This window comes from Pholcus phalangioides, unplaced genomic scaffold (genome assembly GCF_987345545.1).
Source record: "Pholcus phalangioides strain wild (caught in Gottingen) unplaced genomic scaffold, Ppha-v1.0 ptg000028l_1, whole genome shotgun sequence".
NCBI classification, from domain to species: domain Eukaryota; kingdom Metazoa; phylum Arthropoda; class Arachnida; order Araneae; family Pholcidae; genus Pholcus; species Pholcus phalangioides.
In genome coordinates, this window is record NW_028301618.1 from 2,484,094 (window position 1) to 2,599,170 (window position 115,077).

The window sequence follows — 115,077 nt, forward strand, 5'->3', positions numbered from 1 at the left end:
TCGACGCCGTAACTATAGGATCACATGTGTATTATCGTGTGTATATAGTGTGTATTATAGGATCTCCTGTACATTTTGTATATTTGTATACTCTTCTTTCTTGCACTATTTTTTTTTTTTTCATCATTTTGGAAATCTGCACAGCACGGGCACTCTGCTTCGCTCAATCTTTTTTTTCTTTTTCTTTCTGTAACCGTCTTAGAGGGACGGCGCGGTGTCCCCCCTTGGTAAAACTTGGCTCTCCAGCTTCCTGGATGGGAGCGCTCTCTAGCAACGGCTAGATGGGAGCCATCACTCTCTGGCAGACGGCCAGCAGAGATGCTCCCCGGCGCAGACGGCCCGGGTGGGAGCCTAGGTCTGGACACCAAGCTCCCTCGAAAGCGGACGCGCTGCTCTGTCACCTTTCCTTTTCTCACATATATCTATCCAAGAATCTAGGACTCGTGATGGGACAGTATTGTCTTCCACGGTTGTGTCCATTCTGTATGGCTCTTGCAGTCAGATTTTCTTTTACTCAATAAACGGTCTCCGGCGCGTCTCCAATACGTTAGAGGTTCTCACGAATATTAACGTGGAGGCGCGTCTGGTCTTTCTGTCGGAGTGACCGCTCCGCTTACAAAGGATGGAGGCACGCCAGGGCGCCGCGGCGCACAATTCGAGAACCCATTTTATGGAATTTCTAACGAATTGGCACATGCGGGAATGTGTGGTCTGAAAGTACGCGAGGCCCTAACGTACGGTTACCGACCGTCCTTCTTACGTTTTTGAAAATTCGCCCCTTTGTCCTCTTTTACAGGTCTGCGGAATTCTTTTTCTTTTCTGGGGGAAACTTTTTTTTTCCACTCTGAAACACATATTTATTCATTGATATGAGTATTTGTGTTTTTTCCCCCACACGCATTCACCAATAGCCGTTGAAATTCTCAGAATTTTTTTGCTTCTGCTTTTTTTTAGGTTACTGTTTCAGAGGCGGGAAAAATTGTTGTTGTGTCCGGTTTTAATGGTAGGAATAGTGGTGCCATCTGACGAGAAAATTGGAATAAGTGACGTCACTAAGGGTACGTGCGCAGGCATCCCTCTTTCTCAGTTTTCGAATCTGGTAACCCTACCCTAACGTATTTATGTTGCCGAGTTGTGCGCTTGTTTCGTGCTGCCATCTGCCTTTCATTTTCTGAAGTTAAGATGAAAATGCTTGATATTTTCCATGTTACGTCAGCATCGTGTCACATGACCATGACCATATTTGGTGGTCTGCACGTGTCACAAGTCTGCTTGCTCTCTGCGGAGACTTTTACTCGAAGACTAAAAGGTGTAGGGGAGGAAAGGTTTTGTTTTATTAATCTCCTAACGAGATGGAAAAATTAGTTGAAGAGTTAATAATACAGAATCAAGCTCTTGTGGAAGCTCTCAAAGAGCAATGAAGCTTGACCTCAACAAACCAAAAAGTGATGGTTTCGTTTGATAAATACTATAAAGCTTCAGAGACTTTAAACCACTGGCGGCTCGTGGTCGGATATTTTTGGGGGGGGGGGCGGCGGCGCAGATTTCCAAAAATGGACCGACAAACTTAGAGGGTTGTTAGTAGGCATCAAGAGGAACAAAAGTTGCGATGAAACATGATGTCGCAAGGGTGAAAATCGCGAAAAACGCATGCAGGCTGTGAGTCCAGAGGAGATGGAAGGTGAATGTCAGTTGATCGTTGAATGCGTTCGTTCACCATATCTGACGTAAGCAGCGTCGCGGAACGCATGCGCTGGGGTAGGATCACGCGCTGCGGACGACATAAATTAGCGCTATTGTGGTAGTAAGCACGTGTAGCAGTTAGTTGTCTGTTTTAATGAGTATCGTGATGGCTGACTACACCTCACGAACGAAGCTGATATGCATTTGATTTACGGTCGAGCAGATGGCAATGGGTGCTTAGCACATGATGGTGCCCCTGCACAGTTTTTCAAGCGAGTAGCGTAATCACCTCCATATTACATAACCGAGGAAGTGGATTGGACACGTGGGACCCGTTGCTCGGCCTCCACGTTCGCCGGATCTCAATCCGTGTGACTTTTTCTTATGGAATCACCTCAAATCACTCGTTTATGCGACCTCTGTGGACACACCGGAGGATCTCATAGCGTGGACGACGGCAGACATCAGAAGTATACCTTGTATCTTCGAGTGCTTCCGGGAATCGTTTTTACGTCGTCAGCGGCTGCCACTTTCAACAACCCTTGTAATAATTAATCAAATAAATCTTTTTATAGTTATTATTGTACTTTTTGCCGTTCCAGCGTGACGTCGAAACCTGCATGCGTTTTTTCACCCTCTCAACGTGGTTCGCGACACCATGTTCCATTGCAGTTTTTGTTCCTCTTGATTTCTATTAACAACCCTCCGAGTATGTTGGTTCCATTAACTGAACACCCTGTATATACAAATGTTATATATCGGGGAGATCTTATAGATGTAATTCCAATGAACACGCCGTGATACTCAACTCAATGTAGTATTTAATAAAACTAACGAATTACAGATTAAAACATGTTTGAACGGAAACTAAGAAAACATCGCAAGAACGCATTGCCCTCTCGGCAGGTACATGAAAAACATGACGTCGATGCACGCGCTGCACAATCACATTTACGTACACTGAAATACAGAACACCTTCCTCCTTAATTGAAGATACTAATTGTCACCATGTGATTTGATATCTATCCGGGTTTTCCGGATCCTAGTTGAACGTTTTAGTCATGCATTTGGGTCTGGAATAGTTTCGATATTATTAGGGCACAGTCACTTCCGCACTCACTTCAACTGGAGAAGATTCTTCAAAATTCTCTTCCGCAACTGTTACCGGTTCAAGAAAAACTTCCGTAAGCACTGGAACATCCAACTTCGTTGTCGATGACGCTGGTATTAGCTGGCCAGCATGACGAACATGAACAGATCCCCTTCATTGAACGAACCTTGTATGTATAGGAAGGACACTGCCAAGTCGATGTTCCACAGTAGCTGATAACCATTTTAGATCCCTGCCATGGATTCGCATCAGGACTGGATTCCCAACCTGGAATTCCTCCATTCGATGTTGGTCCTTTAGCACGGAATTCCCGTGTGATCCAACGACGCGTAGTCGAACATCAGGAATCATAAGATCCTATCAAGATCTCAAATTTCGGCCCATTAAGAGTCTAAAGCATAGTTCCCAACCTTTTTTGTCCCATCTCGTCCCCTTCTTCACAAATTTTTTTCTCCCACCGCCCCCCAACGCAATCTAACCCATAGGATCCTGTTAACCTATAATGAAAAATAAAATTATTAATCTTTAAATTCAAACTACCAGGCAGCCATCACAGACCTCTGGCCCTTTTCAACGTCTGAACGTATCTCTCAGCTTGACTATTACTTAGTGGAAAATATGGTGCCGATAGCAAGTGCTTGATTCCACTCCTATCTCCCGGGACGTAAAATTTGTCCCATTATCCGAAACCACCGTCACTGGCAGACCAAATCTGGAAAAAACAGTCTTGCAATTTTTCGATCGTAACAGAAGCTGTGAGAGATTTGGTGGGATAATACCTCTAACCACTTGGAATAACTATCCACTATCACCAAAAAATAGTGATTAGCGAACGGTCCAGCATAATCAATGTGAATCCGTTGCCACGCGGTATATCAGTATACTCCCCTCCACGGATGAGTAGGAATCTTGTTTTGTTCAGGAGATTGTTTTAAACATGACTGACAGTCCTTTACCACACCCTCGATGTCCTTATCAATATTTTTTCCAGTAAACATAACTGCGGGCTCACGCCTTCATCTTTACGATACCCACAAGTGCCTTTTATGAAGTTCCCCTCCAGAACGTATTTACGCAAACCGAATGGAATCAGTACTCTTATATACCTTTCATTATACATCCCTGATGAACGGAATATTCAGAATTGTCAGCAACACTGGTTTCAGTACCGCATATGCTACACGGCAAGTATCGATAATTCCCGATCTTTTGAAGTCTCACGAGCAATCATTCTATTTTGTAACTGGCAAAACACCCAACTGGTTAACTTGAAAAACATGTACTTCATCTACAGAATTTTCATTCACTTTCTCAGTTAGGAACATCGAACAAAAGTCCTCGTTATTATGTCGATCTCAGTCTTACGGTATTTAATCTATCTTCTATATATATAAAATTGATTTTCTGTGTGTGTGTGTGTATGTTCTCTATACAAATCTACAATTTTAGATCGTTCGTCGCCAAATTTTGCATATATACCAAACGGGACCCGACTTGAACGATAGGCTACTTTAAAATTTCGTGAGAGCTGGGCAAGTGCCCCAAATGGGCAAAAACTCCCGGGCAACAATGGTTTTTGGGCTTCAACAATCACTTTCGGAACGTTTACTTTGGTTACCGTGGTTCCCTAGCAATGCTTTTCAGATGTGTATATTCCTTTTTACAATGGTTTGCCACATTTTCAATATTCCCAGTAATGAGGCTTTTTGAATAGACGTCATAATCATCATCAGCATCGCTTTGAGGATCAGGAAAAGGGTGATCCTCATAGAAATCAGTGTTAAAATTGCCAATTTTACTGTAGAAATGCAGAAATTTAGTGGGGTTTTCCGGCACATCAATAATTTTAAAAATTGTATTGAATTCTCGATTTTTTTAAATATTGAGTTCGCTTAGAGATATACGAAGCCCGGGAGATCAAATATGAATTAATTAGCCGGACCTACTTTCGAGTTGGATATCCATGCAACAACATTGATTTCAACTTTTTTTTTATATCCTCCCAATCACGGAAATTAATGTCTGCGTATTGTGCTTTAATTCATTCCTTTCTACGTTTCTTCAAATCCAGATTTGAGACACGGTATGCATGTCTCTCAAAGTAGGGGATATCACTTGATCCAAAAAGCCTCATTGAAGAAAACCCGGGCAGGGCCGGGAATTACATAGTTAGTGTCATAATTAAAACCTTGTAAAAATAGTGCGTAATGCAATAACCTCGTATCACTCAAGGTCGGACATCCCTGCTCTGGAGAAAATATTGCAACCAGCGGTTTGTGATCAGTTAGTAGCGTAAAATGCCTACCGTATAGATAATTGAAAAACTTCTTGACTCCTAGAATATTGACAAGGCCTCTCGGCCGATACATTTGAGAGTAATTTTTTTCTCTGCTTTTCGGCAATGTCCGAGATGCAAAAGCTACAGGTTTTTCTTTACCATCAGGGAAAATATGCGATATTACCGCACCGATTCTATTTTGCAAAGCATCGGTTGCGAGCACTATAGGCTTCTTTGGATCAAAATGCGTTAAGAGAACTCGATCCGAAATAATTTCATTTTTAACTTTTCTGAACGCGAAATCACAATTTTCCTCCCACTTGAACACACCTTTACGAAGCAAATGATATAGCGCGGATTTTCACAAAACTTGCCATATTAGGAATAAACCTGGCATAGTTAAGTGTGATCAGACCTAAAAATGATTTTAGACTTGAGTTACATTTTCGGGTTTTTTCTGCGTTTTTGAACGCTTCGGTTTTGTGCACAAACTGGATGCATCGATTTTGAAACCGAGATAAGCGATTTGTTGTTCGAGAGAAATTGACATTTTGTTCTATTCAGTTTTATACCATTTTCAGAAGAACACGTCGACAAAAATGTTTCGAAGCGTTGTACATGAATACTCAAATCTCTAGAAGCTGTTACGATGTCATCATAAAATACTCATATAATCATAAATAGGTTTGAAGGTTGCTTACGTCATCAACCACCCCTTTCTGAAGATATGAAATATTCAAGTGTTCTAAGCTGCTGACGAAATTTTGCCGACAAGGGTGGGGGAGAGGGTCAAAAATGGATGAAAATCTGCTTACGTAATACTTGAATGGCCCCTTGTATTCATTTTACCTACAAATAAATTCCGCCCCCCCAACCCAATCTATGATCCGGAACCCAATTCGCAGAATTTTAGCAGAGCCCAGACTGGGTTTACCTCGGGCTTCCACTGTTGCAAAATTCATTGTAAAAGATTACGTGGAGCTCCGAGTCATAAACTTCTTGCTATATTTGCTCTAATATTATCAAAGGTTTTTTTTGAGTTATAGTATTTTTTTCATGGCATACTGCATCACAAACTCAATTGAAAAAATGTGCAGCATTATATCACTCTGCGTTTCGCATTACAACAGGACTACCTATATCAACTCCTATAACTCTCCTACTTAGTATACGTAGTCAACCCCCTTTTAATCTTTTTGTTTTACGCTCCGTTGATAGATTGTTTTTGAAGGCTAGAGTGTCTAGTTATGGCACTGATTTTTCTAATTTTTGCAATCGATGGCCGATTTCTAATAATTTAGTTATTTCTCCAATCTCATCCGAAATTACCGATTTTATAATTAATAATCACCTTACTACTCCGTTACAAACACTGACATTTTCAACTCCTCCTTGGAGTAACTCCAATATATCAGGTTTCATATTGATGATCTTCCCTTTCAAGAAAGTATCTACGATCATATGATTCCAATATTATTTAATCAACATATGACAGCAAACTGGTCGTCTAATGTTATCATAGCTACAGATGCATCCAAAGCTCAACATACGTCGGTGGGAATCTATTGCCCTAATAATAATTCATGTATAGAAGCTTTAGTTCATGATTACTCCTCCGTCTTTACTGGAGAGTGTCTCGCTATTGCGTATGCAGCTACCAAGCTCATCTGTGAGAGACGTAATTACGTTGTCTTTACCGATAGCAAAGCATCACTTTTTTTGCTTTGAAAAATGTAAATCCCCGTTCCCATTCTGTAACATTATTGACACATTCCTGTCTTGCACATGCGAAAAACATTGCAAATTCAATCACTTTGGTGTGGACTCCTGGCCATAAGAATATTTTATATAACGAGATTGCCGATAAAGAGTAGCACGACTTGCGACAAGAAATAATAACTTTTATGGAAGATATTAATTGTTTTGAAAATTGTTTTCAAAACAACGTTTTGATCAGGTATTTCACTTGTCGAACGCAATCGACTTTTTCAACAGTGTTAAATTATACTCACGATTTTTTCACAGTCGAAAATATGAAACACTTTTTAATCGTTTGCTTACAAACAGAGCACCCACCAAAGATTATTTACATATAATAAATCAGATTTCATCTCCGATCTGTGACCATTGTTCAGAATCCTGAGACTTCACTGCATTTCATGCTCATTTGTAAACATCGGATTGAACAACGACGTCAATTTGCTATTAGCTTCTCGATTGCCAATGTCAATCGTTTGTCTTGGATGAATTTATTAAAGGCGAATGCGCTGAACAATTTGTTCATGCTTTTGAAAAAAATATCTTTATGCATGTAACGGATTTTTTAATTTGCGTTTAATTTTGATTTTTGCTGTTTCTGTATTCACATCAGATGGGAAATGAGATATTTTTTATGTTACGTATACCGCAGTTATTTATTTTTTAGAATGTGTGAGAAGTATTTCTCTCTATGTGTATTTTGGTTAGAAATTCCAAGTGTGACTTTCCCCCCATCCCGATCATGTAAGGTTTGTGTAAATTCTACCATCTTTAATGTAAATTTTGCATTCATTTATTCACATTACGTATATGTACTCACATATTTACATGTATATTACATAGTGTAAATTTTTGTTTTAAAGCGGTCCTAAAGCTCTTGTATGGAATACAAATACAACGCCACAACAGGCAAATTGCCCAACGAGGTGGCTGACTTAAGAATATCATGGATCCCCGAGCCATATTTTGGAGGCCCTACCTACTACTGCTCCACCACACCCCCAGCGAATCGGTACATGCGGGAATGTGTAGTGAAACCTGACGTCAAGTTTTTTTGTAATGCTTGTTATGTGTAGTGCTGCCATCTGCCACCAGTTTTTCTAACTATGAGTGAAGTGTTATGATTGAATGATTTATCGTTGTAGGACTGTTGCTCTCTGTGGCGAGACTTTTTAACGGGGAGATCGGCTCGCATTTGCGTCTTGAAGTTGGGAACCACAGAAAACCAACTTCAGCCGACCGAAGTAGGTATAAAGGACTTAAAATAAAGTGTCATGTCATGTCGCGTATTAAATCAAACGACATAAAATAATCAAAATGACTGAGGTAATTAATATATCATGACCATCAATTTTCATCTGGTATACTTATGATGTTCAACGTTTCTTTTGTGAAATATATTATTTATTTACACCTCCATATTAGAGCAATAGAATTATCTCAACGATAATTGGCACCTTTGCTCATTGTTATCAACTCTTTCAGCGACAAAATTAGCGGGAAAAAAAATCTTCCGTGAACCCCCAAAAATTCCCAGGGGTTTTGATTCAATTTAACCTGGGAATCGTTTATCTTAAAAATTGAGAATAGGTTTTCTTCGCCATTTTTTACGAAAGCATCCAAACGTTAAAGTTAAGCATTATTTTAACGGTAGTTTTTTGGTTCGACCAGTTTAGTCGATACTCGGCAGCTCGCTAATACGAGTCTTGTCTTCGCGGAACACAGTGAGATTTCGCTACAGACAACATAGATATCCAGCGGATGCAGTATCAACGTTGCTGCGCTGTCGTCGAAATAACCTGCAGGCCTCCTTTCGGGCAGGTCCTCTGTGTGCATCTACGACAGATATCGCTATCTTAAATCGCGCCAAAGACAAAACCAAGACCGACGACCTATCTCGAATCTAGGTTATTAGCGGTCCATCTACACGCGTAATATGACCCTCGTCGGTAACATCTCTTCGAGAGCGAAGGCAAAAAAGCAAGAAATCAAGCTCCGCGCCTCCCTTAACCGGCAGAGGCCTCAACTGAACCGATGTAAAGTGACGCGCTTGTCTCAAGAGCACGGGTGTCCGTTTTGAAAGATCACCCGCCGACGAAGTTTAAACTGGTCAAGCTCAGATCTTTTCTGGATTTATTTTTATAGGAAAAATTAGTTTCCATTGTTGGGTTTCCGAACAGCGCAATCATCTGCTAGGCCGTAATTATTTGAATCAAAAACATCATTCAACAATGGACAGACAAATACTTGGGTCATTGTTATCTAGATCAGTCGCGGAGCCCTTTTTGGTGTATAATTTCTATGGAGGAGGGGCCCGTTGGCCTATTTTTTTTTATTAAGTTATCAGTTACTGATTTATTTTTACCATTTCAAATTTACTTTTTTTATTTTTATTTTCCTCGAGTGGCCACGGAGCACCGGTTGAGAACCGCTGATCTAGATAAAACACTTCACGACCATTTACAGTGGGACCTCTCTCTCAACGTTGCTGCTATCTTACTTTCAAGAGTAGACTGCTGTATATCCTTGGTCTACGAGACATACCGCAACATACGACCAGAGACGAATACGATCAAAAACACTGAAAGTATTTAAAATTTTTTTTAAATATTTTTGGAAAAAAATTAAAATATTGAAAGAACGTAAGTTTTTTTACATAAGAAACGTAATTACACTGTTCAAAACAATTAGGGGAGCACATGGTTTTAACAAAATTACGCAAAAATGTATACCGATAAGTAACATAAAATGAATCATCCTAAAGCCTAGCAGGAAACGGAAGAAGAAAACTTCATATGCAAATCAAAGTTCATGACGTCAAAAACCAGAAAAAGGAGATAAGGGCAGAAATCGGGATGTTGCAGAAACGTGTGTTTTACTGCCGTAACTGTGAAATTCGATTGCGCAGTATTGTTTTTTGAGACAAGGTGACTTGAGGATGTCTCAACAACGTGATTTACCGGAATCCATGGCATGGCGTGTTATAGGCAGACTGGAATCCGGGCAAACACAACGTAGTGTCGCGGACGCTGTTGGAGTCGCCAGAAGTGTTGTTGCAAGGCTGTGGAATCGATTTCAAGAAACAGGAAATGTTAGACGCCGACCAGGGCAAGGTCGGCCACGCGCCACTACAGCAACTGATGACCGGTACGTACGGTTAACAGCCCGTCGAAACAGAACAGAGAATGCTACGCAGCTGCGAAGACGGTTGCTCTTGGCAACAGGACGAAGGGTGTCCAGCCAAACAGTACGTAATCGGTTTCATGAGGGAGGGCTCTATGCACGTAGGCTAATGGTCTGCATTCCGTTGACCCCACGCCACCGTGCGGCCCGAAGAAGATGGGCTGCTGAACATCGAGATTGGGAGCAACATGATTGGAGCCAAGTGCTGTTTACAGACGAGTCCCGATTCAGTCTGGAGTGTGACACCCGACGTGTTCTGGTATGGAGGGACAGGGGCACTCGAAATAACCCCGCATTCGTTCGCGAAAGGTCACAATACAGACGAGCTGGTTGGATGGTATGGGGTGGAATCAGCATAGGCGGACGTACGGACCTGCATATCATTCGGAATGGCACTTTGACGGCCTGAAGGTATGCAGACGAGATACTGCGACCTCATGTCATCCCTTACGCTGGAGCCATTGTAGATTCCTTTGTTTTCCAGGATGATAATGCCCGACCGCATAGAGCTCGTCTGGTGGAGAACGTGCTTGAAGCTGAAACAATACAGCGTATGGAATGGCCAGCGTGCTCTCCTGACCTGAATCCAACGCACTGAGCTCGGACGACGCATTGCTGCGCGACCAAGGCCGCCTGTTACTGTCCGAGACTTGTAGATTGCACTTCTTGAGGAGTGGAACAATATTCCCTAAAGTCTGATCGACAACCTCATCGCATCCATGGCAAACAGGTGTGCAGCAGTCTTAGCTGTTCGAGGAGACCACACGCCCTATTAAAACTCATGCATCATGTCTATTTTATTTTTTATCGTTTACATGTAACCAAATTGTTGCCCTAAATCATCTTTTCATGTTTTTTCCATATTTTCAAAGAATTAAAGCTTAATTCCAAATTTTTTACGTCTTTTTTCTGTATTGCGCATTGATACGCGTGTACTATCCATTGTATGCCAATACGTGGCTGTCTCGCACGGTTTTCTTCACTTTTTTGCTTGCTCCCCTAATTGTTTTGAGCAGTGTATATGATTCGTTTATATTCAACTAGCATTAAAAAAAAAATGATTCCGGTTGAAACGTTGAGATTCACACTCATAGAATAATCAAAGTGTAATTACACTCAATAATAATTAACTTCAAAGACTTTGTGGTGGTTCAAAGGCATGTGGTTTTATTCAGTTAATTAATCAAAGCGGAGGGAAAAAAATGTTCAGGCTGAAAACTTGACATTTTGTTGTAAACGTTGCGACGACCCTTAAAGTCGATTTTTCAAAAACGGCTCGGGGAAATGCTCCATTTCAGCGCGAACCAAATGCAAAATATTTTGCATCATTCCGTGAATTCTTTTTCTTCTATAGTCCGTTTCAGGTTAACTTAGCAGTGAAGAGGAAGCTACGAGGGAACCTCGTCACTCGTTGCTATGGCAACAAAAGCCTCTTAACCAATGTATCGATGCGCGGCATCGGTAAGGTATAGACGATTTCTAGGATATCGCGCCAAAATGTCGTTGCGGTTGCTACGGAGAGATTTTTGGATAACGATAACCAATATTTTTTTTCTAATTGAAAAATTTCAAACGGAGAAACATCGGTTCAAAACGATATTTTTTTTCAAAGTCATTACAAAAATTGAAATATTCTGTATAAATGATCATCATAAAACTCCGATTTATGGGAACTTTATTTTTGCGGCGGAGGAGTACACTCTCTACCTTTCTCTCCACTGCAAAGTTAACCTGAAACGGACTATAGGTTGATTCATTAGTTTCACATCTTTCTCACATTTTCCGGTAAAAAAGAAATCCAACAATCACAGATTAATTTTAGAGAGCTCTTTTTTCAGCGCATTTGTTTACATTGACGGCTTTGCCAACTTTTTCCTAGCACATTACAAATACCACGCCACAACAGGCAAATTGCCCAACGAGGTGGCTGACTTAAGAACATTATGGCGGAACCCCCAACGAATCGGTACATGCGGGAATGTAGTGAAACCTGACGTGTCGGCTCGCATTTGCGCCTTGAACTTGGGAACCACAGAAAACCAACTTCAGCCGACCACCACTGTGGGGTTCAAACCCGGATCCTCGCATCGCGAGTCCGACACTATAACCACTCGACCACCCAAGCGGCATTAAAATGGCAATCTGCCACAGGTGGCTTAAGTGACCTCGAAATATTCCCCCCCGAGTCAGTGAAGTGATCTGTAAATGTGCCGCTGTGGGGCTTATGTGACCTGCGAATGCGTATCGGGGACCACACAATTTTAATGATAATGTAGTCCGGGCTGCTTAAGCGATCTGAGAATATGCGTCGGGCCACTGAATTGAAGAAAGATTGTAACCACGAGCCACTCAAGTGATCTGGGAAAGAGCCGCTCACAACTTGAAATATGTGGAACTGCATCGTGGATCACTTAAATGATCTGGTAATTCGCCACTTGGTTCATTTTTACAGGATCCGGTTCGAGATCGTGGGCCACATCAGGTGACTCCGAGGGCCATCGGGGTGGAGCGGGTGTGACTTAAAATGACTTTTTTTTTCACAGTCGAAAATATGAAGCACTTTTTTATCGTTTAAGCCGGGTTTTCCTAGGAGTAAAACTTTTACGCCGTGAAAACGCTGATTGGTTAAAAACCTGAAATTCAGGTTTTTTTTTTTTAACCAATCAGCGTTTTGACGCTGCGCGCGCTGTGGAAACCTGCTTCTAGGAAAACTTGGCTTTACTTACAAACAGAGAGCACGCACCAAATATTATTTACGTAGAATAAATCAGATTTCATCTCCTATCTGTGGGGGCCACCGACCTGGAAGCTTGTCGGACGTCCATCCCCTGTGTGTGTGTGTGGGGGGGGGGGGGACATGAAAAATTTCCACTTGTATTCAATTCACCAACAAATAAATTCCAGGGCCCCCAATCAAGGACCCGGAACACACAATTCGCAGAATTTTAGAAACAATTTATCCAGGCCCCCCCCCAGAATGAAATCTGTCAACTTCCACATGGAGCCCCCGACCTGGAAGCTTGTCGGACACCCCCCCCCCCCCTCTGTGGGAGACACGAAAAATTTTCATTTATATTCATTTTAACACCGAATAAAATCCAGGGGCCCCCAACCAATTACCCGGGACCCAATACGCAGATTTTCAGTAGGGGGCCCCCAAACTGGATTTATCTCGGGCTTCCGCTGTTGCAAATTTTACAATGTCAAACAAAAATTGAGATTCACCCAAGGCCCTCCCCGAAAGGAAACCTATCAAATTTTCCATAGGGCCCCCGAACTGCAGACTTGTCGGACATCCCTTCTGTAAGGGCAACGAAAATTTTTTAATTTGTATTTATTTTAACAACGAATAAAAAAAATTTAGGGCCGTCCAATCAAGGAGCCGCAACCCAATCCCCAGATTTTTATTGGGACCCTAGATTGAGCCCCCTATTGCAAGCCTATTGCAAATTTTTCAATGTAACAATGAGATCCGTCAAAGGTCCCTGGAAATGAAACTTTTTAACCCCATGAAAGTACATGTGCAATGCCACGCCCTGGGTACCCCGACCCTGTATGTTGCGAGCACTGGTGATATAATATACATATACATACTTCTCGGCATGGCCCCACCCACAAGGGCAGGGCTGACAGGGGCCCCGAACCCCCCCCCCCTCGGACGCTGACGTAATACAGTCAAAATCCCGTTTTAACGAATGACGTTATAGCGAAAATCTCGTTTTAACGAAAACTTTCCAAATCCCCCAGATAAGTTTACATGGGAGCAATGTGAAAACCTGGAATTCGTTTATAAAGACATTTCGTTACAGCGAAGTGATTTCACCGGTCTCTTGGAGTTCGTTGAAACGGGATTCGACTGTACTTGAATGATCCCAAATATGCGGGGAATCGGGGTCTTAAAGCACACTGACCACCGCAGGGGCGGATCTAGAGCTCACTGTTGGGAGGGGTCAGCCAATCAGCTCAAAAAACAGCCGATAGGTGGCGGTGGTACGAGCGACTTCAGCGGAAATATGCAAAGGAGACGGCTATAGGAACCGTGCGCTCCTAATCCACAACCATTGTAAACCTTTGTAACACAACCGTTGTAAACCGTGTATGTGGAGCTGCTGCACTCTGACGTTGCTGGATTTGTCCCTCGCCTGCAATGTGTTATCTATCCCCTGTGGTGGTGGTCGTCATGTGGAACACATACTGCTGTAATAAACGATTCGGAGGCATTCTGTTCGTTATTTTCGTTATGTTTTCTTTGGCTTGTGTACGTCAACGCCACCTATCGGCTGTTTTTTGCAGTTTTTTCCTATCTTAAAAAAAATTCCCGTGACCTAGCGATGCTAACCCTGCAAACCGTTTCTTATTTCGGTTGTTTTTCCGGTTTTTATTCATTTTTAAAGGTTCTACGGACTTTTTGCCCACCCTGTATATATATATATCAATTTGTTATTTAATATCTTGTTGACTAATAATATATTTTACACATTTGTAACACCATATTCACAGTATAAAATTAAATAAGTATTTATAATGTGAATATGGTGACCATACATCCCGCATTTTCCGGGACAGTCACGGTTTTTTCTTTGTTTTGATTTTTTTGTATTTTTGGTCAATTTTGAATTTGTTATTAAATCAAAAACATTGATACAAATAATTTTGAACGGATTTATTGAATGTAATGTTATCATATTCGCATTTCTCGCCCTGGTCTAACAAAAAAAAGTAAAACCATCCGCGTGAGAGAGAGCATGGGAACGAATAGGTGATGACGAGCTCACACGGCAGTCATCATTTTGATGCCTTCCGTACCCGGAGACATTGAATTCAGCTTATCCTAAATCGTCTTAATTGATTGATTGGATTGATTACTCGTGCGTGCCGTATTCCAAAGGCTTCGGTTCGCTAATCCGCACGTCATAATACGAGATACGGCTTCCCGAAGCCCTACGGAAAGCATTTTATTGGTGTGGATGTGCAGCATCGACGTCTTGTAAAACGCGCGATTATAAATGACGGGACTTGTCGGTTGTGTCTTCACTACTTGCCTTCGTGCAGCAGCAAAGCGGTTCTTGGCGATCTGTTGGCTACAGCATCTCTTTTGACCACAAGGGACTCACAGCGTTCAACTGCTAAACGGGTGACGACTCTTGTGTGGAATCTATTCCTCTTTTGTGGAAACTACATCTCCGAAAGGTGAGTTCATGTGCATGCTTTTATAATTCTCTCAGTGTGTTCAAACTTTCAGGCGTTGTCTGCTAGGTGCGATGGCCTTGGCAGAGTCAACCCCGTTTACATGACAAATGTAAGAAGCGGGTTCAAAACCTGCTTCAAGGATTTTCATCCAAACCCGTTTGCATGGACCGACACTTCAAGCTCACCTTTTAGATGTTGTCAGAGGTGGGTCGGCCAAATCAATTCACCGGGCATAAGATTATAGGAAAGGAGGTTACACTCCCCCAGCAAAGGAGGGGCAATTCCTACGCCCCCATTTCTTTCCCTACGTGGGGTGGGAAATGTCGTCAACGGTTACTAGAACTCCCAACGCTACCGCTGTATTGCACATGTAAACGGTGCTTTTATTGTAACTCTTGTAACAAATACTGCCTTCTGTAAACGATTTCCAGTTAGTGGTGCCACCCAAGTACTTTTTTATACAAGCTCCATGTTCCTATTAGCTGGAAAGAGGCCTGCTTCTGTCTTTGGTGTGCCTTTTTGATACAATGTTTTTCTATGTGCAGTTACCTGACTGTACCGAAGTAACCGCCCATCAGATATTCATAGATTAGGCATCTTAGACATGGCGCTCACTTAATCGCCGAAAAGTGCTTGTTGTTCTTGGCGTCTTCATCTCAATCTCTCGACACAGTAATCAAGCGTTGCATGTAAGATAATTCATATTATTTGGGTCAAAGTTTGAATATGTCAGAAAAATGCTGTATGGGGGGGGGGGGGGAAGGAACAAACCCAAAAGAGAACGTGGTCCTCTGCCGTATAGTGGTACCTTAGAGAGGTATCTATTCCCTTTTCATTTCTGCTTTGTTTTGAAACGCATGTCATGGAACGTTTCGCATTCCCTTCCCTGATCCTAACATGTTTAAAACTGTCACGTGGGCCGTGTCACGAACATATTAAAATTAAGTATATAAACACCTTACACATTAAAAACATTTACACCGTTGTATGCCGCAATATATATATATTTAATCGATTACTCAGAAAATGACCGAAAAAAGGGAAAAAGATGGCCAAATCTATTGCATTCTCTCACTTTGTCCCTCCCCCCCGAACGAAATTTCTGGCTACGGGCCTGCCGTAGTAGTTTGATATAAAGCAGGGGTTCTAAACCTATGGGCTCAGTGGGCGTGGTCTCGGAACTGCAGCGTGACGTCAGCGCTCTGATACTTTTCAGTTACAAATACAAATACAACGCCACAACAGGCAAAATGCCCAACGAGGTGGCTGATAAAAAGATGCCCATAAAAATATGGTTGTCATATGTTTCAAAAATACAGCAACCCAATTAAAAATGCAATTAACACAAATTACAAACAATATATACACATGATAAAATATTATACAATGTCCATAAAGAATACTTATGGTTGTCTTATTCTAAGAATGGATAGCTTCTCGATTTACCCCAACATGTTTATCGTATTTCTTTTTAAACGTGTCAATTGTGTTACAATTTACTACCTCCGGGGGTAAGCTATTCCATTTATTAACAACCCTATTGGAGAAAAATTCCCTGCGACACCATAACCTTGCATTGTCCCTCACCAATCGATACTGGTGTCCCCTTGTAAAAGCAGTCGATTGGCGGTGTACTAAAAGTTCATGGTCCATCCTATCCATCCCATTGAAAATTTTGAACACTTCGATCATATCTCCTCGACACCTGCGTTCATCCAATGTAAACATATTCAAAAAATGAAGTCTTTCTTCATAACTCAAGCCCCGCGTGCCAATAAGGACACGCGTAGCTCTTCTCTGCACCCCTTCAACCAAGTCTATGTCCCTCTGTAGGTATGGTCTCCAAAACCTTACAGCATACTCCAGTCCAGGACGAACTAGAACCTCGGAAAAGCGAAAGAATGACTTTAAGAGACCTTTTTGAAAATGAGACCAAGCATTCTATTCGATTTTTTGACAACCGCTGAACAATGTTCAGAAAACTTAAGTCGCTCGTCAATGAGAATTCCCAAATCGGTGACTCTAGTTGCATCCGGGATAGTGACACCATTCAACTCGTAAGAGAACCGTGGGTTGTTCGAACCAAAATGAGCGACCATGCACTTATCTACGCTAAACGTCATGCTCCATTCGTTCGTGCTGTGTTGACCCAGGTGCTGATTGACCTGGCTTATTTTACATTTTAGTTGCTTTTTTTTCTCACTATTTTATGCCAGTGATTTCTCGTTTGCAGTGTTGTTTTAGTGCAGTGTTTCCCAAAGTGGACGATATCACCCCATGGGGGTGAGGGAATTCTCCAGGGGGGCGGTAGAAGCTATGGAAATAACATAGGTTCCCATGGTTTGGATTGAGTTGGGGGGTGATGAGAGAAAAATAATTTCTCAAGAAGGGAACGATTGAATGAAAAGTTTGGGAAACTCTGCTTTAGTGTCTGTGGTGTGCGCGCATGGCATTTTCGCAATTCATTTCTGTAATTCTTACGCTGATTAGTTATAAAACTAATATGTGAAGTTATGCGCTTGCCAGGCCCGTCTTGACGTTTGGGCATGACCCCCCATAAAGGGTGGGCTGACAAGGCTCCAACCCTGGGGCCCGGAATGATTTTCATCATATTTTTTGTTTTTTCACGCTATAAATTCATCACAAAGGGGTCACATGAAAGTCTGGTTGGGGGCCCGTAAAAAATCCCAGCCTAAGGGCCCTGCTTCAGGATGTGGGGGCCATGCGCTTGGGCCCACCGGAGCCAGCGAAAGGTAATTCTGTCAGAATGATATCAACACATATACACCAGTTTCCGGCCGGACACGGATCCAGGGCAATATGTTAAGGAGAGTGAACTAATGGGAGTAAAGGAGCACGTTGATGCGTCCCGTATTTTACGGGATAAAACAATTTACTTCATATTGTCTTTGTCCATAAGTCTTATAGAATTCAATCCAAGGAAGAAAATAATTCGAATATTTTTCATATTAAGGATATTTGTTTTAAAATTTTTTCTTCCTATTGTTTTTATGTGATAGTTATACTGACAATAACAAAGTCACCGTTTTTAAAAGAGTCACACCCGATTCAAATGAAACCAAAAAGAAAATAATTTAAAATTATCAAAGAGATAATTCAAATTATCTGTGTCTCGATTCGGCTTTCGTCCAATTAAAATTAGACTGTAACGTACGTAATTCCGCCTCAATGGATCCGACAAACACATTCTCGGTAGAGGTTACCTTTAAATGGTTGAAAGAAGCGAACCACAAAATGAGAACATACGCAGATACTAATGATAATAATTATGGTTGGTCCGATTATATAAACCGATTACGTAAATGTCTTGAATTACGTTCCTTCTCATAACATTTCAGGTAAGTGACCGCATTTGAAAATATTTGAATCAATATTTGGACGTGAGGAAACGTCAGTCGATTCAAAGAAAACTAGGGACGGTTTCTGAAGTTATCGATTGAAGAAAAACGACAAGATCAAAGTTAAGAAACTAAAGGATATGTGTGTGTGTGTGTGACAAGCATGTTCAGCAGGTCGTCCCCCCCGTATTTCCGCCCATGATGGTTACCAACACTACTATTGTTATGAATGAATAATATTTGAAAATATTCGATTAATCGGATGATTAATCGATTATTATTATTTAATTAACCGGTAAAGAATCTTAATCGATTCCCAGCCCTAGTAATTATCGAAAAGATAATTATATGAAAGTGTTGGCAGTGGTACAAGGTAACGAAGCGAGCTTTTACTCGATTCTGTCAGAGCAATGACGAGTCAGCTTGGGACCGACTCCGGCGCTCATGATATACGCCACCAACACCAAACATGGTCCCCGCTCTGTCCCTTGCGGGATATAAGCAGTTCACCTTGCGGCTGGGCCATGCTGGAAAAACTTCGAGTATCCGGGCTCAGCGGGTATCCCCGACTCAAGCCGCAGGATTCACCCCCACCGAGGATCCACGCCACTCCACTGTTGTCTCTTCTGGCTGGAAGTCCGATAGCTGAAACGAGAGCACAAAAAGCATTCATTCATACATACAAAAATCTGCGATATTATAAACAGACTTAGTGAAGGATAAAGCGAATATATATATTATATATATAAAATGATTCCACAGAACAGTATGACAGTTTCACAGTTCTAAGGAACGAAAGGGACCGAATGTGATGACAGTCACGATGTAATGACAGAAGATGCAATTTCCACTGATGTACATTGACAGGTGGAGAAGAGACGTGATAAGCCTCATGATACACAGCCCTTATTATTATTATAGCCATACAATTGTCCCGGTTGGCCATCTTGAGGAGCGGAAGGCGAATTTCCGGGGAAACAACACGTGCCGCATTAAAAATCATCGACTTTCTCAGTGGGGGATGCAGAGAAATTGCGGTCCCTTCTCCTCCTTCGACAAAAATGATGATACCATGGTTTCTAATTTAATTCTTCTTTTTCTCTTTGTTTTTCTGTGACCAGCTAAAGTGATGGCATCAGCAGCTCTAGCGCCGGTAGCAAGTGCCTTGATGGCCCCACCCCACCTGGCCGTGGCACCCCAGTACGGGAGCGCCTTCTACCCCTACCAGAGGAACATGACGGTAGTGGACAACCTGCCCGCGGACATGTTGCCCATGATCCACGAGCATTGGTACCAGTTCCCTCCGATCAATCCTCTGTGGCACAGCCTCCTCGGCGTCGCCATGATCATGCTGGGTATCATCAGCGTGATCGGGAACGGCATGGTCATCTACCTCATGTCCACCACCAAGGTGAGTAGTCCCCTCTTCGGATCGATTGTTGAAATGACCGGTATTACTGTATATTAGAAATGGGCTTCTCAATGATGACGAATACTATTCCCACGCAGACCCTGAAGACGCCAACCAACATGCTGATCGTGAACTTGGCTTTCTCTGATTTCTGCATGATGGCATTCATGATGCCAACGATGGCCGCCAACTGTTTCGCCGAGACCTGGATCCTCGGGCCGTTCATGTGCGAGGTGTACGGCATGGCCGGCTCGCTGTTCGGCTGCGTGTCCATCTGGTCCATGGTCATGATTTCCCTCGACCGATACAACGTCATCGTCAGGGGAATGTCGGCAGAGCCACTGACCTCCAAGAAAGCCGCCCTCCAGATCTTCCTCGTGTGGGTCTGGTCATCTGTCTGGACCCTGTTGCCTTTCTTCGGATGGAGCAGGTGAGTCCCGAGTCTTGAGCCTCTCCCACCATGTATGTCTCATACGGTGATCGCCATGCCATGTCATGTAACGTTCATGTTCTAACCAACAGGTACGTGCCAGAAGGCAACATGACAAGCTGCACCGTAGATTACTTGAATAAGGACTGGTCCTCGGCGTCCTACGTCGTCATATACGGAGGAGCCGTGTACTTCGCCCCGCTGTTTACTCTCATCTACAACTACTTCTTCATCGTCCGGGCTGTCGCTGACCACGAGAAGCAGCTCCGCGAACAGGCCAAGAAGATGAACGTCGCCTCGCTCAGGGCCAACGCTGACCAGCAGAAGACGTCCGCCGAATGCCGATTGGCCAAGGTAGGTACCGTTTCTTTCGATGGTCAAACCATTGAGTAGGGGTGGGGGGGGGGAGAGGGTGTCCAGTGGTCTCTTTGTTAGAAACCGGCCCTGAAAGTCGTTCCCTTAGCCCAGTCTTCAACGTTTCTCGAACCGCGAGCACTGGCTATGCTTATCATCAAACAAAGAGTACTCCTTATGGCCAAAGTGCTCAACCTTTAGAAGAATGCGGGCCACTTCACTAGTTTGAAAACGTGTCGCGGGCTACTCAGGTCACCTGGAAAATGTGTTGCGGGGCCACTAAAGTGATCTGGAATTTCTCGTGGGCCACTTGAGTGATCTGTAGATGACAAACGGATCACTTGAGCGATCTGTAAATGTGCCGTGGGTCATTTGAATGATCTGGAAATGCGCAGCTTAGTTCATTTTCACAAAATTAGGATTTGATGTCTCGAGCCATGAGTTGCGCATATATATTCAGTAAGGCATATACATGCGTAAGCTAGAAATCTGCATTAACGTAATTCTTGAAGAATGCAATATCTACAGGGTATGGAGAGTTAATCAATTTCTCGTGAGAATGAAATCTGGCGTGAGTATTGAGCACTATTGAGAGGCTTCAGGGTGCACCATGGTGCTCGCGAGCAACCGGTTGAAAATGGTTGCCATTAGCCACACTTTGAAACTTATTTAAAAAAAAAAAAATAGCACCCCTCGACCCTTGCACAAAAGACAAAACAATAACCGAAGAATTTAGTCGATATGGCCTTACAAGAGGATGCAACTTCTCGCACGACCTACTTCCTTCACCGAAGGGTCGCTCTGTCATGATGGGTGCAGGGCCCAAACAAATGCATAGGTTCCTCGCTCCAGGATGTGTGTGGAGGGGGGGGGCATGCCTATGCTCTTTGCGGTGTAGGAAGGAAGAATCCGCGTTCTTCAGGACTGAAACAAAAGATCCATATTCCTCGGGGCCCCCCTCACACTTGAATATTCAAACCGATCTTCAGTCACCTGGAGACTGGACGACTCGAGACGCTCGTCCTCCCTCACACGACACCTCTAAGAAAATCTCGAAATCCAGGAGACAGTAAAAACGACGGAGTTTTCAGTTCACCACCTTCGCCCGATCACAATAACGGGATCATTCTAATGTGTTCGATTTTTTTTTGGGACCCCCAGACAATCAATAAATACTTTGGTAAAGGGGGGACAGGATAGTCAGCATATCACAATCTATGAGTATTCATCAATTTTGGGACACCCTCTTTGACTCAGAGCCTCGTTGGTACACCAGTTGAGACTTCACACACACTGCACAAGAATACAAAGATTAGCACACCAAATTGCCAGTCAACAGGTCGGCGCCCGGGTGGTAAGATGCTCGTCTTCCACCCATGAAGGTTACCGTCAGGGTCCACGGCTTCGATTCCTGGGTAAGAACATAGAAAACAAGTTCTTTATTTATCGAACCTGGGATGACCACCGATAGATGGAGCCTTCATTTCCGACCCAGCTCGATCGGTAGTACATTGCTGCATGTCGATACGACCAGGTCGCGTGGCTTTTTATGCGCAAATATTCCAATATCCCTTTTTAAAGCGCTCCATAGAAATACGTGTATTGGGTCGCCTAGATTCCGAGTCGCCCGGTATCTAGGCAACATCGATATCCCCGTGTGAACAGGGCCCTAGGCTGTACCAGCAATACCTACCCAGGCAACAGGACGAGTACTGCCAAAGTAGTGAGCAATATTACGATGGATAAATCAACACTTTTGCCTCCTTCCAAACTCTTTCGAATGAAAAAATGAACCAGATAGGTTCCAGGTGGTCAGCCCAACGTAGGGGGGGGGGGGGGAGGACACTCGAAATGCGCTTCACAAGAGCCAGGGGAAGCTCTCAATAGCAATATAAATCTCCCATCATGGACTTGGACACCCAATAGTATCACGCCGAATAATTTGTATCTGATTTTTTTTCTTCAAGGTCGCAATGATGACCGTCGGCCTGTGGTTCATGGCCTGGACCCCATACCTGACCATCGCCTTCTCCGGCGTCTTCAGCACCGGCGCCCGACTGACTCCTCTCGCTACCATCTGGGGCTCAGTGTTCGCCAAGGCGAACGCCTGCTACAACCCCGTCGTGTACGGCATCAGCCACCCCAAGTACAGGCTGGCCCTCAACAAGAAGTTCCCTAACCTGTCCTGCGCCGGAGGAGATTCCGACCACTCGTCGGACACCAAGTCCGAGGTATCGGCCGTCACGACCGACGAGAAGCCACCAAAGAGCGTCGAGGCATAAGAGGGGAAAAAAAAAAAAAATTCTGCCTGTTTTGCCGGACGTTTAATTGCTTTAGAGTTTAACAAAAGACTTACACTATTCTAGGCCTCGGGCCCAAAGCATTGTACTACATTATTATGTAGTTAGTAGGCCTTTTGTTTCATCCTCTCACGTTATTATGTATAAAAGAGCTGTTGATTTCGTTCGTGGCTTCGAATAAAGCTTAGTTTATTAATTCATCTAATGTCTTCGTCAATTTCTAATGTCTGTCTTCAACTCTCTATCGATGTCTAATGTGCCCCCATCAATGTCCATTGACGCTTTGTTTCATCATCATAACCTCGAGTCAGTGCTTCTCAAACACTTGTGATCCACGGCTCTTTAGTTCATCTAAAGCAGCTGTTCTTAACCGGTGCTCCGTGTGCACTTCCCAGGGGCTCCGCGGCCACTCGAGGATAATAAAATAAATCAATAAATTTGATAAACAAACAAAAAAAAAAAAATAGTTCTAAAGGGTACCGCCATATAAATAATATACTAAAAAGGGTTCCTCGAGTCAGAAAAGTTTGAGAACCGCTGATCTAAAGGAAACCTGTGGATATTCTCAGCGGCGGCTCGAGCTTACCTGCCACCCGAGTGCGAAGCCTCATATGCCGCCCCTGGCAGGAGGCCGACAGGGCTTCAGTGAAGAGGACCTCGAGATAAACCTGATTTTCTTTTTTCAGAAGAAAGTTTTTTCATACCATTGTTTACCGTGCAAAATGTGCGTGACCATACGTCCCGCTTTTAAAGTAGATTTTTTTTTTTCTGTTGTTTTTCATGTTCTAGGAATTATTTTACCATCCTTAACTTAATAGTTAGTAAGATAACTTGATCCTTGAAACAGCACTCATTTTTGTGAGCCATCATCATTTATCCTATGAATATGACGTAATTAAGAAAACTTTTTCGAAAGTGTTTCTGGTAGCCTACTTCATAGACCGGACAAGTCAAGTGAGAAACCGAATTTTTCCTTTGCTTTCATTTGACTATTCTGGAACAAATTCTGGGTAAGGGAACCAAAATGTACACTTGCCCCCACAGGGGCGGCGCTTGGCCATGCGACCCATTGCGGCCGCACGGAGCGCCGCTCAAGAGGGGCGCGAAATCCGAGATTAAAGGGCAAAAAAAATTTTTTTTTGTTAGGAATTGTTTGAATAAGCTGTGAGGGAGTGGGGCCATGACCCCCAAGGATAGGACTGACAGGGCTCCATCTTGGGGGCTTGAATCCTTATAATTTTTCTTTTTTTCATACTATAAATTAACTGTTGAAGGGACCCTATATGGAAAATCTGGCTCGGGTCCCACGAAAGATTCTAGCCTTTGGGCCCTGACGCAGGATGTAAGGGGCTATGGGGGAAGGGAGATAGGCTGGAGGCTCAAAAAATAAGTCCAAAATAAAGATTTTGTCTCGAGCCGCCCCGATACACCACACCATTTTCCACCACATCAATAATTTTGAAAATTGTATTGAATTCTCGATTTTTGAAATATTGAATTCGCTTAGAGATACCACACAAGCCCAGAAAATAAAATATAAAATAATAGTTAAGCCCGCGACCTACTTTTGAGTTGGACATCCATTCAATAACATTGATTTCAACCATTTATTTATGTCTTCTCAAGCTCGAAAATGTAACCATATTGTCTTTTAATATTCAACTTCATATTGACCCGGAAAATGTCCGAAATTCGGACATAGGGCCGGCCAGTTCGAGAAGTGGCCGGTGATCCCTGGCCAAAGTCGATAACAGAAGACATGATTCAGGATCATCTTCCATTTGGCGTATTTTTTCTTGATAATTATGTCTGCGTTAGTTATAGCAACCCATCAAACTTCAGACATGTATCACACGTTAGCGATTGAAAAAAAACTGAATTTGTCTCTTACTGGGCCGTCTTACATCAGCACATCGAGCTTTGGCCAGGGACCTCTGGGATTTTCGCGAAATCTCCGGCCAAAGTCCGAATCATTTCTGCAATTCGGACTTTGGTCAAAAGGTCTCTTGGGGTTTTGGCAGTAACATATATACGGATAAGTAAATGAATAGAAGAATTTGGTATCTACTTATGGGAGTGTTACGTACAATGTGCGCGGAGAAATCCGAAACGGTTTATGAAGTACAGGGGTTACGCGCTTATCTGACACCTTATCTTTCTCAATATTCGGATAATCAAGGACAAGAATTTACAAAGCTTTTTTTTCATTTCGTTCGTACGAAAAAACCAGAATGGATCGAAAGACCGCTTCGAAGAGAAACTTCACCTGTACAGGTATAACTGAATGGTGTGGAGGCATCAAACTCTATTCAGTTATATCTGCGCGGATACCTGTAAAGATACAACTGAGCGTGTGTAGGGGCCTTTAGAAATGCTTACATTGCTCCCAAACAATGCATTTTTAACATGGGGGTTTTCCCCTTCCGCAATGATTTATTAGTCATTCCAATGCTCCGAGAACAGAGGGAAGTCCGGGTATTTTGTCTAGATATAGAAAATCACAAATATGCATAAAGTATGAGATTGAAAAAAAAAACCCCACCAAAAAACATACAATAAACAATGCAAGTTTGCGCCTATGTTTACAACTGAGTTCCACGAGACGTGCTCAAATCGTATCGATCAAAAACTCGTCGTAGATTATGACGTCACAAAAATGCTATGTTGCGTATCAAATTAGTGCGCTCCTGAAATACTTGACAGCCGCCTCTTACAATAACGCGATAACCCTTTGAGGCCGTAGACATGGCCGCAAACCGCTAGTCATTTCGCCATACGCGAGTGATGTCTAGTGAATATTAATTAAATGTCGTTTCACCGCGAGGTGGCCACGATGTTTACATTTCGAAAATCTCAACTGGAAATCCAGTTTTTTTCGTCCGAGCCAAAGTTCGAGCTTCGAGAGATAGAGGAAGTTGAGAGCCGGTTCTTTTTTCTTTTCTTCGAAACAGCATCTGGTTAGCACCAATCACGTGGTTTCTTTTTGTTGCCGCTTCGGACGCAGATGACGAGATAATTAATCAGCTTGTCTCTCACTTTAACAAGATCAACTCTCAGTTATTCAACTTTAATCCCCCGGTTCAAATGATTCAGCTACGACGAAGCATGGAGAAGATATCTTATAGACAGATATTCAGAAAATCTTTGGATTGGTTCGTCCGCCTGATGCTGACATTGACGGCCTTACAATCGGAGATCATCGCTCCCCCCATCGCCAGCTACGAAGCCGAAGTAAGTTTATTATTCGAACATCGTCCTTAGGGGGGGCGTTCAAGTATTACGTAAGCAAAATTTTTGCCATTTTTGATCCCCCCCCCACCTTGTCAGAAAAATTTCGCTCTCTCACCAACTCTGTCCCTCTGAATCCTAGCGCATATTGGTGGGATCGGACACGTACACAGAAGGGGAGGCATAGGGGGCTCGTACCCCCCCCCCCCGAGGAAAAATTATGACGGCTTAAAGCGGAGTGCCGTCAGTTTTAATGTGCATCCTTGTGAAAATCGTGTAAATTTAAAGTAATATGACATTTATTGAAGTATGGATCAAAATAACAATATTAATAAAATTTATAGATTGCAAAAGAAAAAAAAAAGCAATTTTTTACCTTTTTTGATCTCTTATTACTAAACTTATTGTGGTAAAATGTACTGGTACACTTTGATACATACAAGTAATTTTTAATTTAGACTAACAGAGCAACTGTTAGAATATAGGTAGCTTTTCTTCATAACAGAAACTCTCCACTGCACATTAATTTTACATATACATCAAATTTAATTTTAGTGTTTTAATTCTTCATCAGTAGTTCATGATGCAACTACAAGGTAATCTCGAAACACAGGATCTCGAACACTTTTGACTTGAGGTGGGGCCCTGGACAGGGAAAAGTAAACAGAAGACCTAAATTTGGGAAAGAATGATTTTTTTGCAACAGAGATATTTTGCTCAAATTTGAAGCCCTAAATTAGTAAGGCCCCTGCAGAAATGACATCTAGCTCGAACCACCCCTAACGTTTAATTAACCTAAGTCGGCAAATGAACTTCCCCAGCGTAACTTTCGTTACTTAAACAGTTGCGTTTGGATATACATAGAGGATTTTGTGGTGACTTTTAAGCAGATGGCAATGCTGTTAACAAGCTCTTTTTTTAATGGGAGCCATAAAAATAGTCTGTTCTTCTTTCCCAAACTTTTTCATAGTGACAACTTAACCGAAATAAGCGACGAGTAAACGAGGGTTTAATAACATTGTTGTCTATGAAAGCTGGAAAGGCCTGAAGAAAGATGACGACTAAACGAGGTTTTACTGTACCTTTATGTACACTGAAGAGCCAAAAAAACTGCTACTGCAGCTTGCGTTTCTGGCAAAGAGCCTCAAGATTCAGCTTTCATTTTCAGATCTTTAGGTTACAAAATATCGTCTACAATAGGTAAAAGTTCAACTAGAGGTCATGGTCGCTACAACGGTAATGTTTACCAACAATGGAGAGGGGAAGAAAACACCTTCTATCTTTCTATATAGTCTTGCAGCCTGATAACGATAACTTATGGGAAAAACGAAGAAAAAAAAAGATAACAGTATCCGAATTCCTGACAACTATAAACGAATTTTTTCCCATGTTATGATATCGGCCCGTTCAGTTCTTTGCAAAAGCGATAACAATACCCGAATAATACAACTGAATAACCGACGTAGATGAACCCAAAATTCCGAAAAGAACCACGGCTATACGCGTTTCAGAGCTATATGAAGTTTCTTCATCAGTAGCAGAAACAAAGAAGAAAGAAAATATTGAAAAAAAAACACAACTCCTTATAGCCGGAGTTACTGGCTGTTGTAGACGAGAGTCAAATTCAAAATGAACCGGCAACAAAAGAGTAGAGGACGGAAAATGGCGGAGCCAATCGCAACCGAGAACGTGATAGTGATGCTGATGGAGAAGAATAATTATTGTAGAAACTGTTGCCAGATTTTTGAGAAGGGTGGTGCGCCAGATAGGTCGTTAACCAACTGGTTTGTGTTTTTGACGATGTGGAATGATTCGAAGAAGTCCAAGTTCAGGGGCATTTTTGGATGATTTTGGCAGAAGAGAAGTCAAATTTATGGTCAAAGGACCAGCAGTGTTGGGCTATGGACGGGCCATGGTCCTTTTTGGAATTTTGGGTTCATCTACGTCGATTATTCAATTGTATTATCAAACAAATTATCAAAATTCATTTCTAATACCCGAATCCTAACATTATCCGTGATTTTAATAAGCGGTGTCGACTGTATTTAATTTGAAATTTCCTCGTTTTAAACCTTCATCGTCTTTGTGAATACAACACTTCATGTTGTCCATGTTTTCCTTCTTCTAATTTCTTGTTTATCATCTTCACTATTATACGATCAAGGTTTTACAGTGCATAGACGTAGTTTGATCATTTCTACAAATGCATACATGTTGGTGCGTTAAATCTGACATGGAATGAGAGAGAGAGATTTACAAGGGTTATAGTTACTGTCTTTTCATTCTATCAGAGGTCCATATTACATAGGCTTACTCAGCAAAATAGGTATCTGTTATGCAATTGACACATATGTACAGCTTTCGATCTTCTGGTACAGTATTTCCCAAAGTGGCCAATATCGCCCCTCACGCATCAGCTGATGATCAGGCTAGTGTTTTCATACCGTATTGTTGTTCCAGGCGTTCCTCCAGAAATTTGGTTACATCAGGGAAGGCGGCAGTGATTCGTCTGTGATTAGCATGAGGTCCACGAGAAACGCCGTCTTGGATTACCAGGAGTACATGGGATTGGACGAAACAGGTGAAGACACATTGAATATAATTTCATCGAAGTACAATGTGCTTGAGTATCTATTTAAGGTTTCGATGCCCACGCAGGTGTGTTGGACGACGCGACGCTGACGATGATGAGCAAGCCGAGGTGTGGGTGAAGGATAAATTTGACGATGGTGACGCGGCCAGGAGGAAGCGCTTTGTGGAAGAAGGTTCGTTTTCTATTTTATTATCACATCCTGTCATCGTGACAGATCACGTCGACGTTAATTAAGGTACTCGGATTATTAAGGATTCTCGTTCATTTCAGGAAGCAGATGGGCATCCAATAGAGTTTCTTACAGGATTGCCAAGTACCCGAAACGAATCAAAGACCGACGAATGGTCGACAGGGAGATCGAAAGAGCTTTCATGGTACAGTTATTTTTATAATAATTATTATAAAAATGAGTATTTTAATACTATGTTGTGATCACACGATCCACCTTCTTGATAAGTTGTGAGGAATATAATTAACAAACGCCTAAGAAAAAAGTACGAAACAGCGATTTCTCTCTGTCAAAGAACAAATTTGCATGAAGTTGGATTGCACATGGACACATTGCAAAGAAACATAATGGACGACCAAGAAAAACAGCAGATAAAGGTGACCGAATTTGTGTTCGGCGCAAAAATTTTCACTACGTGATGTTTTTTTTTATCACATCAACTGCAGTATCTCAAAGCACACAATTTGTCGAATTATCCCAGAAGAGGGTAACATTGAGAATCGAACGAAAAACCTCCTGATCGCGTAACAGATGCATCCCTATTCTGTCTACTGTGAGGTTCGCGTCTCAAATCATGCAAGTTATGCCACCAGCCATCTGGGTCATCCAGGTCATCATTCATCAGAGAAAATATTTGTTACACATTCATCTTTCGTGAGCAAGTGGGAACAAACACATGATAATCAAGTTTTCTTTTAGGTACACATAATGCTTTGGCGACACACGTGATACATGTCCATATAAAGCAGATGTATTGGATTGCATTCATGTGACGAGAAAAAGAAATTCAAATTTGAGAGAGAAAAAACTATAAAATAATCTATCTATCTATATCTCTATATATATCTATATATATAAAATTGATTTTCTGTGTGTGTGTCTGTGTGTGTGTGTATGTTCTCTATACAAATCTACAATTTTAGATCGATCGTCGCTAAATTTTGCATATATACCAAATGGGACCCGACTTGAACGATAGGCTACTTTAAAATTTCGTCAGCCCAGGGCAAATGGCCCAAATGGGCAAAAAACTGTCCGGCAACAATGGTTTTTGGGCCTCAACAATCACTTTCCGAACGTTTACTCTGGTTACCGTGGTTCCCTAGCAATGCGTTTCAGACGTGTATATGCCTTTACAACGGTTTGTCACTTCTTTAATCCTGTTAGTATATGTATAACAGTTTATGCCTTTATAATGGTTTGCCATATTTTCAATATACTCTCAGTAATGAGGCTTTTTGAATAGACGTCATAATCATCATCAGCATCGCTTTGAGAGTCAGGAAAAGGGTGATCCTCATAGAAATCAGTGCTAAAATTGTCGATTTTACTGTAGAAATGCGGAAATTAGTGGGATTTTCCGCCCCATCAATAATTTTAAAAATTGTATTGAATTCTCGATTTTTGAAATATTCAGTTCGCTTAGCCCAGGAGATTAAATATGAAGTAATTAGCCGGACCTACTTTTGAGTTGGATATTCGAGCAATATCATTGATTTCATTTATATCTTCTCAAGTATGAAAATTAATGTCTCCATATTGTCTCTTTTGATATTTATTTGCATAAATTCATGTGGGTTAGGATATTTTAAAATTAGTTATGAGCCCGTGAAAAGTGCATCGAAAAAATTCCACAGCTTTAACTAAGGATTTTTGGAAGCTGGAACAGACAGATGGATAACTTGAAGTTCGGGGGGGGGGGGGATCGAAATACCTAGTGCCCCTTAAAAAAAGAAAAATATATATTCATTTCTACGTTTCTGTGTAAATCTATATTTGTTTATTTCATGAATCGCGCAGGAAGTCGCCATATTGGTTAACTTGGACACGGTTTGTATGTCCCTCAAGAAAAAGAGAGGGAGGTATCACGTGATCCAAAAAAGCCTCATTGAAGAAAACCCGGGCAGCGCCGGGTATTATAGCTAGTCTATATATATAAAATTGATTTTCTGTGTGTGTGTGTATGTTCTCTATACAAATCTACAATTTTAGATCGATCGTCGCCAAATTTTGCATATATACCAAATGGGACCCGACTTGAACGATAGGCTACTTTAAAATTTCGTCAGAGCAGGGCAAGTGCCCCAAATGGGCAAAAAACTGTCGGGCAACAATGGTTTTTGGGCCTCAACAATCACTTTCCGAACGTTTACTTTGGTTACCGTATTTCCCTAGCAATGCGTTTCAGACGTTTATATGCCTTTACAACGGTTTGTCACTTCTTTAACCCTGTTAGTATATGCATATGTATAATAGTTTATGCCTTTATAATGGTTTGCCACATTTTCAATCCTGCCCGTAATGAGACTTTTTGAATGGACGCCATAATCATCATCGCTTTGAGGGTCAGGAACAGGGTGATCCTCATAGAAATCAATGCTAAAATTGCCGATTTTACTGTATAAATGCTGAAATTTTGAGGGGTTTTCTGTCACATCAATAATTTCAAAAATTGTATTGAATTCTAGATTTCTGTGAAATATTGAGTTCGCTCAGAGATATACGAAGCCCAGGAGATCAAATATGAAGTAATTATCCCCGGACATACTTTTGAGTTGGACATTCATGCAACAACATTGATTTCAGCCGTGTATTTATATCTTCTCAAGCATGAAAATTAATGTCTCCGTATTGTCTTTCGATAATTAACTGCATAAATTCATATAGTTTAGTTGGTTTTAAATTAATTAGGGGCCCGTAAAGTACATCGAAGAAATTCCACAGCTTCAATTAAGCATTTTTGAAAGCTGAAACAGGCAGATGGATAACTTGAAGTTCAGGGGAGGGGAGGGGGGGGATCGAAATACCCAGCGCCCCTTAAAAAAAGGGGGAAAAAATATTCGTTTCTATGTTTCTTTAAATCTAGATTTGTTTATTTCATGAAGTCGCGCAAGAAGTCGCCATATTGGTTAACTTAGACACGGTTTGCATGTCCCTCAAAGAAAAAGGGAGGTATCACGTGATCCAAAAAGCCTCATTGAAGGAAACCCGGGCCGTGCCGGGTATTATAGCTAGTTATATATAAGCACAGTTTTTCTGCCAAATTTTGGAGAAAAAATTGTTAAAACATCGTAACCGCGGTTTGATGGGCTGCCATAACTAACGGGGACATAATTGTCACGAAAAAATACGCCGACTTGACGATGATCCCGAATCATGTCTTTTGTTTCGGATTTTCGCCAGGGATCACCGGCCACTCCACGAATTGGCCAATTTCTGGCTTTGGCAGTAACATATATATCTGCTCTCTCTCTCTCACTGTTATAACAGAGATATATCATGTGTGTGAGGGGAAAATCACTATCGGGGTACATAAAAAACCAAGATAGGAAAAAGTTAAAGGGTTGCAACAAAGGTTCACGACGATGAGGAGAGAGGAAAGAAAACAGAGGGAACTTTTTCGAATATATGTATCACTGGCAATATCCTTGATCGTAAAATGGTTAGAAGGGAAATGAACGGTGCTTGGTTTTTTTAATAAAAAAATGCACATTCTCTATACTTTTGGGACACAGTGTACATGGTATTCTCGCGTTTGTCTATTTCTCTTGAAGGTCTGGAGTTACCAGACGTCACTGAGGTTCTTTCGAAAGGGAAGTGGTCGAGTGAACATCGAGATTCGCTTCGAGGAAAGACATCACGGTGACGGAAACTCTTTCGACGGTCCCGGATGGACGCTGGCCCACGCCACACCACCGAAGATAGACGGCTTCATCCACTTCGACGACGAAGAGGAATGGACCATCGACGAATACTCCGCTGAGAAGAACACGATGCGCGAAACATCGCTGTAGTGTTGCTTGAATTCGGTGGTAGCGGTAACAGAAACTTATGGGTTTTGTTTTCACCCAAAACAGGTATGAATCTTTTCCAAGTGGCAGCTCACGAGATCGGCCATTCGCTGGGATTGCTTCACTCCGAACGCAGGAGAACTCTCATGTTCCCCAATTACAACGAGGCTGAGGGACCAGCTGTCACTCTCGGCCAGGACGAAATCAACGGAATCCAATACCTTTATGGTGGGTATACACCAGCCATGGATCCGGGGTGAATTGTGCGCGATATCGATCGCACATCCAGTCGGCAAAACCAACACTTACTAGAGAACAAGACCCCACACACGAAGCTTGTGACGTCGCTGAAGTAGGCCATCTCACCTATAGCCATTGGATATAGCGAGCCCACGCATGCGTCATCTTAACCCTTTTTGTAGCGTATCCAATTGCTATAGGCGAGATGGCCTACTTCAGCGACGTCACAAGCTTCATGTGGAGGCCTTGTTCTCTAGAAGGTGGTGGGAAAACCCACTTTTCCATATTACTACCGTTAAAATCGACCCAATAATACAATCTTTTAAATGAGTGCGGCACAATCACCCCCACAACTTGTTCACTATGCATACTCTCAGTGATTTGTCTCTCCGTTCAGTTAGTATGAACGAAAAATAATTTTCATCATTTATCAATGAAAATTCGAGAAGCGTTTTGTTGAAGAGCAAAAAGTATGGACGACCAAAAATATGTGAATAAAATGTAAAAATAAGATATGCAAATGCAGGAATGTTTCGTGAAAAATAAGGACTTTGTGGTCGTTATGTATGTAATGTAGTACATCAGTAATTACTTGACTGATCAGCCGTTGTGAATAATTACAAGAAATCAAGCGACGCCCTCTGTATGTCTCGAAGTCGCTAACAGATACTACACCGATTATGGCACCATCGATGCCGCCACAACGACAGAAGATGGCAAAGCGTACATGTTCGCCGGTGAGTTATTGATCCATCTAATATCGATGGTACGATATTATGCCACAGTAACCCGACGACCTTAGGCTTAACGTGTCTTTATCTTTGTAGGCAAATATTACTGGGAGGTTGTTGAATCGGAGGATGGGGTAGCGGAAATTTTTTACCCCAGAAACATATCTGACGATTGGATCGGTTCCGCAACTGGGTGGGGACCCAGAGACAGGCCCCGACTTCCTAGTGGATTAGATGCCGCGTTGACGTGGCCCAACGGGCAGACGTTCTTCTTCAAGGTCAGTTTCAATTTCATACATTTTTTTTTAATGGCAGCGTTGCCGTATAATCATCATTCCACGCCACCTGTAGATCGCTAGTAGGAATTGCACATCCTGAGCATAACATTCTCCTCAGCTAATCGTTATATGTGTGAAGGAACGTCCCGTGATAACTTGTCCTTCATCGTAGTACCAATTATTTTGGTAGCAACCAGGTGAAAAGCCATCTTGAGGTTCTATTCCACATAGGATGTTCATTATACAGACCCCTTGTGGAAAGTTGCTCCAGATTAACGTGAAGGCATTCAGCTTCATTATGATCGAAACTTTTGACTTGAACGGATGTACTTTTTTTTGGATTTGAATACGTCTTTTACGTCATCTGACAATACTGGGTGCATTCGCAAAACGGCACGCTTTCGTAACGAAATTGTTTTACGCTACATCTCGGGTTGACATTGGTATTGTCTGTTGGCTATTGCAAAGGCAAATCTGATGCCATCTATTTCATTATTCGCACTTGCCAAGCGATTCAAGGCACAAAGAACGTACTCACGTTGAAACTTGCGAACGTGCCTATGCAGCACTTCTAGAGATAGAAGGCCTCTGTACTGTTTGCCATAAACGTCATTCAGACTACTTAGTAAGTTTGCCACATTTTGAAATACAGCATCCTGTTTCGTTTCTTATTTTGGCGTGGACTCTTCCTGATTGACTCACAAATACCGCATAGTGATTGGATGTGGGGCATAGAAATCGCCAATTCTGAGCCCGATCATTTCTTTTCCTCACAACTATGATACTGGCACGAGTAGGGAATTTTTCCCCCCTGAATATTCTGAGGGAAAATTGGACTACTTACTGACGTCACAAGAAGACTGCGGAGGCCCTCTATCTCTAGGAGGTGCTGGTCTATGGCACAGCCTACCCGAATTTCTTTCCGTTGAGATTCGGTAACCGTTCCAAGTCGGATGCCCAGTCAGCGTGATATTGTGTGGTTACATTTATCCTCTAAATACGATTCCCATATTGTGTCGAAGCGCGTTAGGAACTCGTGGCTAATTCCTTGTTATTTGCCTTTGTCGATGGTTTCTTTTGTAAATTAATGTTTTACGCAAATCCTTGGTTATAAGTCTCGCAAAAAAAAATTCTTCTACCCCTGTCGGTGACTTTCAGAATTATTTTTTTCCTTTGAATTCTCTTTCTTTCCATGTTTGCTCTCCTTCTGCTTGGAAATTTTTTCAGTTGAATCAGGGCCACCCTGTACCCAAAATACCAATTTTTCCATGTTCATGTTGTTATCGTAAAGTGTCTTTGTGTTTTTATGATCAGGACTAATAATATTACTCGTATCTAAATTCTGTAGAGAGATAAGTACTGGAGTTTCAGGAACTGGAGAATGGATCCCGGTTATCCGAAGCTGATCTCGGAGGGATTCGAGGGCATCCCCATGAACATCGATGCGGCCTTCACGTGGAACAACAAGACGTTCTTCTTCAAAGGTACTCTTTCGAATTCTTAAAATATCGGTTTCAACCGGAGATATGGATTTCTCAATATGTTCTTCCATTTCAGGGAGCAACTTTTGGGAATACGACCGACAGAAAACGCCACCGGTCAGTTCCGAGTATCCGCAACCGATAAGCAATCTGGAAGGCGTACCGGATTACATCGACGCTGCCATGCAGTTTACGGACCAGAGGACGTACTTATTCAAAGAATTGAGATTTCACAGATTGAACAACGAGACGTTTACCGTGAGTAGATTTGTTTGAGCGATTCTCCTTCCATGGTTATCCATGGTGTAATTTTATTGTTCACCTCAGAGCCGAAACTAGAGGGAAGGGGCAACTGCCGCGGGTGGAAAAATTCGTGGGGCGGAAAATTTCAGGTGGAACATTAAAACTCGATAATTTTAAAACGGTGTTTAAGTGGTGGAGTTGGCAATACACAAAAATCGTATACAGGGCATATGACATTTCACTGGCGAACCGTTGATCCTAGAGGTATCCAAATAACGTGTAGAACTCAGACCTCATTCATGTTGCAAGGGGTTGTATAGTTATTTAAAAAAATTTACGCAGTCATCATCACCGAGCCAAAACCACTGAAAATATAAATACGAAATTCGTTAAGGAGTTTCATTCCATAATGTAGAGACTCACTAAGAAGGGATTTTTTTTCAAAATTCGACCACGAAGGGGGGGGGGGATTGTTCAAAGATTACGTGGGGCAACATTGCCGAGCCGAAACCGCTGAAGCTATAAATATGAAATTTTATCAGTAGTAGTATTCTATAATGTAGACTCTCACTAAGAAGGGATTGTTCAAACCCCCCCCCCCCTAAGGGCGGTATTCACCGACATGGTTTTAAGCTATAGTCACAATTTTTTGATAAGAGATCGACACGGATTGGTTAAATTCAGGGTTTTAACCAATCTATGTTGATCTCTTATCCAAAAATTGTAACTACAGGTTTAAACCATGTCGGTGAATACCGCCCTAAAGGGGCTTCAGTGTTTATATGGAGAAACTCTGGAGGTAATAAATATGAAATTTGGTCAGCTATTTCACAATGTAGAGACTCAGTAAGGAGGGAGTTTTGAAAATTAAAACCCTGGGGGGTCTCAAGGAAGAACTTTCGGATTAACTAATCCACGCGAGCGAAGCCGCGGGTAACAGCTAGTCTATGTAAAAAAATTGATTTTCCTGTCAGTCTGTGTGTATATTCTCTACACAACTTTCAACTGATCGTCGCCAAATTTTGCATATACACCAAACGGTACCTGACTTGAACGATAGGCTACTTTAAAAGTACGTCAGAGCTGGGCAAAAACCATTGGCAACAATGGACTGGACTTTTGGAATGGTTACTTTGGCTACCGCGGTTCCTTAACAATGCTTTTCAGACACGTAATATGGTTTACAATGGTTTGTCATTTCTTCGATGCTCCCAGTACATAGAGAAAAGCCGGGCAAGTGCCGGGTTTTACACCTAGTTCGATAATAAATATCAGCATGTATTCGATATTTTCGCCCGATTTAGGACTTGCACGATTTTGAATGATTTATACGATTCGAAGATTTTGCTGCCAGACGGCAGGCTTCAAGTGCCAAACGAGATACTAATGGTTTAAATGATATTTTAAATGCAATCAAGGAAACAGTTATTTTCCGGATATTTTGTTGAGGTGAACTCGGAAAGAAAAGTCATCAGGTCTCTGCCGGGACTCGAACCCAGGTCCTCTTGCATACCTCAGCAAAATATCCGGAAATGAGAAAAAGCCATCTATCTCATTTTAAATGCAATGTTTTCGGAAGATGTTTTGAGGCACATCTATTCCGCCTCCCCAACTTCCATTTTTTCTGGTTCCGTCCCCCTCGCCCTTTCATGTCCATTAAAAATTCTTATACAATAGACAGAAAAATGATCTTATAATAGAAATTTCCCTGACATTCCGATTGGTTCTCATTTGCAGGTAGATCCGAAAGATCCATCGGAAGATTCACACGTGTTAAGCATGGGATGGTTTGGCTGTAAGAAAATCGCAGCTGGTGACGCCAATAACCAGTAAGGAGACTCGAGTTGCCTCGAACTACTTGAGAACGTGAAGGCGACATTCCAGCAGAATGAAAACGATGACGTGTATCGTGATTTCTATCGTGATTTGACAAATATTCGCGTATACAAGTCGCATTTCGCTGGTGTGAAGTGATCAAGTGGATCAAAGGAAAAGTTTAAATTACTCGATTCACCGATACCGAATCCTTAAATCGACCACAAATTGCGTGCGAATCGTCAACTATTCTCGAACGGTCTCCTTGCTTTCAGCCGCTGCATTATTTTATTTCTGTGGAACCAGTATGATACTGCAGAATTTCTTTGAGTTGGATTCAAGCCTGATGTCCGAAAACGATTAGTGATCATCTGAAACTGCTTTCCATTTCTTGTATATAACCATTCGCATTATACGGTATATGAATCAAGATATAGGGAAAGACGACCACACTACTAAACCCCACGCGCGCCTCGTTCATGTTCCTCTGCGGAAGGAATGTGCGTGTCTGGGGTGCGAACCTAACGTAAAGTTGTTTCTGTGTAACGCTTGTTGAGTGCAGTGCTGCCATCAATTTTTCTAACTATGAGTGAAGCGTAATGATAACGGCCAGCCTCTGTGGCCCTGGTGGAATATAAAGAAAACATGTGGAAAAATATTTTCACAACTTTGATGGGAAAAGAAAGTTTAAAATTATGTTTCATAGCATGTAATGAAATTTTTAATTTTGGGAGATTTTTTGTTAAAATGAAAATGTAAACTTTGAAAACTAAACAATTAGTTTTCAATGCTCTATAAATGAATCATTTTGTTTTGGTTTTCATTAATAGATTTGCATTGAATAGATAACGGTTCGAAAACTTTCGCTCACTCACTTGGTCACTCATTCGGTCGTTCACTCAATCGTTCACATACTTGGCCAATCACACGGTCACGCACCTAATCGCTTACTCATTTGTTCACTCACTCGGTCATTCATACGGTAACTCGTGCAGTTGGTTATTTGCTCGCTCAATCAGTGATTCATAAAGGTCTGGGCACACATATCCGCACCGTGCCCGACACGTGTGTCTGCCGAGTATAGGTCATCACTCGGTAAAAGAATTGTACAATACTAAGCAATGCGGCCGTTCCCACATCGCCGCAACGTGGCCGAGCGCCGTCACTAACGAGTCAGAGAAATTTACATTTCGACGGTGATGTCTCGGGGGAAGAGAAATTTCATTTATTTGTTAACTTTCATCAAATACAGTCGATCGCGCCCATAACGTTCCCATCTAGAACGTGTTACGATTGCATCTTACACACACTCTCTCACCCTCTCGTCTTCTCATAGAGAAACCACACATCACACATACATACATGGGATGCAACACGTGTGCTCTCCTTTCCCTCACCAGGTATTTCTAAGACGCACTTGAGCACCGAATAAGTACGTATTACATAACACCATCACAACTCTACAGACAGACATTGTGCCTCTGGGCCAATGAAACCCAATCACAGAAATCAGGCGATTGCCTTTGACCAATAGCAGTGGTCTTCACCAACTTGGTTTGGGAACACACGAGGCTTTTGCCAGAGAGAGAGAGAGTATTGCTGGAGGTTGGACGACCAACATGTCGCGCTTGAAGAGTCGTGAAGTTACTCTTTCTCCCCCCTCCTAACCCCGGGTCGAGATCCCTCAATGTAGGGGACGCAGGAAACCTTGCCCCGAGATGACGGTGAGTGATTCAAATTATATATATAATTATTGTGTGTTTAATTTGGTGGAGTGAGAGTGTCCAATGTTTCATGTAAATTGTATCGAGTAATATTCACGGTGTCGAAGTATTTTCAATGAATGAATAAAATTAAATTGTAATTCGCTAATTGAAAAGGTAATGATTATTTTTCAATCGTAGTAAAGCCATCAACAAACGTTCTCTACCGCTCAGTAAGACTTGTTTTCGTAGTTCGAACTACGTAACTCTCATTAAATATTACCCGTTTAAAACGTTTCCCGCTCACAACGTTTTTTTACGACATTTAAAAAAAAACTACGTCATAAGCGGGATTCACTGTAATTCTGGAATTATTTCCTGCGCTAATTCTCAATTTTCAAATAATTCTGGAATTATTTCTTTTATTAGTTCTGAATTTTCATTGGTGTACTGGAATTACTTCTTTCAATTATTTTTAATCCATCAATTATGAATTTTTCATTCGTTTCGAAAATGGTTTCTCACATTAGTTTAAAGTCCATATTTCACCTGCTATGGCTGCGAGTGGCCGTATGAGTGAATGAATGGGTGATTGTGTCCGTAACTGTTTGAGTGAGTGAGTGTGAGTGACAAAATGGGTGAATGAATGACCACATGAGTGGCCAAGTGATAGTGTGAGTGACAAAATGGGTGAATGAATGACCACATGAGTGGCCAAGTGGTAGTGTGAGTGACAAAATGGGTGAATGAATGACCACATGAGTGGCCAAGTGATAGTGTGAGTCACCGTATGAGTGACCAAGTGATAGTGTGAGTCACCGTATGAGTGACCAAGTGATTGACCATATAAGTTTAAGTGACTGCATGGTGAAATGAATGATCGAGTGAATGACCGTATCAGTGACTGTATGAGTCACCAAGATCGCATGATTTATCTAGAGAACATAACAAACAACAAAAATCAATGAGACTCATCCATTCCCCTCCCAAATGAAACCTGTCAACTTTTCCATGAGTGCCCCGGCCTGGAAGCTTGTCGGACATCCCCTGTGAGGGCCTTGAAAAATTCATTTGTATTAAATTTATCAACGAATAAAATCCAGGGCCCCAACCAATTACCCGGGACCCAATTCGCATTAGATGACGTGGATCGGAAACACGCGTGCACTATGTTCATATCTTCACTTAAGCCGGGTTTTCCTTGAAGCAGGTTTTCTGTGCCGTACGCGACGTGAATTGCCCAGCGCGACACGCTGTTCACTCTTTAACCTTTATAAACTCGCAGATAAGATAAGCCGGAACATGCAGACTGGCTGATGCCAGGGCCATATACTATACAGCCGCCCTGACCTGATGCACCAAGCTAGGAAAACACAAACACGTAGCGTGATTATGTAACACATTTCTGCCAACGCGACATGGTTCAATTCGCTTCTCTCTCTCTCTCTCTCCCGCATGCGGCGCAGAAAAACGTAATCCTATTAAAACCCGATCTAAAGTCTAAATTTATCAACATTTATCGAGGGCATCGGCTTGAGCCTAGACACGTATTTCATGCTATATAAGAGAAATGCTTCAACATAACTCACACATGTATGATGTCAAAATGAACAAACTAAATGAAATAATCAACCGACAGAAAATAATCTACATACAAATTTGGGTAAAATCCCTTATTATCCAGGTACTCTTGGCCAGTACGGTTGCAGCCTATATCTCATGACGCTCAACTGAAATTTTTGTACCCGTTGCATTATATATCTATCAACATAAATGATGGAAGAATATATACACTGCTGGCCACCCAAATTGCAACACCAAGAAAGACAAGAGATATCGCAACAATATTTATTTTGTAGATAACATGTTGACCAAGCATCAAATGATTAAATTTATAGACTTCTGTGAAGTGTGGTTCCTGCCAAAATCAGTAGCCAGAGTAGCCGCCATTGTTGGAGATCACCGCTGCCACACGCCTCGGCATTGATTCAAAGAGACTTTGGATGTGTTCTTGGGGTACAGCAGACCAAGCAGCTTCCACGCGTTGCCAATGTTGATCTGGTGTGGCAGCTGGGGATGTAATCTGGGTCAATCGTTGAGCAACCATGGACCACATGTTTTCTATCGGCGAAAGATCCGGAGAGCGAGCTGGACAGGGAAGCAATTCAATCTGGCGATTGACGAAGAACCTTTGCACAATGCGTGCCACGTGTGGTCGCGCATCATCCTGTTGAAATATGGCTGTGGGCAAGCCCTGAAGGTAAGGAAGGACAACTGGCTCCAACACCTCGGAGATGTAGCGCTGGCTTTTTAAAGTACGGCAATGCGTACTAGAGGAGTGCGAGAGTGATATCCAATACCGCCCCATACCACAATACCCGGTGCAGGGCCAGTGTGGCGGTGCATAACGCAGCTGTTCAGCATCCTCTCTCCACGGTGTCTCCAGACTCGAATCCGACCATCGTGGTGTTGCAGACAGAAGCGTGACTCGTCAGTAAAGACAATTTCATTCCATTGTGCCGTCCACATCCTTCTTTCATCGCACCATTGGCGGCGGAGACGTCTGTGGTTCTGCGTCAAGGGTAGACGAAGCAATGGACGTCTTGCGGACAGACCACTCTGCTGTAAACGGCGTCGAATGGTACGCGCAGACACTGGATGATGCGGTACAGACTGAATGTGCTGTGCTATGGTTCGTGATGTGGCTGAGCGATCCGTCACTGCCATACGCACAATACGAGTCTCATCACGTGAAGTGGTGCACTGAGGTGGATGCGATCGAACACGTCGGTCCGTCGTACCCTCCTGCATCCAACGATCAGATATCCGCATTACAGTTGTTTGGTTTCGTCCAACACGACTACCGATTTCCCTGAAAGATAATCCACAATCTCGGTAGGCCACTATCCTTCCTTTGTCGAACTCGGATACTTGATCAAAAGATGATCGCTGTTTTCTACGAGGCATAATTGATCGTTTTTTTGAAAAACCACAAGAAAAACACAATTGCGGTACTTCAAATCGTCGAAATCTCCAAGCCTTAAATAGCGCTTTGAAGTGATGCCACAGGTGCGCGTGATGTGCGTCTGCGCTGAAATTCTAATCATTTGCATATCTCACCTCCGCCAATGCATGTTGTAAATTTCATATTATTTGCATGCTTCCTTCAGGGTGTTGCATTTACGGTGGCCAGCAGTGTATATATATATATATAATATCAGTTTTCCCTGCGCATGCGCGATTAAAAATCATTTACTAAAAAAAGGTCATCTCATTGAATATATAACAGATATAATTTTCGCAATATAGTGCTTTTACTGTAAAAAAAAAAATGAAAATATGATTTTCGTATGTAGTATAGCTAAATTTGTACGTAGATTATTTTCTGTCCTTTTGATTATTTCATTTAGTTTCTTCATTTTGACATCATACGTGTATGATGTATAACAGACAGTCTCTGGAGGCCGCCATCAAGGTCCTCTGTTGGTCTTTCGCAGATCGGGTCTCCTCCTCAACTGGCGTCTTCCTGGTAAACTACTGTATATAAACGAAATACGAGTACCTAACAGTTGAACCACATTTTATTTGTCTGACGTGAGTATTCCTTTGGCCCTGATGCCTGAAAAAAAGGAATAATCAACAGGTCAAGGAAAAAAAAAAAAGATTCTCAGACATCATTAGTGACAAAAATATGATATCCTCAACCAGGGATTACGGGAAAAATACATTCCACATAAAAACAACGTTGAGAATCATGAGGTACTGAGCATCACTATACGGTATGAGATGAATATTCATACTGTATTCCTGAGCAATAATAATCCGCCCCGTCAAAAGTTCATGTACAAAACTAGTTTTAATCTTAGCTACAAAAGCTAGCGCCCCACGGACTCGACAAGCAATTGAGGCCCCGCATTGAACGTGTTAAAGAAGGTTATTAAATGAATTGAAAAAAAAAAAATTATCCCGGCTAAAGAAAGAGGAGTCATCGAAAATGGTTAGATTTTTCTGGCATGCCGCAAAATGAGAGGGAATACGATACTTAGTCATGATTATCAAAGCGCGTGTGTATATACAACCTCTGACAATAAAGTTCAGTGAATAGTTCTGTAACCTGTAACATTAACGTAGATGAAATGTTAACGAAAGTTACCTTACTGTTCTTCGAAATAGTCACCTCCCATTACTATGCATGAGATCTCCTATACATGTCCTGAAAACTTTGCGAGAAGTCTTCTTTTGGGATGGAGTTCAAAAGCTTCGTCACGTTTCGTGGGATGTGAGGAATATCGTCAAATCTCTTTCCTTTCAAAGCGAGTTTGAGTCGTGGGAATAGGAAGAAGTCTGGAGGATTGAGATCTGGCGAGTATGGTGGATGTTCAATTTGTGCCACCCCCCCTTTTTTGCCATGAACTGTTTGACGATATTGGCTGTGTGAGGGCGAGCATTGTCGTGAACAAGAAACCATGAACCTTGTTGTGCGTACTGAGGTCGTACCCTGCGTAGACGTTTCATGAAACGGGTCAAATTTCAATGTACCGTGCAGCATTCATCGTCGTTCCCTCAGGTACTTTAAATTGATCTTTTGTTTGTTCATTTTCCTGTTCTCAGTCAAGAACCAACGCACTAAACAAGCACTTTGTAAAACAAGTCTTTCACGGAAAACAAACGACGCTCAACTGAACAACGGAGGCGGCAGATGGTCAACACCTGCCGCTACGCATATGCAGCGTTCTGCTTCGCCAGTGTTGCCAGATCGGCCGTTCTGACTTCATTCACCGAACTTTATTGTCAGAGGTTGTATATAGGCCTATATATAAATATGAAAAGGGCCCGTTTCTTTGCAATGGCTTATTATGGCTTATTGCGATGCATCACGTATTGTGCTGCATTGCTTATTGTGGTTTTTGAACCTTCGAAGTTTCGAGCTTTTTTCCTAGCCATCGAACTAGCATATTTTGCAATAAATGCTGCAGTGTTCGGTTCGGAACTGCAAGGTCTCTGTTCTTCAAGTCTCTGTTCGTGAAGCCTGAGACGTTCAAAGTCGCTACGCTTGTTTCGTTATGCGGAACTGACTCCCAAGCGTTTTGGAATTCTAGATACTTAGGGCCCTTTCACACGGAGCGGATGCGGGTCCGGAAGAAGTTTTAACAATTGTAATATACTGCGCCTTTCACACGAGCCGAAAAATCTCCGCACCTAGGAAATGTTCATGCGGGTCCGGACGTCGTCCGCATGTGTCAAAACCTAAGTGCGGGCTCCGCATCCGCACATAGAAGTTTTGACAATAGGTTTATTCGGAGCTATTCACACGATGCGGATGCGGAGCGAATTCGTCCGCATCTTTGGCTACTTTTTGAAGGTGATTTTGCACGGAATTTTTTTAATTATTTGCCATAAATACCCTTAAAAACACCATATGAGGGTCTTTGTTCATCAAATATGATGTACCCACATACGTCTATCCCTCCGTTTCCTTCTGAGATGGAGATATAGCAACTTTAACTGCCTTTTGTCCATATTTCACAATTTTATACAATAAAACCTGTCAACAATGGCCACTGACGGGACCAAAATTATAAGCCGTTCTGTTCATTACGAATTTCTACATTACGAAATTGACTACATACTTTAATAACTTTTAAATTTAATTTAAAAATTTTAATTTTTTCTTTTTAAATTTTTAAAATTATTTAAAAAATTATAAATATTTGAAATATTATTTTAAATATTTATTTTTTTTTTAAATTTTTAATCTTTTAATTTTTTCAAACTTTAAAAAAAGTACTTTTATTAAACAACGTTATCCACGTACGGTGTTCACTCAGGGCCGGATTAAGACGTTTGAAGACCCTAGCACTTGAATATTTTTGGTGGTTCCCCGATACCTACAAGTTTATTTTACTCAATATTCAGTCTATAAACTGAAAAAATGAAATTTTATATTTCAGAAATGACTAATCTAAGGATGGGATTTCACTATAAAAGGTTTATGAAAGTTATTTTTATAAAACTTGAAAAAAGCAACTAATAAATTTATCGGTTGCATTAGAGCAAATGCAACCGATAAATTTATTAGTTGCTTTTTTTTAAATAATTGTTATAAAATTTTTATAGTGTAATCCGGCCGGGATTATACTATAAAGTTTTATAAAAGAACTTTTATGAAAGTTGAAAAATTCAACCAATAGGCGCATCGGTTGCATTCAAGAAAATGCAACCGGTGCACACACACACACACACACACACATTTTGCATTCAAAAAATTCAACCAATAAGATAATATTGGTTGAATTTATCAAGTTTTATAAACTAACTTTTATAAAACTTTTATACTGTAATCCAGGCCTAAGACAGAATTGTGATGTGAATATTTCTAAGCACAGACATTTTGAACGTTCCCACCCCTCCCCTTTTTTTCTACTTGCAAATTCTTTGATATCTCCTGAATTTTTTTTTTAGGAACATATTAGTTTTGGATGTTTTTTGAATTTTTCTTTCATATTTTTCCGGAAAGACGGATTTTTTTTTTCAAAATGTTTTGAAAATATTTGAAGACATTTTCTCCCATCGACTACTTGTGAGGATCGGAATTAAGACATCTTTATTCCCATATTCTATGTGGCTCTAGACTAAACCACCAAAGAATACCTCTAGGCTGCCTATGGCCACTGAATCAGGGGTGAAGGAGAAAAACAGTTAGAAAAATTGCGAAAAAATAGTTTTTATGCACGAATTTCGAACTAAAGATGCGGGCGATTCGTCCGCATCTTCAGCGCTCGTTTGAAAGGGTATGCGGACCCGCGTCCGCATCCGCTCCGTGTGAAAGGGGCCTTACTCGGAAGGGTATTGAGAATCCTATTCAGCAACATTGAAACAGGAATACTTACATTTTCTTCTTTGAGCTCCTCTTGCAAATCTTGCGCAATTTGGACAAATGGGAGGCGATACTGTCAGCTGGATTCTTGGTGTAGTTAAATAACTGCGAATACAGTAAGTCCAAGCGTCGTATACAGTGTGCAATGCATTCCACATATCTCTGCCAGATTTGCAGGTAAGAATATGCTGCTTTGACTCACCACGAACACTCTACCCGATTATATATCATGCAATAGCATCAGCCTCCTCAAAAGCTTTGACATCAGCGGCAAACTTCCTTCGTTCAGGCTCAGTTGCGTTTTCATCCAACGAAACAGGATGCGTGACTTCTTCCGAAACGACTGACATCACTTTTTGGATAGTCAGATGTAGTTCCACATCGAATTTCCAGCTTGCCCAGTTCTGTATACCTTCCAGCTTATCGATGGAATCAAGCTTCTTCATTTTCCCACTTAAATTGGAAACTTAGGCTCAAAAAGTAAACAGATACTAAACTTCGTTTCAGAAGTCAAAATTCCGCGACCGTAGACGCGATCATTAAACAAACTCACTCCGAAATGGAGGGGGTTACTGGGTAACATAACCTATTCAAATTATTAAAATACGCGTGAGCAGAGTAATGAATTGAAGTTTAATGAACACACAAAACGCAAGCCGTCCGATCTGAACGAACACAAAACAACGAATGTAAACAAAGCATGTGATGCCACAAATAAAGCAGCGGTTCTCAACCTTTTTTGACTCGCGGAAGCCCGTTTCGGTACATAAATTTTTATATCGAAGCCCTGTTTGACTCCAGGAGCCTTTTTTGTATATAATTTTTATGGCGTAACTCCGCGGGCCTCTTTTTTTTTCATTTATCTGTCAAATTTACTTATTTATTTTCCTTGAGTCACTGGTTGAGAACCGCTGCACTAAAGTATATCACAGTTAACGGTTAGCAGGTAATTTTCTAATATTCAATATTTAGATGCATGGCTTATTATGCTGTATTGCCGATGGTGGTGCATTGCGTATTGTGCTGTATTGCTGATTATAATGCATTGCGTGCTTCATTATTTATTTTAATGCAGTGTTTGCCCCCCCCCCCCCCACAGTAATTTATAAAGTTCTAAAAATAATGTCCAGGCACGATATCAGCAGACTACAAATCAAATAAGCTTCATTGCAAGGAACAGGTCAGATCGATTTAAAAAAAAAAAAAATCAGGATGGCTAGAACTAAGAGGGATGTAAGGGAACGGCCCATAAAATACGGGTCATATGGTTGGCCTACTAATAAGTATTGAATTATCACACCACTTACGATCAACGGCAATTTGTAACACGTATCATCTTGGAATAAGTACGTCCTCTGATCCGTGAATTGCAGAGCAGCACTCATGTAACTTTTGACGCTTTTCAAATTGCTTATCGGTTGCGGGAATTCGGCGCTGACAGGTGGCGTTTTTCGTCTGTCGTATTCCCAATAATTGCTCCCTGAAATGAAAGAACACATTGAGAAATCTATGTCGAAACCGAAATTGTTATTTTCATAATTCTGAAGTGTTGGCCTACCCTGGAAGAAATACGTCTTGTTATTCCACATGGTGGCCGCATCGACGTTCATGGGAATGCCCTCGAATCCTTCTGACATCAGCTTTGGGTACCCGGAATCCATTCTCTTGTTCCTGAATCTCCAATACTTATCTCTCTGCGGAGTTTAAGAACAACTCAGATTAGTTCTGGTAAACGAAATGAAAAAGACTGTGCAGTGATAACAACATGACATGAAAAGTTAGTTTTTTGTGACCATAACTGAACTGACAACGTTCAGCGCTAAAGCCTGATCTTTATAATATCACTATGGGGGGTCCCCACAATGTTAATTTCATTGTGTTATTCGAAAAAAAAATCATGCTGACCTTGAAGAAGAATGTCTCTCCATTAGGCCACATCAACGCAGCGTCTAACTCATCAGGAAGTCCACCCCAATCATCGGATATGTTTCTGGGATACCCATCGGCTGGACGGGCTAAACTTTTTACATGATCCTCCCGTCTAACAACCTCCCAGTAATATTTGCCTACAAAAGTGAAGACACATGAAGCGATATGGTGATCAGGTCACAATTTAATATCTTATCATCGACATTAAATCGATAGACAACTTACCAATAAAGAGGTATGCTTTACCGTCTTCTGTCATTGTGGCGGCATCAACAGTGTAGGGACTGGCAAATTTACTACACATTTCGGGCGGCGCAAAATCACCTGTTATAATCCAAAACGGTTAATCGGCCGAAGTGAATTTTCTGCAGTAGAAATTACTGTGAAACTGTAATGGTGTTTGTCCAAAAAGTATCCGACCATAATTTTCGTAAGTAAACCAATGAAGCTAAGAAGGCGTGGTTTGGTGCACGTGTGTGGGCAATCCTAATGTGCACATGCTTGAATTTTTTCCTGAATAGGGAAGCTGCCCGTCACCGTCAAACAGCCGATAAATAAGGAAGTGCGGATGAGCATCACTGAGTTTTCGCATTTGACAGAATAGCAGGAAAGATTTGAACAACACTACTACTGCATTAGACTTTGCGTGATGATTGGGGATTCACCTGTTGAGCATTTTTTAAACTAGAATCGTACCTCTACGACCTAAGACTGATGAGATAAAAGTTTGTGCTAGCACTTACAGGACACAACTTGAACATAGTTTCTGCTTGATGAAAGAAAAAAGGTCAATCCTCTATGTTTGGTAAGACACCTGTTGCATTTTTACGAAGCGGAGGAGCCTTAGGCTGAATTATATTGATCAGGCATATATTGTAGAAAAATAACATAATAGTTTTTGTTACAATAAAGTATGTAGAATGAATTAAATGCGGTCATCGTCAGAGCGGCAAAATATCGTTCAAAAGGTAAACATCCACAGACGCACACCGTTGACCACGGTTTTTTTTAGTTCGTAGTTGTTGTAGTTTCATATGTTTCATCAAATTCAAATACCCGAACAAATCATTATTGCCGTGTGTTACATGCCTTTCATTATGTCTTATTCTTTCTATCTCCAATTCATGGTTACTAGCTTCTCACGCTATCTTTCCCCGATAATACTATTTATCGGGCCGATAATACTATTTATACGCCGTGTATACGATGCACAGGGACAAATCACGATAAAGACTCCTGCAGATTTATTGCTAGCAAATGTCGCTTCTGTAAAAAAAATCGGGCATATAGAAAAAGCCTGCTACGCGGCAAAGAAGACTCAATCGACACCTAACAAACAGAAACAGATTTCAGTTGAGGAAAACGAAAATGACGTTTCCATGTTTGGGTTAGAGAGGGTATTGAGTGAAGAGCCGAAAAAGCCTCCGATGATGGTTACTGTCAACATAGACAATAAACCAGTGAGTATGGAAGTCGATACGGGTGGAACAGTATCAGTAATGAGCTTACAGAGATTCAGAAAAATCTCGAAGAAAAAAGTTCAACCTACGAATTTAGTATTCCGGACATACAATGGAGAAAAAATTGTCCCAGCGGGATATGTCACTGTGAAAGTGGAGTACGGGAAACAAAAGTTGCACTTGAACTTATATTTGGTGAGGGAAAATTTAGACACGATTTTTGGCCGTGAATGGCTATACAAAATCAATCTAGACTGAAACTCTCTTAAGGCTGTGAGGACCGCTAATGACATGGATCTCAAAAAATTGTTGGATGATTATAAAGAAATTTTCGACAACAAATTGGGTGAGATAAATAACCATGAAGTGGAACTAAAGCTAAAACCAAATGTTACCCCAGAGTTTCGTAGAGCGAGAACTGTGCCCTTCGCATTAAAAGACCGGATTGAAAAAGAAATAGACCAGCTTGAAAGAGAAGGCATTATCGAGCGAGTTGAAACTTCAGATTAGGCTACACCAGTTGTTCCCGTGGTGTAACCAGACGGATCCATAAGGTTATGTGCAGATTATTCTGTCACATTAAATCCTAAGCTAGAGGTGCCTCAGCATCCCTTACCAACGTTTGAAGAAATATTCTCATGTTTAAATGGGGGTAAACGATTTTCAAAATTGGATTTCAGTCATGCATATTTGCAAATGAAAGTGCACCCTGACAGTCAACGACTCCTAACCATAAACACTCATAAGGGGTTATACGCCTGTAAAAGATTGATGTACGGTCTAAATGCAGCTCCAGCAATATGGCAGAGGTACATTGATGGGCTATTCCAAGGAATAGATGGTGTAAAAGTTTTTATGGATGACGCCAGAGTGACCGGAACAAATGACGAGTCGCATCTCAGGGCTTTGGAAAAATTTTTCAAAAAATGTCAGGAGCATGGGCTGAAGTTAAATTTGAAAAAGAGCACATTTTTTCAAAAAGAAATAAATTTCTTAGGTCACAAAATTGATGAAAATGGCCTAAGTGAAACAAATGAGAAAACTGAAGCAATTTTGAAAGTTCCCGCACCGAAAAACGTTCAGGAAATAAAAAGTTTTCTGGGCATGGTAAATTTCTACGGGAAATTTTGTCCTAATCTGGCAACCATTGCCTATCCTCTCAATGAGCTGACAAAAAAGGACGTTCCGTGGCGTTGGTCTAAAAAGTGTGAGACTGCATTCAAGAAGATCAAAAAGGAAATTTGCTCAAAGCGAATCTTGATGCACTATGATCCTACACTACCTCTTACTCTTGCTTCGGATGCTTCTCCAGTGGGAATAGGAACAGTTCTATCACATGTCTTACCAGATGGAACAGAAAGACCAATTGCCTTCGCTTCTCGTACGCTGACGAAAACGGAACAGAGATACTCCCAGATTGACAAAGAAGCTTTGGCAATTATCTGGGCAGTAAAGAAATTTATGCTTTACTTGAAAGGCAGAAGATTTACTCTCATAACAGATCACAATCCTTTGGTAGCGATATTCAGCTCGAAGAAAGGTCTACCAGTGTTGACGGCTACTCGACTTCTGCATTATGCCTTGATCTTACAAGCATATCAATTCGATATCATTTATCGTAACACACAGAACCATGGTAATGCAGATTGTCTTTCCCGATTACCTTTAAGGTCGGAAGACTTAGTTGTCAAGGATGACATAGAACTCTTCCAGTTGAATCAAATCGAAACACTACCAGTGAAAGCTCAACATTTAGCAAAAGAGACACAAAATGATGAAGAGTTGGGTCCATTGCTGAGGAAATTGAAATTCGGTGAACCTTTAGGAGGGAAGGAAGCCGAGTACACCTTGCAGGACGGATGTATAATGCATTGCCAAAGAGTTTTTATTCCGAAGAAATTTAGAAATCAAATTCTTGATGAACTCCATCAAGGCCATCTGGGCATTGTTAAAATGAAAGCAATTGCTCGATCCTACGTCTACTGGAGGGACATTGATAGCGACATAGAAAAAGCTGCTAAAAACTGTCCAGATTGCTCCAGATTCAAGTCCGATCCGGTGAAAGCAAGGGTACACCATTGGGAATACCCGAGTGCTCCGTGGGAGAGAATTCACGTAGATTTCGCAGGTCCCATATTCGAGCATATGTTTTTGATCGTAGTCGATGCTCATTCTAAATGGATGGAAGTATACCCGATGAAATCAACAAACACGTTCAAGACAGTTGAATGCCTACGGGACTGTTTCTCTCGATTTGGACTGCCTTTAGTGTTAGTGAGTGACAATGGTCCTCAGTTCACATCGCACGAATTTGAAATATTCATGAGGAATAATGGAATAAAGCACAAAACGTGTGCTCCCTTCAAACCATCAAGCAACGGGCAGGCAGAGCGATACGTTCACACCTTAAAACAATCCCTTCGGGCGATGCAAAGATTTCCCGGAAACATCTACCAAAAAGTGAGCACGTTTCCTGTTGAATTACAGAAAAGCGCCAAATGCGACTACTATGCAAAGCCCAGGAATGTTATTCCTAAAAAGAGAAATCCGAACTAGGATAGACCTAGTCTTGCCAAATATCAAGAACAGGGTTCAAGAAAGAATCAGAAATGAGGTCACAGACTTCTATGACCGAACTTTCGAGCCAGGAGATCGTGTGGCTGTGCGAGATTACAGATCCGCCAATAACAAGTGGAAGTTCGGAACTGTTCTCAACAAAGACGGAGTTCTACACTACACTGTAGATGTAAATGGAACTCTCTTCCGACGTCACATCGACCAGATGAGAGCAGCTGGCAATCAAGTTCAGCCAACCTTGGTGGTACCCAGAGTTCCAGGCAAACTTTCATCAACTCCTGTCGCTGCTGACTCCGAAGTACAGATTGCTCCAGAAGAACAGACAACTCCGACAGAGATCAGTAGCGATCTACCAACACAAGCTAAGGCACCAGCGATGTCCAGTACTCCCGTTCCTTTGCGACGTTCCCAACGAACCAGGAAAGCTCCTGTCCGGTTGGATCTTTAAATTAGCGGGGAGGAATGTGGTGTCCTTATAAGAAATGACTAAAAGAACTAAACTGATAAGAACATACAACGCCATCTAGTGTTGTGTAAGGGGAACTAGTGAGTTCCACCTCGGACATCAAGTAGACAAGATGTCTAAATGTTCTGCTCTTTCCGCTTTATAAATTCTTCCTATCTATATGTATGTAATCTATCTAAGTCTAACGTAATAATAAATACTCATCAAAATAAATACCCATTTGTTATCCACTCGGCTAACAAAGTGTTAAAAGTAAACACAACATGCACCTCTTCATTTACTGGCGGGCTTAGTCAGCACCTCCTAGAGATAGAATGTCTCCGCACGCTGCTCGTGACGTCAGTAAGTAGTCCATTTTCCCTCTGAAAAAAATATCGTTGTGAGGAAAAGAAATGATCGGGCTCAGAATTGGCGATTTCTATGCCCCCACATCCAACCTATGCGGTATTTGTGAGCCAATCAGGAAGATTCTAGGCCAAAATAAGAAGAAACGAAATAGGATGCTGTGTTTCAAAATGTGGCAAACTTGCTAGGTAGTCTGAATGACGTTTATGGCAAACAATGCAGAGGCCTTCTATGTCTAGGAAGTCTGACGGCGACTGGAAGCTTTTGTAGGCAGGAAAAAATTCAAGTATGTGGGCTATAATTGCCTACACACGTGCACCAAACCACGCCTCCGTAGCTTTATTGGTTTCACGCACGAAAAATTATGGTCATACATTTTTTGAACAAAACCTCATGGTTATAATGCATTCCGTGTTTTACAGGACATGCTTGTATTTTCGCGCATTTTTGTCCACACCCCCCCCCCCACCCCCTTAAATAAAAAATTATCCTCTTTCTGAAATTTCATTAATATATTTCCTGGAGAATTAAGGATGAACATTATTTTATGATTTATAAATTATCGCAGCATTAAAAAGAAAAAAAAAATTTTTTTTTAAACCGATTGACTATATTTGGTGTGCTGGTTTCAAATATGAAAACAGTTTCTCTATCAGCTCTAGTTTTTGAGATTCAGCATAGCTCAATTATGCAATATTTTAAAATTGAGTGTTTTCATAGGTAAATTCGTTTTCCTGTTTTTTTCTTCCTCCTTTTCTATAGTGCTATCAGCTGATTGTATGAAGCCGTATTTAACAGTGTTTACATCTAACATGACTACTGTTTATATGTCTCATTTTCTAATCGGATGTGTAGATCTTGTTGCTCCGTGTTGTCCCAGAGCTGCTCTCAGCGTTTGGGGCTGGCTCATGATCGTATATGTGTAATACCAATTTCTGCCAAAGTATGAATCATTCATTACGTCCATGGGTCGTATTAAAAGATTCTATTTATTCACAGTTATAACAAATAAGGTATATATATATATATATGAGGATATATTTAAAAATTCCACACTTACAAATTAGTATATATTTTATGCTACTACTCCTTGAGAAAACAATAGGTCAAGACTTACCCCAAGCTTTTGTTCATCTCCCGCTCCTCCTGCTGATTTATCAGTTTTATCAGTCTTCCCAACAAAATGGAACCATCACTTCTAATCAAAACCTAGAGTTCCTTCTCCTCCTTCAAACCACCTTTTCTCGTCCTACCTCCAATGGTTCCGGTCTCCTAAACGTCACACCTCCCCCACTTTGGGTAGAAACCCCTACTGGAATCTAGCTGCCGTCCCAATGTCTACATACCAATGATAAAATCCGTCTGGCACTCCTGCTCAAGATACCAGTGCCGAAAGGGCAGGGTTTCTGAGAATCTCTACAAGACGTTGGAAGTAACACCTGTGCATATAGGTGCCTCACCTATTTCTATACACGGATTTGCTCATTTCTGAACAAAAGGTCCGACCCAATTCCCAGACTGTCTGGCGACGTAAATATAAATATATTCTAAAAGAATCCATTAAAATTAAGTGATTAGGGTGAATTATATAAATATTAATTAATAGTTCTACCAATTTTTGTAGAAGCTGTAACAAGCTAACGACCCAAGTAGAACAAAGATGTAGATCTATATCGTAAAATTTCAGTTTCCAATATAGATCTATATTGGGCCACGATATCGTTCTCGCTAAAAAAATGCATAGTCGGAGATAAATAGATCTATATCGTGAATGTGATATATTCAAATACTTCAAATTTTTGACGATAGATGGCGCCCTTTCGGAAGAAATAATTAAAAAAAATTGTAATTATCTGGAGGTGGGTGGGTTTGAACCCATGTACCCTGAACTCTTCCCATCTCTAACTCTTACCAACCCACTACTACAGCACTGGTTACCGGTTGTTATTATAACATCAATTCACAAGTAATCTTCTTTTTTACTTGTATTTTAAATCAAATTTATTCATTTTGATGTATGCACAAAAATTGCAAAATAGAAATTGTGAAACATATTTATCATTTTGAGGCAGGTAATTGAAAAATTATATTATAATTAAGGAAATTATATATAACACAAGAAACAAATTAATGAATTGTGTAGTATATTATTTAAAATTATTAATTTATATGCTAATAAAACAAAACATACAGAATAAAAAATATGCAACACAAAAGAGTTAAAATTCTCAAAGTATGGTAGAAAATGAAAACATCAAAGGAAAAAAAAATAAATAATTTTAAGAAAAACACACACATATACAACAAAAACAAGAGCAATTTTTTTTTAATTAAAAAGTATGTGCAATTATAAAGTGGCAATTAAAGTTACGGTCGATAAGTTCTTCCTCCTCCTAAAATACCAACATCTACGATGTAAAACATGCACAGTAAGGATTCAATTATAAGTGACGAAATGATTTTGATATATCAGCATAATTAATCCTATTAAAATCAAAATTTCATATGAAAAATTATTCATTCAAACGTTTTTAATTTAAATTCAAACAAAAAATTGTACGCTCGACTTTAAGTTTTCTCCAAATTTTTATTTGAAGGCAATATTTTTATTTAAAGGCACACAATATGGTGATATATCAGCACATTGTGTATCTGATATATATCTTTGTCAGGTCCACGATATAGATGTATGTCATGTTCAGGATATAGAGCTTTGTCTTCTTTGATAGATCTATATCAGGTCTATATCGAGAATCTGATATATATCTTTGTCAGGTTCACGATATAGATGTATGTCAGGTTCACGATATAGATGTATGTCAGGTTCACGATATAGATGTATGTCAGGTTCACGATATAGATGTATGTCAGGTTCACGATATAGATGTATGTCAGGTTCACGATATAGATCTATGTTTTTCAAACTATATTAAAATAGTTTATTGTCCCAAGTTGTTGTCCTTCAAAGTAGAGATTATTCACATGGAATCAAATATATATTCGGCTGAAAAATTAAAGACATGATCAATTAACATAATAAATAATTTGCACCATATAAGACGAGATCGTTCTATATCATAGTTATGACATCTGATATTCCTCTGACATTTTGATATATAACGATATGGTCCAAATATTGTACTATATCGTTGTGCTACTGGGGGAGTAGCTTGTTACAGTGTGTCCAAGTTAAGTGTGTGTTTTTCGGCTTTCGTAAAGCAATGGTCGTGGGATAATCCTAATCTAAATAAAGTTTTAAGTGTTTTTTAAATCTCTTCCAGGATTGTCGTTTCGCAAATCGTGAACAACTGCATAACTTATAAAGTTTTTGCTTTGAGGGCTGGTGAAAATAATGAATGACACCCAGTCGATGAAGTTGTAATAATCATCCTGATGTATTTTGCTACATATGTGACGAATACACCATAAAAAGAGACGAGAAAAGCCATTTCTGATTTTGTTAAGAGCTTACCTTGGGTACTTTGGCGTTGGGCTTGGTGACCGAGATAAGGTTTGGGCTTCAAACACATAGTACGGAAAAAAAAAAATTTTCACATTACTTGCTCACAAAAATTCAAATATTTACTTCGATGAAGAAAAAACTTTCTGTTTTTCAATAAGTCCAGACAACCGAAATCACGGAGAAAATGCAGGAATGTCCCGTAAAATCTTATATATAAATGTGAAAGTATGTATGTATGTTCTTTATGCAAATCTACAGCTTTAGGCCGATCGTCGCCAGATTTTGCATATATACCAAACAGGACCGGGATTGAACCGTAGGCTACTTTAAAAGTTCGTCAGAGTAGGGCAGATGCCCCAAATGGGCAAAAAAATGTCGGGCAACAATGGTTTTTGGGCCTCAACAATCACTTTCCGAACGTTTACTTTGGTTACCGTGGTTCCCTAGCAATGCGTTTCAGACATGTATATGCCTTTACAATGGTTTGTCACTTCTTTAACACTGCCAGTATATTTACAATAGTTTATGCCTTTAGAATGGTTTGCCACTTTTTCAATACTCTCAGTAATGAGGCTTTTTGAATAGGCGTCATAATCATCTTCAGCATCGCTTTGAGGGTCAGGAAAAGGGTAATCCTCATAGAAATCAGTGTAATAATTGCCGATTCTACTGTATAAATGCGGAAATGTTTGGTGGGGTTTTCTGTCACATCAGTAATTTAAGAAATTCTACTGAATTCTCAATTTTTGAAATATTGAGATCGCTTAGAGATACGAAGCCCAGGAGATTAAATATGAAGTAATTAGACGGACCTACTTTTGAGTTGGATATTCACGCAATAACATTGATTTCAACTTTCCATTTATATCTTCTCAAGCATGAAAATTAATGTATTAATATTCAACTGCATAAATTCATATAATTTAGGTTGTTTTAAAATTAATTATGGGCCCATAAAGTGCATCGAAGAAATTCCACAGCTTTAACTAAGCCATTTTTGGAAGCTGAAACAGGCAGAGATGGATAACTTGAAGTTCAAAGAGGGGGGGGGGGAAATCGAACTACCTAGCGCCCTTTAAAAAAGGAAAAAAATGTTCATTTCTACGTTTCTTTAAATCTAGATTTGTTTATTTCATGAGTCGCGCAGGAAGTCGCCATATCGGTTAACTTGAACACAGTTTGTATGCCCCTCAAAGAAAGAGGGAGATATTACGTGATCCAAAAAGCCTCATTGAAGAAAACCCGGGCAACGCCGGGTAATATAGCTAGTATCTTATGAATCTGTAATACCTGTACATTTCAGACTCGAGGATTGCCTAAAATGAGCTAGGATACAGGAGGTCCCCCCCACCAAAAGCTAGCTTGTATAGAAAACAATGGTTCTGGGTACGTTCAGTCATCGTACGATCATTATGCTCCTAAATTCACCCTGGATCCACGCCTGGTCTATACCCACCATAAATAGACTGGATTCCCTTGACGTCGTCCTCACCGAGAGTGGCAGCAGGTCCCTCAATCTCTTTGTAATTGGGAAACATGAGAGAGTTATTGGAGTGAGAGTGAAGCAATCCCAGCGAATGGCCGATCTCGTGAGCAGCCACTTGGAAAAGATTCGTACCTGTGTAAAATGCATAAAAAAAAAAACCAAACGAAAACCATGAATTTCTACAACCGATTCAGTGACTGCATTAATATGTCGTGTTATGCTGTGCACTGTTCCTCTCACCGGAGTATTCGTCGATGGTCCATTCCTCTTCGTCGTCGAAGTGGATGTAGCTACCTCTTCTTGGTGCTGTGGCGTGGGCCAGTGTCCATCCGGGACCGTCGAAGGAGTTTCCGTCTCCGTGATGTCTTTCCTCGAACCGAATCTCGATATTCGGTCTAGTAGACATTAATGGGTAGAACTTCAATGGTGTTTGATAATGCCAGACCTTCAAGAGGTGGGGAAACAAGGGAATAGCTTGTATTTTCAAACCAGCCACCCATACACAGTCCCAAAAATATCGAACTATTGCCATAGTGGTTAATAATACACAGTGGCACAAATAATGTTATTAATACTCGGAAAATTATCAACGAATAAGGAAATTCTAAAAATTCCTTACGCATTTCACCACGCTATGCGTCAGGGGCGTAGCCAGAAATTTCGTTCGGGGGGGGGGACCACTTTCATTTCGGGGGGGGGGGAACCAAAGTGACAGAACAATAGATTTGGCCATCTTTTTCCCTTTTTTCGGTCATTTTCTCACATTTCGGGGGGGGGGGACCAGACCCCCAAGTCCCCCCCCCCCCCCGGCTACGCCCTTGCTATGCGTGATTACCAAATTGGCATTCTTCTCACGACGTTTGACTTGGACAGTCGTATAGAGTTTTCGTTCCGCTGAGCAATCGAGATTGAAGTTTGGCAATTTGGTTCAAACCAAGTGGGATACTCGGTCAGCGTGATATTTTTAACCTCTGAAGACGACATCCATAGCGTGTCGAAATGTATTGGGAGTTTTAGCATTTCCTTGTACTTGCATTATTCGTTCGTGGTTTTTAGAGTATTATTGGGTACAAATACAAACACATAGTAGAGTTATATCTACTATGTATATACTATCTATAAAACGTTATATAAATTCCACAAAAAGCATCTACTCAATTACGAATAACTTACCATATTCCCCAACATTAGCCGGCATGCCGGGAAACAGCAAAGGAGACCAGCATGCCGGGAAATTCTTAAGTATCTGACCTATCGAATATTGGTTGATTTTAACCTTCTCTGTTCTAAGCAGTTCCTTTTCTGTTCAATAGCTGCATTGAGGTAGTTCTAGCTATATTTTTGCTTTTGCTACAAACATTTTTTTTTTTTTTTTAATAACATACAAACATATATACAAGCATATACAAAAACACATTAAACATACACTTTTGACCTCAAGGGACATGCCTGTCCTTCCAGTAGGTCTACAGGGTTTCTCCGTAGATTATTTTTCATCATTATTTTTCACATTCTTTGATTTATTAAAAATGTCGGATACTAAGAATATTCGTTCACGCATGCTTACGAAATTCTTTTATATGAATTAAATGGTGACATGAGCAAACTCTGTGAAGCATATTTGTATTCCTTGATCATGCGCAAGGCAGGACTTTGGCAGGTACGAAGAGTGCGGTCGCACCGGGCCGCAAAATATTCGGAACCGTAATACTGGATTTTATTGCGTTGATTAGGCATAATACAGGGTGAATCCGACCTATTCTGCCAAACGAAGGGGGGGGGGGGTTATAGACGAGCCCAAGTAGATCATGGAAACACCTCACCAACTCTCACACCGTTTTCGAGTTATCATGTATAATCGATTGTAGAAAAACAGTGTCAAGTATAAAAAAACCATTATGTGTGAAGTTCCTAAAAGATCTATACGCTAACTAAGCACACATCTGGACGCCCATTTCATTGAAATACGAGGTATCTGGTTTTGATGGCCAAGCTACAAGCGCTGAGACATTGGCAAAGTTCAAAATCGAATAGTCGCCAAAATATTTAATCAACCCCCTTCCAGCTACAATCGGTCAAATTTGCCAAAAACTTGTCCATTCCACCCCAGCTAATAATATAAAATAAACTAAATTGGTCATCTAGTTCAGGAGAAATTTAGTCGTCTGTTTGCAATACACATCACTGAAATCTGCGTTCGTCGAAGCAATTTTAGTAGGTTTTGGCTACAATTCGATTTTTCACTCCACCGATCTCTCAGTGTTTGTAGCTCGACATTAAATGCAGATGTCCTGTAGACAGAGGTGTATGATTTTTGTGTAAAATCAAATTGTCGTCAAAATCTGTAACCACCAATTCCGAATTTTCGTCGGATATCTCTACTTCGACAAACGCTGATTTCAGTGATGTGTGTTGCAAACAAAAGACTAAATTTCTCCTGAACCATAAAATCGACAGGGTATATTGTAAGCTCTTTTGGAAGCTAGTGAAATGGACAAGTTTTTGGAAAATTTGACCGATTGTAGCCGGAAGGGTGTTTGCGGAATTGTCGATTAAATATTTTGGTGACAATTCGATTTTGAACTTAGCGAATGTTTCAGCGCTACTCGGTATTAAAACCAGATATTTCAACGAAATTGGTGTCACTACTTACAGTATTTTTTCTGCTCTTTCCAAATATGTGCTTAGATGCTCCAAGATCTTCCTGTTACACCCATCATTCTGCTCAATAGGTCATTGGTTTTGGTCGCGAGTTCTTTGACATGGGCGCTCCACAATCCAATTTTTCGTCAATATAGAGCCCCAAAAGTTTGAGTATTCTTTTCATGAATGCATCTCCAAGTCTGATCGATGTGGGTTTGCGCGACGAACTCCACAAGAATTTGGTTTTCTCCGTGGATAAACCTAATTGATGTTCCTGGAGTCATTCGTCAATCCTTGTCAGGATATCAGATGCCATCGTCCCCACTCATTCAACGACTGGACCTGACACCATGATTGTAAAATTATCAGTGTATGATGCTACTACTTTCACGTTCTTCGGCCATCGTGACTGCAGCAGCGGATCAATAATGCAATTCCAATAAAGCAGGCCCGAACAGGATCCCTGTGGGTATCCTCTTTATTAGTGTGCTATATCAGCCGGGTCCCCCCGGGCACCCTAGGGTGCCGTGATATCGGCTAAGGGGTGCCGCAAGATATTATGGAGATAGATAAAAACATATGACAGTCCACTTAAAAGTCTTAAAAAAAATTTAAGTCGAATTAATAGCTCTCACGCGTGACACACTCATCTGATGGCAGTGTCAGCAATGTGAGCTTTGGCGTGAGTTAGGTCTAATTGTCCATGTACGGCCCCATTCAGCCAACATCATCTATAACAGAAATCCTCCGTACGAAGCTCGTGATGGCATTAAGAAGTCCATTTCATCTATAGTCATTGGATATACTGCAAAAAAAAAAAAGATATCGCATTCGTTGGCCTGCTATATCCAACGCATGCAGGTGAAATGGACTTCTTCAGTGGCATCAAAGCTTCGCGCAGATGGCTTCTGCTATAGATGGTGTTGGTTCAGCGCACACGAGCTTAAGGAAATAGGATTTATTGGCTTTGTAGTTTAATAGTCTTGGGTGTTCACTCGGCCAGAAGAATTTTCTTGGATTTATCTTCTCATCCGTCAGCTGTCGAAACCGCCATATTAATCGCGGAGAGTGACGTCACCTTCGGAGAAGCTGAAAGACCTCATTTGTCAACACTAATCAAGATTGCAAGGTGCAATGGATATGTACTTTCCATCTCATCTTTTTCCACTGAGAATCTCGACTGGGTTTGTCTCACCATTTGATTTCGCAGCCAGTGCGGAGGAAATAAATTTCACTGCTTGCGAACGAGATGAATTTATTGATCTTTGTGCTGATTTAACATTCAAAGGTAAGTTCACCAAGAGTGAGGCGTCGGTGGCTGTTTTTTGGCTTGGACTGTGAAAGGAGTATCTTGATCTAACGAAGAAAGCAACTAACGCACTTTTGTCCTCTCAACATCATATCTATACGAGCAAGCCTTCTCTGCTGTGGCGGCAATAAATTACAAAGCAAGAAATAGACTACTACTACCCCGACCATACATGAAGCTTGTAAACATTCCTCTATGGAATTTCTATCGAATTGGTACATGCTGGAATGTGCGCGTATATGTTGTGAATCTAACGGGAAGTTTGTTTTTGTGTAATGCTTGTTAAGTGTAGTGCTGCCATCTGTCAATAAATAGATTGCAAGACCTTCGGGACAATTTATGTGTTTCGTTGCCAACTCTGTAAGGAATGATTTCAAGTATTTGTGCTCTAAGCATCAATCATGAAATTTGTGATTGATGCTTAGAGCACAAATTCTTGAAATCATGTCATGAATAAAGTCCTATTCGATTAATCATTAATATGAAATTTGTATTAATGATTAATCGAATAAAACTATTTACGTATTTTTACTCTGTGATTTTAGTTGTAGTAAACTGCATTCTGTATTCAAGGAAGGGTGCCCCAAGTTTTCAATGTTATTCCCGAGGGTGCCGCGAACTTCAAAAAGGTTGGGAACCGCTGCTCTAGATAATATCTTGCGATCGTGACCTCCAGGGATTTGTATCCTACTGCTTTGCTCCCATTATTATTATTCTTAAATGGTTCGAAATCGGCATTGCCTTCAGTCTCCTCTGAACCAACGGGTACTGGATTGAATTAAATGCGTTTTTAATGTCTATTGACACACAGTCAATATTAAGCCTTTTCCTTTTCTGGATCTTGATTCCCTTATTGATTTCATGCACAGCCATCTCAGTGGAGTGACATGCTTTAAACCCGTGCTAGATCTCTCTCCAGAAACCACTGATCTCCGCGTGAAACTGGATCCTTTGCACCGCTATCTTTTCCAACGTCTTCCCTACGGTTGACAGCAGGTTGATCGGTCGGTATAACTCGATACAATTGAGATCATTGTCCTTCAGAAAGAGTAAGAGCGTATCCCACCGGTGCCTCGTGGGGAAAACTTTTTCGTTTGTAGTAAAAATTCAAATGTCATTTCCCAAGTTTTTGAAATATGCACATTCATGTTTCTGGCATAAGGGGGAAGAGGCGATATTATGTGGTCCGATGAATCACGTTTTGAATTACGCCATCCAGGAGACAGAACAGCACGAAAACGCAGACTGCATCCTCGCCACTCCAAATGCATTACTGCAACTCTTCAAGCTAGTGGAGGTGCAGTTAAGGTTGCTCAAATACTCTTACGTGAAGTGCGACCACGTGGCAATGCTTGTAATTTCAAATTCTACCTGGTGGACAGTCTTCTGGAGCTTTGTTCTGGAAAACCCGTTAGATCCCCGTTCATTCTTCTTTGTGCCGACGTGACGGTCACATCGTAGTATATCGTCGTCAGAGTAGTATGTAAACATCTGGTAAGCATTATGATTCGTGTAGTGCAAGGGTTCTTAACCTATGGGTCACGACCCAAACTGAGGTCGCAGGGCCACAGAAGTTTCCGAGGTGGGTCGTACAAATCCATTTACAGAGATTCTTGAGATATGGGTCACGACCCAAATTTGATTTGCAGGAGCTTCCAAGATAGGTCGTACAAATCCACTTACAGCCAGAGATTCTTGACATATGGGTCACGACCCAAATTTATACAAATCCATTTACGGTCAGGAAGTCTTCAAAGTTATGGATCACGACCCAAACTTAATATACAGGGGCTTCCAAGATGGGTCACACAAATTCACTTTAGCCCGAGATTCTTTAGCTATGTGTCACCACCCAAATACAAATACAAAGCCACAACAGGCATGCCCAACGAGGTGGCTGAAAAGTACAGCCACGGATTCTTGAGCAATGGATCATGACCCAAACTTGATTCGCTGGAGCTTCTGAAATAGGTCGTACAAATCTACTTAAACCAAGGATTCTTTAGCAATAGGTCACGACCCAAAGTTGATTTGCTGGAAATTCCGAGAAATTTCGTACAAATCAATTTACAGTCCTGTTATAAATGCACTTGTTATTTCACTGGTTTGACTAATTTCGTCAAACAAGCTCGCGAAGCTGATCTTGTAGTTGATTTTGGCCCGCGGTTGAGAAAGGTCAAGGACCTCTGGTACAGTGTTTTTCTGGCATGCTTTGGACTCTTCAGTTCGTGCTGATCACAATGCCTGAATCACATATTATTATTATCTAAACATCGTGATCAAGTTAATTTTATCGTGTTGTTGATTTATCCCAATGAAGAAGATAATTCCCCCACCATAGTGCTCATATCCCTCTATAATAGTTAAGAAAGTGGATTGTATGTAATGAAAACAAAATAATATTAAAAATAGTTAAACCTTGAAAGCTCTGGCGATCTCCCTGTTGACCATTCGTCGGTCTTTGATTCCTTTCGGATATTTGGTAATCCTGTAACTAATGTAATCTCCTGTCCATTTGATGCCTGGAATGAACGAGAAATCGAATATTAAAAATCGGCGTGATACATTACAATAACAGGTTGTGATGATCAGATGGTGATCGAAAACGAACCTTCCATCGCGTAGCGCTTCCTCCTGGTCGAGACACCATAGCGGAATACGTCCTTCATGCCGCACCTGGGCTTGCTCATCATTGTCAGCGTCGCGTCGTCCAACACACCTGTGTGAAGATCGAAATCATTGATAGATATTACTACTAAACCACACAGGCACCTCGTCCATATTCCTCAGCGGAACTTCTAACGAATTGGTACATGTTGGAATGTGTGTGAGTTGTTGTGAACCTGACGTGAAGTTTCGTTTCCGTGTAATGTGTAGTGTTTGTTATGTGTAGTGCTGCCATCTGCCAACAACTTGTCTCATTATGGCTGAAGTGTGATGATTGAATAATTTTATCGTTGTAGGGCTGTTGCTCTTTGTGGCGAGACTTTAACGGGCAGATAGGCTCGCATTCGCGCCTTGAAGTTGAGAACCACAGGATCAATGGATATTGCAAGCACATTGTGCTTCGATGAAATTATATTGAATGTGTCTTCACCTGTTTCGTTCAATCCCATGTACTCCTGGTAATCCAAGACAGCGTTTTTCGTGGACGTCATGCTAATCACAGAAGAATCGCTTCCGCCTTCACTCATGTATCCGAATTTCTGGAGGAACGCCTGAAACAACAATTACAGTATGAAAAAAAACCCTATTACACAGGGCATGTATGGCCACTATGAGCTAGATGTGGATTCGATTTCAGCACAGAAAACTCAGTTTTGGTTTATGCACGTAAGTGAATATTTTTCGTGTTGGACCGTGTGATAGATTTGTTTTCAATCAAAAACATGAGTCACCTGATGGTCTATCAAGGAACCCATTGATGGAACCGCTGAACAAAAGAATTGCATCTGTGTTACCTGGAATTCGACTTCGGAAAACCGAATTCAACCCAGAATCTAGTGACACTTGGAACCAGATACTCACTCTCCCGGCAGATCTTTATGAGCACGCATCTGTGATGAAGAAAATGTAAAAGAAAGTGCTTCTTTCCGTCTGAGTCAATCCTGTACAGTTTCCCACAGACGACATTCATAAAATCCCGATATGGATGACGGTATCTGTGTCTGTTAGTGATTGTTACAGAAATGCTTCGACATTATGAATTGTTGGCTTCAAGGAGCCGTTCAAGTATTACGTCAGCAATTTTTCACTCAATTTTGACTCCCTCCCTCCCTCAGCAAAATTTCGTCATCTCTGCCCCCCTACCTCCTATCACATGTTGGTGGGACCAGAGACTGCACGCGGGGACGGGATGGGACATGGGGAGGGCACTTTCCTCCCCCAAGCGATCAAAAAAATCATTTTTTTAAATGCAAAACATATGTTTTTTAAAATCAAAATTGCAAAAGAAAATACCTTTATTCGTTATTATAATCAATTTCTGTTAATTTCAATGCTATTCAAAGGCTAAGAACTCAAAATTTCCTTTTAAGAAATTCATTGCGACCCACCCTCTAAGCCATATAATGATAAATCCTTTTCCCGTGAACCAAATGTGGCTCGGGGGGTTATCTGATGCGGCCTGCCCCCTTCAAACCTAATTTTGTAAAAATGAACAAAGCGGCACATTTACAGATCGCTTAGGTGACTTATAGCACAATTACAGAGTATTTAGGAGGCCCGTGGCGCATTCACAGATCACTTAAGTGTCCCGCGACACAGTTCCAGAACACTTAAGCTATCCATGGCACATACAGAAATCCCTTGAGTGACATGTGACACAGTTTTAGAGCACTTGAGTGACGTAGAGCTGCACTGGGGGTCGCTTAAGTTACCCCCGGCACATTCCCAGATTACTTAAGTGATCCGCTTCATAATTACGGATCACTTGAATGATACGTGGCACAGTGCGAGAGCACTTAAGCGGCCCAAACACATTTCTAGATCATTTGAAGGATCCGCGAAACATTTAGAGATCACTAAAATGACTCTCTAGGAGAATTATCAATAGGGGATTATTAGTTGAGGTTCCCACAAACACCACAGTTCAGGATGCCATTAAGAATAATTCATATCTTCGTAAAGGGTGGTTGATGACGTAAGCATCATCCAACCCCCCCCCCCCCCCCCCCGCCATCAAAAGTCAGCAAATCGGGACCCCCTTACCTATCGATACTGACGTAATACTTGAATGACACCCGACTAGATTTTCTTCGATCCATTATAAATTGTTTTGACACCAGCGGCACATTTCCAAATCACTTAAATGATCTACAAATGTGCCGTGGGCCACTTAAGTGATTTACGGTGCAGTTGTAGATCACTGAAGTGACCTTCGGTGCAGTTCCACATCACTCTGGTGGCACGCGGCACATTTTAAGATCACTTAGGTGATCATTATAGGTGACCCACGCTATTTCGGATAACTGAAATGTCCGGTGACACGCGTTCATACCAATGAAGTGGCCCGAACTTTCGTAAAGGTGAAGGTATTCGTCGCTAGTTGCTATGGGGCCATTCAAGTATTACGTAAGCAAATTTTTAACCATTTTCGAAGCAGCAAAATTTCATCAAAATCCCCCCCCCCTCTAGTCAGCAAAATTTCGTCATAGCTGCCCCCCCCCCCTCCTAACGCATATTGGTGGGATCAGAGACGTAACAGGGGCGGAGGGGGTTTCGTGCGCCTTCTCCCCAGATTAAAAAAAAATTTATTCTTTTAATGGAAAAAATATTTAAAAAAAAAATTAAAATTTCGAAAGAAAATTCCCTTTATATGTTGTTATAATCGATTTCTGTTAATTTCTATCTGAAGGGTAAGAACTCAAAATTTCTCTTTAAAAAATTCATTGCGACCCACACTTTAAGCACATATGGTAAACCCTTGACCCGCAGACCAAATGTGGCCCTGAAGGTTATCTGATGTGGCTTGCCTTCCCCCCCCCCAAACCTAATTTCGTAAAAATGAACAAAGCGGCACATTTACAGATCGCTTAAATGACCCCAGAGCATTTAAGTGGCCCGTGGCGCATTTTCAGATCACTGAAGTAGGCCTCAAAGATCACTCTCACATTCAAAAGGTCACCTAAGTAACCTGCGACACAGTTCCAGAACACTTAAACGATCCGTGGCATAATTACGGATCACTTGAGTGATACGTGACACAGTTCCAGAGCACTTGAAGGATCCGTGAAACATTTAGAGATCACTAAAGTGACTCTGTGTAGGGGACTTATCAATAGGGAGAATGTTAGTTCAGGTGCTCAATAACTATCCAAAGGGTTTTTTTTCCGTTTTTGGCGCACCGAATTAAGATTATGTCATTAAGATTATTCCATATCTTCAAAAAGGGTGGTTGATGACGTAAGCATCATCCAAACCCCCCTCTCCCTTGTCATCAAAGGTCAGCAAATCGGACCTTATCGATGCTGACGTAATACTTGAATGACCCCCCCCCCCTATTATGCACTCCCGTACCACGTGGTCGCCTCACAATGTGTTCGGACATAAGGGAAGAATACAAGATATACAGTTGACTGGATGTTGTGAAGATATTTATTATTTTAGATGTTAATTTTTCAACTGTATATCTTGTATTAACAAGTGGAGAGCGACATTCATGTCATATATATATAGCCCTCTGGTGGCTCGTCGTCCATGAGCTATTAGCTCATCGGTTTCACCGTCCATTGCACGGTTCCGTTCGGCATATATACGCTCTAGCGAAGGAAAATCTCTATCTCCTCTGTAGCTTAGTGGTCAGAGCACTCGTCCGGCAATCGAGGGACCCGGGTTCGACTCCCGGTAGAGGCAGAGATGAGTTTTTTCCTTCCTTAAAAAATTAACATCTAAAATAATAAATATCTTCACAACATCCAGTCAACTGTATATCTTGTATTAACAAGTGGAGAGCGACATTCATGTCATAAGGGAAGAAATTCCGAAGAACGGCAGGAGGACCTAAAATCATATTGTAGGGGGAAAGGAGCACGAAAAAAACCAAGGAAGGACAGAAATCTGGAAAGGGCAAGGGATGGATAGAAATTATTGAGAGGGATGGAGAAAAGGTTTGATGATAGATTCGCATACGGATTTGGTGACAGATACTACTGCAAAACACGGGCCTGTTTTTTGCCTTTTATATATTTTTTCTGTTTTTTTTCTTCTTGCCCTTAACTCTTTTTCTTCTCTACCATAAATGGCCTGAAATAGTTATGAGAGGGCTGTATCCACATCAAGTTGCACCACTGAAAACGTTTTTCATGCGTATTTGTGGTTGGAATTGAAGTGAAATGATAAAATTTATGGCATTTTACTGTTATGATGTCGGTTCTCTCTTGTTTTGTTTGTGACTCCCTGAAAAGGAAGTCGTGCGCTTTGAAACTTAAGACCAACCCGCAAGTCAGATTTGCAATATTTCACCCCAGCACCCCTGGTGAATCCAGAAACAATGTTCAGAGAGCTCTGTAATAAGCTCGAAGGTTCTCGATTGTATTTAGTCGGTTTGGGTTTGATCTCGATCGGATTTACTTGGGGAATGACAATCCAAGTGTCCGAATGATGACTCGTGCTTCTTCAACTAATTTTTCATAGTTTCAACCAAATGTACTTTGACATTGTGCCACATTCTGGTGTCATTTCCTCTTCAAAAAAACATCCTTTCATAGGTGTGAATACAACATTACTAAAATACTCACTTCATTTCTTACACCCAATAGAAAAAACCCCAGATAGCAACGCTTCCTTCCGAGGTTTGCGCTGTAGGTGCAGTAAAATTTGTGACTTTTTTTCTTCTACTAGGCAGTTTAGTACATGAAATTAAATATTCATTAAAGCAATCGATGGTGATGTTGGTTTTATTTGAACATAATTATGTGTGAGAAGAATATCTTTCAACACTTATTTTAATTTGATTATGATGTCAAAATGCGTAAATTGGACGCATCGCAAACTAATAAACTGATTAAATGAAGAGAACAGAGATTATGTAATTTCCTTTTACATCTGTCAAATTGACAGACTTCAATTAGGAATTATGGATAATCACCGGTGAAAGTTATAAAACACATTAAAATTTATCAAATTTACTGAGGCGATAGGTGATTATACATAATCACTGATTTACCACTTTTCCCGTAACGTTTACCGGTAAGTAACAGTTTAGAGTGAAATATTCCAAAAACGTTTTACATTCGAACTTCAACCATGTAATGTGGATACAGCCCCCTGTACAACTCCTATCCACTTAAGGAAGGTAATAAAAGAAAATAGGAATAGAGCGAGCGAGAGAGGGGGGGGGGGGGAAGAGTAACAAAATAAATAAATTTAAGAAAGAGCTTGGGTGTGCTTAAACGTCTAAAAATTCCCCATATGCGGAAATACACCGTGCTGACCTGTCTATGCACCGGAGAAACACAAGAAACAGCAAAAATGGATGTAGAAATTTAATAAGGGGCCGTTCAAGTATTACGTAAGCAAATTTTTTAGCCATTTTTGAAACCCCCCCCCCCCTGTCAGCAAAATTTCGTCATCAGATCTGCCCCTCTGAATCCTAACTCATATTTTCATAAAGGGTGGTTGATGACGTAAGCATTATCCAACCCCCCCCTCCCTCCTTGTCATCAAAAGTCAGCAAATCGGAACCCTCCCCCCCATCGATGATGACGTTATACTTGAACGGACCCTAAGGGGATGAGGGGAAGAAGTGAATGGTGGGGGGGGGGGGGGGTAGCAGAGACTCAAAAAAAAAAAAAAAAAAAAGTTCAGACACGCAGAAATCCCGAAAATGATGAAAGGAAAGAATTCGTGAACGGTCGGACGGCGGCAGAAATTCAGGAAATGTATAAATGCAGCAAAAAGGGGCCAAAAATTGGGTGAATTTCCATTTCGGAGGCAGTCATTATGCCTATATTGGGGCCGTTCAAATATTACGTAAGCAAATTTTTAGCCATTTTTGACCCCCTACCCCCCCCCCCCCCACTTGTCAACCAAATTTCGTCATCAGCTTTTCCGCTCTAAATCCTAACGCATATTGGGGGAATCAGAGACGTACACGGAGGGGGGGGGGGCAATAATGGGCTCGTCCCCCCCCCCCCCCGACGATCACAAATTTATTTATTTTTTTAAATTGAAATTTCGGAAGAAAATACCTTTATATGTTATTATAATCGATTTCTGTTAATTTCAATGATATTTGAAGGCTGTGAACCCAAAATTTATCTTTAATAAATTCATTCCGACCTTCCCCCAAGCCATGTAATGGTAAATCGTATAAAGGCCTTTGGTCCGTCGACCAAATGTGACCCTGGGGGTTATCTGATGCGGCCTGCCCTCCTCAAACCTAATTTTGTAAAAATGAACTAAGCGGCACATTTACAGATCGCTTAAGTGTCCCGTGGCACATTTTCAGATCACTTAAATGACCCGGGACACAGTTCCAGAACACGTAAGCGATCCGTGACACATTTAGAGATTCCTTGAGTGACCTGTGACGTAGTTTTAGAGCAATTAAGTGGCCCTCAGTGCGGTTCTACATCCCTCAAGTTACCCGCGGCAAATTTTCAGATTATTTAAGTGATCCGTGGCGTATAATTACGGATCACTTGAGTGATGCGTGACACAGTTCCAGAACACTTAAGCGGCCCGGACACATTTCCAGATCACTTGGATCCGCGAAAAATTTAGAGATCACTAAAGTGGCTCTGTAGGGCACTGAGATGTCACTTCCAGTGCCCACAAACTATCGAAAGGTTTTTCTCGCTTTTGGCGCACCGACAGTGGTTCTCAACCGGGGGGGCCCCTAGGATATTCCAGGGGGGGGGGGAGAGGCCACGGATGAAAATCTCGCAAAAGGGGAGCCACGGCTACTGATACGGGGGCCACGAAGAAAAGTTTGTGAAATTAAATTTTTTTTTTAGTCACTCTTACTAAGCCGCTGTGGTGGTTGAGTGGTCGTAGTGACGGACTCGCATCCCGGGTTTGAGCCCCACCGTCTCCACAGTGGTGGTCGGCTGAAGTTGGTTTTCTGTGGTTCCCAACTTCGAGGCGCAAATGCGAGCCGATCTCCCCGTTAAAAAGTCTCGCCACAGAGAGCAACAGGCCTACAAACAGTACAAATATTCAGTCACTACACATCACTCACTTCTGAGATATAGATGGCAGCACTGAAAAATCATACACAACACTAGATACGCACTAAGAAAGTTAGGTAGGTACACACACTTACACTTCCGGCACAACTAACTAGGTAGTAAATTGCCTATGGCGATAGACCTGAGTTGTGCTCGGTTAAAAAAAAAAAAAAAGTCACTCTTACTAAAAAAATTATATTTCAAACAAAATGCATTGAGAATATCTTTTTCGCAATTTTTCCCCTATTCATGTAACATTATCATGAGCAAGGAAATAAAAATAAAGTGGTTCATGTAATCTCGATGATTTTACGACTTGGGTGTGATAGTGGGCCCTGACACAAACTATAGAAGAGGTTTAAGCAAAATGGAATAAGTGTAAAGACAGAAAATTGTGTGTGTTCAGACTTTTCATTCAAAGAGGGCTGCCATAAAGAAAACAGGCAAAGATTTGTTGACCATTCACGGACATTCTTTTGAGAGTGCTGGTAGTAAATGCAATCCAAGAAGTCAATGAGTGAAAAATGAAAGCTTGTAAAAAAACCCCATCGTTTTCATGCAATTACAGACGGATAGCCATCTAGTTTACCACAAAGCTATCTTCAGCCAGCACTGAGTGGTCTGATGGGGGAATATATTTATAAAAATCGAATAGAGAATGATTGCCAATCCATTGCCTCTACTGAAAAGAAATAAAGTCGAATTCAGTTATAACGAACTGCAAGAGACCAAATCATACATGAGGAAAAATACCCGCGAAATTTAAAATTTTTTAAAACTACATTGCTGTATAACTTAAGAAACTGTAATTGCTTAAATTTGCAGTTGTTTCAAAATCGCAAGTGTTCATATGCCATTCATATTTCAATTTAACAGGAAAAACGTGATTTTAAACATATTTAAGACGATCTTAACGTCATTTGGTTTGCTGATTGGTTTCTATATGCAATCCGAGCAGATAATGCATTGGGACTTCCTCTGAGATTGACACCACATCTTTAAAGTTTTTTTAATCGATACTGTAATGCTTCCTATTAACTGCCCTACTACATAAGTCTGCTGCTGGCCCTCCTACTAGTCTGCAACATAACAAATAATTTCAATGCAATTTTCCTATCTTGCAAGAACAATGCTGTGGACATCAGAAAAAAAATTCTAAAAGGGCGTATATGACCACATTTAAAATCCGTAATTACAGCAATATTTGGCAACTTTGTGCACTTTTGATGTTGTTCTTGGCGAAGTCCCGTATTTTCTCGTAATTGGAATCCCAATTTCCCGTATTTCTGTCGAGGAAATATGGTCAGCCTAGATATTCCTGTAATTTTGGCAGTCCCAAATTTTTTTTATAAAATGCTGCGTTCCCCCCCTATTTTTAATAAAATTTAGTTCAGTTTCCGAAATCAAGAATCGAAATTATTTTCTTGAATTACAAATTATACAGTATTATGATAATTATTACTATCATAATTAATAAATAGTCATACATAAATATATTAATCTCACGTATTTGTCAATTTGTTATACCTTTTTTTTGGTGAATTACATTTTGAATTGTCGTACCTGTAATTTTCTGCGGTTGGCGATTTTCCAGCAACTTTAGTGATAATTATTGGAAACTTTGCTTGCTATTAAGGCTGTAATTGGCAACTTTGTCTGCTCTCGACAATTTATTTTGACTGTAACTTGCAATCAAAACAATTAACAATTTGTTTTGGCTGCATTAGGCAACTCAACTTGCATTCGACAGTATTTTCGTCTGTAATTGACGATTATACTTGCTTTGACGACTTTTTGGCGATGTCCCGTATTTTTTTTGGGAAATAAATATGGTCAGACTACGTATTTATCGTGTTGTGTGTAATGATACTTTCCTATTTGAAAAACTTTCGCGTACCAGAGGGAAACCCTTGGCCAGACGGAGGTTGTACACTACACCCCCGTCTTAAAAACTAAAGATTTCGTCGCAATAGTGACTTACCATGGCTTGTACCCCAGCGCTGGCGATAGGAGGAGCGATGACTTTCGACTGAAACACGATCAGCATCAGACTGACGAACCAGTTCAAAGATTCTCTGAATATCCGTCCATTGAATGTCTTCTCCATGTTTCGTCGCTGCAAATTACAGGAACTGGAGACTCACAAACCCTACGGAAAGACAGGTACAGGATTCGTACGGCTCGTCGTTCAACTTCACATGACTGGACGGGAATCGCCTCCGAATTCCACCATCTTGATGCTGTTGTCGACGTCTCGCCGTTACGAGTTTCAAGATTTTTTATATAACGCTCGTAGAAACGTCACACCAGTTTAAAATCTTATAAAACAGAAAGTAGCTCTTTTTGAGATTAATTGCAATATCATCTGCTTCCGAAGTAGCAAGAAAAAGGGGGGAAATGGCACGCGAACCGTGATTCGTTCACACCAGATACCAATTCTAAGAAGAAGAAAAAACCTGCACTCAGTTCCTGTATATGTCTCTTGAACTTTGATTCGAACGGAAAACCGGATTTCCAGCTAATGTTTTCCAATGTTGAAGTGACGTCATCTCGTTCATCACGGAGCTAACGAGAAAGAGGATTCTGTATACGCCGATTTTAATCAGCTCGATTTAAATCGTGATTAAAATCCCGATTTAACCCTTTCAGTGGCAATCCCGAGCTATCTCGCCAAACTTGATCTTTGAAGACCAAATACACCCCGCTTCCCATCTCGGTGATTTAGCGCGGCCCGGTGCTGATGCACCTTTCGTACCTGCACAAGTCCTGCCCTGAATCCAGCAGATTTTACCTTACATGCTCTGCCCGCTAATGTGTGCGTGCCCTAATACTTTTGCCCCTTGAAATAAAGGTGATGCGTAGGGCTACCGTATGACCCATGTTCCTCGGAATATTCCCCTATTTTTCCGTAATTTCGGCCGTTCCGACTTTCTTATGCTGTGAAGTAATGAATGGGAAGACAATAAATGAAATTCAAACAAATATTATGAAATTAAAAATTAATTTAACCTGATATCAAATAATAAATAGTTCGACAGGTAAAGTTAAATGGAAACAATAACTCGATTCGGTTATGTAGATTTTTCTACACTTGATGTTAACTAAGTAGGGGAAAGCAAACCTCTTGCCCTGCTTCAGGCGAAGTAATAAAGCTGACTAGACGGTGAGAACAATTTATATACATTTTCATTTTACTTTCGTCGTTGTAGTCAACATGGGCGGAGATACGGGGGGCGTGGAGGCATTGCCCCCCCCCCCCCCAGCGTCAAAGGTGGAGTCGACCGATCTAATGTATATATGAATTGACATCATCATCACCACTGTGCCCCCCAGACTTCCAAGTCCATCTCCGCCTATAGTAGTCAATCGTCATGATGTGACCCGGTATGAGAGATGTACACGGCTTGTGTAATGTTCAGGAAGAAAGAGTGATGAAAATACAATACAAAGAATTTAAGGAACTTCAATCCTTGTAGTAGTGCTACGAGGGTCCACTATGTGTTTAGTCCCAATTGTGTGATAGAGTCTTCATCATTACGAGATCATCGCATTCAAGTCTGTTCGCGTTACTAAAAGAATTATTTGCTTGCTCAAATTTCCGAGGTCTCTGGCGTTTATTCTATTCACGCACACGCTACTGCTCATTTCATTTTTCAGATGGGAAACACCGCGCTGATCTTGTTCATTTGCCATAGCCTTCTTCACAACATCCTCATACTTTAGATTATCGGTTCGCAAAAAAATAGTTCTGGCTTGCACCAGAACGTATGCCGTTAATAACTTGCGATCTCTGATCATCTTCCCTTAATTTTGCTTCCACTTCAAAACCACGACGACTATTGCTGCAATACATTTTAGAGAGGTAGTCAGTTAATGTCTCCCCCCCCCCCTCCGCCTGAGTTCGAGTGCGAAATTTCTGCCGTTCAGTTGAAATGTTTTGGTTGCAGATACGCGACTAAAGGCGGATACACACTATGACGTGACGTGTAACCACGTGACGTCAGATTGCGCGGTATCATATCAGACACATTATGCGGTGTGCACTGGTATGATACATTAAGACCGAAACACACTACGATGTCGAATTTGTGAAATCTTATTCGTTTAAATTATGTGACGTAGAATTTCCACGCGAATCTGAATTGACAACGTCTCTGACATAACGTGCAACTTTATTGCGCTAAGCGTTTGTGCTTTCCAAGCGTGGCCCATCTCGGCTCAGCTATTCTGTCGGCTGCATTCTTCAATCTGTGCTCTTACGCCGAGAATCGTACTTTGGCCGCCATTTTGCACTCTAAAAAAAGGGGAAACAGAAATTTTGAACACACTCAAAGACGAATTTTGCCCATTTCTTTGGAGGGGGGGGGGGGGACTAGCCGATTTCCGTCCTTGTTTTGGTCGATTTAATGATATTTATTGGTCGTTATATTGCAGCGTTTCTCAACCTCTTTGATATCACCGACCTCTTGTGTTGAAGGTCAATTTCGAGATGCAAGCCCCCAATAAAATTCAAAATCATAGACGCTGGGGACTGTAGCTATGAGACGACCTCAAATTTTATGAGGAGGCTGAGCCTTCCTTCCCCCCCTTCCCCAAATAATTAATTAATGTGCAATACAATGCAGCATTTCGCCTCTTTCGCGTACGGGGTATATACATACAGGAAGAAAAATTATTTTCATCTCCCCTCAATGTTTTCTACACGGCGGCGCCTCTGTCCACAATGTCAAACCCGTGATTTGGGAGGTCAGGGGGGGGGCCGTTTCACCCCCCCACCCCCGGCTTTTGAAAATACACTAAAATGGGTATATATATATACACACACAAATATATATAATTATAAATACATTAAGTGCCTTGCCCCCCCCCCCGGGAAAATTTCACCCCTCCCTGGAAAAAGTTGAAATGACGGTCCTGCAAAATGTATTGTTTTTGATAATTTGCATGTAAAAAAAAATAATTCCCTAGTGTAGTTGGGGAGTTTTATAAATATGAAAAAAAATTCCAAATGAGTCATGTCTGATGAATATAGTCGGACCCCGATATAATAACAAATTTGACGATCGTGCTCCGATATAATGCTGGGTGTCTCGAGGTTTGTCCAGTTTCTCCAGTAGAGCCCATGTAGGAATGAGATCTAGCTCGAAGAGTCCCTAACGTTGCAAAAACTTTAGTCGGCAAATGAACTTCCCCGACGTAACTTTCGTTACTTAAACTGTTCCGTTTGGGTATATAGGATTTTATGGTGACTTTTAAGCATATGGCAATGCTGTTAACAAGCTCTTTTTTTAATGGGAGCCATAAAAATAGTCTGTTCCACTTTCTCAAACTTTTTCATAGTGACGACTTAACCGAAATTAGCGACGAGTAAACGAGGGTTTAATAGCATTGTGGTCTATGAGAGCTGGAAGAGTATGAAGAAAAATGACGACTTAACCGAAGTGACGACTTAACGAGGTTTTACTGTATATATATATATATGTTTTTAGAGATAGCTCGGAGAAAATTTGACTATTTGCGCTGAGAGGGATCGATCTTGAAATGTTGAACTTCAGGAGCCGCTGTATGCCTCTAGGGGCGGGACAGCGATATATGACTGATACTGACGTGACGTGATTTGACGTAATATCAGAAAAGACGTCGTGAATTCTGATTCATAGAAATTCTGTGACGTGGGAGTATCGCGTCCTACAATTTCAACATCACAGAATTTCCACGAATCAGAATTCACAAAGTCTCTGACGTGATGTGATTATCACGCCACGTCAGTGTAGTGTGTCGGCCTCAACATTTCAACTATGATTTCGAATTTCAAGTCAATCGGCCTTTCAGGAAACGCTAAAGTTTTGAGCTTCACGTACGTAGCCGCTCGAGCACAAGAAATGTTGAATAATTTTTTAGCCCTGAAAATTAAGAGCCATGTATTCTCAGCAATTTTTATTCTAAATATTTAACTGATAATAAAAATGATTTCAAAACTCACCCGAAAAGAGAAGAACAAAAAATTCCTGAAATTAATTTGCCTCGGGATAAATCCACAATAATTAAAACGTACGTCACTCGCTGATGACGTCTGAAGTGCAACTGCGCAGTAGAATTGCTCGATCGTCTGCGCTCGCTCTCTCTCGTATTTGCGCGGGGAATTTCAAGCTCCCTGATTGGTGGATTGGCCTTCCCTCACATCCGGGGACTCTTACTTAATTTGTTTATACTGTGGACAGAAATCGTCTGCTCTGTGACATTTTTGTTAAACAGAAGAACTATTTTAAGCGGGTATTCTTTACGTTTCAGTGAACTCCGTCAGTCTTCACGCTTGAGTGAGCTGCGCTTTTTTGTGTTGGCGTATGTTAAAAGATGTTCTCGAAAATTGTTATAAATTTTGGAAGTAAATTAAATTTTTTAATTTAAAAAATTTGAATTTTTACTAAATTTAATATTTTGAACTAAAATATTTGATACAGAAAAAAATTCGAAGGGAGTGGTGATGATCATTTAGTAATGAAGGGAGTAAAATTACTTTAAATTAATAATTAAATTCCTAAAATAATAAAATAAATTAATTGTTAAATTACTTTAAATTAATAATTTAATACAAAAGGGGTATTATTAATATAATAATAATAATTTATTACTACTGTAAATTACATGGCATTTTCTTCGGGTTAATACCGCAGCAAGAGAATGCCACCTACCAGCAATTAGCCATTCTTCTTGTGTTTACCTTCTCTTATAGCCATATATATCATCGTCTTTTTTACTTTCTCCACGGAAGCTACTCATATGGGCTTTTTAAATAGGTGACAAATGCAGTAGTGACAAATAAAAAGATTGAGCATGCCTGCTTGTCAAGTTTGCAGTTACGTCTGTAGCCACCTTAAGGGCATGTCCCCCCAAGGGAAGGGCTGACAGGGATCCAGCCCTGGATGATTCTAATCATTTTTTACAACTATCAATTCATTTTAGAGTGACCCGTCGAAGATTCCAATCTAAGAGCCCGGCTGCAAGATGCGGGGGCCATGCTTAAGGGCATCGGAAGCATGGTCCTCTCATGCTGCAGCAGGGATCCTGGCTGGGATCTCTCACCGACCGTCCATTCTAAATTTACAGTGTGGAAAAAAAAGAAAATTATAAGAATTCTCCTATAGGCTGGATTTTGTCAGCCCATCCTTCGTCTTCAGCTCGTCTGCCACTACGAAGGTTACCATCAAGGTCCATGGGTTCGAATCCGGGCATAGAACATTCGAAGCAAGTTCTTTACCTACCGAGCCTAGGCACGACCACCTAAATTACACTAGGTTATCTAGGTGGTCGTGGCCTAGGGCGACCACCGATGGATGGAGCCTTCATTTCCCACCCAACTCCACTGGTTGGAAATTACCGTATGGCGATATATGACCGGAGTTGGTGTGCGGTGTAGTAGACCAGTGTTTCTTAACCTTTTTCAGCTCATGGCCCCCCTATGGATAACATTTTTTCTTGTGCCCCCCCCCCCCTGTATAGGCCAGGGCCCCCTCTACCCTCATCCAAGATTTACTTTTATTTATTTTTTTTATTATGAATGAAATTTGAATAAATCAGATCAATATCTGGAATCCTGGCTAGGCACGGATTCAAATGGTGTATTATCATCCCTCCCAGGAGTCAAATTATATGGTAAAAAACGGTCTGTGTAAAATACGGGACGATCCAACGAACATGCACGATAAATCGATAAAACTGGAAACAACAGCTTATATATGAAAAAATCATAGTACCAGATCTCATGTAGAGAGGCAGTCCCCTGCCTCCATTATAGACATGAAGATCCGGGTCATGCCCACATAGACCCAAGAGTTAAGATGGCCCTGGTTCTATTGACGGATCTGTTTGATTCTGAACGTAGTAATATTTTTCATGTTTCCCTTTTAAAGCTTTTCTCTTCACAGCTTATGACGCAAGTTACCCGTGGCACAGTTCCAGATCTCTCAAGTAGGGTCCGCGGCTCCTTTACAGATCACTTGAGTCATCCGCGACATAATTCCAAAGCACTTAAGCGGCCCACGGTACATTTTCAGATGATCACTTTTGTGGTACAGTATATGCGAAATGTTATCGAACCAATGAAGTTGAAGCTGCCCGCACTCTTGTAAATGTCGACACCCTTGTTTTAAGTCATGTCTTCCTAGAAGCAGGTTTTTTGCGCCGCGTGAACTAGATAGGGCTATTTCACGTCGGTAGAAACGTATAACTTTATGACGTTTCTGTCTATCGTGGCGCATCTGCTATTCGGTCGGTTTCATGCGCCCGCGTTCAAATGTTTGATGTTTCTTTAAAGAGGATTAAAAAAACCATTTGAGTTTGGGAGGTAGTGAGTGAGCCGGTGAACGACCGAATGAGTCACTCCTATAGTCGCTCACTTTACTGATTTTCTTCTTGGCGGACGGAGGACGTGTCACGCTGCGTGATTCACGTTGCACGCGGCACAGAAACCTTGCTCCTAGGAAAACCCTGCTTTAGATAATAAAAATCCAACATTTAATCTGTGGGTCATAAAAGTCCGAAACGGCGTTTCATCTTCAAGCCGGGTTTTCCAAGGAACAGGTTTTCTGTGCCGCGCGCAACTTGAATCGCCCAGCGCGACACGCCGTCCACTCACCAATAAGAAAATCAACATGACTGCTTTCCTACAGAGCGCAATACGCCTAACGGCAGAGCTTTACGTCGGACGTGATTGGCCGACTGCATCTGGAGATGTCAAATGCATCGTGCGCCGCGGTTTTGCCGATATTCTCTTCACTCTTGTGTGTTTTCTTTCCCTTCCCTTCAAACTAAAGCATACAGACGACAGGGCCATGTACTATAATATAGCCGTCCTGATCTGATGCGCCAAGCTAGGAAAACACAAACGCGTAGCGTGATTATGTAACACGTTTCTGCCGGCGCAAAATGGTCTCATTCGGTTTACGCAACGCAAAAAATTTATTCCTAGGAAAACTCGGCTTTAGCGCCATAAAAATCCGAAACAACGTTTCATCTTTGGGTCATAAAAATCCGAATCGACATTTCATCTGTGGGTAATAAAAGTCCGAATCGACGTTTCATCTTTAATGCCATAAAAATTCGAATCGACGTTTCATCTTTAATACCATAAAAATCCGAATCGACGTTTCATCTTTAATGCCATAAAAATCCGAATCGACGTTTCATCTTTAATGCCATAAAAATCCGAATCGACGTTTCATTTTCAGAGTCATAAAAATTCGAAACAACGTTCCACCTTTTGAGTTATAAAAATCCGAATCGACGTTTCACATTTAACATCATAAAAACCCGAATCGACGTTCACATTTAACGTCATAAAAACCCGAGTCGACGTTCACATTTAACGTCATAAAAACCCGAGTCGACGTTCACATTTAACGTCATAAAAATCTGAATCAACGTTTCGTCTTTGGGTCATAAAAATCCGAATCGACATTTCGTTTTTGGGCCATAAAAATCCGAATTGACATTTCATCTGTTGGTCATATAATTCCGAAAAGATGTTTCACCTTTTGGTCATAAAAATCCGAATCGACGTTTCACCTTTTGGTCATAAAAATCCGAATCGACGTTTCATCTTCAGCATCATAAAATTCCGAAACAACGTTCCACCTTTGGAGTCATAAAAATCCGAATCCATGTTTGATTTGTGGGTCATATAAATCCGAATTGACGTTTCAGTTTTCAGTCATAAAACTCCGAAACGACGTTTCACCTTTCAGTCATAAAAATCCGAAACGATGTTTCACCTTCGGGGTCATAAAATTCCGAATCGATGTTTCACCTTTTGGTCATAAAAATCCGAATCGACGTTTCATCTTCAGCGTCATAAAATTCCGAAACAACGTTTCACTTTCGGAGTCATAAAAATCCGAATCCATGTTTGATCTGTGGGTCATATAAATCCGAATTGACGTTTCACTTTTCAGTCATAAAAATCCGAAACGACTTTTCACCTTTCAGTCATAAAAATCCGAAACGACATTTCCCCTTCCGGGTCATAAAAATCCGAAACGACGTTTCACCTTCGGGGTCATAAAATTCCGAATCGACGTTTCACCTTTGGGTCATAAAAATCCGAAACGGTGTTTCCCCTTTGGGTCATAAGAATACGAGCTCTAATGACAATAATAAAATGCAAAATGTTTTTAGCACAGTCTAGAATTTTTTGTGAGGAATCGTCACTGGTATACAGTGGAGAACCTCCCTTAACGGACACTCCCCGCCGGCGGACACCTCCCGTTAACGGACACTTTTCCGATCCCCGGTCCCGTGGCATAGGGCTTTAATGTATTTCACTTCCCGTTACTGGACACTCTTGATAACGGAATGAATGAAGGCCAGAGCTTATCCCGTTGCTGAGATATCTTCCAGCTCAGCTTCTCTCGATAACGGACAGTAAAATCAGGCAAACTCTAATTTTTTTTTGTGAATTTTTGTTCATAAACAGGGGAATTTATCCTAATTACACGGTGAATGTATGTATAATCCTAAGCTGGTATTGGTAAATTATGATAAACCGTCAATTATTAACTTGATTAACTGAATGTAACTATGGTCCAGGATGGTGAATTCGAATGGTAATATTGGTTTTGTTCGCACATGTTGATACGTGTGAAGAAAGCCAACACATTACAAGACTGATAATGATATTGCTTTACCTTCTTCGCACTTATTTTAAGTTAATTCAATTTTTATTATAAAATACGTGTAGCTCACATATCATGTACGGGAAAAATAATTAATTGGTTTAATGTGAAGAGAAGAAAAGTTATAATTTTTTCTATATTTATCAGACTTTCCAACTGAAGTCTAACGAGACTAAGACTAACAAGAACCATTTCGGTTATTGTTAATGCTGTACTTCGCAGGTTCATCACTCCTCTGACACGATCACCCCTCTTTTACAGACGATTTTTTTTTTGTCCCGGGAGTGTCCGCACGCAAAAAAAAGGGGGTTTTACTGCAGTTGCTTGAAATGGAGATGCCGCCATATAGACGTCAATTTCTATCTTATTAAACAGCCTGATTGATGAGATTGGTACATTCTAGATTGGATAAACTCACTTCTACATTCTATCACATACAAGACAAAAATTATTCTTTGATTATTTATATAAGGACTATTACGATTACGGACTGATTATCTCTGGATGATGCTATACGATCACAATTTTTACTCCAGATTCTTTATTGTATATACAGTATGTATATCATTGTTATTTTCACATAAATTAATAAATTTCCGGATACACCCATCCCCCGGGAAAGCTTTGATATCTCTCTGAGATGGGAAGCGGGGTGTGTCCGGTCCTTCAATGTAGTTGCTTGACATATCTGAAAATCTAACGTTAGACATCATCAAAAGATGGCAATGCTACCGTGAGATGGTTTCAATGGAATCTGTGTAGCAGTTCTCCGGAAGTCACGACCGAGTTGCATGCTGGTAAGATGCTCGTCTACCGCCGTGAAGGTTGTCGTCACGGTCCCAGATTCAAACTTGGGGGGGACGGGACATAGAGATGTTTTCCCTGACGATCTTGAGGCGATCACCGATAGATGGCGCCTTCATTTCCACCTCAATAAGGGCAGTAAATTGAGAAATTGCCGGAATTGAAGTAGTAGTTCCGGAGAAATCACCTGTTTCCATCTTATTACATTCTAATAATGCTGACGTCAACTGCGACAGTCTAGGAAACTTCGACCATAATGTCACGACGGCTCTCTTCGTCCCGTCTTATTTTTCATGGTCTCCAACGCATGGCCCTAGCTAGGGGAAGGGGGGTAATCTCATGGAAACACCCCGTCCCATCCTTACGGATATTCAGTTAACATAGTAAACCGGACGTCGCCATCCTACTTAGTACAGATTTGACTGGGCGAAACGAAAATAATTCCCGAGTTTTTTTCAGAGCCAGCGTAGCTAGGTTCGAAGGGTGGTACCAACCCTCTTAATGTCCGTCGCCCCATCCTTAAGCCGGGTTTTCCTAGGAGCAGGTTTCCTGTGCCGCGCGCAACGTGATTCGCCCAGCGCGACACACCGTCCACTCACTAGTAAGAAAAGCAGCAAGATTGTTTTCCTACAGAGCGCAATACGGGTCACGACTGTTGGGCGTTATTGGCCGACTCCTTCTGGAGGAGTCAAATGCGTCGTGCGCCGCGGTTTTGCCGATGTTCTCTTCACTCTTGTGTGTTTTATTTCCCTTCCATTCAAACCGGAGCATGCGGACGACAGAGTAGCTGATGCCAAAGCCATATACTTTATATAGCCGCCCTGATCTGATGCGATTCGCTAGGAAAACACACGCGTAGCGTGATTATGTAACTCGTTTCTGTCGGCGTGAAATGGTCCAATTCGGTTCACGCTGCGCAAAAAACCTATTCCCTATTCCTAGGAAAACCCGGCTTTACGGGTATTCAGTTAACATAATAGTAAAACGGACGTCGCTATTCCTACTCAGTACAGATTTGACTGGGCGAAACGGAAATAATTCCCGAGTTTTTTTTCAGAGCCAGGTTCGAGGGGTGGTACCAACCCTCTTAATGTCCGTCGTGTGGTGTAAGAAAAGCAGCATGATTGTTTTCCTACAGAGCGCAATACGGATCACGACAGCGCTTTACGTTGGGCGTTATTGGATGACTGCTTCTGGAGGAGTCAAATGCGTCGTGCGCCGCGGTTTTGCCGATATTCTCTTCACTCTTGTGTGTTTTATTTCCGTTCCATTCAAACCGGAGCATGAGGACGACAGAGTAGCTGATGCCAAAGCCAAATATTAAAATTTTCGAGAGTAAACATGTAGGTAAGTACGTTGGTATTTCTCTCTAATATGGGGGGGGGGGGGAGGATTACCTCTTTACCCAAGAGGACAATGGGGTTTTGTTAGACGGCCCCGCTATTTTGCAGCCAGTAATGGCAAAAAAAGGCTTTTAGGCCAATACAGAGCAATAATTTCGCTTCATCTTGAAATTGACAGGTTCACAAAGAAAGAAGCCGAAAAAGAGTGAACCCTTGCTGACCCAAAACGGTTCCGCGCGTCGCTAGAGGTCAAGGAGTCACCAGGTGGCGCATCTCCGATGGAATCGCAACGAATGCGATTTGAGTTCTTCGTGTATAGAAGTGAAAGAAACTTTGTGAAATGAGTGATCACTGAGAGAGAGAGAGAATTTGAATTGACAAATACAAACATTTATGTAATATTACATGCAAAAGTATGTGTGTGTGTATATATATTAAATTCGATTTCAAATTGATGACGTAATCGATCGTGGGTGTTTATAAATATGATTCGGACCGATATGACGTCATCATCGGCGGTCAACAGCCCGCTAACGAGTGTCCATCTCGCCTCTAGTCCCCTCTTTTTTTTTCAGCTGTCCATGAAGATGCGGACGCCGTTGGCGATGTAAGCGAACAGGGCGCACATGGAGCACAAGAACAGGACCGAATGGAAACACGTCTCGTAGTCGTACATGCCGGACAGTATTTCCCTCAAGGTCTTCTTGTGGCCGGCCCTTTGACCCGTCGTGTTCTTCGAGATGGGATCCACTTCGGCCATTTTGTGGTGTCTTTTCCTGATTCCCTTATCGTCCTTGGCCTAAAATGAGAAAGACGTACGTCAGTCGTCGAATATATGTTACGATAAATGTGATAAATATCCGGTTATTATACATAATCTCGCCGAACATTTTGGTAAGTTCGATAAATTTCCATAAATTTATCACTTTTACCGGCGATTATGCGTAATACCCAAGCGTTGCGTCATTGATAAACATGATAAATCCTTTCCCTATGATATGCATGGTAATTCATGCACATGTATTGTATCATTTTATCGGGGTACGATCGTAATATTTGTTATTGTATTGGGGGGTACGACCCATTATTCATTACACATACTACGCTGTGCAATTTACCCGATCCAACCAGAACGCATTGCGTTCTGCGTACAATTTACTCGGTGAAACAAGAACGCATTGTGTTCTGGTGTGTGCAGTAGTTAACCCATTACATCATGAATGTTCATTTTCTTCTGAATTTAATTCATGCACATCATATTTTCAGTTTCAGAAAATATGTTATCAAAGACCTCGGGCCGGCCATGCGTTGAAGACCCCTGGTGTGTAGTGATTTATGTCTGTTCAGTGCTTTGAAGTGATTCTTTTCTAGACTATTCTGGGGGGAGCCGTGATTGGAAAAAGTATGGGAATCACTAAACTAAGCCATTGAGTTAAGAACAAAATGGGTGAGAGTAAAGAATAGGTACGAATACAGCACCCCCCCCCCCCGCAACCATACATAAGTCTAGGGCCCCCACCCCTTAGGTCGAAATTATTATTATTTTTTAGATAATCTGAGTTGGACTGGGTCCAGTTTCCTTCGGATGACCGAGACTTTACTGTATAAATAAATGAGAGACATCGGAGGACCGAGCCTCCTTCGGAAAGGCGTGGCCAAGTGAATTCACGCGATAGTTTCAGTTACTGTGACGTCACATTAGAAGGTCCCCCGACCTTCCATGCTCTAATGTTACATAACGAAAGAGCAACTCTGACAGCACGACCTGACAGTGACCCGTGAGATAGCCAGGTGATTCTTGAACACCAACTGGCAAGAAACTGTGCAATATTTGCATTCAGCTACCATTGCAACAACAGCAACAACAACATAGATATTTGTGGCATGGAGCTTTATATATCCAGATGACTTCAGAACACCACCTGGCAGCCCAACTCTGCAATATTCGGACTCATCAACGCGAACATCATTGTGACTCGTGTCTCCTCAATTTGCATCCAGCTACAATAGCAACAAAAACAACATAGCGACCAACGTGCCTTTTCATTTACCTGTGTTGTCTTATAATTACTCTGCGCATAGAATTCAGACATCTACGTAGGATGGCATGATAAAATTTTATCGTATGCCACGCAGCGAATTTCATCTGCGCGGAAGCCACACGCATGCGTGTGATCGCGATCGCGCACAGTGGCTTAGACGGAACATTGATTGGCACTGTCCGCAATTTCCCCGTTGCAGCAATAACGTATTGCTCATTCCGGGTGCAATTTACCCGGTGCAACAAGCACGCATTCTGTTCGGTGTGCAGTTTATTCGATGCATTACGTTCGGTGAGAAATTCATTCGAACAAATAAGAATGCAATGCGTTCAGTGAGCAATTTATCCAGTGCAATGCGTTTGGTCAGACGTTTTTCCGGTGCAATAAAAACTCATTGCAAATATCAATATTGGAAATATCGGTTTCTAAGTGCAATTTACCCATGCAACAATAACGTATTCCTTCCGAGTGCAATTTATCCGGTGCCGCAAGAACGCATTTCGTCCGATTTGCAATTTACAAGACGCAACAAGAAAGCATTGAGTTTGGTGTACAATTTATTCGGTGCAATAAAAACGCATTGCAAATATCAATATTGGAAATATCGGGTTCTAAGTGCAATTTACCCATGCAACAATAACGTATTCCTTCCGAGTGCAATTTATCCGGTGCCGCAAGAACGCATTTCGTCCGATTTGCAATTTACAAGACGCAACAAGAAAGCATTGAGTTTGGTGTACAATTTATTCGGTGCGTTCTGCGTACAATGTACTCGGTGCAACAAAAACGCATTGCTTTCTGGGTGCAATTTACCCGGTGCAACAAGCACGCATTCTGTTTGGTGTGCAGTTCATCCGGTGCAACAAGAACACATCGCGTTCTGGGTGAAATTTATGGTATGGTTATGATATGATATCATAGGCGTACGCAGAATTTTCTCAAGGGGGTTCAATTTCTTTTTCTTCTCAGGGGGGCTACGTTTTCCTGCTAACTAGCACTATAATCTCGGCTTGAGGGGGGGGGGGGGTTAGAACACTAAACCCCCCTCCCCTTTGCGTACGCGTATGTATGGTACAGTGAACCTCTCTTTTGAGGAGACCGGTGGTACGAAAAAATTCGTCCGTAAAAGAGAGATGACCGTTAATGAGGGGTTCGAAATGCATACTTTTATAATACAAGGGGGAAATTATTATTTGGCCGTAAAAGAGTTGTGACCACATCTGAGGGGTATCCGTTAAGAGGGACTTTTACTTCTAATTAGTACAGTACGGTTAAGTATCAGTAGCCTGTGCAATGGACGTCCAGACAATTTTTCAACACTACTTGGCTGCAACCTGTGCAATATCCGGATCCATTTAGCATTGTAAAAACTGGCATCATTCCGACCTGTGCACGCCATCCGAATGAAGATGTCATTAGACAACAGAAGACAATCCTTGTGTGCGTTCTTTTCAACCCTACGCGATAATCCAGATGTCTTCTAACCCCCCCCCCCCAGAGCAGTGGTTATCAACCTTTGCAAGCCCGCGGCCCGGTTCCATATATTTTTGTAAGTGGAAGGCCAGGTGAAACACATGATTAACGGAACATGAATGGGGGGGGGGGGAAAGCAAACGTCAGATCAGTCGCGGTCCGGTAGGAATGATGTCACTGCCCAGCACCGGGCAGCGGCCCGGCGGTTGAGAAACACTGCCGGGCCTAGAGAGTGTGACCTATGTAGTGTTTGGACTCAGCTGTCATATTGTAAGGTTGGGGGGGGGGGCATCCAATGCATTTCGTGCAATTTTTTTTAAACCATAAAAATACTCAAAAACAACCTTTTGAAAGAGACGAAAACAAGTTCAAAACATATTGCGAAATTGGGGCTTATACTAACTTGGAGCAGCATTTCACGAAATGCTTCTTTCTTGCAAGTTTCTGCAGCGCGTTCCAATTCGTTTCTTTCATTGCAAAAAAAAAAGGGCGACTGCATTTGCTGTCGACGTAATTGGTAATCAAGGATGCCAATTTAAATAATAATAATAATGAACGCAGACAGCGAAGTGAAATGAAGGGAAATCACGGCATGTGAAGACTTTTCCCCAAATAATGAAACTGGTTCCTTCCCTCCCATAGAAAAATTTCATCACAGCATGCTGAGAAGGTGAATACGTATTGAAATGATGTCCTTGTCCATCATTATTTGTTCGACGGGGAGAGGATTGGGTAATTTCACCGTTGAAAGAATACGAGAAACACCCTCGGGTAACCACGGGGCAAAGGACGAATTGTTCTCCCTCCTTCGGTGGGAATCTCCCCAAGGACTTCTATAATGGATGTTTGAGATTTCCCTTATTCTCTCGGTTATTTTGCCGTATTTATTCACTGGAAGTAGCCTTAACCTAATGACTACGTGACAATTACGTGATAAATGTTCCCTGAAGTATATACGCTAAGTATATAAACTGAAGAGCCAAAAAAACTGGTACACCTGCCTAATATCGCGTAGGGCCCCCGCGAGCCCGCAGAAGTGCCGCAACACGACGTGGCATGGACTCGACTAATGTCTGAAGTAGTGCTGGAGGTAATTGACACCATGAATCCTGCAGGGCTGTCCATAAATCCGCAGGGGTTAATAGGGAGTGGAGATCTCTTCTGAACAGCACGTTGCAAGGCATCCCAGATATGTTCAATAACGTTCATGTCTGGGGATTTAGGTGGCCAGCGGAAGTGTCTAAAGTCAGAAGAGTTCCTGGAGCCACTTTGTAGCAATTCTGGACGTGTGGGGTGTCGCATTGTCCTGCTGAAATTGTCCAAGCCCGTCGGAATGCACAATGGACATGAATGGGTGCAGGTGATCAGACAGGATGCTTACGTACCTGTCACCTGTCAGAGTCGTATCTAAACGTATCAGGGGTTCCATATCACGCCAACTGCACACGCCCCATACCATCACAGAGTCTCCACCAGCTGTCCCCTGTTGACATATAGGGTCCATGGATTCATGAGGTTGTCTCCATACCCGTACACGTCCATCAGCTCGAAGCAATTCGAACCGAGACTCATCAGACCAGGCAACGTGTTTCCAGTCCTCAACAGTCCAATGTCGGTGTTGTCGGGCCCAGGCGAGGCTTAAAGCTTTGTGTCGTGCAGTCATCAAGGGTACACGAGTGGGCCTTCGGCTCCGAAAGCCCATATCGATGATGTTTCGTCGAATGGTTCGCACGCTGACACTTGTTGATGGCCCAGCATTGAAATCTGCAGCAATTTGCGGAAGGGTTGCACGTCTGTCACGTTTAATGATTCTCGTCAGTCGTCCCGTTCTTTCATGATCTTTTTCCGGCCGCAGCGATTTCGTAGATTTAATTTTTTACCGGATTCCCGATATTCACGGTACAGTCGTGAAATGGTCGTACGTGAAAATCCAAATTTCATCGCTACCTCGGAGATGCTATGTCCCATCTCTCGTGCGCCGACTATAGCACCACGTTCAAACTCACTTAAATCTCTATAACCTGTCATTGTAGCAGCAGTAACCGATCTAACAACTATGCCAGACACTTGTTGTGTTATATAGGCGTTGCCGACCGCAGCGCCGTACTCTGGTTGGTTCCATATCTCTTTATTTGCATACGCATGCCTGTACCAGTTTTTTTGGCTCTTCAGTTTACTTATACAGGGTGTCCCTAATGCAGCCTTTATCTAATCAACCGTTCGTCTTAGAGAGGAATAATTCCAATTTGAAAAATGCTCAAATTATGTTCAGAGATCTCCCTGTGCCAGTCTTAAGAGTGAAAATACACAGTGTCGCAAAATATAAATACAATATCTTATTTATATATATAACAAATATAAATTTCGATAACGTGGAAAAGTGTCCAATTTTCAGAATATATACCCGGTCCCTTGCGATTCTGCTTTAGGTCAGCATCACACCATAAAAGTTTGGTAAAAGATCTTTTATCAAACTTTTTATAGTGTAATGCCGTCTTCTAACAAGTTTTCTGCGTCTTACAAAGGAGAAACGCATACTCGTTATACGATTAAAGAAACCAGACATAGCCCGGCTTTAGCTCCGATATGAGATAATTGACAATTATCTATAATTAACCCGTTACAAAACACGTGAGCCACCACAAAAAAAAAAAAAAACCGGCGACGATTACAACGATCGCATTGAATGCACATCTTGATTCGCTGAATGGTTCTTCGAATCTCAACGAGAACAAAACCCGAGTAATTCAAATTATTCAAGTCGGTTTTTATCCGTTTTAAGCGTGGAGCTCACAACTACAGTCAAACCTCGTTAATGAGTCACTCTTGGGAGAGCAAAAATATGACTTAGTAAGCGGAGTGACTCGTTAAAGTGAGCTGTGCCAATTCCTGCCTGAGGACAATTGGCACTTACAAAAAGTGACCCGGTAAGCGGAGTGACGTGTGAACCGGGTGACGCACTAACGAGGTTTGACTGTATACAGATTTATTAATTTTTTTACTTATTGATAATAGTTATTGGTTATTATTGGGGCTAGGATTTTTATGCCCTAAAAACTTCTAGGAAATGCTCTATAAAATATGCATTTATGCTCTTAAAAAACTGAACATGCCCCTACAAAACGAAAAATATGTCCTAAAAATTTGTTTTCATTTCTATCTCAAATAACATTAGTTTTAGCAAAGTAATATGATAACGAGAAGTGTCGATGCAGTCTAAACTATTTTCAACCATTAATTATTAATGATGATTAACCTCATCGGTCCAAAATTTCTCTCAAAAATTTCCGTTTGGAGCAAGTTTTTCACTCAAATTCAGAATTGATGTGCTGCCATCTATGGGTAAAAATACCTAGCCAAGTAGTGTATTTAGCTTTAGAAAAAAAGCACAAAACTAAAAAATTAATAATTATTTTTATTTGATAAAAACTCAAAATTTTTCCCACAAGCGCTAAAACACCCCCCTCCTCACATATTCACGAATTCCATCTAATTTTTCACCGATTCAGATGATTAATCTACTTACAGCCACACACCAGTGTCGTTGAAGGGTTAGCATTTCATGTCCCAAGAATTCAATATCATTGCTGATTGGTTGAAAGACCAGGATTTGTTACCAATCAGCAACGACGTTCCATTTATAGTGCATAAAAATTCTAGCCGTAAGAGACCGGAGACCGGAACCGCAAAAACCACTCTGAGGCAGGATTGAAATATTCGAATTTAGTTTTTATCGACAACCATGAAACATACAAAGAGACGCGGTTTACTTTGTATTTCACCTTTAAAACGATTGGAAACTTCTGACCGACGCGCACTAAAGTCGGTAGAAGTTATTTTCCTCTACGGTTTTCCTTTCAAAAGTATCCGTTGTCAAATTACTAGCTGGGGCAAGGGGGGGGGGGGGACATAAGGCTGTAGTCTCATGATATAACGTCTATGCTTCTACGAATAGTCGACCCTCGGTTTACGAACTTAGCTCATGCAATTCGTTCCGGAAGTCCGTTCGTAAACCGAATTGTTCAGAAACCTATAAATATATTAACCGAAATATATTGTTGTTTATTGCCATTTTTTTTTTTGATGGGCAGCAGGCACTATTGTCCAAATCATGGCCTTCACATACTTGGTTTTCACAGCCGGGATACCCCAAGCTAGTGTCTTTGTGCGGGTCCATGATCAGATTTATCACAGGTCCCACTATAGTCAATTCATAGTGCGAAAAACGAAAAGAATTGATAAGAATTGTTCCAGGCGCTCGAGCCCTGTCAGCCCCACCCTTGTCGGGGGCAAAATTTATTGCCGAAAATTTTTTTGTCACTCACGTGAAATACAGGGTCCCGCTTACAACGTTCCCACTTAGAACGTTTTCCCGCTCAGTACGATTTATATGTTTTCGTGGTCTCAAATCTAATTCTAATAAAGATTTCTCGTTTGAAGCGTTTCCCCTCCGTCAGCGTTTTTTCATGACGGTTTTTTGAAAAACGTTATAAGCGAGATCCACTGTATATTTTCGTGGGACTCGGCTCTAATTCTAATCAAGATTTAGCGTTTAATGCGTTTTCCGCTTACAACGCTTATCATGACTGTTATTTAAAAAAAAAAGAAGAAGAAGTTATAAGCGGGATGCATCAGTAGATCTCCCGCTTACGACGTTTTTCAAAAAACCGTTATGAAAAACGAAAAAAAATGATTAATACACTACCACCAGAAATCACTCACAATACCATTGGGGGGGGGGCGGACCGTGCGGGGGGTTGCACGGAGGGCGGGAATGGGTGTCGGCGGTCGGGTGGCTTCGTGCGTGGTCGGGAGTGGCGCGTCGGTTGGGGCCCTTGTTGCGAGGCGTCCGTGTTTTTCTCGGTGGGGGTGGTGTCCCCGTCCTGTGGCGGGTTCTCTCTCGTGTCCGCGGTGGAGGTTCATGGGGATGGTCGAGGGTCTCCCTTCGCGGGGCGTTATGGGCCGGGCTGGGGATTGCGCCCGCGGGGATGTGCCCTGGGATTGGGGGTTTGGGTGTGTGGTTGTGCTGCTTGGGGGTTGGCGGGATGTTGGTCCCCGCCGGGTGTGCTTTCCCGGCCGGCTTGAGTTTTTTTCCGGCACGATCTCACGATCAATGAGCTTATATCGCAAAAGCGACAGAGACTGGGCGTGCTCGGTTCTATGCTATACTATACCAATTCACCATCCTTTAAAAAATGCGTCGAGCAATACATAACATTTACCGGAATGGGTCATTTTTTTGATTGACTCCTTGGTAAATTTTTCCTCATATCTTTTTTTTTTTGTACAATAAATAATTTGATAACAATAAATTTGATTTGATTAAGAAAACGCTTTCAACAAGAAATGTAGAGCAGAGACAATGAAAATGTATAGTACGTTTTCGTGGTCTTAATCCTTATTCTAATTAATATTTCCCGTTTGAAGAGAGTTTCCCCGCTTACAACGTTTTTTTTTCCTAGAGGGAACCAGAATGTCCATGCACATGAAGTTTCCGCACCGGACCGCAAAATAATTAGGCCGGGATTACACTATAAAAGTTTGATAAAAGATCTTCTACGAAACTTGAAATAAAAACAACCAATGAGCAGCACATCGTAACCGATACGCTTATTGGTTGCATTTTTCAAGTTTTATAAAAGAACTTTTATAATATAATGCCTGCCCTAGGCCTCCAGACCAACCGTGGCCCCCGCTCTGTCCCCCTATGGGATATACGGCCTTATGCCTTTCCCTACGTACACTAATAGATTTTACCAGCACAACTCATCTTTCGTTGAAAAGAAGCCTTAAGAAATCGATAAAGGGGCATGGACGCTCACCCTTGGGGGGGGGGGGGCTGACAGAGCTCCAGCTCTGAGGCCTGGGATGATTCTCATCATTTTTTTTTTCACTCTATAAGTTCATCATGAAGGGGCCCGTGAAAGTCTGGTCTGCGGGGGACCCACTAAAAAACCCCAGCCTAGATTCTGCTCCTGGATGTGGGGGCCCTGCGAAGGGATAAACGGAATTGTGGACGGTCAAGGCTTTGTGTGCTTCAAAACTCATAAACAAAGAAATCGGTGTAATCAATCATTTTCGAATACAGTAAATCCTCTCAATTGCGGTAACCGGTGGAGAAAAAACATTTGTCCGTAAATGAGGGGGTGATCAAGGGTTTGAAATGCATGCTTTCATTATACAAGGGGGGAAATTATTACTTGGCCCTAAAAGAGGGGTCAACACATCTGGGGGGGGGGTGTCCGTTCAGAGGGATTTAACTGTATTTAAAATCAAAAGAAAATAAATACATTATAACCGCTTTTAACGGGCACCCCTCGTATGCAGTCGACCCCTCTTTTAGTGCCAAATAATAATTTCTCCTTGTATAATGAAAGAATGCATTTCAAACCCTTGATTAATGGCCACCTCTCATTTACGGACGAAATTTTTTGTCCCGCCGGTGTCCGTAAAAGAGAAGTTTCATTGTATAATTAAAAAAAAGCTAATATATATATATACGAATTATTAATTATCTTCAATCAATAGAGCTCGAGTAATAATCGCCAAAGTGAATTGATTGACTCACCTGTAATAATAGAAAACAAGCAATTAATCCAAACGGCCAATCTATCAAACGGACGCGCGTAAAAACAAAGAGGAGGAAAGTCCTCGGTGACCCGGTCCCGACAAAGACCGATTCCCAACTGAGGTCTTTGTTGATGTTTGTTGGTTCCACTCGAGCTCACATTACTGGAGGGAGGGAGTATGACGTCACGCGGTCATCACCTTGGCAGTGCTGAGAACGTCGTCCGCAACATCATTCATTCGTCGCAAGATCACGTGACTCCGTGAAAACGCACACGATCCCCCCCCCCCCGTTATTTTCTTATGGAATCCACAGGAATTTAAAACAATAAATGAAAGAGATAATTTCAGCATCGACGAGATAATTCCAAAATTAACGAAAGATAATTCCAGAATTAATGAAAGAAAAATTCTGGAATTAATGAATGATAATTTCAGTTCCAAATTAAATGAAAGCGATAATTCCAGTATTAATTGAAGATAATTCCGGAATTTTTATGAAAGATAATTAAGGAATTAATGAAAGATAATTAAGGAATTAATGAAAGATAATTAAGGAATTAATGAAAGGTGATTAAGGAATTAATGAAAGGTGATTAAGGAATTAATGAAAGAGATAATTCCAAAATGAACGAAAGAAAAATTCTGGAATTAATGAATGATAATTTCAGTTCCAAATTAAATGAAAGCGATAATTCCAGTATTAATTGAAGATAATTCCGGAATTTTTATGAAAGATAATTCCGGAATTTTTATGAAAGATAATTAAGGAATTAATGAAAGATAATTAAGGAATTAATGAAAGATAATTAAGGAATTAATGAAAGATGATTAAGGAATTAATGAAAGAGATAATTCCAAAATGAACGAAAGAAAAATTCTGGAATTAATGAATGATAATTTCAGTTCCAAATTAAATGAAAGCGATAATTCCAGTATTAATTGAAGATAATTCCGGAATTTTTATGAAAGATAATTAAGGAATTAATGAAAGAGATAATTCCAGAATTAATGAAAGATAATTCCAGACTTAATGAAAGAAAATTCTAGAATTAATGAAAGATGATTTCAGTTCCAAAATAAATGAAAGCGATAATTCTAACATTAATTAAAGATAATTCCGGAATTTATGAGAGATAATTTGAAAACTAATGGAAGAGATAATTCTAACATTAGGAAAAGAAATAATTTCAGCATTAATGAAAGAAATGGTTCCAGTATTAATGAAATGAATAATTTAATCCTCTTTTCATATCATTAGATGAGTTCTCTAACCTTTTTTTTGAATCTTACGAACTGTACATTTCAATGGGGAAATTGCCAGGCACGAACTGCGTTAGTCACCGAGTCACGTGATTTCCTTGCATTCGATGTCGCTGCCGTCGAGGCGGCTGGATACTCCCTCCAGTAGCAATAAGCTCGATGGTTGGTTCCCGTCGCGTCCGCCAGAGGTCGCCGCGAATCCGTGACGTCGCAGTGACAGCCGCCATACTCGTTTCTCACAGATTACGTGATGGGATTCTATTATTTTATTCAATTTGATTTCTTCCCCGCTTCGATATGGAGGACATCGTCGATTGCGGATCGAGATTAAAAGCACTTATTTTTCACGGCCAAATGTTCGTTGCCCTCTCGTTATAACGGGGTGACGCATGTAAAAGAAATTACTCTCGAGCTTCGTTTTTTATTCATCTTGTTTGGTTTTCTTCAGGGTTATTGAAGTTGATTAGATTTATTGATCGTTATCAGATTACACTGATGATATACGATTGTTTATTTAAAAAAAAATTAATTAATTATTTATTAATGTGCACGCACAGGATCGACCTTTGTAGGGGGGGGGGGAGCACAAAATTTTTCTTCTCGAGAAGTTTTGAGTTATTACCACCCTTCAAAAATACATGTAATATCCATAGAGTGCACATGCATATACACCAGGCATCGTCTCAACCCGTTGCTCGCGAGCACCACGGTCCTCCCTGAACCACCCAGAGTGCTCGCGAGAGCACTTGATCAACAATTCCAATTAAAAACATCTTGTACACATTGCATTCAAGGAGTGAAATCATCCCGATTTTTCTCATGCATTCGCGTATGTCAAACTAGCTGTAAGGGTGCTCTTCTTTTGATGATGTGTACAGGCAGTGCTCGCGACTGGAGAAGAGGTTCGCTTCAGTTGATAGGTTTCCTCATTTTCTTCCCAGTGCGAGAAACCTCTGGCTTTCAATTTTCCCATGGCCCTTCATGATGATTTCTATCGGGACCAGGGCAGGGGCGTACTCAGGATAGATTGATATGAAGGGTCACAAAAGGTTTGGGGAAGGGGGGTTTCGCAATGATTTTCTTCCGTATAAATTATTAGTTATCCACCTTCAAAAACATTTAAATTAACAGCAGAAATTGATTAAAGTAGCTGGTGAAGGTCTTTCGATATGTTATTTATTTATTTCAGGTATCCGACTACGTTGAAAACGCCATTTTGGAAGAAAATATGGATTTTCATTTTTTTATTTTTTATAGAAGCCCTATTTGTTGTGATTCCAAAACGGTCCTTGTTGTGTTTATATGACGCTTAGAATCAAAGTTACGTTCACTTTAGTGTTGCGTTTTTACATACAAGTAATACGCGATTAAAGACTTTAAACGCGTTTTACGAAGAATGTGCTATTTTTGACATTTTACTTGACTTTGTGACATGATTTTTAAAAATTGATGCATTGTATCCTTACGAAATTTTAATGCGATATTTTGCTATATATTGTTGAGGTTATGAACCAAAATCTAAGGTCTATCATATATATTTTTTGAATTACAGTGTTTTATAGACAAAATGTAGGATGAAATTTCAAAAAATTCACACGGGCTTAAACATATTTTGGTGTAACTTATGAAAGTATCATGCATTCCTTTAAATTTTGGTTCATAACCTGCAACATTACTAGCTAAATGCACTGTGAAAATCACAAACCATTTCATTAATAAAATTTTTTGCAATCGTGTTTCGAATATCACACGAATTTCGCCTAAAATTGGACGGGAGAACGACTTTTTCATAGAAAATATAATAGATGGACCAAAATTTGTCACTGTTTTCACCATTTCGAGAAAAATGTATTTAAAGTTCTCACCGGAACCATTTAAAAGAAAAGTGACGAGAAAAGGTAGTCGGATACCTTAAACAAAATACAAGACAAAATGAAAAACATACAAGACAGGAAGACAAAAAGAAAACTACAGAACAAACACTATTTGACCCGAAGGGATATAGTCCTTCCATGGGTCATAAACAAGTAACACAAATGGGACAATATCCTCGGCAAACTTGAAAGTGTACAAAAATAACAATACCCAATAATATTACGCAATAATATCAAATACTAGCTATAATACCCGGCGTTGCCCGGGTTTTCTTCAATGAGACTTTTTTGGATCACGTGATATCTCCCTCTTTCTTTGAGGGACATGCAAACTGTGTCTAAGTTCACCAATATGGCGACTTCCTGCGCGACTCATGAAAGAAACAAATCTAGATTTAAAGAAACGTAAAAATAAATAAAGAAATATATATTTTTTTAAAGGGTGCTAGGTATTTCGATCCCCCCCCCCCTTTGAACTTCAAGTTATCCATCTCTGCCTGTTTCTGCTTCAAAAAATGCTTAATTAAAGCTGTGGAATTTTTTCGATGTACTTTTTACGGGCCCGTAATTAATTTTAAAACAACCTAAAGTATATGTGAATTTATGCAGTTGAATATTAAAAGACAATTCGGAGACATTAATTTTCATGCTTGAGAAGATATAAATAAACGGTTGAAATCAATGTTATCGCCTGGATATCCAACTCGAAAGCAGGTCCGAGGCTAATTACTTCATATTTAATCTCCTGGGCTTCGTATATCTCTAAGCGAACTCGATATTTCAAAAATCGAGAATTCAATACAATTTTTAAAATTATTGATGTGGCAGGAAACACCCACTGAATTTCTGCATTTCTACAGTAAAATCGGCAATTTTAACACTGATTTCTTCTCCTCAGAGATGATGGTGCCTATTCAAAATGCTCTCATTACTGGGAGGATTGAATAAAGTGGCAAACCATTATAAAGGCATAAACTATTATTCATATACGTACAGCATTGAAGAAGTGACAAACCGTTGTAAAGGCATATACACGTCTGAAACGCATTGCTAGGGAACCACGGTAACCAAAGTAAATGTTCGGAAAGTGATTGTTGAGGCTCAAAACTTCCCATCAAATGTCAGTGAATCCAAAATCCCTCCCTCGATGCTGACGTAATACTTGAATGACCCCTAGTAGGTTGTGCCGGAAGTGTAACTGTCAGTCTGAGTGCGTATGTAGTGTTGTGTATGATTTTTCAGTGATGCCATCTATATTTCAGAAGTGAAATGCCCGACTACTTGTACTGTTTGTGGGACTTGCTCTCTACGGCGAGACTTTTTTAAAGGGGAGATCGGCTCGCATTTGAGCCTCAAAATTGGGAACCACCGAAAACCAACTTAATCCGGCCACCACTGTGGGGCTCGAACCCGGGTATCCGCGATGCGTTCCCGTCACTATGACCATTCGACCACCACAGCGGCTCGTAGATAAGCATGCGAACTTGTATGCAGGCGCTTTCAGCTTGACTCAAAAGTCGTAACATTTCGCTCAGCCCTGATGGTGCTCTTAAGACGACCCTGATCGGGGAAAAACAAATTCTGAAGAAGGAGGCGACGGAACAAAAAGTTTGGGTAACTTGGTTTGGGATCTAGAAGGTGATATTATAATAAGCCCAGCGAACCCGGGCCCAGCTATCATTTACTGATTCGCTAAAAAAGTGCTTTCATTTTTCGTCTCGATGAACTTTGAAATTCAGTTTCGCCCAAAACTCCGCCTCTCGTGACGTCTTGCTAGATTTTTTTTGCTCGCAGTAACCAATCACCGGCGTGCTAATGCTTCCCGTGTTACTAAGAGAGTAGGGATTGTAATTACACTATAGAATCATCAAGTTTAGGATCTGGGCGCAATATTGTTGCTGTCATTATGTCTTTTTATGACCATTTCACGTTCTCTAACTTCGATGGCAGTTTTGGTCCCTCGCATGGACATGCCTCCCTTCTTTATGTCCGGCAAAATAATTCCAGCTTTCCGTATATGATTTCAACTGACCCACACATGCAAAATCCATGACCCGCGGCCCTCAGAGACATCTGATGTGACCTCGAACGTAATTTTGTAAAAATGCAGTAACCGGCACATTTTCCAGGTCGCTTGAGTGATCAACAGTGCAGTTCCATACCACTTGAGACACTCGTGTCATATTTCTAGAACACTTAAGTGGCTCGTGGCACTTAAGTGACCCGGAGCATATTTACAGCGTCACAGTTCCAGAGCACTAAAGCGACCAGCGGCACATTTAGAGATCGCTCAAATGACTCTCGCAACACATTCGCAAATCACTCAAGTGATCCGCGGCTCATTTACAGATCACTTCAGTATGTATTTTCTAGCGGCGCTATACCAGATCACTTAATCAAGCGGGGCCGCGACACGTTTTCAACGCAATAAAGAGTGGCCCGAACTCTCCCAAAGGATGAACACGCTTGGTCTAATTAAACCCCACTGCGAAATAGAAATTTTCTACCATATGTGGTGAAAACATCTTCGATTGCCCTCGGGATGATCTTAACGGTTATGACCTCGAATCATCGAGAATTTACCACGAATGTGCGCGCGTGCGCTTTCGATCCGGAAAAAAAAAACCAACCATTTCCTAAACAATTCAGCATCAGATAAAAATCGCATCGCGTCTTGCATTTAATGAAGGCGCGGGAATAATTTACGATGTTTACGAGAGAAAATGAATCGTATCTTACGAGAGACCAGTTTAAAGTAAAATAAGATCGTTTCAGAGAGACCAGTTCTCGCGAGTCCTCCATCATCTGGAGCAACAACAACAACAAGAATGAACTCATTTTTTTTCTGCTTCTAATCTTAGTTTTCTTCCAATAACAGGTCTTCCAGTGCATACACATCAGTACGTACCAGAAGAAGAAGCCTGTGCTGTCCACACGGCAAAGAGAGTTTCTTGAACCAAACCCCAGGAGGGGCCCCCAGAGAAGAGCCTCGCACGGACGGTGACCTGCATACCAAAAAATCGAGATCCCTGCCCTCTGTTTGAATTTCCGCCTTGTCCTTCACGATGTATCCTTACCTTTCTAGCCTTGTCCTCCGTCGTTTGTGTGCTCAAGGCCTTCCTCGTTGTTGTTGTTTTTTTCACGGGCATTTCTTTCTTGTCGTCTTATTTAGTGAAGGGGGCACTAAGGTATGGGGGGCACTAAGGTATGGGGGGGGGCCCCCCTCGTGTTTCCTCCTGCACTCCAGACAAGAAGAAGAACAAAAAAAACGGGAGCTCTCGCCAGGGCCGTCTTTAAGAGCATCATGGGGGCCCCCGGGCCAAATGATTTTTCTGAGGCCCTACCAGGCAAATTTTCGAAAATCTCAACCAGATCCCATTTTCGTGAGTTGCCCGGTTGGGCCCGTGCCTTGAGACGGCACTGGCTCTTGGAGGAAACTGGAGGGTGATACCACGGTAAAAGTATAGCAAAAAACCCCGTTAAGTCGTCACTCTGGTTTAGCCGACATTCGTCTGGCTCCCATAGACAGCAATGTTATTAAACTCGTCGCTGTGGAAAAGTTTGAGAGGGAAGAACAGATGATTTCTATGTCTCAATTATGTCAAAAATGATTTATATACCTTATGTACCAAAACGGAGCAGCCCAAGTCACGAACTCACACTCGGGAAGGACATTTGCCGACTAAAAAACAAAAGTTCTTGAAACTTTAGGGACTATTCGATCCGGACGTAATTTGTGCATGGCGCCACACTAATTTGGGGTTTCAAATTTAAACTTCAAATTTTTCCCCGAATTGCGGCCCTCTAGTGTCTGATTTACCCTCCCTGCCTGGGACTCCACTCGAGTCAAAATTGGCGTTTTGGCGGGCGTTTGCATCATGAACAAGACAGTACCGGCGTATTTCACCGTAATATTTCGCCCTTCTCCCATCCTTGCGTAATTTTCTTGACAACTCTTTCCTCGAATTCTCTACCCTGTGCTACAACCCACTTGGCCTTCAGCCTCCCCCCCCCCACACACACGCACACTCCTGCAAGTGCAATGTGTCCCTGAAGTCCCTCTTTTACTCGTTCACACTGTTTTGATCACTCAAAACGTCGGGTGCTTTATGGTCCTTTGGTCACGGCCCACATCAGATGTCTCCGAGGGCCACATTCGGCCCGCGGGCCAATGGTTTAGCATGCACGCCGTATATATATTCCTCTGCGGCATTTTTAACGAATCGCTATCTGCCGGAACGTGTTGTGCGTGGTCGTAACGCATTTACTAAGGTTTATGTGCCTGTTTCGTGGTCTTGCTGGTGCTGCCTTCTAGATTTTCATATGAGGATGGTAAATTCTCGAATTTTCATGTTATTTAAGCATCACGTTGAAGGTCAATACCTGCTCTTTGCGGAAAGACTTTTTCAAATTGGAGACAGACTCGCATTCACGCCTCGAAGTTGGAAGACTGCAGAAAACCATGCTGAAAAAAAAAAATCTACTCAAATCCTTACTACCACTGCTAAACCACACGTGCATCTCGTCCACATTCCTCTGCGGAATTTCTAACGAATTGGTACATGCTGTGTGGGTTGAATGCGCATGTATAAGTATTGTGAAACTGACGTGAATTTTGTTACTATGTAATGCTTGTTATTTGTAGTGCTGCCATCTGCCATCAATTTTTCAGACTATGCATAAAGTGTAATGATTGAAGATTTGTACCGTTGTGGGCCTGTTGCTGTCTGTGCCGAGACTTTTCAATGTCCGATGTCGTCTGCTAGGCGACCTATACATTGCACAACCCCCTCCTAACAATTCCTCTTTGAGTTCATCTTGTATGTCGATGTAGTCATTAGTAAATAGTCATTATTTATCATGCGTTATGTAATTTTTTCGCCTGTAAATAATCATTAATGCGTTTCTTTGTAAATCTCGCCCAAACTGGCGACAAACTTGGCAAGTCTGGTGACAGAGATGATTTGACGATGCCATAGCCGCCAAAGCAAAGGATTGGATTTTCCGAGAAAATGGCAGAATTCTCTGGAAGCTTTTCCCGTGGCGCCGCCATGAGAGAATCGTTGTCAGTGAATATAGTGTAATCAGCTTGTGAATACGTGTACTATACTGTTCTATGTTGTCCGCGTGAAATCGCTTCGTTCTCTGCCATCTCGAGTGCTTTTGAGAGGCATTATCCGAAGCAGTATAATACCATCCATATATAAGAAACCCTCCCACCCCCGCATTTATTTTTAGAACACAATCTTTTCTTTATAATCCCGTTTTAACGAATACCGTTATAGCGAAAAACCTCGCTTTAACGAACACTTTTCTAATGTCCCAGATAGGTTTGCATAGGAATAATGCAAATATAGTCGAATCCCGTTATAACTAGGGTGACCATACGTCCCGTATTTCCCGGGACAGTCCCGGTATTTTCTGTTTTTTTGGCCGTCCCGACTTTTTGGCAAAAGTGTCCCGGTTTTTCCCGTATTTTACACGAAGCCGCCTTGAATTTTTATTCTCTATTGAAGTCAAAGATTGACATTATTTTTCAACTCAGAAATTATTTTATGATAATTACTACTATATATGAGAATATTAATCTCCCACATTTGCCATGGTGAACGTTTTTTTTTTCGTGGAATACATTTTAATCCACTGCTACTTGTGGTAATGCATCATTTCCCGCCATTGTGATTTTCCGTAATCTCAACAATATTTGGCAACTTTGTTTGGTTTTGGCGTCGTTTTTGGCGATAATTGGCGATGTCCCGTATTTCCCCGTATTTGGAATCCCGATGTCCCGTATTTCTCTCGAAGAAATATGGTCAGCCTAGTTATAACGAACGCCAATGAGACCGGAGGAATCACTTCGTTAAAATAAAGCAATTCCGGGTTACCTAACATTGTTCCTATGTAAACTCACTCGCGGGATTAGAAGAATATTCGTTTTAAAACGAGATTTTCGCTATAACGGTATTCGTTAAAACGGGATTCGACTGTACCGGAAATTCCTTCATAACGAAATTTCGTTTAATTATGGTAAGCGGTCTCTTGCAGTTCGTTATAACTGGATTCAACTGTATACAGTAAGACATGTCAACGTACTCGTTAAGATACCAAAAAAAAAAAATAAACTGAGGTGAAATCTGATTGCATAAGAGTAGAAGTTCAGATGCCGTCTGGTAGTGACCCCGAACCATACGTTTCCTAAGTATAATGAGCTTATTAGAGCCGAAGACAAAATGGACGACTACATACTATTGGACTCGATGTGACTCTCCGAAAACAATACCTTACCTACTTACCTGCGACAATGCCCCTAGTCAACAAGAAAATTGCATTTCGGAATTACATCTCGCTTTGGTCAAAAAAAGGCCGCATTCAGCTTCCGTGCGGCCTAATCGGCCACGCGCGATGTATAACGATACGTCGCGAAAACTCAGTCACGACAACAAAAAAACAAACATCGTGCGTACGGAATAGGAAAGCGTCGACCTCTATTCTTCTGTTATTTTTCTATTAGTCTTCAATCCCTCTACACGTGTTTGTTCTATATATACAGTACGTATCAGTGCAACACACAGCTGTGTTACTACTACGTTTGTTGTTGTTGTTGTTTTGGCATGTGCTTAGTTTAGAAAGAAGTCCGTGGCAATACTTTCTTTCTATTTAGTGGCGGTATCGTTATGAAAGCAGACGATTATACAACGCACAACGAGGACGATAGTCACGAATAGATGATCCGGAAGAAAAAGAAACTGTCGTCTGCTACAATCCGTTACTTCGCGGTGAAGCCGGGTTTTCCTAGGAGCAGGTTTCCTGCGTCGCGCGCAACGTGATTCGCCCAGCGCGACACGCCGGCCACTCACTAGTAAGAAAAGCAGCATGACTGTTTTCCTACAGAGCGCAATACGGCTCACGATAGCGTTTTACGTCGGGCGTTATTGGCTGACTGCTTCTGCAGGAGTCAAATGCGTCGTGCGCCGCGCGTTTTGCCGATATTCTCTTCACTCTTGTGTGTTTTATTTCCCTTCCCTTCAAACCGGAGCATGCAGACGACAGAGTAGCTGATGCCAAGGCCATATACTTTATATAGCCGCCCTGATCTGATTCCCCTCGCTAGGAAAACACAAACGCGTAGCGTGATTATGTAACTCGTTTCTGTCGGCGCGAAATAGTCTAATTCGGTTCACGCTGCGCAACAAACCTATTCTTAGCTTAATAGCTTGTAGGAGCGCGGTAACGGCTTGCAGAAGTTTGAAGAAAAACAAAACTGGTTCTCGAAGAGTTGTTTACTTGAACGAAATGGCAATTTCTCATTAAATAACGATGAAAGATTACTTTTATCGCGTTCCGGACAGTTGAACGTTCTTATCTGTACAATAATTGGTTTAGTCCTCCGTTCGACCAATAGATGGCGGCGTTTCTAAAACTGCATTATCTTTTTTTTCGTACTGATTCCCCGGGTGATCATGCGGCACGTATTTGTTACCAGAATATTCCTGAAATTTCGGCCATCGTTTCTCATTAAACTAATGCCCCGTGTATTTCCAACTAGGCCTATTTGAAAACGAGGCCTTTCCTTTACAGAATTCACATTATTTTCCCAACTTATAAATTGCATTACCATGATTATGACGACATAATCATTATGAATAATGTTAACATTTATTGTAAGCATTAATGTATGTATATGTTGAGGTGAATATCGGTTACTGTACAGGGTGGGCAAAAAGTTTGTAGAAACTTTGAAAATGAATAAAAACCGGAAAAATAACCGAAATAAAAAAACGGTTTGCAAACAATTTGGTTTTGCAAACAACGGTTTACAACAAAACGGTTTGCATAAAAAAACTGAATTTTTTTAAGACAGGAAAAAAACAGCCGACAGGTGGCGCTGACTTAAACAAGTCAAAGAAAAGATACGCAAATAACGAACAGAATGCCTCCAAATCGTTTATTACAGCGGTATGTGTTCCACGTGACTATCACTACAGGGGATAACACATTGCAGGCGAGTCACAAATCCAGCAACGGCATAGTGCAGCAGGTCCACATACACGGTTTACAACGGTGAACTGGTTGTGGATTAGGAGCGCACGTTCTTATAACCGTCTCATTTGCATATTTTCACCACAGGCGCTCGCACCAGCGCCACATATTGGCTGTTTTTTTTTAGTTTTTTTTCCCCTGTCTTAAAAAAATTCCCGTGACCTAGCGATGCTAACCCTGCAAACCATTCTTTATCTCGGTTATTTTTCCGGTTTTTACTCATTTTTAAAGTTTTTTGCCCACCCTGTACATAATAATCGGCCATTATGCATACTTACCAACCGTCTTGGTAAGTTTGATAAATCTATCACCTCAATCGGCGAATATGCACAATAACCAAGCGTCGTTGGTAAATTTCATAAATACGAGAAATTCGTCGACTTTATCTGTGATTATGCATAATACCGTAGTGTAATTGGTGAATTTGAAAAATATTAAAAAATTCCAAATGAGTCTAGTATGCGGGATGAATATAGTCGGATCCAGATATAATGACAAATTTTACATCGTACCCCGATATAATGACAAATTTTACATCGTACTCCGATATAATGACAAATTTTACGATGACAAATTTTACGATCGTACCCCGATATACTGTAACGATACACGTATTTATCATCACACCCAGTATATGGATATAGTGCGATTTATCATGTTTACAGACGACGCGGCGATTGGGTGCTATGCATAATCGCCGGTAAAAATTATTAATTCATTTAAATTTTCCAACGACGCTTTGGTATAGGGCGGTACTTACTTTCACCGGTGAAAGTGATAAATTTAAGAGAATTTATAAAACTCACCAAACTGCTCGGCAAATATGCATAATAGCCTGTTATCATGTGTAATAACTGTATTTATAACATTTACAGTAATACATATATTTGCTTTTTTTTTTTCTTTTTTCCCAGAATGTAGAAATGATATTCACATCCACTGCCATTTGTGGCAGCGGCAGCGATTCATTTTCCCGTCACTGCTGACTAATTGAGCAATAATTGGCAATTTTTTTTTTACCCTTGGCATCATTTATAGTGACAATTGGCCAGTTCCGTATTTGGGGTATTAAAATTTCCCTTATTTTTCTCGAAAAAATCGTCATCTTGAAATTCCTAAATGATAGACGGCGCGCTCGAAACGTGTATGTTAGCACTAATACCGGCCAAGAGATGGCGCTGAGATTTAGGCAGCTAAAAATTGGTGAATTGACGGTATTTCGGTCGTATTTCGTGGAAAAGACGTTTTCAAAACGATGGAATTTATTCGCAACAAGGTGCACAATATAGTCTCATTCCGTAAGGAACATGTGCTGATACTGACTCGCAGTCACAGTAAAAGTGTAATAAGGGACATTGTCCAGTTCGTCTGAGAGTCCTATACTATTCCCTACCAGTTATGGTGGTTTAACACCACGACAACTGGTGAAACATGGGGGATGGATGATTCCAGTGACTTCTTTGATTCGGTTTTACGTTGTATGTTGTGCGAGAACTGCCACCGAAATCACCGCTGTGATCGGATGAGTCACGATGCCGCATGGAATAGATACGCTTGGATGAATGTTATGATTGATGTAAAGGTCATGTGATCCACAATGATATTCCTGCGGTCCTGCAAAAGTCTGTAACGTAGAAGTCCATGTGGTTCTGTAGAGGCCTTTGTGATCCTGCAAAAGTTCACGTGGTTCCGTAGAGGTTTTTATGGTCCTGTAGAAGTCCATATGGTCGTGTGTAAGTCCATCATAGAGGTCAGTATGAAGGCTTTGTGATCCTGCAGGAAGAAGTCCATGTAGCCCTTTTGAAGTCTTTCGGGGTACTGCAGGAGTCCATCATAGACATCGGTGTGAAGGCTTTGTGAAGAGGTCTTTGTGTTCCTGCAGGCTTGTGTCCGTGTGGTCCTATAGTAGTCCTTTATGTGGTCTCGTCGAAGATGACTGTGACCATAGACGTCAAAGACGTCAATGTGTGGGTTTCAAAAGTCTGTCGTGGACGTTTCGCGAATACGTGTTTCCAATGGCTTCATGGGAAAACAGAAATACTGTTCAAGTCTTGTTCATTAACTCGGGCATTTCGAAGAGATTGCTACCAATCATGAGCTGGCGGATTCTGTCACCGTGCAGACAGGCCGCTGTCGAACTTCTGCAGGGCCTGTTCCAGCATCGATTCGAAAGCCTCCAGATCGAGATCCCTCCCGGACCTAGAAGAGCCGCCCCCACTCGAACCGCCGGCGTTTCCGGTGAATGCGGCGATGAGATTCGATCCGACTCCCGACATGACCGTCTGGAACATCTGCGGCAGCATGGACACGAACGACGAGAGCCCCATCAGGAACAGCAGCGGTTGGATCAGGGTGCCCAGCGCACTGAGACCGGCGCCGAATTGGCGTGAGGAAGCTGCGAGACCGGCGAGTTTGGCGGAGTCCATGGGTTCCCTCTTTTGACGTTGGAGACTTTTCGACCGGACGACGTCGATGGCGACCGATGCCATCAGGAGGAGGAGGAGCAAGATCGACGCAGCGTGGATCCTTCGTGCTGTCATCTTTGCTGTGGAAGTTGTTTCCTGTATGAAAGAGAATATAAAAATATTCAAATACAATAAAATATTTATATTAGGCGGATTTGGCTGCACGCATAGTGGAGCGAAGAGCCTAATTTAAAAAACGCAATCATATGTAAAATTATTTTGCAAACGACAAGCTATTGTGTACGCTTCAGAGCCCCACTTCATCTCTCCTTTTGGTCGATTGGGAGCACCCAATAACCATGGTCGAGACATTTCAGAGATCCTCAACATCAGTGTTTCCTCAACCTTTTTGATGCCGCGGAACCCTGTCATGATGATCAATGCATTGCGGACCCCCCTGCAGTGAGTGTCATTTTGGAACCCCCCCCCCAACGACAAAAAAATCCCAAATTTGTTGTTTTTTTAATAGTTTGCACATCACAAAAACATGAAGCAATTAATTGCAATTTCACAGCCCTAAATGTGTCATTCATGCAATATTAGTAAATAAAAATGATTCCACAAACTTCTTGCAAAGTACAACGGACCACAGGTTGGAAAACACTGCTATACATGATGCCACACTGGGAGCTGATTCAGGGCAATGTGTGTGTGGGGAGGGGGGGGGATTGATACATTGTGTAGGTTCGTTGGATCATCCCGTATTTCATAAGAAATACCATTTTTCCCTGTATCATCCGGCTCTTGGGAGAAGCGAACGCCCCCGTCATCCCCTCTCTGGATCTACGCCTGCGGCACTCCCTTTTGCAGAAAAATAACCGTTCAGGGGGAAATGTTATCGCATGCAGAAAACTACGAATTGACCGGGAGTACAAAAAGGCTCCATTATGTTTCTGATTCGAAATTGGAGGAATGTCGTCAAATATTAGCGTGATTTCATTTATGCTGTGGTGGTCGTGTGGTCATAGTGACGGACTCGCATCGCGAGGAACCCCCACCGTGTCACCACAGTGGTGGTTCCCTACTTCGAGGCGCGATTGCGAGCCGATCTCACCTGTAAAAAGTCTCACTACAGTAATGAATTGTGCGTCCACTTCACTGATAGTTGGAAAAAATTATGGCAGATGGCAGCACATCACGCGATAACAAACCTCACACGTTAGGCTCACAACACGTTCATTCAAACATGTACCGATTCGTTAGAAATTCCGCGGAGGAATGTGGACAAGGTGCATGTACGGTTGAGTAGTCATAGTATATAATTTCTGTGACGCGGCCCCGTAAGACTCTTTTTTTTAATCTATTTATCAAATTTACTGATGAATTTTATTTCCCTCGAGCGGTAGCGGAACCTCCGGGAAGTGCAAATGAGGGCCCAAAGGTTCCGCGAGCACCGGTTGAGAAAACCACTGCTCTTCATTTTACTGCACCATAATTTAATGTAAAGTTTTTCGAACCTCGAATTGCGGCTATACCGTCGTATGACGAACGCACTATTACGAACGTAGCATTGTTCACTGTGGTTTCGCAACTATGAGGCGTGAATGTGAACCAGTTTCACCCGTAACCGTGAATTGCTAGACGTGGGGATTGGTAATTTATGTAATTCCAGCGTATCGCAGTAACTTGGGTTCACATTACCTTCCGATACGCTGTACACATGGCAGTCCGCCCAACAGGCACAAACGACGAATTCGCGGCCATGTCAATGATACACAGAGAGTCTAATCAGCACCTCCTAGAGATAGAAGGCCTCCGCTCGTGAGTTCACGCAAGTAGTCCATCCTCTCTCAGAATAAACAGAGAAAAACATTCCGCTGCACGTGCCAGTATCATCGTTGTACAGAAAATAAACGATCGTGCGTTGGCGAAATCTACGCCCCGCATCCAATCCCCATGCGGTGTTTGTGAGCCAACCCGGAAGATTCTACGCCAAAATAAGAAGAAACGAAACGGGATGCTGCGGTTCAAAATGTGGAAAACTTGCTGGTTGTCTTAATGACGTTACAGATGAACTTGGCAACCCGCGCGGAGGCCTTTTATCTCTAGGAGGTGCTGACCTAAGACCGGGCGCATAGTACAGTGACCAAGAGGTACGGGAGTGCATAATAGAGAGTAACGACAAAACAGTATTGTATTGTTTTGTTCTGCATCGCACACACTGGAGAAGCGAGACAAAAGAGAGGAAGAGGCCGATCAACTAGGCGCGTGATTTGAACAAACCTGTTTGTTTTCAACTCTATCTGCTGATTGGTCCGTTTCTTCCTTCTTTTTTTCTTTCCCCTTTTTTTATATGCGGGAGGATCACCATCATCACCACACCCTTACATTTCAGAACCTCCCTGTCGTTTTCTCGATCCTCTCCCTGTTTTACTACGTGCGGACCCTATCTCTTCCTCCACCCTCTATGCATTTTCTCCTTTCTATAGTCATAATTCATAAACCCGTACCACGCCGTTCAATTATTACGTCAGCAAATTTTTAGCCATTTTTGACCCCCTTCCCCACCCGTCAGCAAAACTTTGATGCCCCCTTATCAGCAAAATTTCCCAACACATATTGGTGAGATCAGAGACTTACGCGGACGGGGAGGGAGGGGCATGGGGGGGGGGGGGCTCGTGCACAATTCCTGAGCATTTAAGTGATCCGTGGCGCATTTTCGGATCACTGAAGTAGGCCCGTGGCACATTCACAGATCACTTAAGTGACCCGCGATACAGTTCCAGAGCACTTAAGCAATCCGTGGCACATTTAGAGATCCTTGAGTGACACGTGGCACAGTTTTAAAGCACTTAAGCAGCCCCCAATGTGGTTCTACATCACCCAAGTTACCCGCGGAACATTGTGTACTTAAGTGATACGTGGCACAGTTCCAGAGCATTTAAGCGGCCCGGACACATTTCCAGAGCACTTGAAGGATCCGCGAAACATTTAGAGATCACTAAAGTGCCACCGTAGGGGACTTATCATTAGGGAGAATGCTAGTTCAGGTGCCCACAAACTAGCGAAAGGTTTTCTCGTTTTTTGGCGTACTCAATAAGATACCATCATTTCATATTTTGGTAAAGGGTGGTTGATGACGCAAGCATCCCCCCCCCCCCCGTCATCAGAAGTCAGTAAATCGGAAACCACTCCCCCATCCATGCTGACGTAATACATGAATGACCCCTCTCTAGTAACAATTTTGCAGCATTTCATGATGACAATAAAAAACAATAAATTAAATACTGTACTATAGGGAAAAAACTCATCTCGAATGTACTTACAAATACAACGCCACAACAGGCAAATTGCCCAACGAGGTGGCTGACTTAGGAACATCATGGATCCCCGAGCCATGTTTTGGAGGCCCTACCTACTACTGCTACACCACACATGTACCCCACCCCGCGGAACCCCCAACGAATCGGTACATGCGGGAATGTGCGTGTACGTATAGTGCAACCTGACGTAAAGTTTGTTTCTGTATAATGCTTGTTATGTGTAGTGCTGCCATCTGCCACCAGTTTTTCTAACTATGACTGAAGTGTTATGATTGAATGATTTATCGTTGTAGGACTGTTGCTGTCTGTGGCGAGACTTTTTAACGGGGAGATCGGCTCGCATTTGCGCCTTGAAGTTGGGAACCACAGAAAACCAACTTCAGCCGACCACCACTGTGGGGTTCGAACCCGGATCCTCGCATCGCGAGTCCGTCACTATAACCACTCGACCACCACAGCGGCTTATCCTGATTATCCAGGTACGTCTTATCTATACATATAAGATTGATTTTCTGTGTGTGTGTATGTTCTCTATACAAATCTACAATTTTAGATCGATCGTCGACAACTTTTGCATGTATACCAAATGAGACCCGACTTGAACGATAGGCTACTTTAAAATTTCGTCAGAGCAGGGCAAATGCCCCAAATGGGCAAAAAACTGTCCGGCAACAATGGTTTTTGGGCCTCAACAATCACTTTGCTAACGTTTACTTCGGTTACCGTGGTTCCCTAGCAATGCGTTTCAGACGTGTTTTATGCCTTTATAATGGTTTGCCACATTTTCAATACTCCCAGTAATGAGGCTTTTTGAATAGACGCCATAATCATCATCACTTTGATTGTCAGTGAAAGGGTGATCCCCGTAGAAATGTATGTTAAAATTGCCTGTAGAAATGTGGAAATTTGGTGGGATTCTCTGTCATATCAATAATTTCAAAAATTGTATTGAATTCTCGATTTTTGAAACATTGAATTCGCTTAGGGATATACGAAGCCCAGAAGATTAAATATGAAGTAAATAGCCGGACCTACTTTTGAGTTGGACATTCATGCAATAACATTGATTGCAACTTTTTATTTACATCTTCTCAAGCATGAAAACTAATGTCTCCGTATTGTCTTTTGATATTCAACTGCATAAATTCATATAGTTTAGGTTGTTTTAAAATTAATTCTGGGCCCGTAAAGTACATCGAAGAAATTCCACAGCTTCAATTAAGAATTTTTGAAAGCTGAAACATGCAGAAATAGATAACTTAAAGTTCGGGGGGGGGGGCGGGGATCGAAATACCTAGCGCCCCTTGAAAAAAGGAACAAAATATTCATTTCTATGTTTCTTTAAATCTATATTTGTTTATTTGATGAGTAGCGCAGGAAATCGCCATATTGGTTAACTTAGACACGGTTTGTGTTCCTCAAAGAAAGAGGGAGATGTCACGTGATCCAAAAAATCTCGAAGAAAACCCGGGAAGCGCAGGGTATTGTAGCTAGTATGAACTAAAAGAGAAAGCTTTCAGAAGCAATGGTGCACTGTACTGACCAAGTGGACGACATTGGAAGGAAACGTCAAAAATACATACTAAATAATTAAGTAATCAATTCCATTCAACTCATGTCTCACCAATCTTAATATGCGTGAATCTTGACTTCAGGTTGCAACACGCAACGCTAATCCAACCTTTCGCACAATCTTTATGTGGCAACATGCAACATGAAACGAAAGCTTTCAGAAGCGAGAGCGTGGTGATCGAACATCAAGCAGACGGCACCGTAATACGATGTAAAATATTTCTTTGAATTACAAGGCTATCCATTCCCTTCGCCTCCTGCCTCAAAATTCTTAACACTGTTTTAAATCTTAACTTCATGTTTCCAGATGCAACATGAATCCAACCGCTCCGACAATCTTCATGCGACAGTACGCAACATGAAATGAAAGGGAAAGCTTCAAAAGTGAGGGCGCAGTGATGAAAAAAAAAACTAAGCAGACGACACGGGAAAACGATGTAATACACAGTATAACCTCTCTTTTGAGGACAACCGCGGGACAAAAAAATTCGTCCGTAACAGAGAGGTGACCATCATTCAAGGGTTTAAAAAACATTCGTTTATTATACACGAGGGAAATTATTATTTGGCCGTAAAATAGGGGGTGACCGTTAAGAGTGGGTTTTACTGCATTTCTTTTTAATTAGTACAAGATTATCAATTCCATTCTACCTCTCTCTCAAACAGCCTAACATTCATCCTAAAACTTCATGTTCCAACATGCAACAAGACCAAAATTCTATCGACGATGTTGATGTGTTAACATGTAACATGAACTGAAAGCTTTAGAAGTGATGTTGCGGTGACAAAAACGCCAATCAGATGACATTGCAAAACGATGTTGAAGCTTAACTTGATGTTTAAAGATAGAACACGAATAAAACTCTTATCACAATCTTCATGTGTCAACATGCAACATGAACCGGAAGAGAAAGCTTTCAGAAAACGAGGGTGCGGTGATCGAACACCAAGAAGACGACAATTGAAAGCGATGCAAAATATTTCTCCAATTATAAGGTTATCCAATCCATTCGACTCAACATGAATCAATCCCCCTCCCCCTTAAGACCATCTCCATGTCTCAACACGGATAACATGCTCCAAGACATAGTAATAAACAAAACAGAGAAAGTCTCCAGGTGGAGACAAAGGCGACTTACCTCAAGATGGCTTTCGGTTTCAACTGCATCAAAGTAGCAACAACTTGAACAAGACTCACTCTCGAAACCTTTATAGAGTTCAATCAACCTTCATGTTGTACACATTCATACATACATACATACATACTCTACATTACCCATTAACCGCGAAAACCGGCAAGAATGTGGTATCTGGGTCAGAGAGAGAGAGTTCCATTAGGGCGAACCCTAAAATTAGAAACCGAAACCCCCCCCCATTGAATAACCAACCACATGGTGAAAGTTGCTCTCGAAAAATACAGACAATCGCAGGGAATACACATGCAAGTAATATTATGATTATTACGATTATTTTTTATATTAACAGCTTCTTACTTATTATTTAATATTATGTATTATCAGGGAAGGGGATACCGGTTTTCTCTAGAAGATTCTATTCCCCATATCAGGGTTAACGAATGGCTCCGGGTGAAATTCGCCATCTTGTGGAAACACTTTCCTCTTTCGAGTGTGTCATCTTTTGGATGTAGGACACCATGTTCATGTATAAACATGTAACAGGATGTTTTTGCTTTTTTTTTTACGTGATGATCGATTAGGAGTTCAAGAGAATCGATATCGATTGTGGGATCGATACGATACTTTTTCTTCTACACTGCTCAAAACAAGTAGGGGGAGCAAGCAAAAAAGTGAAGAAAACCGTGCGAGACAGCCACGTATTGGCCTACAATGGATAGTACAAGAGTATCAATGCGCAATTCAGAAAAAAGACGTAAAAAATTTGTAATTAAGCTTTAATTCTTTGAAAATATGGAAAAAACATGAAAGGATGATTTAGGGCATCAATTTGGTTACATGTAAACGATAAAAAAAGTACTGTTTAGACATGATGCATGAGTTTTAATAGGGCGTGTGGTCTCCTCGAACAGCTAAGACTGCTGCACACCTGTTTGCCATGGATGCGATG

At 41.4% G+C, this 115,077-nt stretch overlaps 4 protein-coding genes and 1 pseudogene across 6 annotated transcripts; 2 read left to right on the top strand and 3 right to left on the bottom strand.

Annotated features, from left to right (window-relative positions):
• The first annotated feature begins 14,996 nt into the window (after window positions 1-14,996).
• On the top strand, window positions 14,997-23,258 carry LOC149067746 (ocellar opsin-like). The gene is made up of 5 exons (XM_089252099.1): window positions 14,997-15,204; window positions 19,685-19,974; window positions 20,073-20,404; window positions 20,497-20,758; window positions 22,726-23,258. The coding sequence occupies exons 2-5, from the start codon at window positions 19,693-19,695 to the stop codon at window positions 23,038-23,040; spliced, it is 1,191 nt and encodes a 396-aa protein (XP_089108225.1). The 5' UTR covers window positions 14,997-15,204; window positions 19,685-19,692; the 3' UTR covers window positions 23,041-23,258.
• A 2,871-nt stretch (window positions 23,259-26,129) lies between these two features.
• Window positions 26,130-40,795, top strand: LOC149067747 (matrix metalloproteinase-14-like; annotated as a pseudogene). Its single transcript, XR_016195298.1, has 11 exons — window positions 26,130-26,289; window positions 28,747-28,867; window positions 28,945-29,051; window positions 29,150-29,253; window positions 32,663-32,901; window positions 32,984-33,047; window positions 33,756-33,876; window positions 33,967-34,148; window positions 35,497-35,632; window positions 35,706-35,887; window positions 37,610-40,795. The product of XR_016195298.1 is annotated as a matrix metalloproteinase-14-like (transcript).
• Window positions 40,796-42,664: 1,869 nt separating this feature from the next.
• Window positions 42,665-74,111, bottom strand: LOC149067748 (matrix metalloproteinase-28-like). 2 transcript variants are annotated; one of them, XM_089252343.1, is made up of 11 exons: window positions 73,598-74,111; window positions 65,043-65,163; window positions 64,557-64,664; window positions 64,364-64,467; window positions 58,234-58,438; window positions 57,964-58,125; window positions 48,422-48,520; window positions 48,173-48,333; window positions 47,826-47,961; window positions 47,575-47,747; window positions 42,665-43,009 (listed from the first exon to the last, which is right to left on the bottom strand). In XM_089252343.1, the coding sequence occupies exons 1-11, from the start codon at window positions 73,721-73,723 to the stop codon at window positions 42,953-42,955; spliced, it is 1,452 nt and encodes a 483-aa protein (XP_089108469.1). In that variant the 5' UTR covers window positions 73,724-74,111; the 3' UTR covers window positions 42,665-42,952. The 2 variants fall into 2 exon arrangements, with proteins under 2 accessions (XP_089108469.1, XP_089108471.1); XM_089252345.1 differs by lacking the exon at window positions 48,422-48,520 and having other exon boundaries at window positions 73,598-74,039.
• Window positions 74,112-84,801: 10,690 nt separating this feature from the next.
• LOC149067749 (uncharacterized) lies at window positions 84,802-102,705 on the bottom strand. The gene is made up of 3 exons (XM_089252361.1): window positions 102,591-102,705; window positions 94,517-94,665; window positions 84,802-85,232 (listed from the first exon to the last, which is right to left on the bottom strand). Exons 1-3 carry the CDS (start codon window positions 102,703-102,705, stop codon window positions 85,005-85,007), a joined length of 492 nt encoding a protein of 163 aa, XP_089108487.1. The 3' UTR covers window positions 84,802-85,004.
• Window positions 102,706-106,936: 4,231 nt separating this feature from the next.
• LOC149067750 (uncharacterized) lies at window positions 106,937-114,208 on the bottom strand. The gene is made up of 2 exons (XM_089252254.1): window positions 114,132-114,208; window positions 106,937-108,253 (listed from the first exon to the last, which is right to left on the bottom strand). Exon 2 carries the CDS (start codon window positions 108,230-108,232, stop codon window positions 107,804-107,806), a length of 429 nt encoding a protein of 142 aa, XP_089108380.1. The 5' UTR covers window positions 108,233-108,253; window positions 114,132-114,208; the 3' UTR covers window positions 106,937-107,803.
• Window positions 114,209-115,077: the final 869 nt, after the last annotated feature.

Excerpts from the sequence above, each read along its gene's own strand:
- LOC149067746 (XM_089252099.1), top strand. The coding sequence starts at position 19,693 with ATGGCATCAGCAGCTCTAGCGCCGGTAGCAAGTGCCTTGATGGCCCCA. Across the intron at positions 19,975-20,072 it reads ACCTCATGTCCACCACCAAG|ACCCTGAAGACGCCAACCAA; the intron begins GTGAGTAGTCCC and ends ATTCCCACGCAG. Across the intron at positions 20,405-20,496 it reads CCTTTCTTCGGATGGAGCAG|GTACGTGCCAGAAGGCAACA; the intron begins GTGAGTCCCGAG and ends TCTAACCAACAG.
- LOC149067748 (XM_089252343.1), bottom strand. The coding sequence starts at position 73,723 with ATGGAGAAGACATTCAATGGACGGATATTCAGAGAATCTTTGAACTGG. Across the intron at positions 65,164-73,597 it reads GCGCTGGGGTACAAGCCATG|GCGTTCCTCCAGAAATTCGG; the intron begins GTAAGTCACTAT and ends TTGTTGTTTCAG. Across the intron at positions 58,439-64,363 it reads AGATCGCCAGAGCTTTCAAG|GTCTGGCATTATCAAACACC; the intron begins GTTTAACTATTT and ends CACCTCTTGAAG.
- LOC149067749 (XM_089252361.1), bottom strand. The coding sequence starts at position 102,705 with ATGGCGGCGCCACGGGAAAAGCTTCCAGAGAATTCTGCCATTTTCTCG. Across the intron at positions 94,666-102,590 it reads TCTGTCACCAGACTTGCCAA|TGGAACCAACAAACATCAAC; the intron begins GTTTGTCGCCAG and ends TGTGAGCTCGAG. Across the intron at positions 85,233-94,516 it reads CTTGTTTTCTATTATTACAG|GCCAAGGACGATAAGGGAAT; the intron begins GTGAGTCAATCA and ends TTCTCATTTTAG.
- LOC149067750 (XM_089252254.1), bottom strand. The coding sequence starts at position 108,232 with ATGACAGCACGAAGGATCCACGCTGCGTCGATCTTGCTCCTCCTCCTC.